General features: G+C 31.9%; 4 protein-coding genes across 5 annotated transcripts; 1 reads left to right on the forward strand and 3 right to left on the reverse strand.

The window, feature by feature from the left end:
• Window positions 1-25589: 25589 nt before the first annotated feature.
• On the reverse strand, window positions 25590-32758 carry LOC139503123 (toxin CfTX-B-like). The gene is made up of 2 exons (XM_071292850.1): window positions 32690-32758; window positions 25590-28957 (listed from the first exon to the last, which is right to left on the reverse strand). Exon 2 carries the CDS (start codon window positions 28935-28937, stop codon window positions 27807-27809), a length of 1131 nt encoding a protein of 376 aa, XP_071148951.1. The 5' UTR covers window positions 28938-28957; window positions 32690-32758; the 3' UTR covers window positions 25590-27806.
• Window positions 32759-40969: 8211 nt separating this feature from the next.
• On the reverse strand, window positions 40970-42773 carry LOC139502730 (toxin CfTX-B-like). Its single transcript, XM_071292298.1, has one exon. It carries the CDS (start codon window positions 42455-42457, stop codon window positions 41120-41122), a length of 1338 nt encoding a protein of 445 aa, XP_071148399.1. The 5' UTR covers window positions 42458-42773; the 3' UTR covers window positions 40970-41119.
• Window positions 42774-50289: 7516 nt separating this feature from the next.
• On the reverse strand, window positions 50290-113771 carry LOC139504503 (cephalotocin receptor 1-like). 2 transcript variants are annotated; one of them, XM_071294611.1, is made up of 3 exons: window positions 113568-113771; window positions 70880-71853; window positions 50290-53784 (listed from the first exon to the last, which is right to left on the reverse strand). In XM_071294611.1, exons 2-3 carry the CDS (start codon window positions 71832-71834, stop codon window positions 53540-53542), a joined length of 1200 nt encoding a protein of 399 aa, XP_071150712.1. In that variant the 5' UTR covers window positions 71835-71853; window positions 113568-113771; the 3' UTR covers window positions 50290-53539. The 2 variants fall into 2 exon arrangements, with proteins under 2 accessions (XP_071150712.1, XP_071150711.1); XM_071294610.1 differs by lacking the exon at window positions 113568-113771 and adding an exon at window positions 110151-110444.
• On the forward strand, window positions 84895-85740 carry LOC139504053 (uncharacterized). Its single transcript, XM_071294112.1, has one exon. The coding sequence runs from the start codon at window positions 84895-84897 to the stop codon at window positions 85738-85740; it is 846 nt and encodes a 281-aa protein (XP_071150213.1).
• Window positions 113772-144179: the final 30408 nt, after the last annotated feature.

A 144179-nucleotide genomic window follows, 5' to 3' on the forward strand; every position in this document is an offset into this window, starting at 1 on the left:
ACTTAGTTTAAACAATACATCAGATTTCAGAAGTAAAGAAGTTACGACATGAACAATACATGTATATAAATCTCATAAAGTTATTACTTAGTTTAAACAATACATCAGATTTCAGAAGTAAAGAAGTTACGACATGACCAATACATGTATATAAATCTCATAAAGTTATTACTTAGTTTAAACAATACATCAGATTTCAGAAGTAAAGAAGTTACGACATGACCAATACATGTATATAAATCTCATAAAGTTATTGCTTAGTTTAAACAATATATCAGATTTCAGAAGTAAAGAAGTTACGACATGAACAATACATGTATATAAATCTCATAAAGTTATTACTTAGTTTAAACAATATATCAGATTTCAGAAGTAAAGAAGTTACGACATGAACAATACATGTATATAAATCTCATAAAGTTATTACTTAGTTTAAACAATACATCAGATTTCAGAAGTAAAGAAGTTACGACATGAACAATACATGTATATAAATCTCATAAAGTTATTACTTAGTTTAAACAATACATCAGATTTCAGAAGTAAAGAAGTTACGACATGAACAATACATGTATATAAATCTCATAAAGTTATTACTTAGTTTAAACAATACATCAGATTTCAGAAGTAAAGAAGTTACGACATGAACAATACATGTATATAAATCTCATAAAGTTATTACTTAGTTTAAACAATACATCAGATTTCAGAAGTAAAGAAGTTACGACATGAACAATACATGCATATAAATCTCATAAAGTTATTACTTAGTTTAAACAATACATCAGATTTCAGAAGTAAAGAAGTTACGACATGAACAATACATGCATATAAATCTCATAAAGTTATTACTTAGTTTAAACAATACATCAGATTTCAGAAGTAAAGAAGTTACGACATGAACAATACATGCATATAAATCTCATAAAGTTATTACTTAGTTTAAACAATACATCAGATTTCAGAAGTAAAGAAGTTACGACATGAACAATACATGCATATAAATCTCATAAAGTTATTACTTAGTTTAAACAATACATCAGATTTCAGAAGTAAAGAAGTTACGACATGAACAATACATGCATATAAATCTCATAAAGTTATTACTTAGTTTAAACAATACATCAGATTTCAGAAGTAAAGAAGTTACGACATGAACAATGCATGCATATAAATCTCATAAAGTTATTACTTAGTTTAAACAATACATCAGATTTCAGAAGTAAAGAAGTTACGACATGAACAATACATGCATATAAATCTCATAAAGTTATTACTTAGTTTAAACAATACATCAGATTTCAGAAGTAAAGAAGTTACGACATGAACAATGCATGTATATAAATCTCATAAAGTTATTACTTAGTTTAAACAATACATCAGATTTCAGAAGTAAAGAAGTTACGACATGAACAATACATGCATATAAATCTCATAAAGTTATTACTTAGTTTAAACAATACATCAGATTTCAGAAGTAAAGAAGTTACGACATGAACAATACATGCATATAAATCTCATAAAGTTATTACTTAGTTTAAACAATACATCAGATTTCAGAAGTAAAGAAGTTACGACATGAACAATACATGCATATAAATCTCATAAAGTTATTACTTAGTTTAAACAATACATCAGATTTCAGAAGTAAAGAAGTTACGACATGAACAATACATGCATATAAATCTCATAAAGTTATTACTTAGTTTAAACAATACATCAGATTTCAGAAGTAAAGAAGTTACGACATGAACAATACATGCATATAAATCTCATAAAGTTATTACTTAGTTTAAACAATACATCAGATTTCAGAAGTAAAGAAGTTACGACATGAACAATACATGCATATAAATCTCATAAAGTTATTACTTAGTTTAAACAATACATCAGATTTCAGAAGTAAAGAAGTTACGACATGAACAATACATGCATATAAATCTCATAAAGTTATTACTTAGTTTAAACAATACATCAGATTTCAGAAGTAAAGAAGTTACGACATGAACAATACATGCATATAAATCTCATAAAGTTATTACTTAGTTTAAACAATACATCAGATTTCAGAAGTAAAGAAGTTACGACATGAACAATACATGCATATAAATCTCATAAAGTTATTACTTAGTTTAAACAATACATCAGATTTCAGAAGTAAAGAAGTTACGACATGAACAATACATGCATATAAATCTCATAAAGTTATTACTTAGTTTAAACAATACATCAGATTTCAGAAGTAAAGAAGTTACGACATGAACAATACATGCATATAAATCTCATAAAGTTATTACTTAGTTTAAACAATACATCAGATTTCAGAAGTAAAGAAGTTACGACATGAACAATACATGCATATAAATCTCATAAAGTTATTACTTAGTTTAAACAATACATCAGATTTCAGAAGTAAAGAAGTTACGACATGAACAATACATGTATATAAATCTCATAAAGTTATTACTTAGTTTAAACAATACATCAGATTTCAGAAGTAAAGAAGTTACGACATGAACAATACATGTATATAAATCTCATAAAGTTATTACTTAGTTTAAACAATACATCAGATTTCAGAAGTAAAGAAGTTACGACATGAACAATACATGTATATAAATCTCATAAAGTTATTACTTAGTTTAAACAATACATCAGATTTCAGAAGTAAAGAAGTTACGACATGAACAATACATGTATATAAATCTCATAAAGTTATTACTTAGTTTAAACAATACATCAGATTTCAGAAGTAAAGAAGTTACGACATGAACAATACATGTATATAAATCTCATAAAGTTATTACTTAGTTTAAACAATACATCAGATTTCAGAAGTAAAGAAGTTACGACATGAACAATACATGTATATAAATCTCATAAAGTTATTACTTAGTTTAAACAATACATCAGATTTCAGAAGTAAAGAAGTTACGACATGAACAATACATGTATATAAATCTCATAAAGTTATTACTTAGTTTAAACAATACATCAGATTTCAGAAGTAAAGAAGTTACGACATGAACAATACATGTATATAAATCTCATAAAGTTATTACTTAGTTTAAACAATACATCAGATTTCAGAAGTAAAGAAGTTACGACATGAACAATACATGTATATAAATCTCATAAAGTTATTACTTAGTTTAAACAATACATCAGATTTCAGAAGTAAAGAAGTTACGACATGAACAATGCATGTATATAAATCTCATAAAGTTATTACTTAGTTTAAACAATACATCAGATTTCAGAAGTAAAGAAGTTACGACATGAACAATGCATGTATATAAATCTCATAAAGTTATTACTTAGTTTAAACAATACATCAGATTTCAGAAGTAAAGAAGTTACGACATGAACAATGCATGTATATAAATCTCATAAAGTTATTACTTAGTTTAAACAATACATCAGATTTCAGAAGTAAAGAAGTTACGACATGAACAATGCATGTATATAAATCTCATAAAGTTATTACTTAGTTTAAACAATACATCAGATTTCAGAAGTAAAGAAGTTACGACATGAACAATGCATGTATATAAATCTCATAAAGTTATTACTTAGTTTAAACAATACATCAGATTTCAGAAGTAAAGAAGTTACGACATGAACAATGCATGTATATAAATCTCATAAAGTTATTACTTAGTTTAAACAATACATCAGATTTCAGAAGTAAAGAAGTTACGACATGAACAATGCATGTATATAAATCTCATAAAGTTATTACTTAGTTTAAACAATACATCAGATTTCAGAAGTAAAGAAGTTACGACATGAACAATGCATGTATATAAATCTCATAAAGTTATTACTTAGTTTAAACAATACATCAGATTTCAGAAGTAAAGAAGTTACGACATGAACAATGCATGTATATAAATCTCATAAAGTTATTACTTAGTTTAAACAATACATCAGATTTCAGAAGTAAAGAAGTTACGACATGAACAATGCATGTATATAAATCTCATAAAGTTATTACTTAGTTTAAACAATACATCAGATTTCAGAAGTAAAGAAGTTACGACATGAACAATGCATGTATATAAATCTCATAAAGTTATTACTTAGTTTAAACAATACATCAGATTTCAGAAGTAAAGAAGTTACGACATGAACAATGCATGTATATAAATCTCATAAAGTTATTACTTAGTTTAAACAATACATCAGATTTCAGAAGTAAAGAAGTTACGACATGAACAATGCATGTATATAAATCTCATAAAGTTATTACTTAGTTTAAACAATACATCAGATTTCAGAAGTAAAGAAGTTACGACATGAACAATGCATGTATATAAATCTCATAAAGTTATTACTTAGTTTAAACAATACATCAGATTTCAGAAGTAAAGAAGTTACGACATGAACAATGCATGTATATAAATCTCATAAAGTTATTACTTAGTTTAAACAATACATCAGATTTCAGAAGTAAAGAAGTTACGACATGAACAATGCATGTATATAAATCTCATAAAGTTATTACTTAGTTTAAACAATACATCAGATTTCAGAAGTAAAGAAGTTACGACATGAACAATACATGTATATAAATCTCATAAAGTTATTACTTAGTTTAAACAATACATCAGATTTCAGAAGTAAAGAAGTTACGACATGAACAATACATGTATATAAATCTCATAAAGTTATTACTTAGTTTAAACAATACATCAGATTTCAGAAGTAAAGAAGTTACGACATGAACAATACATGTATATAAATCTCATAAAGTTATTACTTAGTTTAAACAATACATCAGATTTCAGAAGTAAAGAAGTTACGACATGAACAATACATGTATATAAATCTCATAAAGTTATTACTTAGTTTAAACAATACATCAGATTTCAGAAGTAAAGAAGTTACGACATGAACAATACATGTATATAAATCTCATAAAGTTATTACTTAGTTTAAACAATACATCAGATTTCAGAAGTAAAGAAGTTACGACATGAACAATACATGTATATAAATCTCATAAAGTTATTACTTAGTTTAAACAATACATCAGATTTCAGAAGTAAAGAAGTTACGACATGAACAATACATGTATATAAATCTCATAAAGTTATTACTTAGTTTAAACAATACATCAGATTTCAGAAGTAAAGAAGTTACGACATGAACAATACATGTATATAAATCTCATAAAGTTATTACTTAGTTTAAACAATACATCAGATTTCAGAAGTAAAGAAGTTACGACATGAACAATACATGTATATAAATCTCATAAAGTTATTACTTAGTTTAAACAATACATCAGATTTCAGAAGTAAAGAAGTTACGACATGAACAATACATGTATATAAATCTCATAAAGTTATTACTTAGTTTAAACAATACATCAGATTTCAGAAGTAAAGAAGTTACGACATGAACAATACATGTATATAAATCTCATAAAGTTATTACTTAGTTTAAACAATACATCAGATTTCAGAAGTAAAGAAGTTACGACATGAACAATACATGTATATAAATCTCATAAAGTTATTACTTAGTTTAAACAATACATCAGATTTCAGAAGTAAAGAAGTTACGACATGAACAATACATGTATATAAATCTCATAAAGTTATTACTTAGTTTAAACAATACATCAGATTTCAGAAGTAAAGAAGTTACGACATGAACAATACATGTATATAAATCTCATAAAGTTATTACTTAGTTTAAACAATACATCAGATTTCAGAAGTAAAGAAGTTACGACATGAACAATACATGTATATAAATCTCATAAAGTTATTACTTAGTTTAAACAATACATCAGATTTCAGAAGTAAAGAAGTTACGACATGAACAATACATGTATATAAATCTCATAAAGTTATTACTTAGTTTAAACAATACATCAGATTTCAGAAGTAAAGAAGTTACGACATGAACAATACATGTATATAAATCTCATAAAGTTATTACTTAGTTTAAACAATACATCAGATTTCAGAAGTAAAGAAGTTACGACATGAACAATACATGTATATAAATCTCATAAAGTTATTACTTAGTTTAAACAATACATCAGATTTCAGAAGTAAAGAAGTTACGACATGAACAATACATGTATATAAATCTCATAAAGTTATTACTTAGTTTAAACAATACATCAGATTTCAGAAGTAAAGAAGTTACGACATGAACAATACATGTATATAAATCTCATAAAGTTATTACTTAGTTTAAACAATACATCAGATTTCAGAAGTAAAGAAGTTACGACATGAACAATACATGTATATAAATCTCATAAAGTTATTACTTAGTTTAAACAATACATCAGATTTCAGAAGTAAAGAAGTTACGACATGAACAATACATGTATATAAATCTCATAAAGTTATTACTTAGTTTAAACAATACATCAGATTTCAGAAGTAAAGAAGTTACGACATGAACAATACATGTATATAAATCTCATAAAGAAGTTACGACATGAACAATACATGTATATAAATCTCATAAAGTTATTACTTAGTTTAAACAATACATCAGATTTTAGAAGTAAAGAAGTTACAACATGAACAATATATGTATATGAAACTTTCACAAGCAGAATATTTTCAGTGGAAAGTAATGAAAAATATATTATGAGGCCAGTATGCATTGAAAACAGATTGAGCTATCTACAAGTTTATGTATATTTTAATAATACATACATATGGAGATATTTTGTCATTGGAAAATTATGATGATGTTATATGGCTGTACGTATTGAAAACAGATTGTGTTATCTTCAAGTTTGTAAATCCTTGTTATAGTGGAAGAGAGTTGTTTTTCTATTAATGAGTTGTGATGTAAATAAAAAGTGGTTTGATATAATTTGCTGTAGATTTATACATATATCTTCAAGTCTCAACATTTCAGCGTCCATTACTTCTTTTAAAAACAATTTGTTATATTATAACAATCTATGTTTGACATTAAAGTGTGTGTATAAGAAGATCCATATATAGTTAAGTGTTGCTTGGTAAACATCTGTCTTTGTATGTTATCCTTGACCTTCAAAAATCTTCTCCTCTGAAACTACTGGGTCAAATTTGACCAGACTCTGCCACAATCATGAAAGTGGTATATTGTTGAAAAAATGTGACAGAGGACAGAGGAATAAAAAGAACATAGGGCTAAAATTCAAGAAATGAGTATTATTGAAGAGCAAGAATGTTCAGAATGTTTTTTGTCTACCTTATTTTCAATTATGTCAAAAGTGCCAGAGAACTTCATGTAGAATTTATGACCCTCAGATAAGGAACTTAAGCAGCTTTTCAAATTTTTGCCTATTATCTCATAAAATTGTAATAGATGGATAGAAAATACAAAAAGCAAAAATTATCAGCAAGTGAATAGTTACACAAATCAACGGCCAAAATATTCAGTCAATTCTTTGTGAGAATGATTGCCTTTAAATAAAGATTTCATTTTTTTTTTGCTTTTTAGCTCACCATCACTTGGCATCCGTCATCTTGATCGTCTATTGTCGTCTCCTGTCGTTATCCACTGTCTTTGTCATCTGTCGTCATCACAAACTATTCAAAAAATGTTTTCCTCTGAAACCACTGGACATACTACCTTCAAACTTTAATGTTCCTTAGGGTATCTTGTTTAAAAATTGTATATACAGTTTTGATCCATCAACAAACATGCTCGCCATAGCTAAACATTGAACATAGAAGTAAAATGCAGTTTTAGGCTTATATCTAAAAAAATAAAGCTTTTAGAGCAAATCGGACAAGAGTTAAAATTGTTCAATTGGTCAAGATCTATTAGCCCTGAAATTTTCAGATAAAGCGAAGAACCCATTGTTGGATTGCTGCCGCTAAATTTGTAAAATTGCTGGTTTTTGTTAATATCTTGTCTTGTTTAAAAATTTTAGCATTACATTTATAGTTCATCTAAGGACACTCACAGAATTGATGCAAAAGTTCTCCACATGCAGAGATTATGACAAGCTCTGTACAGTTGACATGACAATTTGTTCTTATATTTATATCATATAAGCAAATCGACTCCATACTCTGATAAGTATTGTATACTCTGTCAAATGAAAATCTAAAGTGATCATATTTCTGTTCTTCAGTCATCATATTGAACCCAACACGTTAAAGGTATACAACTGCAATTGTGGAGTTGTTCGATCAGATTTTCTATTTTCTAACTTATGTATTTTTGAGTTATGAAAGTCTTCCATTTTTGTGTTATTTACTCCACTTATCCAAGGTTGTCTTAAAGTATAGATAAAAACTGCTTCACCTGGTAGACCCGTCATCGTGCTCATGTAAGTGCAAATCCAGTGATTAGTCTATTATTGTGGTTCACATTTGGGGGGAAGGAAGGAGAGATTGTGGTTACAACGATTGGAATATACACGTTGTCATGTCTGAACCATTTATGCCGCAACGTCTATCCAACTGATGACGGCATCTTTCAAAGGTAACAAAAGGTATCAAACCCAATTGAAGTTAAGAGTAGCAAACGAACTGCTTTTAGTGTTCATTGCTTATATTTCTGTAATATTCTTGATAAACGAAACGAACGACCATATACATACTTCTAGACAAACTACGTACATTTATCTACAATTGAAGACAATTTCAAGCGATGACTACATGTATGTCTTATGACTTCCAGTTTGATCGATTTTTGATTTATTCATTAGGCTTGTAAAAGCAATTATTGACCATTTGTTTGAGGATGATTCGTGCTTGTTATATTTTCATTCATTTTGCAAAGATCATTTCGTTATGTAATAGGAGCTGTTCTTAGAACCAAAATGTGTGGCCATTGTTTTATAATACTGAAATGAAGGCAGTGTCATGTAGCTGACACTGTTCATGATACGTTAGTTGTATTGATAAGAAATCAGTAAATATATATGAAGTATTGTAAATAAAAAACATATTGTAATAATTTGACCTTTCTTGTTTTAGTAACACATTTAGTATTGGGAAGCCATTTTACAGTATATTTACAAATGTACAAACTTTAATAATCAATTCTTTTCTGGTAATGACTTCTTTAGACATGCACTTCGGCAAATTCACCTTAACTCGTGTATGTATCCTGTAATTGTATATATAGAGTAAATCGTCGTAACTATGAGGAATTTTTCTTAATTTAAAAAATAAAAGCGATAATTGATTTTGTGTCTTGACAACATCTTCTGATATACATATATATTAAAATAAAAGAATTAATTCCGTGACAATTTTGGTATACGTAGCAACAGTTTGCTTAAGTAATTCCTTTTCTTTAAACGTGTTGTCTGTTGTTATACTTTAATGTATGCTCTATGTACAACATAAGACTAGTGTGTCACTTTTAGCTCTCGATATGAACTACGGCTGTTTCATTAAAGGTCATTAAGATATGACATCATTAGAACCTTGTCAAACATATTGGATGCCATTGGTAGTTTAACGACGTCATCGATACTCGCATACAAAATAAATGAATCATTAATGTATTTGTTTTTACTGAGGTTGATATTGATGTCTTTTCATCAAGTTATATACCTGGACAATGAAATAAAACAGTGCTTTTGGGACGATTGAATTAAACTTCAAGAACTGCTTGTATGAATGCAGGTGTCTATCAAACTATCATGCCTTTAATTGCGTCTCACTAAAACAGTTTTGTAGCAACAATTTGTAACGTGTTCTTTTGCGGGTGTCAAACTGTAAGTCAGAAGCACAAATACACGGGCAGCAACTTAACAACGGGTTGTCTGATTGTTTTGACAATTGTACATGTTGTAGGACACATAGATCTCAACTTGATGAACATTGTCAGATTGTTACACTGAAGTAAACATGACTATATAGCAGTTAATTTTATTCATTGAAAATTATACAACTGTGTGAATGATCAAGGTCCGTTTTCAGAAACAAAGAGACTATGAAATGTCTATCATCTTTTCACGATAAGTATGTTGTTGTTCCTGTGCGCATGCGAACACAGCTTCAAATAATATGGTTTTTGTATACTATGTAAAACGTAATAATACGAGTATCTTGTAAAAGAATTAGGAATAAATCAGTACTCAGGTAAAAAATAATGTAGTAAGGCTTAAAGAGACTACATTAACGACATCACTAATCAAGAATTATTAGCAAACCCTAAAAGATTCCGGGGATTTATGAAAAGTAAGAAATGCAAATCTGTTTGAGTTTCACCTCTCAATGATACAGATTAACTCACTCAAAAAGTGATAAAAAAGCAAACATTCTGAATGATCCATTTTCATCTGTATTCAACACCAGTGAGAATATTAATACCATACATAATAAGAGACAGAGTCTACATAGTACAATGAACAAAATAGATGTAACTAAAAATTGTGTACAAAAATTGTTAAGTAACTTGAACATCCACAAAGCAGCTGGTCCAGTCGAGATCCAAAGACTCACCTAGCAGCAACATTTACCACTTTCTTTCAAGCGTCAATCAATCAAGGCACCATACCACCATAATGGAAAGAAGCCTTTGTTGTTCTAATTTTCAAGAAAGGAGATAAAAGACGTGCCAGTAACTACTGTCCAGTTTCATTGCCTGTTGCCAGATGCAAAATCCTAGAGCACATACTATGCAGTAGTATTGCAAACATCATGATACCCACTGCATCCTTAACGACGCGCAACATGGATTAAGAAAAAAACGTTACTGTGAGTCACAACTGATCCTTACAATATAGGACTTGGATAAAAACATAACTCTCGGTAAACAAATTGACCTTATCTTTCTTGATTTTTCCAAGGCATTCAATTATGTCCGTCACGAGAGACTATTATACAAAACAGAGTACTTTGGTAACCCATATACAAAAACATAAATTTGACAAGGATATGATTTTGGCGAATCAAAAGTCTTTCATGGCTTCAATGAACATTACATTAACCAGTAAATTGGATGAATTGCCTTGTCTGTATTAGATAGTTCCTTAGCTTTATCAAATTCCGTCAAATGTCCATCAGATTAACATAGATTTTGTCCACAGATAAAGATGACCCTGTTCCCAAAAACGTCTGGATATCGTAAATTTCGATTTTTCTTTAAAATAAGTTAAATCAAAACTGTTAATTTGTAAACCCTGTATACCACCATTACCCATATGAATATGAAAACTCGGCTAAATCCAATAATCCAAAATATGCTTTTCAACATGAAAATGGTACATGTAGAATATATCATAAATTTATTACCGGGACACCGGCCATACGGCATATTTTGTAAATAATGAACAAAAAAGTAAAATATGCTACACAGAGGACCCAGTGATTAGTATGCTGATGTTTCTAACAAACAACATATTTTGAGTGAGACTTTGATCAACAAATATCGGCGTTCCGATGGAACGAACTGTAAGCCTCTCCCTGCCGACCTCTTTTTATGTTCATTTGAGTCGGAGTTCTTTCGACAACTTATCAAAAACAAACGTTCAGAGAAGACAGATTATTCAATTTCACATTCAGATAAATTATATGTTAACATTTTTATACCATTTTCCCACTTTTGTTTACTTTGCCAAATCTCATAAAGTTATTACTTAGTTTAAACAATACATCAGATTTCAGAAGTAAAGAAGTTACGACATGAACAATACATGTATATAAATCTCATAAAGTTATTACTTAGTTTAAACAATACATCAGATTTCAGAAGTAAAGAAGTTACGACATGAACAATACATGTATATAAATCTCATAAAGTTATTACTTAGTTTAAACAATACATCAGATTTCAGAAGTAAAGAAGTTACGACATGAACAATACATGTATATAAATCTCATAAAGTTATTACTTAGTTTAAACAATACATCAGATTTCAGAAGTAAAGAAGTTACGACATGAACAATACATGTATATAAATCTCATAAAGTTATTACTTAGTTTAAACAATACATCAGATTTCAGAAGTAAAGAAGTTACGACATGAACAATACATGTATATAAATCTCATAAAGTTATTACTTAGTTTAAACAATACATCAGATTTCAGAAGTAAAGAAGTTACGACATGAACAATACATGTATATAAATCTCATAAAGTTATTACTTAGTTTAAACAATACATCAGATTTCAGAAGTAAAGAAGTTACGACATGAACAATACATGTATATAAATCTCATAAAGTTATTACTTAGTTTAAACAATACATCAGATTTCAGAAGTAAAGAAGTTACGACATGAACAATACATGTATATAAATCTCATAAAGTTATTACTTAGTTTAAACAATACATCAGATTTCAGAAGTAAAGAAGTTACGACATGAACAATACATGTATATAAATCTCATAAAGTTATTACTTAGTTTAAACAATACATCAGATTTTAGAAGTAAAGAAGTTACAACATGAACAATATATGTATATGAAACTTTCACAAGCAGAATATTTTCAGTGGAAAGTAATGAAAAATATATTATGAGGCCAGTATGCATTGAAAACAGATTGAGCTATCTACAAGTTTATGTATATTTTAATAATACATACATATGGAGATATTTTGTCATTGGAAAATTATGATGATGTTATATGGCTGTACGTATTGAAAACAGATTGTGTTATCTTCAAGTTTGTAAATCCTTGTTATAGTGGAAGAGAGTTGTTTTTCTATTAATGAGTTGTGATGTAAATAAAAAGTGGTTTGATATAATTTGCTGTAGATTTATACATATATCTTCAAGTCTCAACATTTCAGCGTCCATTACTTCTTTTAAAAACAATTTGTTATATTATAACAATCTATGTTTGACATTAAAGTGTGTGTATAAGAAGATCCATATATAGTTAAGTGTTGCTTGGTAAACATCTGTCTTTGTATGTTATCCTTGACCTTCAAAAATCTTCTCCTCTGAAACTACTGGGTCAAATTTGACCAGACTCTGCCACAATCATGAAAGTGGTATATTGTTGAAAAAATGTGACAGAGGACAGAGGAATAAAAAGAACATAGGGCTAAAATTCAAGAAATGAGTATTATTGAAGAGCAAGAATGTTCAGAATGTTTTTGTCTACCTTATTTTCAATTATGTCAAAAGTGCCAGAGAACTTCATGTAGAATTTATGACCCTCAGATAAGGAACTTAAGCAGCTTTTCAAATTTTTGCCTATTATCTCATAAAATTGTAATAGATGGATAGAAAATACAAAAAGCAAAAATTATCAGCAAGTGAATAGTTACACAAATCAACGGCCAAAATATTCAGTCAATTCTTTGTGAGAATGATTGCCTTTAAATAAAGATTTCATTTTTTTTTGCTTTTTAGCTCACCATCACTTGGCATCCGTCATCTTGATCGTCTATTGTCGTCTCCTGTCGTTATCCACTGTCTTTGTCATCTGTCGTCATCACAAACTATTCAAAAAATGTTTTCCTCTGAAACCACTGGACATACTACCTTCAAACTTTAATGTTCCTTAGGGTATCTTGTTTAAAAATTGTATATACAGTTTTGATCCATCAACAAACATGCTCGCCATAGCTAAACATTGAACATAGAAGTAAAATGCAGTTTTAGGCTTATATCTAAAAAAATAAAGCTTTTAGAGCAAATCGGACAAGAGTTAAAATTGTTCAATTGGTCAAGATCTATTAGCCCTGAAATTTTCAGATAAAGCGAAGAACCCATTGTTGGATTGCTGCCGCTAAATTTGTAAAATTGCTGGTTTTTGTTAATATCTTGTCTTGTTTAAAAATTTTAGCATTACATTTATAGTTCATCTAAGGACACTCACAGAATTGATGCAAAAGTTCTCCACATGCAGAGATTATGACAAGCTCTGTACAGTTGACATGACAATTTGTTCTTATATTTATATCATATAAGCAAATCGACTCCATACTCTGATAAGTATTGTATACTCTGTCAAATGAAAATCTAAAGTGATCATATTTCTGTTCTTCAGTCATCATATTGAACCCAACACGTTAAAGGTATACAACTGCAATTGTGGAGTTGTTCGATCAGATTTTCTATTTTCTAACTTATGTATTTTTGAGTTATGAAAGTCTTCCATTTTTGTGTTATTTACTCCACTTATCCAAGGTTGTCTTAAAGTATAGATAAAAACTGCTTCACCTGGTAGACCCGTCATCGTGCTCATGTAAGTGCAAATCCAGTGATTAGTCTATTATTGTGGTTCACATTTGGGGGGAAGGAAGGAGAGATTGTGGTTACAACGATTGGAATATACACGTTGTCATGTCTGAACCATTTATGCCGCAACGTCTATCCAACTGATGACGGCATCTTTCAAAGGTAACAAAAGGTATCAAACCCAATTGAAGTTAAGAGTAGCAAACGAACTGCTTTTAGTGTTCATTGCTTATATTTCTGTAATATTCTTGATAAACGAAACGAACGACCATATACATACTTCTAGACAAACTACGTACATTTATCTACAATTGAAGACAATTTCAAGCGATGACTACATGTATGTCTTATGACTTCCAGTTTGATCGATTTTTGATTTATTCATTAGGCTTGTAAAAGCAATTATTGACCATTTGTTTGAGGATGATTCGTGCTTGTTATATTTTCATTCATTTTGCAAAGATCATTTCGTTATGTAATAGGAGCTGTTCTTAGAACCAAAATGTGTGGCCATTGTTTTATAATACTGAAATGAAGGCAGTGTCATGTAGCTGACACTGTTCATGATACGTTAGTTGTATTGATAAGAAATCAGTAAATATATATGAAGTATTGTAAATAAAAAACATATTGTAATAATTTGACCTTTCTTGTTTTAGTAACACATTTAGTATTGGGAAGCCATTTTACAGTATATTTACAAATGTACAAACTTTAATAATCAATTCTTTTCTGGTAATGACTTCTTTAGACATGCACTTCGGCAAATTCACCTTAACTCGTGTATGTATCCTGTAATTGTATATATAGAGTAAATCGTCGTAACTATGAGGAATTTTTCTTAATTTAAAAAATAAAAGCGATAATTGATTTTGTGTCTTGACAACATCTTCTGATATACATATATATTAAAATAAAAGAATTAATTCCGTGACAATTTTGGTATACGTAGCGACAGTTTGCTTAAGTAATTCCTTTTCTTTAAACGTGTTGTCTGTTGTTATACTTTAATGTATGCTCTATGTACAACATAAGACTAGTGTGTCACTTTTAGCTCTCGATATGAACTACGGCTGTTTCATTAAAGGTCATTAAGATATGACATCATTAGAACCTTGTCAAACATATTGGATGCCATTGGTAGTTTAACGACGTCATCGATACTCGCATACAAAATAAATGAATCATTAATGTATTTGTTTTTACTGAGGTTGATATTGATGTCTTTTCATCAAGTTATATACCTGGACAATGAAATAAAACAGTGCTTTTGGGACGATTGAATTAAACTTCAAGAACTGCTTGTATGAATGCAGGTGTCTATCAAACTATCATGCCTTTAATTGCGTCTCACTAAAACAGTTTTGTAGCAACAATTTGTAACGTGTTCTTTTGCGGGTGTCAAACTGTAAGTCAGAAGCAAAAATACACGGGCAGCAACTTAACAACGGGTTGTCTGATTGTTTTGACAATTGTACATGTTGTAGGACACATAGATCTCAACTTGATGAACATTGTCAGATTGTTACACTGAAGTAAACATGACTATATAGCAGTTAATTTTATTCATTGAAAATTATACAACTGTGTGAATGATCAAGGTCCGTTTTCAGAAACAAAGAGACTATGAAATGTCTATCATCTTTTCACGATAAGTATGTTGTTGTTCCTGTGCGCATGCGAACACAGCTTCAAATAATATGGTTTTTGTATACTATGTAAAACGTAATAATACGAGTATCTTGTAAAAGAATTAGGAATAAATCAGTACTCAGGTAAAAAATAATGTAGTAAGGCTTAAAGAGACTACATTAACGACATCACTAATCAAGAATTATTAGCAAACCCTAAAAGATTCCGGGGATTTATGAAAAGTAAGAAATGCAAATCTGTTTGAGTTTCACCTCTCAATGATACAGATTAACTCACTCAAAAAGTGATAAAAAAGCAAACATTCTGAATGATCCATTTTCATCTGTATTCAACACCAGTGAGAATATTAATACCATACATAATAAGAGACAGAGTCTACATAGTACAATGAACAAAATAGATGTAACTAAAAATTGTGTACAAAAATTGTTAAGTAACTTGAACATCCACAAAGCAGCTGGTCCAGTCGAGATCCAAAGACTCACCTAGCAGCAACATTTACCACTTTCTTTCAAGCGTCAATCAATCAAGGCACCATACCACCATAATGGAAAGAAGCCTTTGTTGTTCTAATTTTCAAGAAAGGAGATAAAAGACGTGCCAGTAACTACTGTCCAGTTTCATTGCCTGTTGCCAGATGCAAAATCCTAGAGCACATACTATGCAGTAGTATTGCAAACATCATGATACCCACTGCATCCTTAACGACGCGCAACATGGATTAAGAAAAAAACGTTACTGTGAGTCACAACTGATCCTTACAATATAGGACTTGGATAAAAACATAACTCTCGGTAAACAAATTGACCTTATCTTTCTTGATTTTTCCAAGGCATTCAATTATGTCCGTCACGAGAGACTATTATACAAAACAGAGTACTTTGGTAACCCATATACAAAAACATAAATTTGACAAGGATATGATTTTGGCGAATCAAAAGTCTTTCATGGCTTCAATGAACATTACATTAACCAGTAAATTGGATGAATTGCCTTGTCTGTATTAGATAGTTCCTTAGCTTTATCAAATTCCGTCAAATGTCCATCAGATTAACATAGATTTTGTCCACAGATAAAGATGACCCTGTTCCCAAAAACGTCTGGATATCGTAAATTTCGATTTTTCTTTAAAATAAGTTAAATCAAAACTGTTAATTTGTAAACCCTGTATACCACCATTACCCATATGAATATGAAAACTCGGCTAAATCCAATAATCCAAAATATGCTTTTCAACATGAAAATGGTACATGTAGAATATATCATAAATTTATTACCGGGACACCGGCCATACGGCATATTTTGTAAATAATGAACAAAAAAGTAAAATATGCTACACAGAGGACCCAGTGATTAGTATGCTGATGTTTCTAACAAACAACATATTTTGAGTGAGACTTTGATCAACAAATATCGGCGTTCCGATGGAACGAACTGTAAGCCTCTCCCTGCCGACCTCTTTTTATGTTCATTTGAGTCGGAGTTCTTTCGACAACTTATCAAAAACAAACGTTCAGAGAAGACAGATTATTCAATTTCACATTCAGATATATTGATGATGTTCTTTCCATCAACAATCCAAACTTTTCTGAGTTGGTTCCATTAATACCCACCAGAGTATGCAGAACTAGAAATTAAGGACATAACAGACACGGCTTTCTCTGTCTCATTTTTAGACTAATACATCGAATTGACATAAGGGGTAATGTCAGTACCAGATTATATGACAAACGAGACGATTTTAATTCCCCTACCTTAGTAGCAATATATACCAACTTCACCTGCGTATGGAATATACCTTTTCCCAACTCATACATTATTCAGGAGCTTGCAGCTGCTACTAAGACTTTGTCACTCGTCACCAGTGTCTAATTAGAAAGTTGATGAACCAGGTGTATGTCATACAACGTCTCATCCTTTTTCGATAAAAAAAAAACCAACCCATAAGTACTCTAAAATTAACTATCTAGTATCGTATTGGTTAAGATAGATAAACTCGATACGAACGTGGTGCTAAAGTATTGATATATGGGATGGAAATGTTGATTCCAAATTTTTTTCAAACCCACAAAGAAAAATTCTTAACAGGGTATAAAGAAGGTAGACAGTTCCTTGTGATATGAATAGCGCTTTGACCTTGTCCATTTGCCTTGAATATCGATAAGCTTCTATCCTTTTCTTTATGGAATATGTACATCAATCATGTGAAAGATACATATTTAAACATCTCTGTTTATATGTTTATACTCTAAATCTATTGAATACACAATAATCGTTATATTACTTTTTATTTACCTCCTATACATTTCTAGGAATATGATTGGTTAAAAGCAGCCGTGTATATTCCATGTTGGGTTAGTAAAACTCCACATTGGGTTAGTTGTCGGGGCTTATTTCAATTCACGGTTAGTAGTGATGTTAATCCCTTGATAAAAACGACACAGTGTAAAGGAAAATTCTTAAAGCTTTAACAGATGACGAAATAGATGATGAACGATTGGAATAAACTCAATAAACACATTTAAAGGAAACAAGTTGTCATCGTTGGCATTTGTTTTTGTATACATCCGAGCGGAAGTAGGATGGGTTTGATAGGCCACTCATGTTAAGACAATCGGTAAGATAAATTCGTTACATAGTGTGAAAGTCACCTAATACGATATATATAGGGTAGAAAACTTCAATATTGAATTTACTATTTTGTCACTAGCGCACTATGTAACTTATATTATCCTACAATCAGCTAACTATTTTTTTTTTACAAATAAAAGGTACAAAAATAAATGTTTGCTTAATTTGTACTTGTACAAATAAAATGTCCTGTTACCCCGCTTCCATGTTGAGCAAGCGGTAATGTGGGTATTACTTGTGGAACAGTTAATTTTGGGGTGCACCTCATGGTCTGCGTTTGAACAACTAGTATGTCGATTTTTTGGAAATATTAACAACAATTTGGATTTTAACAACTAGAGTTTCAAGCGTCGGGTGTAAAATGTAGGATAAAAACATTATATATTTGCATTGTCGGGAAATATAAAGTTTATCTGTACTCACTACGCAACAGGGGGGGGGATCGGTAAGCCTCGCTTTACGTCCTGCTTCTAAAGCCTATACAACAAAATTTTATATTATCCGACATTGTATGGTATTTTTATACATGTTCCAGTCCATATGCGTAATGGGACCGTACTCGAATGGTCTGGAACGTATGCCTTCTTTACCAAAATACACATAAGGTCGGACTGTACGCCACGGTCTGCTAATTTCAAGATGTTGGTCAAGTTTATAAGATACAAAGCAGAACTTTCTAAACTAAAATCTGCAATCAAAAAGGAATGAAAAATCATGTTAAAATCAAATCAATCAATTTCAACTAAAGTTCAAATAGACAGAAATCTCTAGTTAGAAGCAAAAAACAAAGCCAAATCAATTTGCATTAAAATATTAAAAGCTAAAGATATATTTAATTATATCAAAGGTACAGAAAGTGACACACCTATTGGCTTCATAAAATGGAAAAAAATGTTCAATCTAAATTCCTTAAGTCATTTATATGATATACTAAACTTTACATTTCACCAGATAAATGATAACAAACTAAAAATGTTTAGGTGGAAATTGAGCAATCATAAATTACCATGTAAGCAACTGCTTTATCAATGGAAAATAATGAAGGATAATCAATGTCATGTATGTCACCAAGTAGACTAGTATACTCATTTTTTTTAAGAATGTGAATTTTTACAAGAATTTTGGATTAAAGTTGGGTTATTACAATGTATTACTAGATAAAATAAAAATAGGTACACATATTTTATCAATGCAAAATTCAAAACTTGGATACAAAATGCATGACAGTTCATATTTTGATATTAATATGTTGTTAACAAATGTTTCATTTGCTGTTTACAAAAGTAATTATGCATCAGAGTTTTATGACCAAGTTTTTGTGTAGGTATATGTGTGTGTCTCTGTTTATGTGAAAGTTAAGACATTATACTTTTAGAGCATTATTATGTTTCTCATGTTTTATGTATAGTGTTTCTTTGTTTCCACAAAACGATTGGCAATATTTTAACAAAGTATCTACAAAAGCTCATTCTTTATCCATGTTTTTTATAATGTTAACTCACCATAAGAATGTCATCAATGATTGATATATACTCATATAATGCTTCAAGTTTTCAGTATTTTGTAGCGCGTACAAGTTATTTCATTAAATTTAAAACTTACCAAATGAGTTAAGAATACTCCAACATACAAGAATGAATCAAAAACACGTGTTCGATATACATAATAAACATCTATACAACGTGATATACAATTAAAATAAGTAGAAAAACGTAAACAGAGAGAACGTAAGTTTTCCGGATTTATTTCTATGCAGATTTTGTAAACTATATAGATTGTAATATTTTATTAACCACTGTTGAAACTTATAATTAGTTTATCTTGTGAATCCCCTGGTTTATTTGATAATTCATACACAGGGATAAACCTATTTGGGATAGTTGTACCTTTTGGAGTATTTGTTAACAACCAATTGTGCAATAAACTGAATAATTATTAAAAATAAAAAGACAAATGTATACTACAAATTAACATAACTGAAATCTCTAATTAATTTGAAATTTATAATTGAAAATATATAAAAAACTTAATATTTTATCTATTTAAAAAAAGTCACGTTGATTGATTCTGTTAAGGTCCAGTATTTGGTATGTCAGTAATACGTGAGATTTAGTTATGCTCACTCAAATTGAAGTTATAGAATGTTTACATAATGTTGGTAGAAAGATTTTAGAATATTTAGGAATTTTACTATAAAAACCACCAAAGATACTGGACAAAAACCATATTAAAACTAGAGGCTCTAAAGAGCCTGTGTCGCTCACCTTGGTCTATGTGCATATTAAACAAAGGACACAAATGGATTCATGACAAAATTGTATTTTGGTGATGGTGATGTGTTTGAAGTTCTTACTTTACTGAACGATTTTGCTTCTTACAATTATATCTATAATGAACTTTGCCCATTAGTAACAGAGAACTATATTTGGTAAAAATTTACATATATTTACCAAATTAATGTAAATTGTTAAAAATTGACTATAAAGGGCAATAACTCCTGAAGGGGTCAATTGACCATTTAGGTCATGTTGACTTATTTGTAGATCTTACTTTGCTGAACATTATTGCTGTTTACAGTTTATCGCTACCTATAATAGTATTCAAGATAACCAAAAACGGCAAAATTTCTTTAAAAATTACCAATTGGAGGGCAGCAACCCAACAACCAGTTGTCCAATTCATCTGAAAAATTCAGGGCAGATAGATATTGACTTGATTAACAATTTAACTTCTTGTCAGATTTGCTCTAGCTGCTTTGAATTCATAGTTATAAGCCAAAAACTAGATACCCCAAAGATGATTGTGGCCTAGTAGTTTCAGTGGAGATTTTGTAAAAGATTACTTAGATTTATGAAAAATGGTTAAAGATTGACTATAAAGGGCAATAACTCCTAAAACGGGTCAACTGACCATTTTGGTCATGTTGACTTATTTGTAGATCTTACTTTGCTGAACATTATTGCTGTTTACAATTTATCTCTATCTATAATAATATTCAAGATAATAACCAAAAACAGCAAAATTTCCTCAAAATTACCAATTCAGGGGCAGCAACCCAACAACCGATTGACCGATTCATCTGAAAATTTCAGGGCAGATAGATCTTGACCTGATAAACATTTTTATCCCATGTCAGATTTCCTCAAAATGCTTTGGTGTTTGAGTTATAAGCCAAAAACTGCATTTTACCCCTATGTTCTATTTTTAGCGGTGGCGGCAATCTTGGTTGGTTGACCAGGTCACGCCACACATTTTTTAAACTAGATACCCCAAAGATGATTGTGGCTAAGTTTGGATTAATTTGGCCCAGTAGTTTCAGAGGAGAAGATTTTTGTAAAAGATTAATTTAATTTATGAAAAATGGTTAAAATTGACTATAAAGGGCAATAACTCCTAAACAGGTCAACTGACCATTTTGGTCATGTTGACTTATTTGTAGATCTTATTTTGCTGAACATTATTGCTGTTTACAGTTTATCTCTATCTATAATAATATTCAAGATAATAACCAAAAACAGCAAAATTTCCTCAAAATTACCAATTCAGGGGCAGCAACCCAACAACCGATTGACTGATTCATCTGAAAATTTAAGGGCAGATAGATCTTGACCTGATAAACATTTTTATCCCGTCAGATTTCCTCAAAATGCTTTGGTTTTTGAGTTATAAGCCAAAAACTGCATTTTACCCCTTTGTTCTATTTTTAGCCGTGGCGGCCATCTTGGTTGGTTGACCAGGTCACGCCACACATTTTTTAAACTAGATACCCCAAAGATGATTGTGGCCAAGTTTGGATTAATTTGGCCCAGTAGTTTCAGAGGAGAAGATTTTTGTAAAAGATTACTTTAATTAACGAAAAATGGTTAAAAATTGACTATAAAGGGCAATAACTCCTAAACGGGTCAACTGACCATTTTGGTCATGTTGGCTTATTTGTAGATCTTACTTTGCTGAACATTATTGCTGTTTACAGTTTATCTATATCTATAATAATATTCAAGATAATAACCAAAAACAGCAAAATTTCCTCAAAATTACCAATTCAGGGGCAGCAACCCAACAACCGATTGACCGATTCATCTGAAAATTTCAGGGCAGATAGATCTTGACCTGATAAACATTTTTACCCCATGTCAGATTTGCTCTAAATGCTTTGGTTTTTGAGTTATAAGCCAAAAACTGCATTTTACCCCTATGTTCTATTTTTAGCCGTGGCGGCCATCTTGGTTGGTTGACCAGGTCACGCCACACAATTTTTAAACTAGATACCCCAATGATGATTGTGGCCAAGTTTGGTTTGATTTGGCCCAGTAGTTTCAGAGGAGAAGATTTTTGTAAAAGATTAATTTAATTTATGAAAAATGGTTAAAATTGACTATAAAGGGCAATAACTCCTAAACAGGTCAACTGACCATTTTGGTCATGTTGACTTATTTGTAGATCTTACTTTGCTGAACATTATTGCTGTTTACAGTTTATCTCTATCTATAATAATATTCAAGATAATAACCAAAAACAGCAAAATTTCCTCAAAATTACCAATTCAGGGGCAGCAACCCAACAACCGATTGACTGATTCATCTGAAAATTTAAGGGCAGATAGATCTTGACCTGATAAACATTTTTATCCCGTCAGATTTCCTCAAAATGCTTTGGTTTTTGAGTTATAAGCCAAAAACTGCATTTTACCCCTTTGTTCTATTTTTAGCCGTGGCGGCCATCTTGGTTGGTTGACCAGGTCACGCCACACATTTTTTAAACTAGATACCCCAAAGATGATTGTGGCCAAGTTTGGATTAATTTGGCCCAGTAGTTTCAGAGGAGAAGATTTTTGTAAAAGATTACTTTAATTAACGAAAAATGGTTAAAAATTGACTATAAAGGGCAATAACTCCTAAACGGGTCAACTGACCATTTTGGTCATGTTGGCTTATTTGTAGATCTTACTTTGCTGAACATTATTGCTGTTTACAGTTTATCTATATCTATAATAATATTCAAGATAATAACCAAAAACAGCAAAATTTCCTCAAAATTACCAATTCAGGGGCAGCAACCCAACAACCGATTGACCGATTCATCTGAAAATTTCAGGGCAGATAGATCTTGACCTGATAAACATTTTTACCCCATGTCAGATTTGCTCTAAATGCTTTGGTTTTTGAGTTATAAGCCAAAAACTGCATTTTACCCCTATGTTCTATTTTTAGCCGTGGCGGCCATCTTGGTTGGTTGACCAGGTCACGCCACACAATTTTTAAACTAGATACCCCAATGATGATTGTGGCCAAGTTTGGTTTGATTTGGCCCAGTAGTTTCAGAGGAGAAGATTTTTGTAAAAGTTAACGACGACGGACGACGACGACGACGGACGACGGACGACGGACGACGGACGACGGACGACGGACGACGGACGACGACGGACGACGGACGCCAAGTGATGAGAAAAGCTCACTTGGCCCTTCGGGCCAGGTGAGCTAAAAATCCGTGGAAAATACAATGAGCAAAGATATCAAAAACGTGTCGAAATCTCAAGCAAAGAGGGAATTATTAAGGGTGCTTTGTTATTCTAATATTTTCAGTTTTTGATAAAAACCCTTCTCGATTATCATGTAGGATTAATTGATGATACATTTCCCTTTATTCATCTAATTTAAATAATATAAATTTGTAAAATCAATAAAAGATTTTGATAAATGTTTGTCTTAAATTAACGCATATGGTCCAAAGACTTTTGAAGTCGAGTTCATCCTGGACCATATGAGTAACCGGTTTGACCATACGAGTATTCGCATACGGTCCGAATACTTATATGGTCTGTAACATATACATGATATTCAATAAAACAAATTACCTGTGACAATATAAACGTCATACAAAAAAGTGACGTTGATACATTTGTGGGACGCGCAGTTAGTATGTACTTTGATTGTGGTGAACTGGTTAACTGTGGTAAATTTAAGAAAGATATTCGTTGCTATTCTGTTGTTTACATGTTTACATATTGTAATGTACTGTTATATAATTTATTTACGTCTTGCTCTGTCCTAAATGTTTTGCGCTATATTTGTACTGTATTCTTGCCATGTAATGTTGTCATTTAAGTGATATATTTAACATTGCCATGAACGCGGAAAGTTTGGATAGACATAACACCAGTTTCAAACAACTATTTTGTCTTAAATGTCCTGTAAAAAGTGAGGAAATTGACAGTTGTTATTGAATAGTCTGTTTCTATGTATATTGGCGTTTGTATTTGTTGCACTTCAGTGTTTCTGTTGTTCCGTTGTTTTCCTCATATGTGTGACGTGTTTCCTCCATTGCTTATCGCTGTTTCTTTGATTTGGTTTCGCTTAATCGATTCAGGACAATTGTACAGTGGTATACTTCTGTTGTGTTTATTTTAATTCGGATAGATCATCGTTCATAGAAAAACATATGACGTAGGAGAATGGCCAGAACAACACATGACTTTGTCGATAATGACATATAATTTATTCACATTTTTTTACAATTGTGTACTAAAAGCGTTTGAAGAATGTCATAATATAATATCTTCCTAATTGAAGCAATAATACACTTAAACAAGTAAGCTGATGGTATCTCATTGTTATTATCAATATTTACATAACCAAATAAATTCTATCTAAGGTTTTGATAAACAGTTCATTCATTTTAAATTATCAGATTATTACATGGCCTTTTTCATATCGCATATATTATCAGCCCTAGGTTCAAAATCAGCCCAAAAGCCGTATGGCTTGGGGGCTGATATTGCCCGAGGGCTGATAATACATGCGATATGATAAATGACATGTTATGATCTTTTTATCATATAATTCAACAATGGAGAAAAAAGAAACAGATTCATATATTGATCCTTTTACGTGGTTCCCAAATAGAAATCCAAACAGTGAAATATCACGGACGTCGGACCCCAAATTGAGTACATATATGAAATTGTTCTATCATATGCCTCAACAGAGAAGAAACATATTTTAATATAATAATATGGCCGAATTAAACGACAAAATAGACATAATGAACACTCTTTGAAAAGGTCAACTTATTTCTACAAATGTATTTATTTCATAATTAGTTTGTTTATTGTTTGTTTTTTTGATTTTTTAAATTTAAATTTTTATTATTTTACACACTATACCTTCCAGTATCCAGTACCGGAATGCCATGCGACAACGTTACTGAAAGGCATGTGACAAAAGTCGAAACATCTGATAAACTTTTCATATCAGCCTGCTAGGCACCAATTCGAAAAAATGAAATTTACGTTAATTTAATGCTATAATCATACAGTAAAAATCATATGTTATTTAGTCTGAGTATATGATAAAAGTACACATTGTATGACTAGCGCTATGTATAAGTCGAAAGGACATATTCCAACTTGTTTTTCGTTTACATGGTTAAGAACATTATTTACTGATGTTTTCAATTTTATTCTGTTATAGGAAATATTTATTAACAACTTTAAGCATTTCAGAACTATATTGAGTATCATAATAAAGATAATTGCGATTGCGATTATGAATTAAACAGTTTAAATTAAGGTTATAATCTTATGCTATACTGTTTTTGATAAAAACAGAGAGATATTAAAGTTGTTTAAATCATCTTCAAGTTTCATATGTTTTTACATTTGTTTAGTGACACTATTGTATAAGCATGAATACCATATGTACCTGGAGAGATTTACTTGTGAAAGCATCCATTCTCACTCATTTTGGAGATTTTGCGATTCTTCATTTTTTATTTGTTACCTTGAATTGTCTCCTTTGAATTTAAAAACTATTTATTTCTTAATATTCTTCTTTACACACTTGCTAAATATTAGTAACTTGTGGACTTTTCTTAACCGTGTCACCGTCATTAAATCAAAAACTGCAACCTTTGGTTTATATACTTTATTACAGCAATTGCAAAATTGTTATGTTTTGACTAACAATTTCTTTTTGAAATAGGAAAAAATGATATAACAAAATACCAAACTTAAAAATAAATCTAAATGGGAAGTACCTTATCAAATAGCTGTCGCATTTCTGACTTGGTAAAGGAATTGTATTATAAGTAAATAAACTCATCATACATACCAGTATTACATTTTGTATAAACGCCAGACGCGCGTTTCGTCTATCAAAGACTCATAAGTGACGCTCGAATCCAAAAAAGTAAAAAAAGGCCAAATAAAACACGACGATGAAGAACATTGAGGACAACAATTTCGAGAAGTTTTGCCAAATACAGCTAAGGTAATTTATTCCTGAGGTAATAGCCTTAGTATTTCAAAACATCAAAAGTTTTGTTAACAGTTAATTTATAAATATGACCATATAAATGATTATTCATGACAGCACAGAAGTTCTGACTATTGAGCTGGTGATACCTTCGGGGAATTAAAACTCCACCAGCAGTGGCATCGACCCAGTGGTTGTAAAACAAATCTCATCATGGATACCAGGATTAATTGTGGATTAAACCTGGGTTTATAGTCCGTTAAACCTCTCATTTGTACTCTGTCTAGTTACAACATCGGTAATTAAAAATAAGCACTATATTATATGCTACTTATATTTACGTGCTTCTACTCCCAGGGATTTTGTTAAAATTGATGCACCGTATGTAGAATTTACAGTGTTGCGCGTGTTATCTTTTGCGAATGGTCTGTGTATGTGTAACCGAGAGGTTTACTGAATTTTACATTGAAAAAGCTTCATTTGACATTAAAAATGACAATTTTAATCTATTTGTTACATACTCAATGTTACACATTAAAATTAAACGAAAGACGGATATTGTATTCTAGGTATTTATGTTTTATAAGTTCAATCCATCAACCAATCATAAATGCAAAGTGCCTTTTGATTCCAAATTATCGCTCCGTCACTAGAAAGTTGTGATCAAATGCCATGATGTCATTAATTTATAATTATGGTGCCGTTTATATATTAATATATTTCACTAAGAATAGTATATGTGAAAAGAGAAACGATTTTGAAAAACTTGGTATACTTTTTTTTTAAAAGAACGGTTTTAAATTTAACCTACTACATCGTACCTAAATAACATATTCTATAAACTAACATAACCGTTAAGATTGAGTAAATGTTTAAATAAAATTACTATGGTAGAAATCTTTTATCCTAATTACTCATTCATGAATATAGCTCATTATGTTAAAATTAACATTTTAAAGGAACATTGAATTTTGTGACGTACATTAAGTACATTATTCCCCCATAGATTCAAAAATGAAGTAGCCCCTTTCTCCCGGATTCCCATCGGATCCTTTTAACTTTGAAAACCAAGAGTTTGATATGTATGCATAGCTACAAGGCCACTGTTTTGGGGACATCACGAAATGGCCATCCTTTAACCTCAGTTCCATTGGGCTTGTGGACCTATCTGTATAGATGCTTCATTATAGCCTCTACATGTTCTGTGATATGACATGTGAACATACCAAGATGGCCATCTGATAGAGAAAATTGTGAATATGCTATCTTTCGCTGATACTTCTTGAAATCTAAAAAGATGTTGATTTTTGTTCGGATTAAGTGAACCCCGCATAGAACCCGTCACATTACGTGACATTATAAGCCAAAAGTGGTTCCTCCTTTTTAATTTAATGGCAAACGTACCCTGTAAATAGTGAGTTAATCGTTGGAATTCCATTCCTAAACTTCTAACAAATGTTGAAATTTCTATGTGTTCTGAAGGATTAAAAACAGATAACAATGTAATTGTTTTATAATCAGGTTCTGTAAGAAACTTAAGAAATTGTTTATGTATTTCATCTTCCTTTTTAATAGTATTTCTGATGGCATCGCTTGTGTTTGCTATCTCGGAGTCATTCATTTTCCAAACACCAAGCCATTTCTTTGTACATGATGTTAAAACTGAGAACATTCGCCACAACATAGATGATCGAATCACTGCTATTCTTACATATAGAATTACAATGCATATTATTCTTTTTGCCTCGGCAACATCTTGAAATTTTATTCCGTTTTCTATTTTGCATCTTAAATTTCCTAGCATTTCTGAGCCCTGATATAGATCTATTACCGACATCATATGATCAATATCTTTTTGGTTTACATCCTGGCATTTAGACTCCAGAGTACTGAGATAATAATCTGAAACATAAAATGTTGCAAGTATACCTTTGACCTTTGATTTTAGTTCTTCTGCTACAATGTCATTCATAATAGTAGATTCAATATTTTGATTGTCTTTCCATATTGTACCTAAAATTGCAGAGCATACAGATATTATTCCACCTGCATGTTCACCAAAACCCGGAAGGTCTGCATCAGCCATTATGGAAACAATTTTCAGGCTAGCTACCATAACATCGCATGTCCTCCTACTTAGCAAAACAGGGATTACAGCTGCAATGTTTTTAACTGCCTCGACAGTTTTCTTATCTCCCATTCCATTTCTAAATTTATCGCTATATTTTGTTGTTGATAAGAACTCTTCAATATCTTTGAGGCAAGTTTCCATACTGTTTCAAGGTTTAGTATCTGAAAGAAAACGATCAAATGTCTACACATATACAGAAGTGTTTATCATTTATCATTATGAGAACTAGTGATCAACACAACATTTGAGCTTTTACCATAACTTAATTAATGTATGTAGTCGTTTTAAACCTCTCCTATAAAACCACTTGACCTTTTGAAAGCACCAACTGCTAACTTCTGTATGAGCATTCTCTTTGTTCATGTTGTGGCATGATTTCATTTTTTAACGTTAAAAGTTTAACGTTGTCCAGTAATGTATAAACTCATTATAGATATCAGACTTTAAATTATGTACGCAATACGAGTATTTTGTCTACTTAAAACTCAATAGTGACGCTCAAAAAAGTACCCAAAAATACCCTGCATGACGAAAATATTGACAAATAGAGCAAAATTCATCTTTTCCTTGGTTATAAAGTTCTAAACTTGTTTTGAAAACATAAAGTTTTGTTAAAAGTTGATATACAATTATGACTATATTAAAGATAGTTCATGTCAAAACAGAAATGATGACGACTCCAATTGTTAAAGCCTGGTTGCTGCTGCTTTAAGCAGACGTAAAAAGTTATAGTTTAGGTTCTATCGTCCTATCTTGTACGTTACCAATTTGAGAAATGGCATGCATTCCTCAGATATGATATTATCAGTCTACTTTGTGAATATCTAGCTTACAGTGTATCAGTGTATCAACAATTAAATGAATAATTAGTTCCGGTTGTCAACTATTTTTGTACACAGTTAAATATGCTATTTTTCCATCCATTTTGGTCCTTTATCTCCTAGCGTGTTAAAGTGTAAAGCAGCTTGGCATTTAAATGAAGGTTCTGAGTATTCCAAATGCAGGTAAATCCAGAAAAAAGCTTCGCATGCATTTGAAAAGCTTTGTTTTTCTTAACTATTTCTTTACTGTTATAATAGGACAATTAAAATGAGTCATCAGTGATCATAGTTTCGAACAGCGGTATACTATTGTTGGCTTTATTCTGCAAATTGCAACGACTATAAACACCGGTAGATGACCATAATAAAAAAAGAGATTGTGGTCTTGTGGAAGTCCTTTAACACATCTTTCGACCGCATAACAAATAGATGCTCTTAAAAAGAGCGTTACACTCACCTAATAATGGGCAAACATAAAAAAAAACAGATATGGTATGCATGGTTGCCAATAAAACAACTCTCAACAAAAGACCAAATGGAAAAGAAATTAACAGCTTTATGTCACCAACAATGCAAAAAAGCCCATACCACATATTCAGCTATAAAAGTCCATGAAATCAAAAATGTAAAACAATTCAAACAAGAAACCTAACAGCCGTATTAATTAACAAGAAAATAAACGAAAAACAAACATAATACAGCAACAAACTGAATAGCAGCTTACTTTTGACAGGCGGAACACACATACATATTATGGCTGGTTTAATTATGTGACAGGGATCTAAATCCAACTTGTATTGTCTCAGCTCTGATTGTAAGTATGTGCATTCGTAAACCCCACAGCACATTCAAACATGCCCTACATGTATCTAACTGTCAGATTCGAAAAGTTAATATACCATATTTTCACACGAAAAATACATGTGTAGTATTGACCATGAGAATGAAATATTAGATAAAAGTCAGAAAATTAACAACACATGAAATCTTTGTACCACTGAATCTAACATCGTCAGTGTTTTCGCTTGTGCATTACATGTTTTTGTTGACGCCGGCTGGTATGTTCTAAATCATATGATTGCTAGCAGATACATACAATAACAATCAAAACCAAGGAGTAAACAAAGACTCACAAAACCAAAGGACATTTACATCAACAGTTATAAATAATAATTAAGAAACAACACGAACTCCACTAAAAACCGGGAGTGAAATCAGGTGCTCCGGAAGGGTAAGCATTTCCTGCCTCGTATACGGCACCCGTCGTGTTATTTCTTTGTTCAGTTCGGTAATGATGGAAGGTTAATATGACTGAGGAAGAATATCAGATAAGATTTCTGACACACTTTTGTCATAATGGCAATCAGCTCATGATGGCGACCGTAAAATATCCTGAGTGATGACCTTGATCTGATTGATTCATAGCCCTGTCTTAGCAACTTTTGAAAAAGCAGTATTCCTCGTTCCACAAAATCAACGTACTTTGAGCTAGCTCTAGAGTAACAAAACGTACCATTGACAAAAAACGCGAGCGATAATCGATAGATGGTACTCAAGGTTATCTGTATGGTAACATTGGAAATAAATATCTCAATCAAAATCATTAAGGTTGAATTCTCTATGACTGTGAGTTGAACTTTTTTCCATAAGTGACAGTACTTAACATACAGTGTATATTGCTTAACTAATGCTTTATGAATAAAAGTTATTGATTGATAGGTAGGTTATTCATATCTTTCTGAAATGCCTCAGAAATTGAAAAAAAAGTTATCTTTTACTTTGACATAGTCATAATATATACCCCGAAATGTTCGTATAAATAGACATTCGAACATTTATATATACTCAAATAAAACAGAGTCATACAATACAATCAAGTTATACAATGGAAAAAGACTGCTTTCACACTTTCTTATAAACAAAACACATAATTACATCTTTCAAGTGTAAGCATTATGTTTTTACATTTGACGTGTTTAATGCAATGAGGATATAGAACACATGACTCTAATCCTCTGACCAGGTAAAAGTAAAAAAGGAAAACAAAGTTTTACAAAATTCATACCTTTCATTGATTGTTGATACACTTGTATCATGAGATTTCTGTGCTATTGATATTTAGTTAACAGCACAATGTATTCATTATAAAGATTGATATGTCACCAATGAGTTCTGTTCAACCAAACAAAAATTAGATAAAATGTAGACGAGAATATTGAAATCAGCACTTAGATTATGAAAACCGCATTCTGAAATCACTTTACAGTGAACGAATATGTATGTACAATATCAACAAATTACGTTACATCAAAAGTATATATTCATTCAAAAACGTATTAAAATGAATACTATGTGTTCTTTAGGACCTACAGTACTATAGTTTCGTGGAATCATTTTGTTCAATGCGTTATCTTAATATATTTTTACAATTAATGTTCTTTAAACTTAATGATAATTATAGTTTCGGTTTACCAAATTCCTTAACATTTTAATATAATTATATAAATGTCATGGATCATAAAATGAATAGCAAATTGGAATATCTGGTGAAAAGTTAAACAAACAAGCAACAACAATCTTCAGGAGCTCATCAGCTGACACTTGCCTTAGATCGGCTTATGTTTTATTTTGTGTTTGTTTAGTATGACGTCCGTTATCACTTAACTAGTATACATTTTTTGTTTATGGGTCAGCTTGTATCACGCCTCCGGGTGCGGGAGTTTCTCGCTGCATTGAAGACCCATTGGTGTCCTTCAGTTGTTATCTGCTCTTTGGTCGGGTTGTTGTCTCTTTGACACATTCCCTGATTCCATTCGCAATTTTGTTATGATATTCTAGTAAATTACTAGACTGTATCAAACAAGGATAGCTTTGTAAACGCTCAAAACATAGGTTTCGCTCATTGATATATTTACGATGTCGTTCTTGTATACAAATATCAGCTGACTCTACCTGATAATAGGTTTATGTACATTTTATCTTTGTCAACAAGTAAAAAGAAGTCAGTATTACAGTAGACGTATTGGTTATCTTGGTTTAATTTATGTGTTATAACCATTTTAATAAACTTACCTGTAAGAAACTGAATCGCCCGTCAAAACAAGGTAACCTTTACAAAAGGGCATCACATGATTTATCAAATGTTCGACAATGTGAACAAAAACATGTGACAAAAGCGATAACAATAATGTTTACGTATAGCTGTATATTTATATTGTGTATGACAAAGTTGACAAAGTGGTTACATAAGTAAGACTAAGAAAGGCGCAGTTTGTATAAGGTTCTTCCAAAAAAATTTCCACTTCTCTTTGGAATAATCTTGTGATTTTGTTCTGATAATTATTTATGAATGTCTTACATTTTCCTGTGGAAAGACGTTTTGATTTTGATTTTGTTCTGATAATGATGTCTTTTCATATTTCTGTAGAAATTGTTCTAATATTTATTTTCTTTTGTCATTTTTTTCAATTCTAGGGTATAAACACAAGAGGTTTTTGTAATTGATTACCAATAGTTATTGAATTTTTAAATCATCTTGTTTAATATATTTAGCCTCATATTTTGACTGTAATCTACACAGACATTTTTTCGACAGTAAAAGATAATTAGAACATTTATCTTTTATATTCTCAGATTGTCGCAAATAGTTTTATTTTAAGAAAAGGCTTGATAACGAGGAATCTATCTATACTATTAAACGAGAAGACCTCATTTTTGGTGTCGCTTCTCTTCTTTCCACAATAAATTAATCAACACGACTCTGTGTCCTATATGTACAGTGCATAGTCGCATTTTTCATCCATTCATATGATTATTCAGATTGAGTTTATTTTGGGAGAAAAACGAGAAAAAAGGCATCCGGATATTGTCCCGTCATTGGACGAAATTTTAAGTCAGATTATACTTCCGGTTTGCGTTTTTCTGTATACTTTGAACAAACAAATAGTACGAATAAAGTGTATTCTAATTCTGTTCAGAGTTTATTAAATGGAGAGGGTCTGTATACTAAGTCAATTGACCACCATGGATCGATTACTAAACTAAGAATTGAAAGTAAATACACTTTATTTATATAGTAATATACAGATAAGCGCTAAAATTATTCATGTGAACTTTTGATACCTTTTTCTGAAATTCTCCATTCATTAAATATTTTACAAAATTCATTGATTACAAAAAAAAAGATGTGGTATGATTGCCATGTTGAGACAACTCTCCACAAGAGACCAAAATGACACAGAAATTTACGACTATAGGTCACCGTACGGCCTTCAACAACGAGCAAGGCCCATACCGCATACTCAGCTTTAAAAGTCCCCGAAATGACGATGTAAAAAAATTCAAACGAGAAAACCAGCGGCCTTATTTATGTACAAAAAAAGGCACGAAAAACAAATATGTAACACACAAACAAACGACAACCACTGAACTACAGGCTCCTTACTTAAATGTTCATAACATACTAAATGTATGTTCATATTGAAATTGATTTAAAACCAAAAATTGGGAATTTTGGAAATGAAGGAGGAGGTATAAAACTTCTAACAACACTTTACATACTTTTAACTCCGCTCTGAATGCCCGCGATTTCGCGGGTGTGTTCTAGTAATACTAAAATTACGAGGTCCAATTTGTCAGACGTCATCACGTAAAAACGACGAATCAAAGAATTCAACTTTATATATAACTAATATAGTACAAAGGTGTAGATTAAAAATTACACCACTCCAGGCTCTTTTGTTTTCCACGTAATTAGTATTGCCAATAATTAAGAAGTTCCGGATCGAGTCCGATATCGATACCAATAGTATATTCACCTGTTACCTATTACCTTATCTGTACGTTCCGCATCTGACAGGCGCACCACCAAACGGTGTATTCAGGATTAATATGCTATATACACGGGTCATAATCACAGGATTGACACTACTAAATTGTAGATTTTTAATCAGTAAGACTTTCTAAGATAACAATACGAATACTAAACATCTGATCTAAAAATAAGGCGTGTAGTTACAGTTTTCAATTTGTTTGCGGGCATGACGTAAAACAGCGAATCAAAGAATTCAACTTTATTTATAACTAATATAGGACAATGCTGTTGATTAAAAAATACTCCATTCCGGGACCTTTTGTTTTCTAAATAATTAATATTACTAATAATTGATAAGTTCCAGTTCGACAGGTTCAAACAGAAAGATTTGAAAACAGAGAAAACTGTGTATCTTATAATCGGCATGACTTTATCAGATGACAATACTAATACTAAAATAAGGCTTGCGCAAAGTTATATACTTTAATTCAGTCACGGACCCGCGATATCACGGGTGTGTTCTAGTATAATATATGATTGAATGAATTAGAAACATATCCAAGTTATTCAAATATGGAAAGCAGATGGGAAAATACTTTTTTCATTTTTTTGCTAAAGGAATCTAATTAAGATATTATATTTCGCCAAAGTCACTGTAAAGCTCCCTGAAATAGCATTCCCTTGATACTATCAGCATTAACTAGTTTTTAACGATATTGACCAACATGTTTTGGTTGAAATTATTTTTTTATTCACAGAGGTCTTCAAAGCGGTTCAGATATAAAATTGATAATGGAAATGGGGAATGTGTCAAAGAGACAACAACCCGACCAAATAAAAAACAACAGCAGAGGGTCATCATACATATTTCCAGTTAATTTCATGTAGGGAGCTGTAACAAATTTCTCCTCACAATAAAACATAGAGAGGTATTATAATTGTGTTTCCAGTAGGTGGCTCAAAAAAGTAAAAACACAAAAATACTGAACTCCGAGGAAAATTCAAAAAGGAAAATCAAAAATCAAAAGGCAAAATCATAAGTCCAAACACATCGAACGAATGGATAACAACTGTCATATTCCTGACTTGGTACAGGCATTTTCTAATGTAGAAAATAGTGGATTGAACCTGGTTTTATAGCTAGCTAAACCTCTCACTTGTATGACAGTCGCATTAAATTCCATTACATTGTCAACGATGCATGAACAAAACAAACATACTCAAAGAGTACAAATGTCAAAAATAGGGGTACAACAGTCAATATTGTGTTATCATCTTAATATCACTACATAAACAACAAATGTAACAAAGTAGCACAAAAAGGCATACATCAAATTTAACATTCTCTTTTTGCTTTTCTTATACGGCTGAATTTATCTATGTAAAGTCTACCCATAAATGAAAGAAGGTTTTCATTACTGGTGTAAAATTGCGCGTTTGAAATTCGCACAGGTAGACATAAACATAATTTTGTCGTATGACGGCATACATAAACATATCAACACATCTAAACTTTGACAGAACAGTTATATTTATTAAAGTACAAAAAAAAAAACGAATAGCAACACATCACGAAATCACCTTGCACGTATAAACAGACAACAGAAACTATTATTGCATTATGTCGTAAAAATCTAAAACACAATTAAACATTTGACACAGTCCAACTTTCAACCGTACTTCCAAATTGCACATATAAGCAAACTAGAAAAAAATCCATGTGTAAATGATTTCATGTGTGCTGTAGGGTTAGCATTATCATCTGATCAGTTTCAAAATTATCTAAGCAATTTCAATTTAAAAGAATTCAACTATTCTCTCTCTCTCTCTCAAACTGTTTCGAAAAAAATAACCATCAAAAATCAAATAGACAATGTGTTACAATATAAATTACATATGTTTTCATTATTGTAATAAAATGTTTCGGACAACAATGTAGTGTGTTCTTAGTAAAAGGCAATAATAGTTTACTAATGTTCAAATCTCGAAAATCGTTTCAGAAGAGACAAATGCACGTTGTCATTTGCATCTGCTTCCGCCAAATAATGGGCATCATCAACAAACTGATTGTACTGCCATTGGCTTGGTGCGCATATAGAACCACCCCTCCACCTAATTTATTTTAAATTAATACAGCGTGGTCATCAAGAATAAAAAGCCTCAACTGACGGTGCTGATGCAATCACAGGAGGGAAAGCTTTCCAATCCCGGATGGTTCTGGGGAAGCATGAGATTCAGGTGTTAGATCATCATGCTTACTCTTACTGGAGTGTATATGGTGTTTGTTTAATACATAGCGTGCTCCTCTTATTTGGACAATGTCGAATCTGTCAATCTCTACTTTAAGAAATAGATCCCAAACTGAACTAGCGTATTCCATAATTGGTCGTAATAGTTTTTGTATGCATTCTCCTTTACTGTCATTGATCCTATAATTAGATTTTCTTTTAGGCGTTCAATTGTTTTATTTGCTTTATTGCAGATCTCGTTTACAAGGTCATTCCATCTCAGTTCTGATGTGTTCTAGGTATTTAGCACTTCTGATTTTTTTCAAGAATGTTGCCATGCAAGTTGTATGAACTGCAACAGGAGCGAGACTAGGTGCATCTTCTATAACTTTATCAATCTAGTATGTGTCACAATGATATACTGTACTGATGTCCTTGCTTTTTTATGCTATTAAATTGTAAAGTCTGTTTTTGGCAGTTTTGTGTGTATGCATGATTTATGAAAACACGTTAAAACACACCGTTAGTGTATTGTGAGTTTTAAGTTTTGGAAAGCTAGTTCAAAGTCATTAAGAAACATATAGCACAGAATAGTTTCATAGACTTACATATTAATCAGTTCGTATCCATTTTATGTATTGTTTTGACATAGGTATCGACAGATCGATTTTTATTTTACTTGTAATTTAATGTATTGAATTTAGTTAAAATTCTTCGTGTTTTGACAAAGAACACATGGTTAACGTACGGAGACATATTTCTAGTTGTTAAAAAAGAATGATTGATTTAGCATGTTAAATGTCTTAAACATGTCTCCTGATATAAAAGTAGATAAAAATTGAATGAATGAGTTCGCAACGACTGGTTTTATAGATAAATTAAATTAAGTTAATTCATTTTCTGAAAAAAAAGCATTGGCTGTTAGTGTACTTAAATATCATGTGTATATACTTATATAGATCATTGTGTCAACTTCAGGTTCCGATATCAACCAAGTATATTAAATAAGAGATCATTATAATTATTTTCAGAGCAATGGTGTCATTAGATTATACTCAGACATGTTTAGGTTCATTGCAGTTTAAAGACGTCATCAACACTCTTATTGATAATTATTTAGACATTTCTGGGCTCGTCATTCTTGTATATTGTACATATTTTTAATCTTTCGTTTGTCATTAGAATATTTGAAAGGCATGCAGCTCTTTGAAAACATTCTACATTTGAAAATGCCTATACCAAGTCAGGAATATGACAGTTCTTGTCCATTCGTTTTTGATGTGTTTTGTCATTTTATTTTGCCATGTGATTATGGACTTTCCGATTAGATTTTCCTCTGAGTTCAGTTTTTTTGTGATTTTACTTTTTGAACAATATAAAGATGATTTTACAATTTACCAAGCTCTGATTTATAACGAGTCTTAAACGTTATGTAGTTAACCAAAGCTCTTCATACATCAACTAATTATATAAATATCTACAAAAAAATCAAGAATCGTTTTTTTTTTTTTTTGTGTTTTTCACTTGTTTTTAAAAACGTTAACTTGTTAAAATGAATTGTCCCGATTCTTATGAATATTACTTGCTTTACTCATTTTTTTAAAATGTAAAGCTGTTAGCGTATTTAAATATCATGTGTGTGTACTAAATACTAGTAAGCTTTACATTCAGCTTCCGATATAAACCAGGTATATTTTTTTTTAGATATCATTACATTCAGCGCCATGGTGTCATTTGATTTAATCAAACATTTATAGGTTCAAGGCAGTTTCAGAGTCATTGAAACTCGAATGTATAAAACAAATCAATGTTCATGAAAAAGATAATTTCTTTAATGTTTTTTGCCGTCAAGTCTCATTAATGATACTTATTGAAACAAATCTGCAGAGTATCAATGCCAAAAACATATGCAAACGACCACTTAATACCAAATTATACAATGTTGCCTTTCACAACGGAAATATAAAGTTCTCTAATTTTTGTGCTATTTTCACATTTCCTGACCGGTGTGAGAAAAATATTTCTCCTCACTAGTGAAAAATCTGTTCTCTGCAAATGATTAGTCGAAATTTGATTATGACGTCTAAATGTTTTGTTTTCTTCTGAATTTTCCTATTGTGACGTCATGAAAAAAGGCGACCATGCCTGATGACGTCGCATATAAAGAACACAAGTTTCTGAAAATCTTTGAAAAGGAAGGATAAAAATCAATAGAGAAACAGATTCCTACACTACAACTTGTGTATTAAGATATTTCTCCACTCTCGACAGTTAAATTTTAGTTATTTAAAGAGCTCGGCAAGCCTCGCGCTTTAAATAATAAAATTTAACTGTCTCGAGTGGAGAAATATCGTAATTAACTTGTTGCAGTGTTGGAATCTATATTTTTACCACTGCTTCGAGTATGATACGATGCTCGTCGGGCGTTTTAATTTTTTTTAATTTAACTGTCGAGAATGGATGAATATCGTATCACCAATGTTCCATAGATATTAATGACGATGTTACAAAGTAAACTAAATCATTGTCTTTCATTGAAGTTTATTTTTGACATTTTCTTTCAAACCATCAAGCTTGATGGTAACCAACTCATTGGTCTTTTCTATAATTTGTAAAAATGCATGAGATTTTTTAACTTTAAAATGAAGTCGCTGAAAGAACTACTAGTAGTATTAGCTATCAACAGAACAATTATTTCTTCCACATTGTGTGTAGAATCAAGGAGACGGCGAAGGTTAATAGATAATAGACCGAGGTCCGGAAGACCCCGTTTAAATACCCGTCGTGATGACAGACTGCAAATGATTATGTAATAAAGAACCTTCTGTTTTAAGATAAGCTGCTTATCATCACAGTTGTAGAACTAATAATACCTTCATGTGTACATGAAATCAACCCTAGTTTTAGGTGGGGTTCGTCTTGCTCATTCTTTAGTTTTAAGTTATATTGTTTGTCTCTTTGTCTTTTTTATTCTTAGCCATGTTGTTGTCAGTTTATTTTCGATGTATGACTTTGACTGTCCCTGTGGTATCTTTCGCACCTCTTTAAGTGTTTGCGCATTGATCAATCGACTTCACAGAGGCAACCTAAGAGCATGTCGTGTTCTCAAGAGACCTGCCCTAACAACCAATCAGCTAATCAGGTTTAAATGGACTAATGTCCATCGATGCAGGAATATGAGAAGCTGGCAAAAAGTTCATTGGTCAGATGAGAGTCGGGTTTTTTTACGACCAGTATACGGCAGAATACGAGTTTGCCGGGAAAATAAAACTGCCTATGACCAAAACAACATTTGCCCAACGACTATATATATTGGTACATTCGGTGTTGGTGGTGTTTCAGTATGGGGTTACAACTCATTGCGAACTGGGTATTCAATTCTACAGGGTAACATGAACGGACAGACATGCAAGGATTTGATACTTAGAAAAATTGTAGCCCCTCATTTTAACATTCACCCACTTGCGTCAAGACCCTTGTACATGTGCGAGAACAGTTGACCACACAGGACAAGAATTGTAACATAATACAAAGAGCAAGAAGCGAATAACACTATATTTTGGCCGTCCATGTCACCAGACCTGAAACCCTATCCCACATGTATGCATGGGATGCCATTGGCAGAAATCTCAATCGCAGAGTTCCACCACTACGAAATCTTGGTGATTTTAGAGTGGCATTAATGATGAACTAAAGTTCAGAAGGCTCGTACAGATTATATGACTCCGTGTTATGGAACTGTACCGGACGAGAGGTGGTTACACTTCATATTGACTCAAATGTTGACATCAAATTTGCCGAACATGCCTCAGATTGTTTGTAGAGAATTTTGATGATATTGGGTGATTAATTGTTGTAAAAAAATAAAATCACAGTGAAACTTATATTCTATTTCTGGTTTTGTGTGATTGGCATTATTTCTATTAACAGAAAATTTAAATGCATAGAACCTGCATAAGTGACCAAACTTCAGTTTATGGTTTGTTTAAGGTATATGTCGCTACATGAATATTTCCTTTTTTTCGAGGAATAACTTGGCTTTTTTTAATGAATTTCTTTTCGATGCAATAAAATAGGTGGTGCTTATCTTATGGCGGACGGTATAAGTTGTATCTAAATTTACAGATTCTAAAGACAGCATTATCAGTGAATATAGAATGTCATTACCGAATCAAATTTGTTTTATCTAGAAAACAATCTTTGTAACAATTTACGCAGTTTGCTTGAATAAACATTGTAAATTAATATTTTCCTTCCTCAAACATGCTCAATGGTGTTTGAATAATACTTTTCTGAAACTAGTAATTGTGTTACAGATGTTTAATACTAAAAATTCAGAAAATATTGAGCACATTTATTATTGCGAATTTTTAAGGATGGACAAAACTGCGAGTTTAGTTATTGCGATTTAAAAAAACAATCTGCATACAGATCTATGTTTCAGCTATCAGAATGCGATTTTTATCCAAGTTGCATTATTGGCATTAACCACGCAGCAATAATTCCTGAAATAGATAATTCCGATTTGGGTTCAAAAATTAATTTGCCACTTTCTCCTGGGTTCCCATCACATCCTACTAGACGAGATAGCACGTAGTGGGATATTTTTGCATATCTACAGGGCCACTGCACAGGGGACATCATGAAATTACCATTCTTTAACCTTAATATCTTCCATTGAGCTTGTGGACCTATCACCCTAGATGATTTATCAAAGCCTCTGCAGTTTCCGTCACGTGTCATGTGAACATACCAAGATGGCCATCTGACAGACCAAATTGTGAAAATACTATCTTCCGTTGATACTTCTTGAAACCTAAAAAGATTTTGATTTTCTATCGGAGTCGTCGAACCCCACATAGAACCCCAACTATTACTTGACATTATAAGTTCATAATGTACCCATTTTTCCGAACTTATGGAAAATTCACCTTGCAAATCGTCGGTTAATCGTTGGAATTCCATCCCTAAACTTTTGACAAATGTTGTGGTTTCAATATGTTCCGAAGGATTAAAAAGAGTTAATATAGTAATTGTATTACAATCTGGTTCTGTAAGAAACAGAAGACGCTGTTTATGCATGTCATCTTCTTTTTTAATAATATTTCTTATGACATCACTCGTATGCGCTACTTCGACATTTTTCATTTCCCAAACACCAAGACATTTCTTTTGACAACATGTTAAAATTGAAAACATTCTCCACAACATAGATGATCGAATTGCTGCAATTCTTACATATAAGTTTATTAAACAAATAGTTCTCTTTGCCTCGACAACATTTTGAAGCTTCATTCCGTTTTCGATATCGTATTTTAAATTTCCTAGGATTGCTGAGCCCTGATAGAGATCTATTACCGACATCATGTGATCAATATCTTTTTGATTTACATCCTTGCATTTAGACTCCAACGTACATAGATATGATTCTGAAACATGAAATTTATCTAGTATACCTCTAACTTTTGTTTTTAGTTCTTCTGTTTCAATACTATTAATAATAGTAGAGTCAGTTTGTTCGTTGTCTTTCCATATAATGCCTAAAACTGCACAGCCTACAGATACTATGATATTTGGAATTGGACCGATAACCGGAAAGACTGCACTAGCAATGATTGATACAATTTTCAGGCTGCCTACCACGTTTTCGCAAGTCAGTTTACTTCGCAAAGTTTTGATTACAGCTGCAATGCCTTTAACTGCAGCGACAGTCTTCTGATCTTCCAGTCCTTGTCTTAACTTATCATTATATTTTGTTGTTGACAAGAACTCTTCAAGATTCTTAAGGCTATCTTCCATGGTGTAAGAGCGTTTAATATCTGAAAGGTAAACGACTATATTCCTAGAAATATAAACAAACGTATTTTAATATATCCGTACTCCGTCTAATTTACCAAGGTTATCTTGCCTTAAACATGTAAAAATAAAATTGCCTTTTTTATCAACATGTGTTTACTATTTGTCTTATCGAACTCATCCACGAAAGAATCGATTTTGCTGGATTATAACGTTTTCTTAACGTTGTCAAATAATATTTAAACTCATCATAGATACCAGACATAAAATTATGTAGGCAATACGCCCATTCCATCTATCATCTATTATAAAGTCTCTCAAACCTAATAGATAAACCAAAAAGAATCATATTATAAACTTATAACCATATCAAAGATAGTTTATGTCAACAAAAAATGCTCACATTTTCTTTGTTGATTTGCCTTCATTGTGAATATCTAGCTGAAATTTTTTCGATGATTAAATCATGATTTGTTATAACTGTATTTTCTTCTGCTCTGACCAATTTTGTCACCCGTAGTCATATTTACCTTCCCCCTCCCCCGGTTGGTCTTAAAGGTTGTACTTGTAAAAACCTTTGTTTCATTAATCGCCTCTTTTGGGTAAATGTATACTACTCTTATATAATTTGTTTTATTTATGATCGCTATGTTTCATCATATAAAGACATAACCTTGGAATGTTACCAGTTTGTAATCACATAGTTGCAGCGTCTTTTGAATTTTGTCCAAAAGTAATGGTTGGAATAGTACACAATTTGAGTATACTGTTAATCCCTTAGACGTTACCAGACAGTCCTATAATTTGAATTCTTAAAAAACGTGTAAATGCATATCTCATTTTAGGAGATATTTTTCAAAACTTCATTGTAAAGGTGGAACAGTTTTATTCGTAAAAGGAGTTATAAAAGTTGCAGTGTCAATGTTTACAGAATGCATGGATGAGACTAATACATCCCTGCATTACAATCTTTTGCTCTAGCCGTTACTTATGAAGGTCATATCTTAATTAACCTAGTCATTCACAAATTTACTGTAACATATACTCTGTTCGTACAACCATCTTCGTCAACAAAAAAATGAGTCAGTATTACAGTAGACGTATTAGTTATCTTGGTTCAGTTGTATGTTTTAACCATTTTAAAAAACTAACCTGTAAGAAATTGAATCCACCCGTCAAAACAAGATAACCTATATAAAAGAGCATCACATGATTTATCAAATGTTCGACAATGTGGACAAAAACATGTGACAAAACCGATAATAGATAATATTTACTTATAGCTGTATATTTACATTGTGTATGAAAAAGTTGACAAAGTGGTTACACAAGTACAGTTAAGGAAGGCATACTTTGTGTAAGGTTCTGTTAACGTCGATAATGTAGTTTTAATTGTTCTTATATTTATTTTCTTCTGCCATTGTCTATTCTTCTAGGGTATTGTTTTCACAAGAGGTTTCTGTAATTAATAATCAGCAGTTATTGAACTTTTAAATCATCTTGTTTAACCTATTCAACCACATATTTTGACACGTACATTGTTTTCGACAGTAAAAGATAAATATTCATCTGCTACATTCTCAGGTTGTCGCAAATAATTTAATCTAAAACGTTAAAGGCTTGATAACGAGATATCTACATTGTATATGACTTGATAATAAATATGAAATATAAATGTCATAATATAAGTATCGACTGATTTTATTTTACTTGTAATTTAATGTATTGAATTTAGTTAAAATTCTTCGTGTATTGACAAAGAGCACATGGCTAATATACGGAGACATATTTCTAGCTGTTAAAAAAGAATGATTGATTTAGCATGTTAAATGCTTTAAACATGTCTCCTGATATAAAAATAGATAAAAATTGAATGAATGTGTTCGCGACGACTAGTTTTATAGATAAATTGAATTAAGCTGTCGTACTTAAATATCATGTCACATGTGTATATAGATATAGGAAGATAAGGTGTGAGTGCCAATGAGACAACTCTCCATCCAAATAACAATTTATAAAAGTAAACCATTAAGGGTCAATGAACATGCTTTCAACACGGAGCCTTGGCTCACACCAAACAACAAGCTATAAAGGGCATATATACGTATATAGATCATTGTGTCAACTTCAGGTTCCGATATCAACCAAGTATATTAAATAAGAGATCTTGATTATTATATTCAGCGGAATGGTGTCATTTGATTATACTCAGACATTTTAAGGTTCATTGTAGTTTAAAGGCGTCATCAACACTCTAATTGAAAATTATTAAGACATTTCTGGGCTCGTCATTCTTGTATATTGTACATATTTTTAATCTTTCGTTTGTCATTAAAATATTTGAAAAGCATGAAGCTCTTGTGAAACAAAAAGTCATGAACAATATTAAGATGATTTTACAATTTACCAAGCTCTGATTTATAACGAGTCTTAAACGTAATGTAGATAACCAAAGCACTTTATACATCAACTAAATATCTTCAAAAAATCAAGAATCGATTTTTTTCTGTGTTTTTCACTTGTTTTTTAAAAACTTTAATTTCTCAAATGAATTGTCCCGATTCTTATGAATGTAACATGCTTCACTCATTTTCTTAAAATGTTTATGCTGTGAGCGTGTTTGAATATCATGTGAATGTACTAAATACTAGTAAGCTTTACAATCAGCTTCCAATATAAACCAGGTATATTTTTTATATATCATTATATTCAGCGCTATGGTGTCATTTCATTTAATCAGACATTTATAGGTTCAAAGCAGTTTCAGACGTCATTTAAACTCGAATTGGTAATTAATAAGACAAATTCTCTTCAAATATCAACCTAATGTATAAAAAATCAAAAATCAATGTTTATGAAAAAGAAAATTTCTTTAATAGGTTTTGCCGTCAAGTCTCATTACTTATTGAAACAAATCTGCAGGATATCAATGCCAAAAACATATGTAAACGATCACTAAATACCAAATTATACAATGTTGCCTTTCACAACGGAAATATAAAGATTTTACCACTGCTTCGAGTATGATACGATGCTCGTCGGGCGTTTTAATTTTTTTAAATTTAACTGTCGAGAGTGGATGAATATCGTATCACCAATGTTCCATAGATATTAATGACGATGTTTAAATTGACATTGCGATAAGACGTGTCACGGTACTTGTCTATCCCAAATTCATGTATTTGGTTTTGATGTTATATTTGTTATTCTCGTGGGATTTTGTCTGATGCTTGGTCCGTTTCTGTGTGTGTTAGTTACATTGTAGTGTTGTGTCGTTGTTCTCCTCTTATATTTATGCGTCTCCCTCAGTTTTAGTTTGTTGCCCCGATTTTGTTTTTTGTCCATGGATTTATGAGTTTGAACAGCGGTATACTACTGTTGCCTTTATTTACATAATAAACTAAATCATTGTCTTTTACTGAAGTTTATTTTTGACATTTTCTTTCAAACCATCAAGCATGATGGTAACCAACTCATTGGTCTTTTCTATAATTTGTAAAAATGCATGAGGTTTTTTAACTTTAAAATGAAGTCGCTGAAAGAACTGCTAGTAGTATGAGTTATCAACAGAACAATTACTTCTTCCACATTGTGTGTAGAATCAAGGAGATTGCGAAGGTTACTTCTTTAACTAAAGCACTGATATGTTTCAACCTTTTTCCGGCCGTGACTGGTAGTGAGGAAAATACAATTTGAGTCATCATCCAGTATTTCCGAACTCGTTCTTACAATGGAAGATACAATTGTTAAATTGGAATGGTCGGTAAGTACAAGAGGTGTATTGTTGGCTTTATGATTCTTATATAGATATAGGAAGATGAGGTATGAGGGTCAATGAGACAACTCTCTATCCAAATAACAATTTATAAAAGTAAACCATTATAGGTCAATGTACGGCCTTCAACACGGAGCATTGGCTCACACCGAACAATAAGCTATAAAGGGCCCGAAAATTACTAGTGTAAAACCATTCAAACGGGAAAACCAACGGTCTAGCTATATAAAAAACGAGAAACGAGAAACACGTATAAATTACATAAACAAACGACAACTACTGTATATCAGATTCCGGTACCAAACCTTCTCCCTTTTTATGAAACAATAGCATAACATCATAACATAGAAAAACACACGATAAAATATATATTGGAAGGCTTAACTCAATCAAAAAACACAAATTAACACACTATGAACGAATAATTGTGATCTGTATTTCAGATGTATCTCTGTACTTCAGTTGTATTTAACAGACACTTCTGATTACATTCTCTCAGCTCTCTTTATATTTCACCTGCAATTGAACTGCATTGCAATCATTTATATCCTGATAAAACATGTATTACTTTTCAATAAGAAAATTCTATAATAAAAGTTATAAAGCGAGAGGTTAGCCTAGCCATAAAACCAGGTTTAACCTATTATTTTTCTTAAACTATCCCGTACCAAGTCATAACAGTTTTATCAAAAAGTTCGTTTCTATGTACGTTGGCGGGTATTTTATTTTTGTGACTTCAATGTTTCTGTTGTTCGTTTGTTTTCCTCTGATAGTTGATGTGTTACTTTTGGTTTTATTTGATAATCATGGTTTGTTATCTCTCGGTCGATTTTTGACTTTTGAATACTGGTAAACTACTGTTCCCTATATATAACATGTTTAAGTAAATATTGACAAGACAGATACAACATATATGTTTTCCTTCATTTAAAACATTTAAAATGTACATTTATTTGTTAGTCTAAGAAAACAGCTACCAAAGCCGTATGTTTTGTATAGTAGAATTTCATTTACAAAAGGTAAATATAACGTATTGGTTGAATCTGTGGTTTGACAACTCCACATCTAGTTTGTTTTCACAAGTCCTACTACTTTAACACCCAGAAGGTCGAACTATACCTAGAATAAGTTCGAAGGGCTATAAATTAACTATATCTTCTCATCAATCTGTTACTAAAAGAATAGGATTATTATTGTATCTAACCAAGGACAAGCACGTTTATGCATTTATGCGTTTATCAAATGACCAATGAAAGACGCTTCTGTTAAAGAAACATGAAGACAAAAAGTTTGTGGTTTTAAAAGGATTTGTTTTTCACTTTTTTTTTTATTAATCTATCAATTATTTATCTCTTTATGTTTATCTTAAATATCTCATACCCTGATTTAAGTTATGCATATACATAAACATTAAATTTTTCTAGTTAGAGGAGTCAAACGTGATAAAAGGGAGATAATAAAATGTATTTACTGTAACGACGAAAAGGTTAGCGAAACACCCACAAATTAGTATTTGTTTGGGGGGAGGGGTTGTGTGTAGGTGATTTGATAAATGGGGATTTTGTTGATATTTTATGAAAAGAAAGACCTTCATTTTATAAGCACTCGTTATGAAGTTATGAATCAATTTAAGAAACGTCAAACAAGTTGTTTTCAGTTCACTCACAATTTTGCTGTCTTATAAGTTCTTTTGTTTGTTTGGGTGATGGTCGGAAATTGTTAGTTGAATTGAGATAAAAAGAAAAGAAAGACTAACTGATTTTTAAATGTTTTTTTATTCGAACTAACAAATAAAATGATAGCAAGTCAAAAGATGTGTTCTTCATTAAGACATGACAATACGTGTTAAAAATCATTGTGTTTAGATGTTTGTCAAGATATGACTAGACCTATCTGTATCTATCTTTAATTTTAATCGGATTGAAATAGAGATCACCATGCATTGACAATGACTTTGTATTATCTTTTGACAGGAAAATAATAAGTAATAAGATCGTTGAATATCGTTTTTATTGGTATAAATATTGATTTTGTTATCAGTAACTTATAAGCAAACTAAATATTACTAGCATGGTATATACATATACACATTCATGGTTCTACAATCTGTCGATACCTGTATCTTGGCATAACACAAGGTCGTATTTTTCTCTGACTGTTTATGACGACTTTACACTAAATCCATTAGATGTTGGATGTGTACGGATTGATAATTTAGTCTTAGATGCATGATATTTTTATTAGTTGTTCGTGGCTTTGAACCAGCTGTAAGTTAACTGCTAGCAGTCGAAGATCTGTACCTAGTGGTTTTTTTTTGTTTGGATGTACAAGTACTCGGCCACGTCCACTTGTATTTTGTCTATCTGATGAGTTAAGCCTTTTCCAACTGATTTTTATAGTTCGTTCTTATGTTGTACTGTCATACCACTGTCCCAGGTTGGGGATGGTTAGGTTCGCGCTAACATGTTTAATCCCGCCACATTATGTATGTATGTGCCTGTCCCAAGTCAAGAGCCTGTCATTCAGTGGTTGTCGTTTGTTTATGTGTTACGTATTTGTTTTTCGTTAATTTTTTGTACACAAATAAGGCCGTTGTTTTTCTCGTTTGAATTGTTTTACATTGTGATTTCGCGGACTTTTAAAGCTGACTATACGGTATGGGCTTTGTTCATTGTTGAAGGCCGTACGGTGATCTATAATTGTTAATTTCTGTGTCATTTTGGACTCTTGTGGAGAGTTGTCTCATTGGCAATCATGCCACATCTTCTTTTTTTATGTAAACATACCGTATCAGGATAATAAGGATTATACACCAGTTTTTGGTTGGGTTCGTGTTGCTTAGTCTTCAGTTTTCTATTAGGTGTCTTGTGTACTGTGTTTTTCTGTTTTCTTTTATTTTCGATTTATAAATTTGACTGTCACTCTGGTATCTTTCGCCCCTCTTCTATATTTCCACTATTCACAAGAAGTAAGCTTATTTCTTATATGAATAGATAAAATCAAGTCTGCAAGTAGAGGAACACGGATGGTTTTATAGGAATTTCGATTATTTTCCGAAGATTATATCCTCAAAACTTTACAAATATGTTATCAATCAAGACATCAAGCTATTGACAATATCATTTTTTTTTTTAATCAAATAATTATAATAATTTATTCCTATCTAGTGGTTTACGTGTCTTTGCTGTTAAATATTTTTGTATAAAACATAAAGGACTACATCCTTCAAGGTGTATTGAATCTGTAGACGCAAAATACTTGTGTAAAGGAAAGCATGTATTTTTATTTGGTATTTTAAAAATATAATATCTACATCTGATCATGAGTTTAATGCGAATAATAGTCTTCACAGCTATTCGCTTTATCAAGCAGCTCTTCTTATGTGATATACAAACAAAGACGTTTTTGGTGCCTTTATATGCGGGAACAGCGAGATATTATTTCTGTTAATAGGACAGGACCCTTTGGGTCTTTTGCAATATGGTTTCCCATTACATTAACCCGATCAGAAAGGTTTTTTTTTTAGTCTTTTTCATGCGACTCCTCGTATTATTTCGACCGAATTCATTATAAACGTGGTATTTTATACTGATGAATTAATGCTCATGGTATTTTGGCTACTAGCATTTGAAATGAAGTGTACTTTACAATGTTCAGGTCACCAGTGATTGCGTGGCTAGACGACTTATATGTAAAAAGAGAACTGGCAACAGGTGCAGTTTGCAGGTTTATACATGTACTAGTATTTTATTTTTTTAGCACTTTGGCTTGGTGTGGGCACAAGCGAGGTTCAATGTATATGCTAATCTTTAACAAATAAATCAATTAGCGGTTTTAATATGGAAGATCCTTTCACAAAGATATGCAATAAAAAATCAATATAAATTAGCTTTTTGTGCGTTTTGATTTTCTGTATCACTGAAACGCATCATATCATATTTTCATTTGATCATGATACAATCTCTGTTTCGCGATCGGTTGATATCCAATGAGTTATTTGCTTCAATTTAACGTTCGACTCCTTATAACATGCTATTAAAATCAATAAGACAAACAACAGTACATATATGAATGCTTCTTGTTAATAACGTTACATTAATACAATTCAACACAGCAAAAATACAAAGTTTATATAATGTATAGTGATAATATCTATTTAAGGTAGTATCCAACACTTTCACTGAAATTAATTTGGCTCGTTTAATTTTCATAAAATTTTGTCAAAGTATTTACATTGACCCTTTAACAAAAATATCAAAATATCAAAAATTTTGAACCAACCAATTAATCAGAAAAATTACACTGGTTATATAGCAGTTTGACAAACACTAATTTTGATCATTGAGAAGCCTAATATTCCATTAACAACACAACGTAGTTAAAACGTTTAGCTGATTTTAAAGAGTTATCTCCCTGTAGTGTTAGGTACCACCTTAAAATTCTAGTTAATATCATACTTATCAATCACCTATTTTGTCTAAGCAGATTTTAAGTTATATTGGTTTGTTTTTTGTAATGTTCTACATGATTTATTCTTGTGTGGGTTATTGAGTTATAAGTGTGCACATAGAAAATATATCCGTCTTGTGCTGTTGTAGTAATATATTTTTTGTGATCACTAATTCATTGATGGTTATATTAAGCCACGAGAGTATGTATACAGGTTTGAACGTATATCATAGATATTCATAACTGTACATACAAAATATTTCGAGCGAATTTGTAAAATAACATTTCAGATACGCTCTCTCATAAAATTTGCTATAATAATCATTCCAGTAAAATACATTGGGTGATATTGCCTAAATTTTTGGAAATATCAGTTCAAAGAACAATAATCCAATTTGGAGATGCATTAGCATGGTGATTTTGAATGAATGATTCATTGTTATTTGTATTAAAGTTTACAAAAGTAAAACTTATTATCTAATTTGAAAGTTTTCCATCAAAATATTATTGAATGATTTAACAACTTGGAATCTGGACATTTCCTCACAAAAAGGTGTAAATTGAGTAAGAACACAGTCTAACTTTATCAGTGATATTGGTGAACCACTAAGAACATCAGTATTTTAAGTGACGATAACGAGGGCGTTTTACAGCACAGTGTATAAGATTAAAAGGTTTAATTATAATCAGACATGATTGCTTATTAGAACAGCATACATTCGCTTTATGATATCTTGTTTATGCACCATTGACGAGGACTGATAATTCTTAAATATTTAATACTAAACTATTTTAACCGAAAGGCATGGATCACAACGGAGTTTATGAATTTTAAAAATGGAGTTGCATACTAGTTTTTAAAAATGATTACGCGAAGCAGCTCTTCTGTATTAACAGAAGACAATTTCATGACAAGAAAACACCAGTTTATATAGAAAACACAGGGGGTAATGTAATCAATTATCATCATGTACCTATCGTAAATACGAAAAGAGTTTTGTATATTCAGATATTAGCGTACCAACAACATGAATTATGAATTATTACTGTTTTCAAAATTTTAGATACAATTAAATGAAATAAAGGCATCTACAAAACAAAAATAATGCAATGTTCTCCCAGTGCTTCGTGATTCTACAATTCTTAAATCCAGCGTTGTTTTATCACATTGCCTTGGGCATATGAGGTAACTAAATTTGTGTTAATTATTGGTATAGCGATGATCTTATTTTTCTAAAACTAAACAATTGTCCTAGTCTATTTGCATGTTTTGATATAACTCGTCATAAAATTTACGAACTTGTCTATCTGAAAACAGATGCGCATTTCGATAATTTATATCTCATCAATGATGCTCGGAGCCCAAATATTTAAATTTTAAAATTATTAATCGGAGCGAAAATTTTATTTAATAGTAATGTCCTAACCTGGACCTGCAACAGAGATATATAAAAATACAGAGTTAAAATATCATTCATATTAAAATGTTCCACTAAGAAATATTACACTAATGATTGCCAACACCTATGAACATATCAAAACATTCAATTCACTTAAGCTGAGAATAAGAATTATCAAGCCAAGATTTCTAGTTAATCCTGTAATAAAAAATCAGCCAGGAAATTCGAATTCTTCAAAAAATATTCACTGTTGATTACATTTAAAGGATATGTCATGAATTAGAATGATGAAATTAAAATTACAATCTCGGCTTCTATTTAACTTGTGTATAAACAATCGTTTGATTTACAAATGAATGAATTTTTTGTAAATTTCAATTTCAATTTTATTTTGTTTGAAAGTGATCTGAGACAGTGTTCAGATAGATAATTAAGTAGTTTATAAAGGTAATATCTTAAAAATCGGTTTTTTATGTTCCTCCTGATATAATCATATAAGCAAAATTATGAAAAGTTTCATTTATATCATCCGAGTGCTAAAACTAGAATTTTTAATTATCATTTTTTTTAAATTTTACATTTTTCAATGCATTAAAGTTTTCCTATCCAAAGGCATAAATTGTCTTAGTAATATTTTGCACAACGTTTTAGAAATTTTTGAGTTTAAAATACTCTTCTAATTCATATATGATTAAGCCTTCCAACTGTTTTAAATCAAGTGCCATGAGTCTTATGAAGACGAAATGTACGTTAGCAAATTCTTAGCCTTGTATCTTAGATGATATTTTATATGAGAATTTTTATGGTGGTATAACATTATATATTTGTATTTTTGAAAGTGTTCGATTATTACATATGTATAAAGTCTTAAACACTTATTGATATGAATAGTTCCGCAATGTATCTTTTCTTCAAGCATGTCTTTATATTGCTTAACCTAGTTGATTCCTATAAGTTATGAAAAAATAGCAGACACAAATTATGAAATCTACAAAAGAAAACCATTAACGACAACAAAGCATATAATATATTCAATATTTCTAAATCGACCCCTTACGATGAAAACAGTTTCCCGTACTGTTTTATGCTATACAAACTTCATTAGGGATTCGTAGTCAAATCTGATGGTCTGAATGTGGGTCTCTCTTTTCTCATTGTTCACATTTTTATACCATTTTCCCACCTTTTTTTTCACTTTGCCAATTGGTGTCTTTGCTTTATATTTTATCATCCCATAGTTTTCTATTTTTTGGCCCTCTTTTCGGCAACTTTTGTACATTATTTTTATTTTCTGTTAACTCCATCCAGTCCCCCAATTTTTCGCATACAGAATTGATGGATGTGTAAACTATTAAAGGTAAAATAGTTAGTGTACATATTCAACGTATATTGATAATAACCATAAACATTTTGTTAACGATCCCTGAATAAATAAACTACTCTTTCTCAACCAAGTGGCATTCAAAGATAAGAATCTTTGGCAGGCGGGGTCACAAATTTATACTTGTCCGTATGGTCATCCGGAGAATGATTTGTCGAGCGGAGCCGAGTCTCAGAATTGAGTTCAGTGTGAGATGTTGGACATGTTGATGTACGGGCTGCTGTTGTTGGTGATTTACATAATCTACCACTAAATGCCAGAAATATGAACGGGTTGGCACAGCTATTTAATCCGGTTAGTAACAGTATGATAGTCATAGCAGCTCCTGGAATGATAAAGGAAATGATATTTATATATTATTGGAGATTTAGTCAAAAGAAGAATTTTCACAAATACTGTCCTGTTATCTACGTTTTGTTAATACACTGGACAATATTTTACCTGACTACATTTGCATGTGCTTGTTCATAGTCAGTATTCATTCTAGTAGTCGAAGTACATCATTCTTAGTCACCCTTGCTTTTTTTGGGGTTCGTGTTGCTTAAAATTTAGTTTTCCTTGTTTTGTATTGTGTTCCGTTGTTTGATTGTTTGTCTTTTGCTTTTTAGCTATGGCGTTGTCAGCTTATTTTCAATTTATGAATTTAAATATTCCTCTGGTATCTTTCGCCCCTCTTCTATAGTGATTTCTTTTCATTATTTCAATTACTGAATTTGAATCATGTTTGTTAAGATAATCTGTTACTTCTATACAATGCATTTACTTCTTTATATACCATACAAGAACTCTGTTATTATACGGCTTCAGTTATGCGTAATGTGTTAACATCTGTAGTCATTTCAGAACCTAGTGATTCCGTCACTTTGACGAATCAAATAATTTCACTGTAATGTTTGAGTATTTCCTAGAAGATGTCAGGAATATATTCCGTTTCTATAAATGTTGACGTTTGAGAATGTAGCTTTTTAAGTTTCTGTTGCTCCGTTTTGTTCTCTGTTATAGTTGACGTGTTTCTCTCAGTTTGGTTTGTGACCTGAATTGGTTTCAGTTAGATTTATGACTGTTGAACAGCTGTTTACTATTATTGCCTTCATTTAATTAACTTGTCCTCCTTCTTTTAGATTGAGATAAAAATTCGGTACATAATATGAAATATAAAACATTACAGCAGAAAGGTGCATCACTATTTTCAATCTGTTCAAAAATAGAATATATGAGAACGTTCAACGATTAGAAAAATTGTAGAAACAAATTTAAAGTTTTAAAACAAGAATGTGTCAATAGAACACGGGTACCCCACTCGCACTATAATTTTCTGTTATGTTCAATGGACCGTGCAATTGGGGTCAAAACTCTCATTTGGCATTAAAATTAGAAAGAGCATTACATAGAAAACATGTGTACTAAGTTTCAAATCAATTGGACTTCAACTTCATCATTAACTACCTCGACTAAAAACTTTAACCAAAAACCTGAATCGGGACAGACAGACGGGCTAACGGGCGTACGGACCCATAAAAATGCCCGTAGGTGAAGCATATACATTAAGCGATTGTTCAGAAGTTAGAAATATTGAATCAAACCCGTTTCATTATAGTCATTATTTGAACGTACAAGTAACCAGGTTGATCGAAGAAAAAAGCTAGTTAAATAGCAAGACTTAAAAACAGTACAGTGATAAAAATATAAGAATATATCCAAAGTGTTTATGGAAAAATAAGGGAACGTCCAAGGATAAGAAACATTTAGTCGAAACAGTTCTATTATATGCATTATATGAATGTAGAAATAACCCGATTGATCGACGTAAAACGCTTGTTATATAACAAGACATAAAACAGTATAGTATTAAAGTAACTGTTTTATTGGTATGAAGTGGAGACTTCCAGTCGTGTTTCACAAGTACTGTATTAAACTTCTGATTGCTTCATAGAAACCCATGCTGCTTAATAAATATGTAACCATTATAGATGCTCATTATGTTCTCTTTAATAGCAACACTTTGTAATGCTTGTGATATATCTGATCAATGAACAGTGGTTTATAATAATATTATTGAGTATCCTATAGAAATGCAACGTACATAATTACATTTACAACAAAAAGAAGGATTTGGAGAGTCGTTATCTTGATGGAAACATTTTGCTTTGAATGACTATTTAGATGAGAAGCAAAACACTTAGTTAACATACTTAGCATTTGGGTATTTAAAAAATCCAAATTATGCTGACAGTGTTTATCTACGAGCTTAGGTTCAAACATAACGACAAAAGAGAATTTAACGAAATAAGTTACTTAATGCCCAATTTTAAAGTTACCTATTATCGTACACATTCAGATTGTTAAAGAATTAAAAGGAATAAAAGTTAAGCAATACATGTAATCGTTCATTACTGATTGAATTTGGTACACCACAACTTTGATTTGAATAAATAGAAGAAGACAAACCTGAACTGAAATAGATATAGCAGAAGATACCATACGAATAATAAAACTTAATTGTCGATGACAAACTGACAACGCCCTGGCAAAACAATACGTATAAAATCTCTATTTCCATTTTGATTTTAACCCTTTAATAACAACATTCGGACGATTCTTATAGTTGATCCCATTCAAAATAACAAGTGTGGCTTTCATTGAACGCCTAATGTTTAAAAATGGTCAAACTTGTCCTGGGTGTTAAGGTTTCAATAACAGCATGAAATCTCATTTACTCTTTATCAAATAATTGACTTTTAATCACTTGCATGTACTGTTTGTATTTTCAAACTTCATATATTAACTCTTTTTACATTTTAATCTTATATTATTTATCTTTAAATGTTGTGCAAAACTTTCTAGGTTTTCTACATAAGAAATTCAGGAATGTATCAAGTCAGGAATATGACAGTTGCTGTGCATTCGTGTGATGGGTTTGTGCTTTTAATTTTGCCATTTGATAAGGAACTTTCCGTTTTGAATTTTCTTCGGAGTACAGTATTTTTGTGATTTAACTTTGGATTCCCTCCATCAAATTTGATTTATCTATTACGTATGTAGTTTTTACTTTTTTTTTTATTTAACTTTAAATCTCCACTGCATCAACCTTAATACAGTTATCGAATTATTTAATCATTTACTCTATTTAGCATAGCTTCAATGCATCTGCTTATCATTTATTCGTTATTAACAAATGCCAGTAAAATTGAAATGTGAATTTGCATATACGTAATATAATGGAATCAACAACTACAACGCATAAGTAAAATAATCACAAATAAAGTTTTATTATATACAAAGCGAATCTTTTGTCTGTTATTCCAAATTAGCTACCACGCAGGCTATCTCAGACTTAAAATAAACCTATCGGATCATCGCTATCTATAAATTCCAATACATTTAACAACCTTAACTGACTTTTACAGCTGTCAGCTAGATCCATGCAGACATTTTTATCATTCTCAATCATTGTATACTTTTATACGCTTGGCCTTTAATTCTATAGTTTTTCAATCCTTAAAAAGGCTGGTCCGTCTCGTATCATTTTTACGCTTTTTTGCTTTTAATGGGTTAGATAGGACAAACGATGATACTAAATAAATGTCAACAAAATATCATTTCGTTATTTCTAAATATTTTCTTGATGAATTTAATTTACGAAGAACCATTATAATAAGAGGCATCGGAAAGTATTGCTTGCCACTTCAGATATTAGAACTTAATTACCTAATGCATTCCTTGTGCACGCCGTTCTGCCAACTTGTATGTGTTTGTGAAGCAAAATGCATACGAAGTATCCAAGTACTTATTATAAGTACAATTCATAACACAAGGACATTATATTGAAAATAACAGAAAGCTCTAAAATAGTATGGAATGTTTTCTAAGAAAATAATCATAATAAATACGTTTTATACGAATTGGTTTTGCATATATAAAACCACAAGTCAACTATGTGTTAAATGCCTGAAATTGTTTGAAAATGCCTGTTCCAAGTCAGGAATATGACAGTTGTTGTCCATTCGGTTTTTTTTGTGTTTTGTCATGTGAGGAGGGACTTTCCGATTTGATTTTCCTCTCAGTTCTGTATTTTTTATATTTTACCTTTTAGATACAGTGGATACCTATTGATTAGATTAAAGATAACACGACACTGGGATATTAACGCTTATCCATGTAAAAGAGGTATATTTCATTCATGTAAAAGAGGGACGAAAGATACCAGAGGGACAGTCAAACTCATAATCGAAAATAAACTGACAACGCCATGGCTAAAAATGAAAAAGACAAACAGACAAACAACAGTACACATGACATAACATAGGAAACTAAAGAATAAACAACACGAACCATACCAAAAACTAGGGGTGATCTCAGGTGCTCCGGAAGGGTAAGCAGTACATTGTAGTTTGTTTTGACAACATTTTACAATTAAATTTCCTTTCTTTATTACACCTCAATATTTTTGGACTAACATAATTCGGATACACTTCTATTCGATAAGATCTATGAACGTTCATGATTTGAGAATCTAATGTAAAGGCTTTCAAAAACAAATGAACCTAAAGTATAATGATTCAGAAACTAGTCAATTATTTACAAAATAGGCATAATCGATCTAATTTTCCAATGAAACATAATTCTAATAAAAAATGTTTAAATATACTTCTCGATTTATATTTTACAAGTTTATTCAAAAAGATGCAATGCAACCGATAAAATTGGCATAGACATCATAATAGTAATTTTGTAATTTTCTCCACTTGATAAACTAAAAATTTGACTATATTAACTAAAGAACGAACAGATAACTACTTCCATATTTCTGACTAAATACAAACATTTTGCGCAGAAAATGCCTGGAAAAACCTCTAACTTATATGACAGTTGTCAAAATGACGTTTTTAATTATAAAATGCGCAATCTTATGTATAAATTGTACCGTATTATATTGATAAATGTAAAATCGGCATATAAACACCATTCCTCTGCTGTTGTTGTTTTTTATTTGGTCGGGTTGTTGTCTCTTTGACACATTCCCCATTTCCATTCTCAATTTTATATTTTATATAAACACCATTCGATTGGTTACTTACTTCAAGCAACGAATTATAACTCCTTACACGACAAATGCGAATTTGCAAAAGTCGAAGTTTAACTAGTTCCAGTTGTAAACAGAAAATCATTAACCAATTTAAAGTCAGTGAAAATTTTAAAGTACTTAATTTAATGTGATAGCCTTATATTAATGACAGATAAAATAAGCGTTGATTATTTAAGGGTAAAAGCACAAAAGTGAATTAATTGTCTTGTAACCAATGTGTGGTTCGCTTGATCTTTGTTTTTCATTCGTCAAAATTTAGCTATGCTGTTAAATATTCTTGTATTCCTTTGCATTTTCTATTGTACCGTTAAGAAAAAAGGCAATCATGTCTGATGATAAAAAAAACACATATTATTTTTAAATCGTTTGAAAAGAAAAGATAAAGTTGGTTTAAATTATGTTTAAAAATCGTTATAGAAACAGATTCAACAAACGAATCTTTTGTAGTACAATATTTCTCACTTGACTGTTAAATACCAATTCTTTCAAATGGTCGAAGCCTGGTGCTTTACATTCACATTTGTTAATTGTCTCAAATGGAGAATCACATTCGATGTAGTAGTTTGATGAATATTTTTGCCTGCTTTTGGTTGATAATATATTTGGTTCAATTTATGGGGATATCCTATCTATCATAATAAAAATGTGGAACACAACAGCTTACATTTACACATACTTTACACAGTTAGCAAAATATTATACGTTAAAACATTTAACATCCTCCGGGTGCGGGGATTTCTGCATTGAAGACCTGTTTGGTGACCTTCGGCTGTTGGCTGTTCTGTGGTCGGGTTGTTGTCTCTTTAACACACTCCCCATTTCCATTCTCAATTTTATATATACTGTTATAAGCAACATGTTGCATCCACTGACCGAAATATCTAGCAACTCTGACAAAATTACGTACTTCAACCTGATGTGATGTCTTAGGCATATTTTGGTATGTTATCGAGGATATAGATGGATTTAGTCTTTTGTAGATGAAACTCGCGTCTGGCGTAAATATATGATTTTTATCCTGGTATCTATGATGAGTTTATTTACAGATAGAGAATAAATTACATAGACAAAATAAATTTGATAAAGAATAAGTTAAAACAGGCAAACAAAATAAAGAACAATGAGTTTTTAAATATAAAGGATAGAGAGTATAATTGATAAAGATTAGGGAAACCTTGTTTGAACCATTGGCGAATGATGAAATAAAGGATCCCCATCAAGACCCTAATGAATTACGGAAATTTTGCATATTGGTGAGATACATATGAGCACAAAATATAAGGCTGGAAAAGATATCCTCATATTCATGAAGCAAAAACGTTTGTAATAAGGCTTTGGAAATAAAAAGAAATGAAAAGTTCCCGTTTCTGATATTTAACAATTCTACCGCGTTGTTGTTTCGTGTATTATTTTACGATGTTTTATTAGATATAGGAAGATGTGGTGTGAGTGCCAATGAGACAACTCTCCATACAAATAACAATTTAAAAAGTAAACCATTATAGGTTAAAGTACGGCCTTCAACACGGAGCCTTGGCTCACACCGAACAACAAGCTATAAAGGGCCCCAAAATTACTAGTGTAAAACCATTCAAACGGGAAAACCAACGGTCTAATCTATATAAACAAAACGAGAAACGAGAAACGTATTGCACATATGTGTGATTAAATCATCTTGTATTATACTTAATTTATAACAAGTTTGAGTTTTAGAGTTTATGTCCTAAGATTTCAAAATGATATCATCGAAGTACAAAGAAGCAGCTAACCGCTCTAATTCTAGTTCACGCGTACTGGCAATTGTCCAGTACACGCATACGGAAAGATGAAAAAAAAACTTTAGAAAAATGATGCAGCATTTGTTGATACTCTCGGAAGAATGGTCAACGTCGCTCTTAATCAGCCATTGTAAATCTGCATGGTACTTTTGGAACTCTAACATGTTATATAACATCAAAAGGATTGAATCTTAATTGTTTACATAATACTTAGTGGCGAAATATTTAAGTAGTAGGAGTTTAATTTCTTAAGATTCTTCTCACGGGAATCTGATTTGTACTTATACATGTTATAACATTTAAATTATCGTTAAATAATATCTTTCATTTGCAAATAAAACAAAAAGTTATTAATGGATTTTGAAATATTTCCCACCATGTCAAATTTATTCATGTATTTTCTGAACTCTGAATATAGTTATGTCATTTAAAGCATCTGATAAATATGTATAAAGTGCGTATATTTATTCTACATTTTTCGCATTTTAAAAAAATGGAAAGGAAAGATATGAAACAAATATCGCAAACCTTTGGCACATGCGTTAATTTAAGATACCTCCATGTTTTCATCGCCGTTAGATCAACATTCTAAATAAATCAAAGCTATATATATATAAATAGATAGACTTAAGGTGACAGTGGTGTACAGATGTTCTACTCTTGTAAATCAATTAAGAAGAGACCCGTGAAGGTCACAAACAAAAAGGAGAAAATTGCATACTGTGGTTTAATCATTATTCGTTGAATACCAATTTTCGTGGGTTTCGTGTGTACAGGGTAACCACTAATTCAAACGTTCAACGAATAACAAATTTTAAATTGGCTTTGTTTACAGAGACTGGCTAAACCACGAAATCAAATATTCACGAAAATGCAATTTGTCATTAATCCACGAAAATTTATACCAACAAAAATAAATGAATTTACTTAAGAATTGAATGCTTCTTTTTGTAAATTTATTGGGGTGTAAAAGTGTTGACCGAAGTACATTTTGTTTGAAGCGAGGAAGCGCTTCATTCTAAAAATGTACGCACGGTCAACGCTTTTACAACCCTATAAAGTTACAAAAAGAAGCATTCAATACTTATAATTACATTTTTTAGCTATGATCATGAAAACACGATTTTTTTATATTTTATTATTTAATTCACCTGTGCACTTTATTGTTGGAGCACTTGTTATCATGAGTGAAAAGTTGTATTGAGAAATGCAACTGCTTACGGAATAACACGTGATGTGCAGTTAGCCAATCAGAATAAAATATTATAATGAAACATACATCTAATGTAATTATAGTAAATTGAAAAAGGAAAGACACCGTGTGCAATGGCACGTTAAGTGGCTGCTGTTTTACAAGAATCGTCTTCCATGCGAATTAACACTCAGTCAAAATGACAATATCGGAAATAGGTTTTAGAAATTTGTTAAAATGTTAAATGTTATTGATCAATTATTTATACAAACCTTTGAGCTTAAATTGGACAATAATTGTTAATATCAGTTATATATTTCAAGGTATCTTTGTCTTCTTTTTTTTTTAATTAAACCCAAATGATTATTAAATTCGTAGGTGCATACCAAATAATCCCCACACGAAATTAAGTAGCAGACAAATTTTGAATAATATGATAAATAAATGAGCATTCTACAGGCTCAGCCAAAATGTTTTAAAAAGATGGACAAAAGATACCAGAGGGGCAGTCAAACTCATAAATTGAAAATAAACTGACAACGCCTGGCTAAAAATGAAAGAAGACAAACAGACAAACAATAGAACATATGACACAACATAGAAAACTAAAGAATAAGCAACACGAACCCCATCAAAAACTAGGGGTGATCTCAGGTGCTCCGGAAGGGTAAGCAGATCCTGCTCAACATGTTGCACCCGTTATCGTAACCCTGTGAACAAGATACAATATCGTACAAGAAAGTGTCCTTCGTATTTAATCACTTATTTGAAAACAAAATGCAATTATAAGTGTTTTGTCTTGGTTTTTTTTTTATATCGTCTTTAAACTATCATTAATTTAATATTTTGGTTAACTGAACACGATTAAAAGGGACAAGTTATCATATGATACGGATGTGACTACTGTGATAGACCTATTGTCTAAGTCTTGATTTAACAATCGTTGGTTGGAGCTACGAAATCTAATATTTGTTAGGATTTTTCTGTGTTATTTAATGTTTAAAAGGGAGAGGAATAACCAATTAAACCTGTTGTTTTTGTTATTTTAATTTACAAGTTAAACTTGCGACAAATTGCATTTTATTATGTGTAAATATAAGACATAACGGTATAGTGGGTTAGGGTATTAATCTCACGGCATTAAGAAACACTCGTTACACTCAGGACCCTTCTGTATTGACTTGAGTTATCATTGCTATGTTCATTATAATAAATTAACTGTTAACGAAACTATGAAATTTTGAAATACTAAGTTTTTTCTACCTCAGAAATAGATTACCTTCGCTGAATTTGGCAAAACTTTAAGGAATTTTTGATCATCAATGCTTTACAACTTCGTACTTTATTTGGCCTTTTAAACATTTTTTCAATACAGCGTCACTAATGAGTCTTTTGTAGACTAAACGTGCGTCTAAACTGTATATATAACTGACATTGACAATTGGCGTTTATATTCTTTTTTTCATCCTGGTACCTATGATGAGTTTATTTACAAACATCTTTGATAGAAATACAATTCGTCGTCATGACAGTTACTGTTAAACAGAAATGTTACAAAATTGAAAATACTATGATGCCATTATCTTGTTTTCAAGACAATTTCAATATGAGTCTGTGTTGATATTCAAATACAAGGATCCTTGAAGTGTCTTCTCCATGATCAATTAAATCGCATTTAGTAAGAAAGTTGTTATATCAATCACAACGGTTGTACCATTTAATCTGTCAACTTTATGTCCTATCGGAAACTTTCATCTTGTGCGCGTTTGAAAAACACATAACAACATGACGATCGGCCGAATCAATTAATTGAAACGTATTAACTCTCTAAAATGAAGATCGTAAAATAGAAACTGAAAGTGATTTTCAATTAAGACGCATAAAAGTGTTTTATGATAAATTCACTTTTCGTTAAAACAAATTGGAAAAAAAGCAATCAATTTTTGATGTCTCACCAAAGTCAGTAGATCGTTATGTCTCACTTCCTTGTGGGAGTTATTTGCTTGGGACAATAGGAAAAGAAAACCACAAAAATGATAATAAAATATCCAAGAAAAGAAATATTGTGCGACTTTTATAAAAGATTCTATATATGTTTGCAGATGTACGTCTCAGATTGCGATAATATGGAATGATCATCGCTAAAAACTTCAAGAGACGGATGCCGTAAATTCTAAAAGAAAATCTCCATTATTTAAAATTGAGAATGGAAATGGGGAATGTGTCAAAGAGACAACAACCCGCCCAAATAAAAAACAACAGCAGAGGGTCACCAACAGGTCTTCAATGCAGCGAGAAATTCCCGCACCCGGAGGCGTCCCTCAGCTGGCCCCTAAACAAATATATACTAGTCCAGTGATAATGAACGCCATACTAATTTCCAAATTGTACACAAGAAACTAAAATTAAAATAATACAAGACTAACAAAGGCCAGAGGCTCCTGACTTGGGACAGGCGCAAAAATGCGGCGGGGTTAAACATGTTTGTGAGATCTCAACCCTCCCCCTATACCTCTAACCAATGTAGTAAAGTAAACGCATAACAATACGCACATTAAAATTCAGTTCAAGAGAAATCCGAGTCTGATGTCAGAAGATGTAACCAAATTTTGATTGTTTAGTATTTTCAAAGATGTCGTGATGAAAAATTATCACCGTTATATAATCATAGGTAAGTATCACACAAATACTTCCTGGTCTTCTGCTAATTCTTTATTTTTCCTCATTCCTGCCGATATCATTTAAGAGTCATATGCAGAATTGATAAATCTTTAGCTTAGAATTTCCGACAGATATTACGTCTTGAGCTGGTACTACATACTACTCCAGATAGTTTGCAGTCAATTATAGTGTCATTGTTAACATGTTATGCATTTATTCAATATTGATGACTTTTGTTTTCTTTCTTCGATATCAGGAAGATGTCTTTAGTTTGAACATGCTCACAGTATCATTGTAGCGTCATTTCAGCTAGTATCTATATTATTTTTACAATAAACTTGGGTGGCCAAGATAGAGTAGTGTTCATGGACAGGACTCCAAGGACAAATATTGTACTTTTTTTTAGTACGTCACTTGATGTTATCTGTATGAAGAGATAGAAATTATATGCAAATGTTTATGGAAATTGTTTAAGAAATGTTAACTCACTTGCAAAATGTTTCCTGGATCTTATATATTTAGATACTAAAAAAGTCGTCTGATTTGTATAGGCATTTTGAATGATAAAATTGAGAATAGAAATGGGGAATATGTCAAGGAGACAACAACCCAATCAAAGAACAGACAATTGTTTCCAGCCCGCAATGGATCTTCAACGCTGCGAGAAAATTCCGCACCCGTAGGTGGTCCTCAGCCGGTCCCTAAATAAAATTGTGATCCAGTTCAGTGAAAATGGAGTATGGATTTGCACAGTTACATGTAGTGATGCATACATGGCAACACATCCTTACCCTGTCGATGCACCAGGTCACGCGCCTTTTGGAGCGTGTATGATTCATTTAGTTTTGTTTGTTCCTACGATTTATATCTTCATAATGCATTAAAAAAAAATTGTGACTGTTAACTAACCATGCTAACGGTAAACAACTGTTGCTTAAATTCTAATTAAACATGTCTTCTTACGTCAGTTTAAACATGATTGATTCCACATAAAAGTACAATTCATTAAGCAAAACATTTATTTTTCTATCTTATTTGATTCGAATTTATCACCGTCGCAGTGTTACTATATCGTAAATATGTTAGCAAAAAAGGGAAATCGGTAGGACACATCCTTCCATAGGCGGCAAGGTAAAATTTTCTTAATTTACATCTTTTTATTATAAAAATCAGCTGTACAAAACCGTTATGTATGCTATTAGTACTTTAATTTATTTATATACGTCACAAAAATTCATCCCTGTCTGTGGTGTATTTTGCTGTCATTAATGGAAGATGTCTGTTGTTATTCTGTGGTTTACATGTTACTTTTGTACTATGATAATATATTTATACCCGTTTCTCTCACTGAGTTTCTTGCGTTCGTTTGTATTGTATTCCTGTCATGCAGTGCTGTCATTTTAGCGATATTTCTTTAACATCGCCATATAAGTGGGAGATTTGCTAGCCAAAAAAACCGATTAAACCTACCACCATTTTCAAATGTCCTGTCCTAAATCAGAAATATATGGCAGTTGTTATCAAATAGTCCTTTTCTATGCAGGCTTGCGTTTGTTTATGTTGCACTTCGGTGTTTCTGTTGTTCCTTTGTTTTCCTCCTTCAGTTATGTGTTTCCCTCAGTTAGTTTCTTTCAACCCGGCTTGGTTTACTTTCAATCGATTTATGGCTTTTGAACAGCGGTATACTACTGTTCGCATTATGTTTTATTTTGTACATGTATATGAAATTGAAACCAAATGATATCATGACTATCGTCGAACAAAGTTTGTTAATGGTTCCCATGTCCAATGCCATTCTACATCAAATTTATGGATATTTGGAAGCCCTTCCGAATGGTTCTCAGGATATCAAATTTTACATTGTAAAAAGTAAAAAAAAATACAGAGCTCCATTGAAAATTCACAACGTAATGTCTCAAAGTGAATGGCAATAATAAATGCTCAAACACACCAAACGATGGAAAACTACTGTCATGTTCCTGGTGAGTTGTGGAAAAATATACACTGCAGTTATTCATAAATAAATTGAAAAATATAGTTTAACAATCACACCTTTCCAGAAATGACTTCCTTCGCGTGAATTGGGTACACAAAAGGTCAACCTAAAGTCGGCAAAATGTAATCATACGGTTTTCCCTAAACGCTAAAATGGTGAAATTTAATGATAGCAAAATCTAATAACCGAAAGCCATGGTGTGAATGCTGCGTAATTGTGTGGTTTCAGTTTTGCCTAGACCGATCCGTCTGTCAATATTTAAATTATGATATCATCTGTTTAACTCAACTGTTTGGGGAATACATCAATAAAAAAGATCGTCTAAATCTCAACTTTTTTTTCTGAATAAGGGTAAAGTGGAATATGTCGTGCGTCATATTTGGTTTGCAAAGAACGGATGAATTTATCTTTCTCAGACTAGTTTAGATTTTCAAATGGATAACTCATTTATATTTTATGTTACAAACATTTACAGTGTTTGGAAAATGGTACAAAGTAGATTTCATGACGTTTATGTATATAAATTAACTCATCATAGATATCAAGGTGTATTTTATTGATTGAATTTACATGTTCGGGACATGTTTTGTAAAATGGTTTCTAATACGTTTGATTCAAATCGTTATCTTTCCGTCAAAGCGTTTTGTTAAGGCGACTTTATTTGACTTCAGTTGTGAGTTGGCTGGGGACAATCTACCGTTGCGTCAATACGTTGAACAAGGAAGTATATATTCGAATACAATTATGGGAAACAGTTTCTGATGAATGTTAGGTGCGGGAATTTCTCGCTACATTGAATACCTGTTGGTGACCTTCTGCTGTTGTTTTTTTCTATGGTCCGGTTGTTTTCCCTTTGGCACATTCCCCATTTCCATTCTCAATTTTATTAGATAAAGGTGTTCATTGATAAAAGTAATATAATTCTGTATTAAGGATTGAAAATTTAAAAAAATGTCATCGTTGTCATTTCAAAGATGCACGGCTCATGTTGGCCAATGAAAAATAATGTTAGTTACTGCAAATGAAAAAAAAAACACTTCAACGAAACACTTTGATGGATTTACATTCATAAGTAAAGCTCGAACTCTAACTATTTAAAATTTAAACACTGTCAAACACCTGGGAAGATATATGAATACAGTCAAATTTAACTTTTGTCCATATCTCTTCTGATTTGGATGTGATTGAGCTTTTGAGTTTGACTTTTGATAAGGGACCTTCCGATTTGAATGTTCCTCGGAGTTCGGTATTTTGGTTGTTTTATTTTTTTGGTATCTTCAGTCACACTACTGTAAACCAACTTATTTTCGCGGATACTTTATTTCGCGTTTAGTCCTTACTAGCCCATTTCGCGCCGATCAAATTTCCTGACTTTCAAATTTGCTTGGTGTAGTTAAATGAGTAAAGATCCAAGTTTTTCAATCGCGACGATTTATATTCGCGTTATTTTTCTGCTCGCGAAAGTCGCGATAATAAATCGCTCGCAAAAGTTAGTTGGTTTACAGTATTTTTTCATTAACCTTGTTTTCTACTTTCTTTTGACCATTTGCCATCCCTGCTAGCTACAAACTAGTTTAAAAATGACGAGTTTATTGTTGTTTATAGACATACATTTAGATCATGTAACCTTCGATGGTTTTTACGCGACTTTTCAAAATTTTAGGATGTGCTATCAAGGAATAATAAAATTTCGAAGTATTTGGCAAAAAAAAATGATTTCGGTATTCAGAGTCCTCAGTGCTGTTTGATCTTGTGTTTGTTGGACCTTTTTTTTAAGAGTCACTAGCAAGTCTTTAATAGACAAAACGCGTGTCTGACGTACACAAAAAAAAAGAAGTAAAATCACTCCGAGGAAAATTCAAAACAAAAAGTCCCTAATCAAATGATAAAACAAATAAAACAAATGGACTACAACTGTCATAATCCTGACTTGGTACAGACATTTTCAAATGTAGAAAATGGTGGAATGAACCTGGTTTTATAGCGCTAAACCTCTGTATGGAAGTCGTATCAAATTCCATTATATTTACAACGATGCGTGAACAAAACAGACATGAACAAAATTGACAAAATAGGGATACAGCAATCATCACCGTGTCATAATCTCAATCAAAAGGGATTCCTTATATATGTAGGTAGCATGATCTTATTTAGTTCCATAGTAGGTCAATTGTATCAACTCAAAACACATAGCAATACCCAAATGGATCTGTTGTTGTTGTAACTTTCTTATCTTTTATCTTCAATTTCATACATTTAACAGTATTGCGTTCGTTATCGCTGTCCTTTTTCTTTAATAATGGTGATCTAACATTGCTTTTATAACATGTCAGACTTGAAGCTGGACATATATTTCAAAAACAGTTAGGTATAGACATCTTTTATGACATAGAAGTTGAAATGTACATTAACAACAAACATTATTAGTGTTTAATGTTTCTGTGTTAATTGAGGTTTTATGTTTGGAAACTCAGATTTTGTCACGAATCATAATAGAGACAAGGCATTGGCAAATAAGTCGACAAATCTAAGTAATTTATCATTTGACATGAATGTTGATTTGTCATTTCGAAACTATAACACAAGAGGGTCTTGAAGGTTAGGATGTTTTCCTTTTCTGATTTGTTTTATTATTTTAAAATTGAGAATGGAAATGGGGAATGTGTCAAAGAGACAACAACCCGACCAAATGAAAAACAACAGTAGAGGGTCACCAACAGGTCTTCAATGTAGCGAGATAGGCCATTGACTGTATTCCATTTGTTTGATATGTGTGAGCTTTTGATTTTACCATTTGATACATTCTTTACATTTAAGAACCTAATCATTCACTTCACTTTACTTTATTACCATTTTCCTATATTTGATAATTGTTTGGCTCAGAACAAAGAATTTAATTAAGTTTATTTCAGAAATAAAACAAAAATTGTTAACTTAATTGATGAGTAATTAAAAGGAAAGACCTAATGCAATATTCATTATTAAACAAACATCATTAAATGAAGCTAATTAACTCATTTAGAAATATCACTATTTGATAAAAAGGAATTAATTAAGCCAATTGTTGGTTATCTTATTAACTTGAGATACGCATATTATTTGTAAAATGTGACATGGAACATCAAAAAGATTGAACAGCAAAACAACAGAAGCAACAAAGTATTCAAATAAATAGATAGATTCTCAAAGCAACAAATGAACTCCCTGGGTTTTTGATAACGCTAAAAGACTTAGTCTACTGACCTGCTTTTGTATTCGCTAGAAAGAATTATCTGAAGTTCTGTTTAACAATTAAGAACAAATTGTTACTTGGATGGAGAGTTGTCTCATTGGCACTCATACCACATCTTCCTATATCTATTAATATCTATTGACACATCTGTGTCTTCTCTGCTATCGTTCACTGAAATATCGTCATTTGAGCTTCATGGACCAGCAATAGGTTGTAATTTAGGTTGGATATCTGCTTGATCAGGATTCGTTACTATTAGAGCTCGCTCTGCCTCTACACCAACCCCTACCATCACGCCCACATATTCTAGTAGAGTTTGGTGGAACTCTGTATTGTTTCCGAGAAGTCTACGTATTAATCCGAAATAGAAGGAATGGAACTGTATTGATATGGAACACGATATTGACGTTATTGCTGAGAACGTAGTAAGATTGCTATATTAACGTAGTAGAAGCGTGTTAAGATCGTGTTGCAATCGGATAACTCGTGGTACGGTCGTAGTGAGAACGTGATGAACGTAGAACGATCTTGATAAGCGTAGTGAGGTCGCAGAATATTAAGCGCAGTGAGAACGTGGTATTATCGTAGCGGGATCATTGTAGAAGCGTAATGAGGACGTAGTAGCATCGTGAAAGCAACGAAAATTTTACGACCTCACCTCGATCTGAATTTATGTCGAGCAAACAAACAAAACCTGGACAGATTTAATATATTTTATGAGAAAATGACAATGAGAATGATGGTCGTAGTATGAACGTAGTCAGGTCGTAAGAAGAGCGTGATGAGGACGGCAAGTGCGTGTTGGAATCGTATTATGGTCGTGAACAGCGTGGTATAGTCGTAGCGGAAGCGTAGTTGGGTCGCGGTAAGAACGTGATGGTCGTAGTGAGGTCGTAATAACGTCGCTGTGAGATCGTAGCGCAGTCTCTCCGAATAAAATCACGCTTTCGCTACGCTCTCGCTACGATTGTACAGCGACCTTTGCGATCTTACAACGATCTTAGTGCGCTCTCACTACGCTTCTACTACGAGTTGACTTCGCCATGACCACACCACGATTGTTTTGAACATGTTCAAAGTTGGTCACGCTCATCACGATCTTTAAGACCTCACCACGACCGTGATACGACCTTACAGCGATCTACACAATCGTATTACGATCATCAAAATTTGCATTGTTTTTTACAGAATTGCTTAAAATTTTGTTATAGAAATTTCAAAAAACAAAAATGGAAACAGCATAATTTTTAAACAACTTGGTCTTCTGATAATATATCAATTGTTCTGATACACTAAACAACTTACTTGTGTTCTAATAAGTTCAATTTGATTTATTAGAATCTCTCCAAAGAACAATGTTTGAACTTACACATCTGAATGTATAGTTTTCTTTGACCTGCACTGTATTTGCCTTAAAAACTGAAAAAAAATATAAGCAATAGTATATCATATAATATAAAGTCACATTTACGTACCTGTAAAAGGTGCAGTGAAATCATACACAGACCACATCTGAGCAATAAAAAATGGACCCCAGCAAAGAAGATAGCACGTGACAACAATCAGGGTCATTTTGATTGTCTTGATCTTTGATTTAGATACCTTTTTCGTATGCACACGTGGTTGAATTATCTTTGATTTGTCATTGGTTGTCCGATGTGTGTCATAATTACCGTTTCTAGACTGCGTTTGACGTTCATAACCAGTTCTATTATCCATCGACTGCCATACAACATAGCATATTCTTCCATAAGTAAAAACTAGTGCCAGAAACGGAACTAGGTAAATCGACACAAATATCCACGTAATATAGGCCTGCAGATGTGACATTGGTCCGTTACTTAGTGATTCCCAGCAATCGTATTCGTTACTTCCGGGAGAAACTTCCACATAGGAAAAAAATATAAGCTGAGGAATCGAAAATGCGAAGGATAAAAGCCATGCTACGGATACCATAAAATGGACACGTTTAATAGTCCATGTCTGGCTGTTGATTGGATAACAGATGGAAAAGTATCTATCTAAAGCAGTGGTTATAAGCACGTAAGACGATGAATACATTGAAATTAACTGGACGTATTTAACAAACTTGCATAGAACATTATTTCCCTGGAACCTATACGTCAAGTCCCATGCAAACTGTGGCAATTGGTTGAAAAACGCTAATGACAAATCTGCAATACACAAATGAATTATAAACCATTGCATCCGTGTCAGCTTTTTACGGTGACATTTTAAGGCGACAATTACAAGCACGTTTCCAATTACTGCTGTTATGAACATAAACGCCAGCACAGCTAATTCAAATTTAGCAAGAAACTCGTTCCGTGCATAACCGGGAAGGTTACCAGTATTGTTTGTTATGTTACTATTTTCTGTTATGTTGTTGACCAAAGATAATGCACCATCGTAGAGTGTTGAGTTGTTCATTTTCAGCTGTACATCGAATCTGAAATATGAATGATGCGTAAAGTATAAATGTATAATATAAAATGATACGAAAAAATATCTTTTTAAATGCTCATTTATCCATAGATGAATGTTTTGAATATATAATATCTATGGTTTACCTCATCAAGACAAAGTAGAATTCATAGAAAATTGAGCAAAGTATGCGGAAAGTCTATGAATACACACTTATATATTATAAGTATATTGTAAATCCTGTTATTCCTTTAAAGCGTGGTATTCACCTAATCAAAATAGAGCAGCAGTTTGAAGTAAATTAAATAAAAATGAGCATAATCTCGTGCAATCTCATGAAATCCCGTGACTTGTTATCTTCTTCTGTCTTCCTACACATCCTTTTACAATTTTCTTTTTAAAAAAATGATTTAAACCAGCTATGTAATGGTCTGTCACTGATGTCATGAAGTATTATTGTGAAATAAAAGACAATATCTGTTGACATGTTAGAACAAACATTGACAAACGCAATACACTGTTAATCCCCCGACAATTCGTGTCCATCTGCTTGTGATTGCGTAAAGTATATATCTTTCAGAAACAGTTGCAGGCTTTAGAAAATGGTGTTAGAACTTGTAAGTGATCCGCACGTATTACAAGTAACTACGCATACATTTTGAATTACTAAATTCATTAAATAAAACAATATTGCAGAATAAGAGCAACACAAAAGAATTGTAGGTTATATGTTATAATAAATTTCAAATGAAGATAATAAATCAAAGGAAGTTTTATGCGGTTGTTATAACCTGTATGGTAGTATAAGTAAAATATTCCTGGAATTCTAAATAAAAGGAAAAATATTTTTTTGAGATCAATGGAAACTGTTGAACGTACCATTGAACCTTAAACACCTGTTTCGCTTTTATTGATGTAATGTGTTTATAATTTATTTGTATTAATTGTAACTTTCCGCATGAGAGAATTGTAGTCTGGTATTAATAAAGGCAAATAAACAGATCATATTGCGATGAAAAGCAGTAAGAAAACTACCTATAAACACCATGTTGTTCTAATTAGTTATCAAAGGTACCAGGATTATAATTTAGTACGCCAGACGCGCGTTTCGTCTACATAAGACTCATCAGTGACGCTCAAATCAAAAATATTTATAAACCCAAACTAGTACAAAGTTGAAGAGCATTGAGGATCCAAAATTCCTAAAAGTTGTGCCAAATACGGCTAAGGTAATCTTTGCCTGGAATAAGAAAATCCTTAGTTTTTCAAAAAGTTCAAAGTTTTTTATACGGGAAATTTATAAAAATGACCACATTATCGATATTCATGTCAACACCGAAGTGTTGACTACTGGGCTGGTGATACCCTCGGGGACGAAACGTCCACCAGTAGTGGCATCGACCCAGTGGTGTAAATAGTTATCAAAGGTACCAGGATTATAATTTAGTACGCCAGACGCGCGTTTCGTCTACATAAGACTCATCAGTGACGCTCAAATCAAAAATATTTATAAACCCAAACAAAGAGAGGTTAAATCTTCACAGAAACGTGCAAAATTATTACTCGTCTCGAAGTGTTATATAGTTTTGACAAAAAATTACTGATCCAAATCTTATTTTGAATTCTGTCAAAAATGAAAAAAAAGACATCAATGCAGCTGAAATACTCATGATTGAAGGATGATTTAGTGACCTTAAATATTTCTACGAATCATCGGAAAAAGGGGTTCTGATAAATAAGAATCGTTTTCTAAATTATGTTTTTTTTCATTTTCTAGATAAGATTGCATGCTGTAAATAAATCATAATCAGAATACTTTTAAGTGATTATAAGAAAATCCTTTTGTTGGTTGTGTAACGTCGAGTGGCAAATATTTCATACATAATGAATATGGTTTTACAATATTTAAATACACTATATTAATATCATTAATACTTTATTATTTCGTTTGTTTATTGATCAGTATTTTTGTCAATATTGCAGTAATTCCGTTTTGGACACAAACAAAACTAAAAACAATAACAGAATGAGTCCAACAGACCAGAAATAAGATATATGCCAAAGACACAGAGGAAAGAAAAAACGAAAATGAGGAACGTGATTTGTAATTATTTAATAAAAAAAATAATAACCGAAAGTTTACTTAATTAAGAATGAACCAATCATGACAAAAGCGTTTATATATGTGTCAATGACTCCAGAATGCACCAGAATGATTTGCGAACTAATGTGACGAGACTGTCATTAATGTTATGTTTTGTCAAATTTGTCACAAGTTTCCATTATTTATAAAGTTAATTATATCGCAGTCACGTATGAATACCATTAACATAGCAGTAATTCGAGTTTGACTGATCATTCAATAAATATTATGTCAGTGAGTTAAATAAAAGTAATCAATTACCCACTTATGAAACAGACACCTTGCCAATCATTTGTGTACAGATATTTTTCTAGAATGCTGGATTCGGTTAAGTGTTAATCTATTTTTTTTTCACTTCTCGTGACAATCTCGCGGGATTATATATTTTCTTCTCATTGTGTTATTCAGATCTTCTGAAATATTAAACTTTGTCAGAGGATTTTAGACATCTATCTGATACCTTCATGTTTAACTGTTACAGAAAAACAAGTATTATTTTTTTTTCGATTTGATGTTTAATTTATAAGCTGTGATTGTGCTGAAGTAAAGCCGATATATTCCATTAAGACGTCAATGTGTCGAGATAAAAAAAATGAAATCCTTAAGTGTTCAGACTTCATTCTTCATATAGTGCTGTCGTAGAGGACTGAAATAAAAACAATCATGACAAGAGTTGCAATGTTTCCTCCCGAAATTATTACTGATTAAAGAAATTAAACTTTGAGCTTTGCCCATTGTTGAAGGCCGTACGGTGATCTATAGTTATTTATGCCTGTGTCATTTTGGTCTCTTGTGGACAGTTGTCTCATTGGCAAGCATGCCACATCTTCTTTTTTATATTGCAAACGGACAGCCTAACGAAAAATAATACAGGTTTCAACGCACTGTAAACCGCAGTTCTATTCATTCATAATTGTTGAAATATAAAATACAAAGACGAACAAAATACCAACATAATAAAGATTAAAAAAAATGTAGACAATGAAATTATCAAATCTGTTTTGTTCCAGAGCCTGTAATTCAGTGGTTTGCGTTTGTTGCTGTTTTCCACATTTATTTTCGTTTATAATTTCAGAATAAATCAGGCCGTTTATGGTTTTCTGTTTTGATTTTTTTTCCAAATTTAAGATACAGGATAAAAATAAATCCAATTAGTCACCCCTGTGGTCTTTTGTGGCATTACTATATATGATATCTACTATACATGTACAGTTGGGATTTTACTCATTGTTGAAGATTGTATAGTGCCCTATAGTAATCCACATCCTCATCCGTTGGTCTCTGATGGATATAAAAAGAAGATGTGGTATGATTGCCAATGAGACAACTCTTCACAGGAGACACAATGATTTGTTTCATTGGTAATCATATCTCATCTTCCTATTTTTGTATCTCAGTTTTTGTCTGAAAGATTATCAAAAGTCCAATTCAGTTAACAAATAAACCCTATGTTTATTTTGAATATTTTTATAGTCTATATTAGATTAATTAGGAATAACAATAGTTTAAATAGTAAACTTCTGCTTTGACAGTCGCAAAAACCACGGTACGCGTCGCAAAGACTACGGTACGCGTCACAAAGACCACAATACGCGTCGCCTGTAAATCTGTATTTCGGACCGTCAAATTACCGTCAAATTACCAACTGAAAAAGACAGCTTTTGAAACACAGTCTCTAGTTCCTTCTAAAGTGTATAACATGTGTTCTCTGATGTATGCTTTCATATAATTTATCACTCTGAATCTAAGCCACTGCTTTTTAGTTGTCTTAAAATAAATTGGAAAATATACATATTGGAACACTTGATTTTCCTATGCTTAAATACGTCATTACAATCATATTTAAGTCATTAAAAACTAATGATCGATTGCAGTATGAAATTCATAATGTAATCAGTTTCTTTGAGGTATATAATAAATATGAAATAAATACATTGGAAGGATAAAATATCTTAGACCTGGAGCGTTATGTAAGCAAAGTTAAGTATCTCGATTATTAAACGTTAGAAATATTCTAAATTGTTTTAAGTTCATCGTTCATATGGTTTGTAATAAATATACAAATAAAAGCACTAAATGCACATACTCGTCATAAATATTAGAAATATTCTCGAGTTTTTATTTCATATGGTTTCTAATAAATATACAAATGTATAGCGTATGCATATATTACTATAATAAAAATCAGAAGCAGCTAAAGATTGTAAAGTTCATATAGTTTCCAATAGATATACAATTGTACTTAATTCCTGCATATATTTATATCACGATCATAATAAAATCAACGGTACATAGTTTGTTGCACCAGATGCGCATTTCGACAATACATGTCTCTTCAGTGATGCTCGTGGCCAAAATATTTGAAATCCAAAGCTTATATAAAAGATGAAGAGCTATAATCCAAAAGGTCCAAAAAGTATAGCCAAATAATGTTAGAAATATTCTTAAGCTTTTTAATGTCGTAAGGTTAAAGATAAATTAACAATTGAACTCCTTCGTTTGCTCATCTGTTGTAAAATATATACTTGTTTTAATATATTCATGATATACAAGTTAACGTTACACGCACCGTTCGTTTAAAAAAAAAAGTACTATTATGTGGTTACAATGAGAGTAAGCTTATCCCTTACTCTGGATTTGTCAGTACGGTGAGTAAGCTTGCTCCCTACGCCGAATTGCTAAGTATGCATATGGGAGGGTTAGCATGCCCCTTTACGCTAGATTTGTTTGTATGAAAGTGGGATTGCCAAACCCTTCAATTTTCAGTTGTCTGCTTATTACATATGATATGTCTTTGAAAACAGTTATGTGATCTTCGCTCTATTAATTTTAATTGTCACTTTGGTGTATACGTCTACTTTTTTTGTAAAAATATTTCAATATGCTTCAATCACTCATTGGAAGAATCTTGCCTAAGACTAAGGTTATATATAATCAAATAAATGTTACAATTCTCGAGACAATTGCCATTCGCACATAAAGATTACTTTTCAATCATTGTATTGCTAGAATGAGTTGAGGTCTGGGGTCAATTAATCAAGGTTAAAACCTTTGATGTCTGTCTCACTCCGTCCAGTGGTCTTCATGGCAATGATGGATTATTACTGACCAAGACTGACCAAGACTGACCGTTATGATTGATAAGATAATACACAAAGGCCAATTCAATTCATCATTATATCAAGAGATATGTAAAGAAGAATAGTCTATGGATAATTCATTTCATCATTGTGATTGTTTTTACGATTGAAAAGTATAATGTTATTGTTTTAATCTTCTTCTTCTTCTTGTCTCCGTATAAGCATCCTTTATAAGGATCCCCACCATAAGTTATGGCGTATAAAGGAAGCATTTGGAGCCTGTATCGGTACAGATTAATGTGAGCATTTGCCTACCCAATTCCCCAGCCAGGCCGTGACGGGTCTTATTACCAGAAAGTTAACTTTCCCTAAACATAATACAATATAACAAAATAAAACATACCAACTCACACACTCACCTGATTCGCTCAGTCCTCAAAGTATAAAAAGTGTATTTTTTCTATGTATCAAATATCCTTTTTAATATATGTTTGTTTTAAATGGGAAAGGGTCACCCCGGATGCCCCACAAATGCCTTGGCAAAATACGTCTAAGGTAATAACGAGGAATCGATTAGGAGAAAATCTATCAAAACCGACACTACCAAATGCCCTGCTGTATCAAGGTAGAGGAAAGCCGAAAATCCTACTGAAAAGGATCTCGGAAAGAAACTACCGATCCATTAGGAGAACAGCAAGAACTCTCAGACTTCAAATGATAGGTCTGATAGTTTCCAATGGAAACTACTAATGGATCCCATATGGGCAGAGCACATGTCTCAAACGTACCTGAAAATATCTGCAGAGGTTTTCCTCAACAAGAAAATAATGACCGAAATTGAAAGTATATAATGTATGGATGATAAAGTGCATCCAAGAAACAATTTAGAAGACTAATTTGGATGATGTTGATGGATTCTCTGCAAAAATTCACGTCCGTTCTCATCGACACCCACCGGCTCAACCCATACAGCATGGTAAGACTACATGTATATTTGCACTGCATATTTCTAAACATATTTACATGTATATAAGAAGTAATATGTGCTTATAATTAATATTAAAATTAAAAACTTCAATTTCCTAACACACTTCCGCCTCATTGGCTTTGGTTGCTTGCTTGTAAATATAGTGCGGTAAGTCATTAGGGTATTTTTTTCTGACTGAGTCAAAGCAATTGATGACTTGAGAATTGACATCTGCTGCATCATCGCTTAAGTATATGTTATTTAGGAATGAGCTCAAACTATCAATGCACCATGTTTACAGACAGAAAGACACAATTTCTGCCAACTGTTAGACATATATATACTTCTACAAACTGTTCAGGTAAAAAAAAGCTATGAAGGTTTGTTATATACTTGCCAGTCTTCGTATCCTTATCATAATAACATAATATCGCTATGATGTATATGTAATATTTTCCTTCAGACTTTAACACATGCATCCACCCAATCACAACATGCATATTAGCAAATCATAAATAACGAGGTTCTAATGGCTTTTTCATCAGATTATTGGTATGTACAGCATTTAAAATATATTTTATCGTGTCAACATGCTGACGAAATTTTAGATATATCATACCTATATGTATGATTAAAAAATAAATGAGTTGGGATAATCAGCGGCTGTTGAATGTAAACAGCTCATGTTTACCTATGTAAAAGACAACGTGTGTTTGATCAAGCTATTAAACTTTCTTCTTTATAGTGTAGATTAAACAAACATGTGGTAACACATGCAACTATGCAATTTCACTGACAGAATTGAAGTCCTTTACTTTTTTCAAAAATATATTTCAATGATACATTTGTCGCGATCGTGTGTTGTGTATTCCACGAACTATGTTCGACGAATCAAATAATTTCTATATGCATGCATGCAGACTTTGCCAAAACCGAAAAAGTAAATACCCACGAAAATATCATTTTTGTTTAATATACGAAAATAGGTACCTATTGAAAATTTATGAATACAGTTTGCGAGCTTATAAAATATATATTTATCTTCCAAGACCATCGTCTTCTTTAGTCACACTAGGAAATTTATTCAAATCAATGATTATACGAATAATATTAAAATTTGTATTTTTTAAAGGTATTTAAGAATTCAGCATAATTGGTATTCTACACATGATCTGATACAAATAGGGGCCTCGGTGGCCAAGTGGTCTAAGTATTATCAAGAGAAGAAAAAAAGAAATCACTACCGTAATCACTAGCTAGTCAACACTGAGGTTGTGAGTTCGAACTCGCTCTTGCTTTTGCGTTGCGTCAGTTTTCTATCGAAGGTCGGTGGTATTAACCTGGCACTTTGGGTCCCTCCACCAATAAAAACTGGCCGCCACGAAATAGCCCAAAAGGGGTGCTTAAAAGTTAAAATACCAAAAATCAAAACAAATCAGATAGTGTAGATAATCACCAGAAAAAAATCATAGATCCAGTCTGAGATTATATAATAACATATTTACCTTACCATGCATATTGGACAATCGTTTTCTTTAGTCACATCAAGAAATTTATTCATATCAATGTAAATTATAGATTCATTATACGAATAGTATTAAAATTTGTATTTTCTCTACATTAAAAGGTATTAAAGAATTCAGTATAATTGGTATCCTACATCTGTGACAGCTAATCTTATTGAAATGTCTGAATTGAAAAGCATCTTAAGACTGTAATTAACTCAGATTTTTACAGGATTTAATTAATAGCTATATAATGATGTTTTTTAACGTTATTACTCTGTAAATACGATTTTACGGTTGATTGATTATAGAACAGGTGTTTTAATGTGTTTATAGAAGTTAACATCCTGTCAAACTATTCTCTGAATCTATTATAACGAAAATTTAATCAACATTTATTCTTTATTATTTCTAGTTTCCAAAAACAAGGCATTGTATATATTCAAACTTTAATAGGAAATGGGTCCTTAAGAAATTATGTTGTCTCCGCTAAATCTAATTTCACCATCAACACAAATTTAATCTTGTTTTAGGATATTATAGCTAGTAACGATATTTGTATGTCATACATGAAAATAATCATGGACTAAAACTCTTATTCATAATCTTTTCGTAATCATAATCTTTAAAAAGTGTCTTAAAGAATGTAAATCTAATCTAATATTTATGCTATATAGAAATGTGATCGTGCAACAGTCCACCAATATAACTATGACAGATTTGTTGCAACGTCCAGAGAATGAACCACTCTCTATGAATACATGTGTAACACAAAGAATTTTTAAATAATTCAAACGTTTAGAAAGATGTGGTATGAGTGCCATTGAGACAACTCTCCATCCAAGTAACAATTTATAAAAGTAAACCATTATAGGTCAAGGTACGGTCTTCAATGCGGAGCATATGCTCACACCGAACAGCAAGCTATAAAGGGCCCAAAAATCACTAGTGTAAAATCATTCAAACGAAAAAAACTACGGTCTAATCTATATGAAAACGAGAAACGAGAAATACTTATGTTCCACATAAACAGACGACAATTACTGAACATCAAATTCCTGACTAACAATTGCAGCGGGTTTAAACATTTTAATAGGTACATGTACCAATCTTCACCCATATCTGAAACAAAAGTGTAAGTAAACATCAATGGGTCTTCAATGCAGCGGGAGTTTCTCGCTACATTGAAGACCCATTGGTGGCTCTCGGCTGTTGTCTGCTCAATGGTTTGGTTGTTGTCGCCTTGCCACTGTCACATTCCCCATTTCCATTTCCATTCACAATTTTATTTTTATCAAAACATAGAAAGCCTAATTGCGTATTTGAAGATGTTCTATAAAATATGATGATTTTGTATGAATGGAAATATCTATGGGAGGTCAAAACTCATTGCAGTAAAGTATAAGACTACCGCGAATAATTTCAATCCCTCTCAGTGATCGTCTCGCCAAGATAACGATAAGATAGCCATATAACGACTGAATCATTTGGGTTTATATATAGTACAAGACCATACTATTGACCAATGAGACTTACAACCTTACTAGCACCATGCGTATTACATACTTAGGTTTATTCTTTTCTTTACAGGATCGGTAAGTATATCATGCTCGGCTTGAATGTGCATTATCCCGGACAAAGATAATACTCGTTCCAATAAAATTCGTTTAAAAAGAATAACAAACTTGCAGGTACTATTAAAATATGTTCCTTATCTTTTGGTTATGTCGTGCTTTTTAATGAACAATTATTGTCGATTCGGTTTTCTTCATCAAATAAATAGAATATTAAATATATCATTTTTATATAAAATACTAAATTAATGATTATTAAAATCAGTTTCAGCTGCCTGGCATATAAAATGATTATATCAACATTGATAAAAAAATAATTTTATAGTCTGATATACAATAAAATGTAAAGGACAAATACACAACCACCAATCAACTGTATTTTTCCTCCTTTATATTTCCATCTAATGATATTGAAACCATTAATCTTACTAATCATTTGTAATAAAACTTCCTATATGATAGTTATGGAGATTCAAATTGTTTCAATTTGTTTTCATATTCATGATAGTTTTAGATATAGTATGTCTGCTCATATCGGAAGAGTCAGTCAGTCACAGCTTAAAATAAATTGTTGTCTTTGTTTTGTATCATTGCTATTTTTAATTTATGTAATTTTCAGTTTCATTATTTTGTTTTCTTTTTATAATTTGGTATGGTTTGGTTTTATTTCATTTTATAGGGGGTGGTGTTGTTAGAAACGTTTCAGTTTAAATATATCTTAATGTTAAAAAGAGATAAATAGAAAAAAAATTGTTTCTAATCCGTTTTTAGAACAATAAACTAATGCCAATAGCTGACTACGTGGTATGGGCTTTGCTCATTTTGAAAGGTCGTACGGTGACCTATAGCTGTTAATTTCTGTGAAATTTAGTCTCTTGTGGAGAGTTGACTCATCGGCAATCATACCACTTTTTTTTTACATATAAAACGTTTCTTCAAACGAATTGTTTTGTCCAAATCAAAGCATCTGTTTGCATTAAATCGTTTCAATCATGCATATAGGACTCAACGTTCTAATGTTGTTATATGTCTTAAAGAAACAGCCTTAACTGACCATGCTGACAGCCATAATGGCGAGACGTGGTGTTTTATAACAGTCATAAAACCGGATGTTGATTATCGATTTCCGGTTGAGTGGTCATTGTCATTAATTGCTTTCTATTTATCATTCAATTTTATATAAGTACTTATTTATGTTTTGAACATATGCCTTGACTGGAATCAATTGATTTAAAGGCACTTACAATAAATATCATTGGGGATTGCCTTATTTAAATACCATTAAACTATAGATATAAATAATCATAGACTTTTCGTGTATATTTATCAAGACAATATTAATGGGGCTATATTTAGATAACGAGCCAGTCTGAGTATTTATCAGGAACAAAACCAATATGGTAATGGATTTTTTTGGTTTCTGTTCCACAATCGTAAAAACGATCAAGACATGGCCTCAATTGATGAAAATTTAGTAAATACTGAAGAAAATGAGATATCGCTGGGCTTCCAAAATGAAGTAGATTACAAATTTTTCAGCAAAAAAAAATATCTCATGAACAGGCTTAGTTGAAATGCATGCTTCCAAAATGTCGAAAAAGAATAAGAACATTTTGGCAAATGGCAGGGAAATAAAAACTATGACGTTTGTGGACTACATAAAAACTTAGACTAATTTAACTGTACAAGTATTTGATTCCCAAAGCCGTTATACAACACTTTCCAAGTGTACATACAACATTTGGAAGAAAGTTTTACCAGCAATTGAGATTTTGTCATATATGTCTTATTTCAAATGTTTTGATTGGTCTAACTGTATGCTATTTTGTAACATCAAAAATTGTCTTCCGCCAAGACGGTTTGTTTGAATTTTTTTCAGCCCAGAAACAAATACACAACATTTAAGAAGCCCCGCGACGAATTATGGTAGATGTCAATAAACCGACAACCAATAGTTAAACAAAGTAACGAGATAGACGTCTGCTTCGTCCATATGTAATTTCCTGCCGGAAGTCGGTGGTTCTCTTCGGGAACTTCGGCTTCCGCTGCCAATAAAAATTAACCGCAAGGAATTAGTCAACTGTGCTGAAAGTGACAGTTAACATTCATGAATTGAAAACGTGACCACTACACACAATTACATGAAAAAGAATTGTATTCTTAAAGTACGAATTGAAGGTAATAATGCACAAGTCTTATCTTCAAAGTTATGTTTAATTGTCGCTAAAAAATGTGAAGAGCAACTGTTGCTATTGCATAAATTTTACAAATACAGGTCACGTGATACAAGTACTTAAGATACCATAGTGTTGTCACTTTATTCTGTGATAAGTTCTATATGACTTTTTACACTTCACATTTATATATGTAAATAGATATTTGGAAAATGTTGTTTGTGCTGTATTTAGACCCTTCTACAACGAAATTTGTTTTACATGCACACGTATAAAAATTGCGGTCTTTATCCAACGCAGTCATAGGTTTGAACGTAGTTTTCAATTTAGACTCGTTTGTAAATAGATATCATTAGCACTTAGTAAGTATCCACCATTTATCTAATTTGATTAACTACGAGTATAATGAAAGTATTCCTAACGGACTACAAATCAAGATCAAGCCACAAGCACCTGGCTCTTTATCCAATACATTACTTCGCAGATGGAACCAAACCCTCTTTCATTGCTCAAAGCGGTTAGTGGTCCTCCTCAAACAACACTGCGAAGGACATCTTAAAACTCTCACTGGCGAGTTTAACACCCTTTTGAATAGCTGCAAAAGAAATCTAACATCTGACAATTGTGATGCTATCAACACTCGCCTCAAGGACTTAACTACTATACAATTCAACAATTTAAGTGAAAAACAAAAACGAAAATTCCGCAGGGATGGCTTGGAATACATCCACCCTTCTTTACCATCAGAGAGAAAGACTAAACGAATTAGACGCTTTAAACGTAGACCTCAAAAGACTGATTCACCCTCCAACATCGTGGTCAATCTTTCTCAACACCATTTAACGGAATCGGAAACATCTCTTCTCTCTAGAGGCCTTAATTTCTGTCCTCTACCTGCTCCTGTCAATGACACCAAATTGTCGGAAGACCTTGACAATTTTGCTAGAAGTCTACGTATTAAGGAATATTTCGCGTCGAAGGAGGATAACATAATAAGCTTGGATAGGGACTCAGAAATTTCAGACGACGAGAACAACTACAAATTTATTAAAAAGAGTTCTTGGATCCCTAAACCGAGCAAAAATGCTACCCTGGAATCATTTATTGATAACTTTAAGTCGGACATTATTAGAAATACTAAAAATAACAATAAACCTTTTGACAATCTTACCAATGAAGAACGGACTGCACTAACAAACTTACGATCTAACAACAATATCGTCATTAAACCTGCAGACAAAGGCAGTGCAGTGGTTGTCATGGATAAATCTGCCTATATTCAAGAGGCTGAACGACATCTTGGCGATGCAAGGTTCTACCAAAAACTAGACTCTGATCCTACAACATCTTTTAGCAGAGAAATTACTGATAGTTTTGGTAGAAATGCATGACGATGGTTTCATCGATGACAAAACTCTTGAATATTTGAAACCAGGAAATCCAAAACCGGGCAGATTTTATCTTTTACCTAAAATTCATAAGGCCAATAACCCAGGAGGACCTATAGTTTCAGCGAACGGTTATCCGACGGAAAAAATATCGGAATTTGTTGACTTCCATCTTCGTCAACATGTTGAAGACTTACCATCTCACATCAAAGATACAACCGATTATCTAAGAAAAATGCAGGCCTTAAATCCACTCCCCTCCGACACGACTCTTGTTTCCATGGATGTCACCTCCCTCTACACTAATATTCCACATGCAGATGGCATCGATGCATGTAAAGAAGTTTGGAATTCCAGACCAGTGAAATGTCCACCTACCGAATGCCTGGTCAAAATGCTCACGCTGGTACTTAAGAAAAATAACTTCACTTTTGATGGAGATCATTATTTGCAAGTAAATGGAACTGCCATGGGCACCAAAATGGCTCCGTCATATGCCAACATATTTATGGGCAAATTAGAGAAACTCCTTGAAACTTCCATCGAAAAACCGCTTTCCTGGTTTAGATTTATAGATGATGTGGATATGAAATGGAATAAAAGCGACGAGGGTTTAGATACTTTTATCACTTATGCCAACAACATACATCCTAGTATCAAATTTACGCATGAGACATCTAAATCCAAAATCGCCTTCCTCGATACTTCAAGTTCGCTCACAGAGGGCATCATATCTACAGATTTATATTCTAAACCTACTGACACTCATCAATATTTGTCCCCTAAAAGTTGCCATCCTGCTCATCTTACCAAGAGCATTCCATACAGTCAGGCACTTAGAGTCAAGCGAATATGTTCCAACACAGAAACAACTAAAAGACAACTACGTCAACTTGAAACTCGCTTGAAGAAAAGGGGCTACAAACACAGAAATATCAAAAAAAGCTTTCAGAAAGCGGAGTCAATTCCCAGGAGTGAACTATTGGAATACAAAGTTAAAAAGAAAAATAAAAGGACTCCATGTGTTCTTACTTACCACCCATCTCTCAAAAACAGCTTTGGTATCATTCGTGAGCATTGAAAATCAGTGGAAAAGAATTCCAAACTATCCAAGATTTTACCCGAGCCTCCAATGATAGCTTTTAGGCAACCTAGTAGTCTGCGGAACCTGCTGGTGCGGGCTGAAGTGTCTGATAATAGAAGTACTTCTGGAGAATGTCGTTCGTGTGAAGAAAAACGCTGCAAATGCTGCCTACAGATGCAGCATTCATCAACATTTCACAGTAAGGCAACCGAAAACAACTATAAGATACTTTGCAATGTTACCTGCAAAAGTATGAATGTTATTTACATTCTAGAATGTTCGGTTTGTGGCCTCCAATATGTTGGTGAGTCAAAGCAGCCTTTCCACAAACGCCTCAATGGCCATAGGAGTGATATCTCTATAAGAAGCCACTTCTCCCAGTTTCTCAGCATTTCAGACAGTCGGGTCACAAACCTGATGACTTTAACCGCATGAAAATTCTAGTGATTGAACAGAACATTCACTGGAGTGATGCCCAGCGACAGGTTCGGGAAAGCTTTTGGATAAAGGAACTTAATGTACATCATCCAAACGGCATCAATAAGAAATACTAACGGTTTTGTTTTTCACTCATTTTCATTGTTAATATACACTGTCACGTATATTGAATTATAGTGTTTTGTTTATATTATGATATTCAAGATTTTGAATTAAAATCAATCGACCAAAACTTACCTGTATTATTACTGATCTATTTTTACACTTTATACATTATGTATCAGTATAGTTAAAACTTGTGATACTTGAAGAAGGCCATTTGTTGAGCCGAAATATTTGTCAACACGATTTAATAACAACATTTTCGTATTATAACATCTTATATCAGTACCGTTGTGCAAATCTTTAGACTGATATAATTTTTTCCTTATCTGCATAGTATCGCCTATTCTAGACGATCCGGTACATAGTAAATTTGCTGGTTGGTCGTTTTTATAGACTTTTATATATATATACATATATATATTGTATGATATATTCCCCGGCGTAGATCTAGCAATAATTCTTTTTCAAATGTATTCCTTTATTGGTAACAAAAATTATCCGAGAAGAAGGAAGTAGAAAGTGTTTTCAATGGTATTATATTCAGCTTAAATATTAATGCGGAAATATCAACAGATTTATTTTTTTTCAACTTATTCTGGTTATAATTTATCATATGAATATTCATGATGTGTCTCGTGAATATTGATTATTCTCATACATATCTTTCAATCAGTCTTATGAAACTTAAGGATGTTTGCTTGCCATGTTTTGGAATTATTGTCAGATTTTCGAAATCCTCTGGTTTTATCCATTTGAATGCCTTACAAAATTTTGTCCATGAACCCCCATTTTTTTTATAAATCTTTTTCATATATAATTATACGCCATATTTAAGTCTTATAAGATCTTATTTATTTTTGAATAGTTTATGAGAAGTTTAAGTGGTCAATGATAAAGCTATGAAAAATCACGAGAGAACATTTTCCCGCCAAAATTTCAATGGCTAATATCTCGAAAACAAGAACATGGACACCTATATATTTTTTGCTTTTTTTATTCCTCAATTAATTCCCTGTCACTACATACTAGTTTGGTGGAAAGTTATTTATTTTGAAACTGAGCAGCAAACTTCCTTAAGTATATATCATCTACTTTAATGAATATCTACTAATTCGCAATGTCAAAATGTACTTTGTTTAAATTTGGAGGAATATACGCCTTGGGACAGCAACCCAACACCACACAAAGCAATTTCATGCTACATGAATATCACATTTAAATTGCTATAAATGTATCATTATTTTTTCTATTCCAACTAATCTGATTTGTTCAATAAGAGTTACGTGTTTAAGGGGGTAGACCTTGGTTCAGGGAGATAACTCAATAAATCAGTAATGCGTTTGTAAAAGTCAAGTTTCATCAATGTTTTTTAATAAAATTGAGAATGGAAATGGGGAATGTGTCAAAGAGACAACAACCCGCCCAAATAAAAAAAAAAAAAAAAAAAAGCATTTACCTGAAACAGAGTGGAAATAATTTATGTTACATAGAAGCTTAGAATATATTGATGAAAGTGGTTGACACAAACATACTGATGATTTTATGAGTTATCTCCCTTAACCTAGATCTACCTCCTTAAGTCTATTTTGATAGTACCGAAATCGACAGATTGAAAAGTTAGATTTTTCACAGCAATCTGTGAAACAGTGGTATCTAAAAATATAATAAAAATATATGACCTTTATGCTGTAAAACGCAAATACATAACCAATCAAACAATGAATCCCGGCGGGATGACAACAGTAATAGTGAGGTTAAATCATTATATGGAGATTACATTGTAATAACATTGGGGTTATATTGTAATTACGTTGAGGTTACATTGAAATAACATTGGGGTTACATTGTAATAGTATTGAGGTAAAATTGTAATTATATTGGGGTTACATTGTAATAACATTGGGGTTGCATTGTAATAGCATTGGGGTTACATTGTAATAGCATTGGGGTAACATTGTAATAATAATAATAATAATAATGATTTATTTTATTATAGTGTCACATATTTGATCAGACATATATATATACACAATATCATAAACAACACAAAATAAAAAGATCAAATACCCAGCCTTATGTAGACTTACGAGACACTTATGTACAAACATTTCTAAAATCAAAAAGTTAAAAGGTTTCATTAAACAAGTCATTGTAGTCTAAATGTTCAAAAATTCAAATTCTAAAAATTTTAAAAAGATTTAAAAAGATAAACTTATCTTCATACTGAGCTTTAAAAATAAGAAATAACAATAGAAAAATATTAATTATCACAGATAAACTTACAAAAAAGTAAAAGTTTTTCCAAAATGACTAAATAATTTGAGTTAAAATCACTGTTTATAAATATAAATAGAAAAACATTAAATATTTTTGCTTGATAAATTCTCATGTGCTAAATAGTTTTCGTCTCTGAAAAGATTTAAAAATTGCATATGACAAAGAAGTTTGTATATCTTCACAAGACATTATTTCGATAAATTTACTGTCCATATCCAAAGTATCGAAGCTATCAATTAAAGTTCTAGCTTTAGCAAACAATTCAAATCTAATATCGTCATATAATGGGCAAAACAACAAAAAATGTTTTTCACTTTCAACATCGTTGCTATTACATAGTCGGCATAGTCTTTCATCTACTGGTGTTCGCGGTCGGGCATATCGTCCTGTCTCGATCGCCAACGGCAGAGACCCGCTACGGAACAGGGTAACAGTTTGACGCACATTTTTGGGGAGTTGTAGCTTAAGGTATCGCTCAGTTTTAACGTTTGTTTTGTATAAACGGTATGTCCTTAATTTATTTCCGTTTACATTGTTCGAATCGTCAAATAACGCTTGTTTGAATTCATCGTTATCAACCACATCAAAGCGTTCCTTTATTGTTCGCATAACAGTTTTTGTAGAAATTAATGTATCATTAAGAATAGCAGTGGCATCAACGGTTTCCGCAAAACGTTTCACTTTAACGTACCATCCTTTACGTCGATTTTTAGTCCACTCGGTAATCTTTCGAGTTAAACGCGTATCATCAGATCGCAATATCCGACTTAATAATCGTATACATGCAGTTCTTTGTTTCGTAAAACACGAGGTCCAACCCATATCTCCTCGAATCGCAGTATTTGCAGTGTACCTTCCAACAGACATGAAAAATTTAGCTGCTTTGTTCTGAATAGAGTTTATTACTGAATGCACTTTTGTGCCCCATATTCCCGAACAATAAAATAACACTGGTTCAACCATAGTAGAGTACAACTTGGAGTATACAGAGTGTGTCATTCCACCTGCGCTTATAAATTTGCCATATAACGCACCGAGTGCTCTGCTCGCTGATTTTGATAGTTCACGTACGGCTTTGTCGAACGTTAAATGTTCATCTAACCACATGCCTAAATATTTATATGATGTAGCATAGGCAATGTTTTGTCTGGAGCAAGTAAAGTTAAAGTTACTACGATCGATAGATGGATTTCGGAAATGCACTACGTTACTCTTGGACGGATTAACATCAAGCTTCCACTGACTACACCAATCGGAGACAACATCCAACATTTTTTGCAGACTATCTTCATCGGGTGCAATAAGCGCAATATCATCGGCGTAAAGAAGGATACTTAAAAGATCATCTCCTATACGAATGCCGCACTGTAGATTGTTAATGCGTTCGGCCAAGTCATTAATATAGATCGCAAACATTGCCGGTGATAACAAACACCCTTGTTTCACACCACAGTCAACATCAAACCATGGAGTGTATCTATCATTCACGCGGACTGTACATTTGACATTCTCGTAAAGTGACTGTATGGCGGATAGGAATTTTCCTTGAATACCTGCACGTCGTAGTTTATACCATAAAAGGCTTCTAGATACAGAATCAAACGCCTTCCTCATATCTATAAAACTGACGAATGTAGACTGTTTTGATATTTTTCTGTTTGTTATAACTGAAGTAAGGCTATATATATGCTCTTCACAGCTGCGTTTTGGACGAAAGCCATTTTGTTCCTCACACAGGATATCGTTGTCCTCTAACTGCTTACATAAACGGAAATTCAAGACACTACAGTAGATTTTGCTCGGTACGGATGTAATTGTGATTCCCCTGTAGTTTGTTGGGAGGCGTTTATCGTTTGTTCCCGGTTTTAATATGGGATTCACAACTCCAGATGTCCACTGTTCAGGCACTTTACCCAGTTCAAAACAACCGTTGCATATAACATGCAGTAAGTCGATCGCACTTTCATTCTTTAGCACCTCTGATGGAATTTCATCATATCCAGCTGCTTTGCGTAATTTCGTATGTTCAACGGCTTTAACTATTTCATCACGAGTTATGTCATTATTAAGATCAGGTAAATCAGTTATGTTTCCCTCATTGACTAAATTATCGAGATCGTCGTTGTCATCATTTCTTGCGTACAATGTTTCAAAATCGGACTTCCAAGTATTGAGAACGTCATCCCTGTCTGTATTTACCGTACCATCCGGGTTCACGATTTCCCATGGTATATTTTCCGTTCTTTCGTTTGCAATACCCAGTTTTCCTATACTTCTCCAGAAATCACGTTTACAATTCGAATTCAGCTGCTTTTGTAAATCTCTTTCTTTCTGAATGTTGAATTTTCTTTTAAATTTCCGGTTAAGTTTATCGAAATTTTTCCTTTCGTAGCAGTATCTATCTTTCATGTGTTTTTTACGTTGTGGAGATCCATGAAATTTCAGCCATTGTTTTTCATATTCGCAAGCAGTATTCCACTGTTTCTGTAGTGTTTCGTTCCAATACGGTTTATAAAAGGATTTCGACCTTTTGTTTTGTATTTGTTTCACCACTGGTAATCTATTGCTCATTTCACGTTGGACAAGCTCTTGAAATTCATTATAAGCACTTTGGATATCCTGGTCAACGTGAATAAAATTTTCTATTTTCGTAATTGTGTCTCGAACCATTTGTTGCACACTTTCGTCGGTAAGAAAATCATTTGGAACGTTTTTGGTATTGCGTTTGATCCTTTTACTGACTTTACAATCGTAGTTTTCACTATTTTGTTTCATAACACATTTAATATCACATAGTAGGATGGAATGATCTGGGATACTTTCCGGGTGATAATTCACAGAATCAATTACATCTGACATTCGTAATACTTTAAAATCTAAAATACGGTTTAATTGCTCATACGGCACACAAAAATAATCCACAACAGACTTTCCGGCTGGTGATATATATGTATAATCGTTAACGCCTAAACGACCATTTAGCATAGCAAAATTGACATCTGATAAAAAATCGCTAAATAGATCTCCGTTATGGTTTTCGATAGAATCAATAACCGATCTAGGTAAAACATCGTCAATACCTTCAATATAATCCGTGTTAAATCCACATCTAGCATTAAAATCACCACAAATAATCGTATTTCCTTTCAATTGATTACAGTAGACTTGGTGTACAAGATTTTCAAAGAATTTTTCTTGATCATTCAGTCGTGTCGATATACTTGGTGGTAAATAGCATATTCCAAGAGAAAAAGTAAGATCACTATATTTACAATTAAAATATATCCATAATATTCCTTCAACACTTTTATCTATTATTTCAATATCAAATGAGTTAAACAACTCTGAACGAATAAAAGCACCCACTCCACCAGATCCTCGTACTGCGTTTCTATGCAGATTCGTACGGTTATGACCTAACCATTTATATCCTGGGACACAAAGTTGCTCTTCCTCTCGTAGAAACGATTCACAAATCGCAAGAATATCACAATTAGAGTGTTCGAGAACTAACTTTCTGAACGTCGAATTGTCGTTTCTGCGCGTTGACCATCCTCGACAGTTCCACACACCTAACCGCAATCTGTCCTAGTGCCGTTTATGTACCAATCTGTTACCGACAAATACCATATCTTGTTCCTTTCCCATTTCTTTGATGATTGTTCTCATGTTGTTTTGGACAATTCTTGTTTCTAGAGGCAAGTCATTGTCAATATAAACTTTCTTATAGCCGGTATTGTTCTTTAGTTTACGTTTCTGGCTAAATATTGTTTTCTTCTGAGCTGCATCATCTAATTCAACAATGATTATGCCATTGTGATTTTCCCTTCCTTGCTTTCTAGAGGCGGACTTTATCTTAACGTCGGGAATTGCCATACCATCTCTAAAAAGTGCTTGTACTTTGTGTACAGTTATCTGATTGTCATCTTTCTCGCGGGCATCATATTCTAAATTCTTAATCACAATGTTGGCTGCTCTTGGAGAGTTTATGGTTCCATTGTCTTTATTCTTGGCAAGATCGTCGTATGATTTCTGTACATTGTCGATTTTTTCATTAATACGATCAAAATCTTGTTGTATGTCTTTTTTAAATTTCCCAACTTCTTCTTTGACCTTAGTTTCCAATGCAGACTCGATTTTGGCAGATATTTTCGCTTCAATACTTGATTCCATTTGGATCATCCTATCACTCAGCATATTAAAACTAACTGTTATGTTGGTTGCCAAATTCTGGATTGCAGAAAAAAGAAACTTCTCGGACTCTCCCATTACAGGGATTTGTAGTTGTTCAGTTACTTTCAGCTTTTTATTTTCGATATCGTCCTTTTCCGAGTTTTGCCTTTTTCTAGACGTACCTGGTTGTGTATTGCCGTCACTGTTTGAAGTATTATAATCCAGTTGATCATGAGTAGGATTTACTTGGCTGATCATGTTTATTTTATTGACGTCGCTCACCTGCATTGTGTATTTTCAACTCACTTTATATCGCACAAAGACAAAATATTTCTACAAACTTCTTTTGCTAAATTGTCTCCAAAACTAAAATAATCCTTCAGAGCAGAAAATAATCCACAGAAATAGCACGAAATTACTTTAAAACTATTTTTTTTTAAGACTAATATTTTTATGACTTTCACTTCTTGCACATGCGTAATAACATTGGGGTTACATGCGTTTTGTTATTTGATTTTGCCTTGTGATTATGGACTTTCCCAATTGATTTTCCTCTAAGTTCAGTATTTTTGTGATTTTACTTTTTTGTAATAACATTGGGGTTACATTGTAATTATATTGAGGCTACATTGTATTTATATTGACGTTACAGAGTAGTAAGATTGAGGTTACATTATTATTATTACATTGAGGCAACATATTGTGGTTAGATTTTTGTTTCATATAGTCAATATGTTGCGTTTCTTAAGACAATTGTATATTGCCATTGCTTTCTCAATGACTTTGCTAAGAATATAAATAATTCAACACTGAACACAGGTAAAACAGTGCACTCGTTTTCATTTTACAGATTTCTATAAGTAACTGCATCAGGAAACACTTCTGCATTGTACGTCAAAGAAATGATATATTTCTGTAGGTCTTATCTATTGCAATAACTTCCTACAAGTTCTATAACAGAGTAACTATTTGCGTGTTTTATAATTGCGGAACTGACACGTCGGCTGAGAGTTTTACTTCTATTGTTTACAATAAATCTTCACACGTTACGTATCGACCACGAACAGAATACGTCAATCTATCAACATCAGGCAATGGTTCCTGATACAGGTGATTGCATCGCAAATTAATAGTCATGATACGTTGATTAGCAAAGAGAGATTTATGTTTAACTGTTTTATATCTTTTGTTCTCTATTCCTAAGAGGTATCAACATGAAGAGATAATTCCTATGAAACATTGAAGAATAATTATTTGTTTGTTTTTGTGAGCCTTGTATCTATTAGGAGACGAGGAGAATTGTCACCAGTATGTCAAGAACAAAAGGAATCAGATGTCAGATTAAAACATTATAATATACAGCTTGTACTTTTGTAGGCAAAGACATTAAGCTTAAATAAAAACATGTACGTCTGACAGAAAAAAAACCCACATGATATACATGTACATGTAGCAACAATATCGAAAGATTATGACAATATTAAGATTTTAACATATGAGATGTGTCTATACAGAACTAAAATCAGTGTTGGACTTCCATAAGGCAATACTGACATTCGATGTTTGACTGTACTATTTACATCCTTTGTAGATTATTGTTTTTTTTTAAATGTTTACATTGATTGCCATTTATATTTTCAAAACATTTAGTATATGACATTTATATGCCAAAGTCTTTCGGTTGATGTCCGAAGTTGGTTGTCACAGGTTTCTGTCAACCAGATTTGTTTTTTCCTATAATGAGGGCCCTCATGGGGTTTTTGATTATGTGATAACTTGGCCGTTTTTTTAATGATTATTTGATTATTAAGCAAAATATTTCATGATTATTTGATTACCTAGGACTGTATTTTTAGTTTATGATTATTTGATTACTAATTATAAAAGATAAGCAAATATTTAATGATTATGTGATTATATTGGCAAAAAAATGGTGATTATGTGATTACTAGGACCCCCCCCCCCCCATATGAGGGGCCTCTATAATGTTTCTTACATGTTTAAAACGTTACGGTGGTTGGGTTTCTCTTTTGGATTGTTCCGCATCTTGTTATGTCGATGCTTTTTATACTTTTCTCTACGAAATATTTTTATAGCTTACTAAACATATTGAGTTCTGTTAGTAGTTGAAGGTCGTACGTTACCCTATAGTTGAATAGTCCCCTTCCTTGGTGCTCTTGTGAATAATTGTCTCATTGGCAATCGCACCAAACCTTTGTTGAGTTTATTCTTCATTTGATATACGTTATTCAAGAAAAATGAGTCGTACTATTTTAATGGAAATTTGTATCATTGTAACGCCGTCTATAAATGGCATCAACAGAATTACCATCTTCAGTAATACAGCAAAATTGTAAGTTTTTATTATTCGAAAACTGGTATCAAAACGAATAGACAAAACCTTAAGTGAAAGTAATTTTCTCCTCAATGGCGTAATTAGGATGTTACAAGCCATACATTCATTAGTATTTATCAAAGTAGGAAAAGACATAAAAAGTAGGAAATGTGTCCCAAACATGTGTCCAAACGGAAGCCATTCGGACAAATTAGCTTATACATCGTGTCAACTAATGAGAGAACAGTATAATTGCCATTGTTTTAATAACACAGATCTTCTGATTGGTTATATACAGAATGATAAACATTTTTGGAAGAAAGTTAAGTTAAGTTACTACATGAGTTGAACATACATTTAGGTTTTAGCATTAGACAAATCGAGACAAACAATATTTTTGACTCGTGCAACTTCACCTTATAATGATGTTTTGAAATAGTTTTTTATTCACCTTAAAAGTTTAATTATGTATGAATGCAATATTTTCTTAATAATTGGAGACAGCAATCGCGTGTACTCCGAGTCTTAAAACTGACAGTTGACGTGAAAAAATACATGAGTTATCAGCTGACCAAAATACAAACTATAAGGTGTCATACCACCAATTCCTCCCAAATTTAGAACGTATGTGAAAATAGGCCTACTCGGACAAAAAATAGTGCATTTGATGTCATTGTTTACTTAAACTAACCAACAAATTGGCAGAAATGAAACTTTTGGTGAAAGAGAAATATATTAGGACCATTTTGAGCTAAAATTTACTTGTTTATGAGTTTGCATTCAAAATTGAGGATTAATGCACTCCATAGTATACTAATTTAAGATTTCCAGAAAACCAGGGGTTATTTTATGTGGTACCTCTATTCGGAAGACCTTTTCTTTTTTATATGATTTTGAACACCTGTTTAAAATTGGCATGTAGAAAGCTGATACATGTACGATTCAGGATATACCTGGTTTCTGTGAAGTTAAACTTAAGGTAAAATATTTAGAAAGCTGTGAAAATTGTAAAATTTGGTTGAACAGATAGGGACTTTTAATTGGTGGTATGATACCTTTAAGCAAAATGCGGTGAAACATCAAAATCAGAAAACAATTGTTTTTGTTTGTCTTAACTGATCATTTGAGATAATAGTAGCCACATTTCAATCTGTTTGTGGGCAAAATGTCACATATTGCAAATTTAGAGCCTAAAACTTGAGTTTGTGCTATTTTTAGCTTTTCCATCCTGATAATATGCTTTTATATAAAAAAAAAAAATGTCCTAAATAATGTTATAAATGCACAGAAAGTTATTCTTTGGTGTTAAACATTCAAACATAGCTGGTTTACTACCCCCAAACAAATTTTTTCATGCAGATTTAATGAAATTATTTGATTTTTACCCCTTATATCATTGCGTCATACTATGTACTTGGCAGATAGCATAGCCTAATGTAAGCACTGCAGAAACTCACAAACGTACCATTTATTATTCCAAATGAAATTTTTATATCTTAAATTTTATCAACTGATGTAAATAAACACAGTTAAATGACCATGTCTGCACTTTTGATCAATTTGTAGTACTTTACTGACACCAGATGAAAAAAAGGGGGGGTCAATATTGTATTCCTTGACACTTCAATACCTTGGATTTTTTACTAAATTCATTGCAAAAATTGATGAAAGTCTTTAAAGAAGTAGAACAAACAAGGAAAAAAATCAGCAAACAATGATCTTGATATTGAAAGTTTATGTTCCTGTAGCCCAAAATAAAATTTTCAAGTATTTTCTATCAAAGTCATACATTACAGTCAGTTTAAATTGAGCTGTGAAATTTTTAATATAAGTCACATGATGCTCAGATAGGCTGTTTTTAACTACAAATTGGCTAAGGATTAAGAATAACACAACATAAAAGATTTCTAATCAAATTTTTGTCTCTTTAATATATAAGAATTTACCGACGAATTTCCTTTAACAAATACAATGACGAGATAATTGCACAAGTGGAATCCCCCCCCCCCCCTCCTCCTCCTACCCCTCTCTATTGATAGGGATCGTGTAGAACGTGCTGTGAGAGTTTATGTTTAGTGTTGAACGCCTCGCTGTTCCTTTGCCTTTGGTTTTTCTTAGTATGATTTCGTTTCATGAAATTAAAATGACATCATAACATTTAGTGTCCATTTAAAATGACTCTCAACTAACATTGAAGTGTCTACACATTTAATTCACTATTTAGTCTTACGGTTTACATTTTAAAAAAAATCTCAATAAAGATACCAGGCATATACATCAAATACGAGTTGCATCTACAAAAGACACACGGTTGACGCTCAAATCCAAAAGTAAAAAAAAGTACGAAGCTGAAAAGCATTGAGAAACAAAAGGTCTGGAATGTAATTATCTTGGTATGCTTGTATATGGATACCAATTTATAATCCAATATTAGTAATTTTTATTTTGCCAATAATCCTTAATTTTATACTTTTAATTCTTCCATTACATGCTTTAACTCTGATTTTTAAAGCATAATTGTATATGATCTTATATGTACTTATTAGACTTGGTTAACCATATTCACTTATAATTGGAACTTTTATAACACTCATCGTAAGATGGTAATGGCTTGGGATTGATATAAATATAGTATCCAAATGCTCAAGAACCTGTTATCTCGATACCACTCGACAGATTTGATATATTTGTTATTTCTTTCGAATTTACATTTAAAATTGATTGCCAATTTAGTCTTTCTTTAAAATGGAGATAGGATTTATTTTTAAGTGCTTAAGACAGCCAATGCGTGCTAACATGAATTAAAAAGCAGCGTTTCATTATTTTTCAAATAGAAAAATAACAACAATTCTAAACAGATATTAAAAGTTATGAATGGGTTGTTTGAAGACAAAAACACCAGTTGAAACACATTCATATTTCTCTTTTTTAATACATTTTTTTATATATTTTTTTTTATCATTTTCAAAAATGTCGCTCAAAGTCTTTAAACGTGAAAATCTGACAAACGTATGCAGAACGAGCTTCGAAACTTTAAACATACTTATTAAGAAGATGTGGTATAGGTGGCAATGATACTATTCTCTATCTAAGTAATAATTTGTACGCAAATCGTGTAAATCTGATACAAATATACAGAGCGTTGAAGAAAGGTCAAAATTTAAAGAAAGTACACTGTCTATCATCTAATCAAAATTTTTATCTATATCTACAATATTATTCTTTTTATGAAATTATCTCAATAAGATGACTTACCTAACGTAAAACTGATAAATCACGCTACATTCACACTGTTTGATTGACACATAACATTCAGTATATGAACACTTATCTGATGAAGCCAATGGATAGGATTTCATTGACTAAAGGTTCCATTTCAATTATACTAATTACTGTAACAGTTTTTATTCATCTTCTGTTTAGGTGGGCATGTTTTTGTTTTTTAGTTTCTTGTTATACTAATTACTGTAAAAGTTTTTATTCGTCTTCTGTTTAGGTGGGCATGTTTTTGTTTGTTAGTTTCTTGTTATACTAATTACTGTAACAGTTTTTATTCCTCTTCTGTTTAGGTGGGCATGTTTTTGTTTGTTAGTTTCTTGTTATACTAATTACTGTAACAGTTTTTATTCCTCTTCTGTTTAGGTGGGCATGTTTTTGTTTGTTAGTTTCTTGTTATACTAATTACTGTAACAGTTTTTATTCCTCTTCTGTTTAGGTGGGCATGTTTTTGTTTGTTAGTTTCTTGTTATACTAATTACTGTAACAGTTTTTATTCCTCTTCTGTTTAGGTGGGCATGTTTTTGTTTGTTAGTTTCTTGTTATACTAATTACTGTAACAGTTTTTATTCCTCTTCTGTTTAGATGGGCATGATTTTGTTTGTTAGTTTCTTGTTATACTAATTACTGTAACAGTTTTTATTCCTCTTCTGTTTAGGTGGGCATGTTTATGTTTGTTAGATTCTTGTTATACTAATTACTGTAACAGTTTTTATTCCTCTTCTGTGTAGGTGGGCATGTTTTTGTTTGTTAGTTTCTTGTTATACTAATTACTGTAACAGTTTTTATTCATCCTCTATTTAGGTGGGCATGTTTTTGTTTGTTAGTTTCTTGTTATACTAATTACTGTAACTGTTTTTATTCCTCTTCTGTTTAGGTGGGCATGATTTTGTTTGTTAGTTTCTTGTTATACTAATTACTGTAACAGTTTTTATTCCTCTTCTGTTTAGGTGGGCATGTTTATGTTTGTTAGTTTCTTGTTATACTAATTACTGTAACAGTTTTTATTCCTCTTCTGTTTAGGTGGGCATGTTTTTGTTTGTTAGTTTCTTGTTATACTAATTACTGTAACAGTTTTTATTCCTCTTCTGTTTAGGTGGGCATGTTTTTGTTTGTTAGTTTCTTGTTATACTAATTACTGTAACAGTTTTTATTCATCCTCTATTTAGGTGGGCATGTTTTTGTTTGTTAGTTTCTTGTTATACTAATTACTGTAACTGTTTTTATTCCTCTTCTGTTTAGGTGGGCATGATTTTGTTTGTTAGTTTCTTGTTATACTAATTACTGTAACAGTTTTTATTCCTCTTCTGTTTAGGTGGGCATGTTTATGTTTGTTAGTTTCTTGTTATACTAATTACTGTAACAGTTTTTATTCCTCTTCTGTTTAGGTGGGCATGTTTTTGTTTGTTAGTTTCTTGTTATACTAATTACTGTAACAGTTTTTATTCCTCTTCTGTTTAGGTGGGCATGTTTTTGTTTGTTAGTTTCTTGTTATACTAATTACTGTAACTGTTTTTATTCCGCTTCTGTTTAGGTGGGCATGTTTTTGTTTGTTAGTTTCTTGTTATACTAATTACTGTAACAGTTTTTATTCCTCTTCTGTTTAGGTGGGCATGATTTTGTTTGTTAGTTTCTTGTTATACTAATTACTGTAAAAGTTTTATTCATCTTCTGTTTAGGTGGGCATGTTTTTGTTTGTTAGTTTCTTGATACGTGTCTTGTGACATACATATAAAATTGAGAAAGGAAATGGGGAACGTTTCAAAGTCTTTATTTTTGCACTTCTCTTCTGAACTTGTGACAATTTGAAATTATCTTTTTTTTTCTAGAAATATCAAACAACATACTAAATAATAAAACATAATCTTCGTGAAATTAGAAATCTAGAGAGAAGACGCCAAGATGAATTCAACTTGTGCCATTAGTAAAGAAGAAAAAACTTTGTTTTCGGTATCATCTGAATTTTTGTTTCACATATGACAACGGATATGCTCTATATGCCGTAACCACAATCCCGTTCGCCTATTTTTTCTAATGCGAAATCACAGCATAAGACTTATCGCCGAGTTTGTGTTTAGCAACACGACAAGTAACCCATTTGGAGCATGATCTGCTCATCCAAAAGAAACAAAATATAACATTTCCAAATTCTTGAAAAATGCTTCATTTTTTGACCATGTGAAAACTATAACACTTTGCATTCAACTTGCATAATTGATATAATATGTTATAGTGTACAAATGAAGATTTGTAATTACCTGTTTATTACAAGTTTACACTTGGTTCTGGTGGTACTGGTTTGGATCACAGAGGCACGCGTCTGTTCGCAGTTTTCTTGCTAATTTTAAATTAAAATGGAAAATATATAAGATAACACCATAGCAGCACAGCAACATAGTTCTTACTATGCGTGCGCCCCCCCTAAAATTTGCAAAGCATGGGTTGACTTCAACATATTTAAGTATCAGAAGAGACCATTCAATCTTTTTTTTAACATTCAAAGTATATAAAACAGTCAGTTTAACAGAATCAACGTTATTACTAATCAACTGATCTACGCTTTATTAAAGTTCTATAAATAACTTCAAAGTAAGGTGTCAAACGCGGAGCTGCGTTTGATGACAAATATAATAGGTTTTTAGCAGTTAAAGTAAAAACAAATGTTACATTGTATTTGCGGTTTTTATAATCAGTTTGTTTGATAATCGAAGTTCCAAAACATCCCTTACTCACTTTCACAATTTCATCATGACACGGTCAAGAAAACAGTGAGATTCTTTTATAATATCCCGGCGTAATGAAAGATTGAAATACTGTTTCAAGCGAAAGGTTAGTTTATTAATTTGTTTCTCTGTGTCTATATTTATTTCTCACTTGCAACCTAAATATTTAGCCGAATTCTGTACCGTATTACTGTATGCTTGGGATCCCAAGAAAATAAATATAACTGCGTAAATGCATCTCATTCTGGTTTTAGTTGTTTGTGGCGAATACAGTGAAGTCTGGCACGACCTCCGAAAATCATAAGTAAAAAACAGATAGTATGAAAGGACAATTAAAAATCGCTGTTAAAAGTAGAAATTTTCGTTTGAAAATTATATTTGTCAGGTGAGCAATTGTGATCTGTCTCGTCTCACTTTGCGTCCGTCTGTCCGCCCGTCTATCTGTAGATTGTTGTCGGGTGTGGATTAAGGCGGTTTCAGCTTGAAACTTTAATTTCTCGCTAATTTTACCACACAATAGTTCGAGATATCTACATTTCACCCCTTTAGAAGAATATTTCAATAGTTTTACCTAAAAAAAACCTCCAAAATTTGTTAAAATTAAAACTTTGCGCCCCCCTTAACTGGAAATCCTGGATCCGCCCCTGATATGTTTTATTATTTAAAGACTTTAAAAGTCTTTAACAGAAAAACACTGCTCGCTTTCAAGTCTTTTATTATATTAATCTTAAAAATATTAAACGATGTTGGTTTTTTTTTAATAAGAAATTATAATTCAAATTATGGTAATATGTAGTCGAATAGGTTAAATTATTGACTATAACTTTAAATAAGATATTGGTAGGGAAAAGTACGCGTAATGCACATAGAAATAAAGTATGGTATACGTTAACGAGAGATCAACACATCCAGAGGTCGACGTTGTATTTTAATCAATAATTATACTAATTAATACGATATATCAAGCTCTAATCGAAGCTATTAAACTAAGTTTTTTTAGTGCATACTGTTTGTTTGTCTTTTGGTCATTTTGGACAGAACCGATATGAATATGAACCGGATATTGCATACAGGTTATAATTATAAGCATTTGGGGAACACGGGCAGTTAATTATATTATTAGAAGTTCGGCTTTTCATGATTGATCAATGTAGTAATCTGGTAAACACTATTACTAAACACCTCGCGTTTTAAAGTAAGGATTCGTTCTAAGCACACATTTTAAAATTCTTAATCTCTAAAAATGCTTCTACTAACGCTCGTGTGAAAACAAATTGAATTTATCTGGAGAAGACATTTCTTAGTTGAAAAACTTGTGTCTAAAATAGGTTTAAACCAATTGAATTTATAAAATCTATTTGCCCTATTTTCACTTTTGAGAAATACTTTATAGTATACAAATTAAGATTTATAATGAACTGTTTAGCACAAGTTTACCCATGGTAGTTATTTATACCTACAAGAACAGTAAACATACGTCTTAGACTAATTAAATTTACATAAATTGTTTATAGTCGTACGTATTCCACATATGGTTTTGACTGTTACGTCAATTACTGACTGAAACAGATGACCATTTCTTTCAAAAACAACCTTCAATCTCTAAATTAAGTATTTATCTCATACATAATGTAAAAGGTTCGGCGAAAAAACAATACTATATTAATATCACGGCTGCCAATACGGGCTGAGTCATAGTTTCAAGGGTTTTATGTCTATCCAAGATAATGGGTATGTAGTTCTGTCATATAGACAATACCGCTGAGACATTTTTAGTCAGATAAATTAGTTCTGTGGTTTGTCTAAATGAATCCCATTTAAATAAAGATATATATACAAATATATATATACTTGTATACCTAAAAAACTATAAAAAAAAATAATTTGCCATCCGTTGGCTTCCATCGCGTTAAACACGGGGTTTGTCGGGTGTTTCAAATATTTAAATTTAATCTTTGTGTGCGACACAATAGCAAATGCAGAAGAAAGCAAGATTATTTGACGTCATATGTCTGTCAGAGCTAAATATAAAGAAAGGAGATCACTCCATATCTTAGAGGGAAAACAATCAGAAAAAAACTTTGGCTCCGGAATCAATTAAAAGGAAACAATTATTACACATTAATTCCAGAATTTAGTTAATGCCTCAGCAAGTACCGATATTAAACAGACAGATAAACTAGTTATTATTTGCTGTTAAATTTATAGAGATATTATATTCTATCCCATTGTTTATATTCTTTTACCCTTCAAGAAGCGCTTAGTCAACTGTGCGCTTTTAAAGACCATTTCCTGCTTTGATTCAACCTTCACGTGATTTCATGTGTGGCCATCAGTGTCAAAACAGAAACTGGCTAAACTGGTATTGGCATAAGTAGATATCGGGATCTACGATAAGTTTAAAATTATTACGTCAGCATAAGTGGACAATTTGGATTAAAGACAGAGTACAGATGCATGTCTAGTTGCCTTTAAGTGGATATCAATACCGATTACCACCACAAAACACTTGATACTAATCATACTGATGCATTTCTTATGCAATCCTTTAAAATATGGCTTTTGCGAGTGATGAATAAGTAATAAAATTGTACTAAACCAGGTTTGAATTCCAATTGGAAAATTGACTTACTTAATTATTTGGGGATTATTTTGTTGTTGGTGTTCACAAAGTTTAAATTATTTGGCCACCAAATCTGGTTTCAATCGTTACCCACTTCCACGCTGAAATATGTCGCATACAGCAGTTGTACCTTTGTTTTCAATGATGAAACATGAACAATAATTTGGATTCTAAAAAGCTAAGTTAATAGATAAATATTTACTAGCTGATGCCTATGATTATTTAGTTTTACTGCTAATACCAACAAGACTATGCAGTGTATTTTAACTTGATTTTTTTGTTTCCTTTATATCAAACTTATTTCTTTTTTTTAAATATTAGGATCCTCTGGTTTTATCAATGTAGTGCCAATAAAAGTTTTGTTCATTCATTCTAACTATGCATATAATTTAATAACATATAGTTTGGAAATCTATTTTGAAAAATTCTTCAAAATCCTTGATATTTTTCATAGTTTTAGACAGAAAATGTACCTATGTTAAATGTATGAAAAGTCAAGAGAGAATGGTTTCCCGCTAATATTCATTGGCATAGATCTCAATGAAAAACAACAACATGGACCTTGCATATTTTCTGCAGTTTTAGTGACGATTTTTGAAACAGAAAATTGAAAACAGTCTTTAAAAAGCTTGTTATTTTTAACACAGAGTAGCGAATATCCATAATATATGAAAGTAAGAAGATGTGATATGATCGCCAATGCCAATGCGACATCTCCCCACCAGAGACCAAATTGTATAGTAATTTACAACTGTAGTTAAGACCTTCAACAATGAGCAAAGGTCATCAGCATAGTCCTCTATGAATATTTTCGCATATGTAGTACATTTCTTTGTACCTCTATATATTCATTAGGTTTTCCCTTTGCTTATATATTAAAAAAAATCGGAATTATAGCTATATTTTTTTTTCGTATTCCTCCATTCTGAATCCAAATTTTTCAGCTCCAATCCTAAATGGAATTTAATCGTTCTTTTATTTGAAATTCATGTTTTAGGATTGATGTGAGTATTATATAATACAGATATTTTTAATATATTGATTAGTTTTAATCTTTTAGTCTCGAAATGTTTAAGCAGTCTTATGTATCATTTAACATTATTTTGAAATTATAAACAGGCGTAAAAAGTGTCAATTTCTATACTTATATAACAGATTTCATCTATATTGCGTATCGTTTACATGTTCTCGACAAAAATTTGACAGAATTAAAGTCTACATGTATAATATGTACATTTATGATGAATATAGATACGGAATATGAGATGTCTGCCTTTTTTTATTCATCAGAAAAGTTTCCGTGATTATGCAATAATTTGAATGTTTATTCTTTCAGAACTATTCTTTATTAGTGTTAAGATAAATTAAATTTTGAATGTTTGCCTTTTTATTCAGTTATAACAGTAATACTAGCAATTGACAAGGAAGCATGACGTCAGCATTGTATTATAACCAATGAAAAACATTAAAATAAGCGAAAACATGCGAAACACACGTTGATTATCAACAAAAATAATTAACTAGTGATAAATGTATACACGAGCTAAGAATTACAGAAACATGGTTATAAACACAAAATGGTACTATTTTAGACTGTTTATTCTATTTGAAGAAACTTTGAAGATTGCATGTGATTCATTCTAAATAAATGATCAAAATATAATTTATATCATTTTGCCGAAATGTTAAAGAATCTTCAGAATAAAAGTAAAGAGATGTGGTATGGTTGCAAGTGCGACAACTATTCACTTGATACAAAATGTGAAAAGTCCCCTTACGTCCTTCAACAATGAGCAACACTCATACAACAAATATACTTTAGATATAAACGGTCTCGATTAAAAAAAAATAGCAACACCAAAGGCACGAATAATGCTTAGATAATATACGAAAAACCATTAACACAGACAACTTCTAATTCCAGGCTCCCAACTTGTGACCGGCTTATATAGGAAGATTGTGTCGGGTCAAATTACTTTAAATCATATTCGTGAAAAAAAAAGCATTTTCTAGATAACTGCCTTCATTTCAAAAACAAAAGAGGTGAAGAATTTGTCATAGTCCTTGCCTTTTCTGATCGACATCAACCCAACGACAAACAAATAAAAAAAAACACCATCAAACGGGCAACACGAAACAAGGGTCAAAACATCAAATGTGAAGTTCTAGATCGGCCCGAGTCTATGCAAATTGTTAATCAATTACAACAATAATCAAAGAAACAACGGCGTAAAACAAACCGAACACAATTTTTTTTTACTTCGCTGTCAATGTTGGAAAACTGTTACGAACACGTTTTAATAAACACATTAGGTCCTCAGTATCTTTAATGCAAGTTTAACAAGACATACATATATTATGCTTATAAAAATATTTTAAAATATGAAAATCGTTAAATCAAAGCATATATATTCATATAAAACTTACTATAGAACAAATGATTGCACTATCTTTTTGCCAAATTTTATTAACATGAAACGTTTAAATTCGTGAAAAAAATAATTCTAGAAAAGACAGCAGAAAAAGAAGAAAGATTTGATTTTGCTGACAAAACAGACACGTTTAGATATACCAGTACAGTGCTAACAATTCAGAATCAAATATTTATTAACTAACAGTATTGTATTATGATATTTTCTGACGTACTTGCAAATATTCAGGTAACGCTACAGTCGTAGTTCAACTGAGTTATTTTATTGTTTTTGTTACTTTTGTTTATGTCAGTCACAAGTATAATGTTACTTATATGACACATAAAGATTATTATAATTACTTGTATATATATATATATATATATCTGTATTATTACCCATATCAAAAAGGAGATGCGTGCTGTATTACGTGAATAAAATGTCTCCAATTTTGATTATCTGACTTAAAGCTCTGCATTGTTGTCTAAATTAAGACAACAGTATGAATTCAAATATAAAACTCAGTTGATATATCCTAACTATCCAAATTTAACATTCTGACATAAACAAATCCGATGATAAAACAAACAACAGTCCACAACAAAGTACAAACAAATCTACAACCTTGATAACACGATCCCCATCAAAAACAATAGTGAACTCCGGAAGGTTCAACAGTTTATGCTCCAAAAGTTCATGCTTCACAACTATGTACTTTTTGTAAAAATGATAAAGAGGATGAGTTTCATCCTCAAATGTCCACGTTTTCAAGGTTTTAGAACAATTTACATTAAGCCATTTTATTGGAAAAACCCGTCGATGTACAAATTTATTATAAACTGATGAGTACTAATAATGTAAAAGAATTGTGTAATTTAGGTAAATTTATATTTAGATCTTTTAAGCTTAAACCGAAATGTTAAAATAATGTTTGTTTATCATTACAACACCTTCTGCTGTCACATAGTCTGTGTTTATGTATGTATTATATGTATTATTGATGTTGATATAATTGTATACCTATAGTTTATATAGACTTTGGTAATAAAGATACATGTACATAAAACTGACACCCTCTGTGTATTAAACAATACATTCATTGTATAATTCAATCCACTGGTGAGCATCATGCATGTTTTATAATCCCAAGACATAATGATTACCAATTCCATAAATGTTCGTAATTAAGGGTAGATTTTGTATGCAGAAATTAACATAAACTTTGATAATATTAAGTACATGTGTAGTAAAAGGAAATCTTGTCACATATCAATAATCTTATTTGATGTACCAAAGCAAATGTTTATAAAAGTGGAAGATAATTGAGAGTTGAACGCTTCTTGCTATTTGTTCATTAGTAGCTTCAAATCAATGTTTCTGATACAATCATGTCATCGGGTGTTTGCATAAAGACAAAAAACGAAAGAAAGGTTTTCAAAACATAAATACGCCCAGATTTACTAAGATTATAAAATCCCCAAAGCAGATTTTATTAAGCCAGATCGACCTACGGAACATTTGAAAAACAACTGTTCTTACATTAATTAAGGTTTATGACCCCTTCTGTAGCCATTTTTGTATGAACTTTTCAAACTTCAATTTTATCAAAACTACAGATATATTGAATAATAGAGATAGGTAAAAACACCAAGGGGAAACTTGTTGCAAAGCATTATTGTTTACTGTTTCATTGCAGTTAATAGAAAAAGAGTACTTCGTGGCAAATAAACCAAGATTTTTATAGAAAATCCACATTCTTTAATACAGAGATTTTTGTTATAAAATTTGAATTATAGATTGCTCACTTGCTTTTTTATGATGTGCTAGTGTTTAATGTGTTTATTTTTTACAAAAAGTTCTAACCAACCTGTAAATGTCAAAATACCTCGTGCTGAGTCACTAAAGTCGAGCGCTCCCTAAAGGGTGTACTTGATTTGGACAATATTTTTATTTGTTTTTTCCAATAAAGCAACTAACAATCAATCAATCAATCCAATAACTACATTAATAAAGTTGTTTTAAGGAAATCAATGAAAATCAAGAAATATTTCAGATCTCTCGTTGCCTTCTATTCTATATTATATTTATCAAAATATATGAACGTTCTGCATTCAATTTATCTGAGCCTTATTCCACCTGGCCACACTAGCACTGCATGCCATAATCCTATATCTATCAGTCATCAAATTGCCAGTGACGTAGCTTGCATGTATGCTCAGATGCTCAAGCATCCACATCATTTTGACAGGTAAAAAAATATAAATAAAGATATGTTCGCAGAAGTTAAACTCGGAGGTATCCGTATGTAACAAGGGTTAGGATATGAGGATATTAACATCCAATTATTTCCGATGAAGTATGCGTGGTCTTTTATTAAGGATAATTTAGTGTATGTAATAAAACAAGATGGATAAATCGCAGAAAAGTGTTCTCTATTTTTGTTCGTAAAAAGACTACGTCGTCGGATACGGCCAGTGCAGAGGATGATGAACAGATCCTCGGACATGTTTCATCTGAAATTGAGCCTAGCGGAGCGATGGCTTCTACAACTGACTAACAACATAACTGACTAACAACATAACTGACTAACAACATAACTGACAACTAAACCACCATATCCTGATATCGTTTCCTGCGACATGAAAGACGACGTGAAAAAAAACTAATCTGTAATAGAGTGTGATCATTCCTAGGCTTATCAGTAAATTCAAGTTCCTATCTAAGTCCACATATTAATTTTATTTTCAATAAAAGAACAAAGTTCCTATGTCCCCTGCATTGCACATATTTTATGTAACCAAGGAACAAGGGCAAATAACTAATAAACAATAATGTTTTTCCTTTTCCTTTTATTTTTAATGGAGAAATAAAAGCTTCAGAGAAAATGCAATGGGAGTTCCGTATACTGGTAATTTATATTTCAAAAGTTCAAAGCTTATGACTTATTTTCGAAATTGTCATTGCTGATGATATAAAAATATGGCAAGAATTGTACACATGAGAGTGCAAACAAGACCGGATGGACGGACACCAGGTATTTCGATGATGTCCCCTACGACGCGTTAATGGGGTCACTTCAGTTCTTATATTCCGAAGTGCCGCTGTGATAAGGCCGGTTTATTTTTTAGAAATGCTAGGAAAGGGGATCACTTCAGTTCCTTTATACAGAAGTGCCGCTGTGATTGGGCCGTTTATGAGAGATGTCAAAATATAAGATTGGTGGGAAACTTTTACATCAAATGAATAAATTAAAAATTTCGAGAAAACATTAAAATTTTGTTTGAAATATAATTATATGAATTGGTGGGTATTTTGAAATTAAACAAAAATCTAACTAGTGTTGGATTCTAGGGGAGTACATGTGCTTACAGGAACAATGTCTGAAAAAATATAATTTTCTGCATAAAATAGTCCAAAAATGTGTTCGCCTCGCTCCGCTCGGCGAAGGCATCTACATCATTTCAACCCTGGCTACGTCACTGATTGCCAAATATGAGAGTACAATCATAAAGGCTGTGGGTTTTCTATAAAATGTCCATAGGTTTAGCATTGAATCAACACAAGGGTACATAATCCTTAACTGTTATAATACGGGACTGTTTTAAACCAGAATATACAATGTCATTTTGATATACATGTATATGCGATACCAATTCATGATATTGCGCTGAAATTTTCAATAATTTCATTACAACTTCTCATTGCCTGTAGATTCTATATCTAAGTTTAGTATTTTCATCGAATAACCCGAATAATAGTTTTGTGAACACTATAGTTAATGTGACTTGTCAATTTACTTTACCCTGAATATTGCAAAAGTTTTAAAAATACAATTTTCTTTTGGTTAAATTAGTTTAAAAAAAAAGAGAAAAGCTGTACTGAGTTCAAAAATCTAAATAATGATGTTATTTATCTGTGTAAGCGGTACAGAAGTATATAGAAAATGAGGATGGAAAAAGACGTTTAAAGTTGAAAATAAAATAAAATTATTAAATCAATTAACAAAACACAATAGCATGAATACTAGTAGTTACTAGGTCACTTACCTTTAATCGCTAAATTAATAATAACCATAAAATTTCACGACGTTATTTTCCTACTTTTAGTGATGTTCTAGCATACTTCCACAAAGTTCACGTGAATGTCTTTATAAAACAATGCGTCAATATGATGAAACAATAGTTTAGTCAACGTCTACATCCCCAGAACCTTTCAATGTGATTTACAATTGTCTAATGATAACTGTGATAGCATCAAGCCAAGTGAATAGGACATCAATGCGATTCATTCAATAAAAGCACGCTCCAAAGTCTTAACAAACTTGCAACACTATTGTTTACTCAAGTGAAACAAGTTATGAAAGTTTACCTATATTTCACTACAAACTTTCAACACAAGAGCTGCTGATTTGTTTTCAGAATAAAGTCATGCTTATTATGTTTATAAGTAATATCAACAACACCTACTGTTATAAACATATTGGTTTCTTTACTGATTGATATATCAGTGCTACTATTTAAACACAGTCATCGATTACGGAGTAGGTTTATTTAATTGTTTTATTCCAAATGTCGACGTGGTCTGTTTGTGTTTAGAAACAGGTGCGTGCGCTTAATTTTCAGAATTGACAGATTTTTAAGCTAAAATAAGAAGATTAAGATGTGAATCAGATTTAAAATAGTTGAAAACATGATATTTTAAGATTTTCTCCTTACCAAAGGCGTCGAATATTTTTTTAAGACAGTACTAAAGTCTTGTTAACATATACTGTCGCCCTACTTTATAAAACACGTTTCATACAGCATCATACTAGTGAATAGTAGAATATTTACATTGTTTTTTTAATTAAATAAAATTGAGACTGGAAATGGGGAATGTGTCAAATAGACAACAACCTGACCAAAGAGCAGATAACAGCCGTATGCCACAAATAGGTCTTCAGCGAGAAATACCCGCACCCGGAGGCATGCTTCAGCTGGCTCCTAAACAAAAATATGTACTAGTTCAGTGATAATAGACGTCATACCTTTTTTAATATCTGCAAAGCATAGGTAATACAAGAATAAAACCTTCAGTAAAATTTCCATAGTGTTGAATTCATTATGAATTTTGAACTTACTATATATTATATAAACATTTAAATGAAAAAGACATTTCAAAATATATATAAATAGGTATCTCTTTCTTCAACTCGAAGTTTGTTTGTTTCTTGGTTGTTTTTTGTTTTTTTGCATTTCTTATTTTGTTTGAAATTTGTATACGATATATTTATTAGTCAAATCAACGGAATAAACAAAAATTACCGATACACGAACCACTAACGAATCATCTATTTAATAATGAAAACTAATCATAAACAACTAAAACCAATATACAAACTACCAATCAAATAAACAAACATTTTCACTCGGACTGCCGTCTGATTGCATTGGAGTTTAAGGATGTTTGCTGCTCAGTTTTATAATAAATAACTTTCCATACAACTACATGTATATATTGATGGGGGATTGATTGAGGAATCAAAAAAGCATAAAATCATGGACCCGTTAATGTTCTCAAAAACTATCAAAAAATAAATACGATTTTATAAGACTTTTACAAATGGCTTATAATTATACATGTACAAGATTTATAAAAAGAAAAATGGGGGTCCATGGGCAAATTTTTTTTAAGGCATTCAAATGGATAAAACCAGAGGATTTCGAAAATCTGACAAAAAATCCAAATCATGACAAGCGAACATCCTTAAGCTACAATAACGTATTGAGTGTCTCGTTTTCTATTTAAAATATTAAAAAAAAACATTAAACAGTGCGACGCTCCTTTGAATTGGGATCTGATAACTGTTTGTGTAATAAATAAATACTTCGTATCCCTTTTGTTTGTTATATTTACAAAGTTTGTATCTTGTATGGTGGGGATAACGCAAACATGAATCCGATGCTTTAATTATAACGGTTTGGGTCGCATACATGTTTGGCTTTCAAATAATTGGGTTTACAGTTCCTGGTGCATGGAAGCTAATCCAGAAAAGTGTTTCGGACGCACGAAATTGATAAAAGTGTTATTTGTATGTGCTTTACATTTTGTTATCGCTATGACGAATGTGACAAAACAATATATCTAACATTGCCCTCTGGTTTCTTACACAATATATTATCAGTAACACTGCAGTTCTGGGAAATAATGACAGGAATAGTCTGAAATTTACATTGATGTTGATATATTAAGACACATAATGACTCGTAAAAAGGTTCTAGGGGTTGCATTGACTTTCAAGATATCGTAGTGCTAGTTCGACAATTAAACTTTGCTGTAACTTTTTATAGCGGAAGCACATATACAGCAATAAAAGCTCAACAGAAATAACAGCGCTTTTCCTTAGTTTTGGAAGCGTTCAACTGAGGAAAGGGACATTGTTTCATGAATTAAAACTGAAGAATTGTTCGATTTTTTTCCTGTCAACCTACATGATATATAACAGAATAATCTAATTACCTCCTTTACATATGATGTAGATATTCATATTTATAGTATTAATGAATGGGTGTTTTTATAATGGCCCTGTTATATGTCCAAGGTCTGTTATAATGGTCGAGGAAGTCTGTAATGGCTCGAGGCAACGCCGAGGGCCATTACAGACATCCGAGGCCATTATTACTGACCGAGGACATATAACAGAGCCAGTATAAAAACACCCATTTCTTAATACATTTATTAACCAACTGAATAAAAGTGTATGTGTTAATATACCAAATATCCAAGATATTAAGTTGACAGAAGTTATGTGTTGAAAAACAGGAGGAACAGTGATCCCTTAATATGGTTCTTTAATGTTGGTTGCTGGTTACTAAATCAAATAAAATACAAAAAAGTATTATACTCTTTACAACTTAATTTTATTAACTTTATTAAAGACCCTAACTGTGCTTTATACAGACAAACCGGGCATTAATACAGGGCCATTACAGAAAAAAACAGGGCCATTACAGAAAAACAGGGCCATTGCAGAAAAACAGGGCCATTACAGAAAAACAGGGCCATTACAGAAAATATGTTATTTTCAATAACCAGTCAATTTCGGCAATAATGTACTTAGTTGGTTAATAATATATGATTAGTAGGGTGTTCTTTTTAATTGCATGTAACTTAATAATATTGTATTTGGAAAACAACTGCATTTAATAGAAATAAGATGTAAGTAATTGTAAAATTAGTACTCCATTGATATAAACGTAATATCGAAAATTATACCACCAAAGCAGTTCATGGAAATTCTCTGGTTTTGAAAATTTGAGCGTACTTAGTATCTATGTGTTTTCAATAAGTTGCCAATGTTGATTTCGTTGTTTATTTTGTTTTGTTTTAATTAGAATAAAAGAGGCGTTCTTATTACTACATCAATTACTTTCTTATTCATAAACACGTGCACAAATTACAAAAATAATATATTAGCTTCCTACCTTCTTCCACTTTACTTAATAATCCAATTAATTGTCGATGATTGTTTTGAATTTTTCAAATTTTTCAGTAACTCAACATTTCAAATTCGATTCTTACAGTAACTGATATCAAATTAAGAGAAACCGATCGTCTATAGCACTATCATCTTTTGAATCAAGCGGCAAGTATTTATAGACTGTGCTCAACACTACAGCTCACCACCACAGCAGTATCATCTTTTAAACCGAACGGCTTAATTGATAGACTGTGCTCACCACTACGGCTCACCACTACTAACAACAGAGCTTAGCTAGTGGATATACAATCAACTAAAAGACAAGTGCCAATAATTACTAAATGGGTGTAACTACTAATTTATAATGAAGTGGTATGGAAACTTCCCTATGTGTCTGTATCATCAAATGTATTTATATCGGATAGTTGATGCAACCGACAACATGGAATTTGAATATTGAAATAATCTAATGAATGTACAGTCGCACCGGTGTAAAGATAATAAAAAAAAAAGGAAGAAAAGGAGATGTGATATGATTGCCAATGAGACACTCTGCACAAGAGACCAAAGGTCTGCCTCAAAAACAAAGAAACATCACCTTGTGGCAGAGTTGACAATTGAATCGAGATTCGAAATGCATAATTATTACTAGTACTACAGCGTCACAAAATGAGGGTAATCTATACATACACAAGTTTCGCTTGGTAGATGTTGGCTATATGTGCTGGGTATATATGCTGTTCTTCAAGTGGTTCTTAGAATTATGTTAAAGCCATACATCATGGTTTTAAATTCGTTTTGTAGTCATAACACTGGATGTTGTTAACTATCGTAACTGTTAAAAAAAACTGACTTGTAAGAAATTTTGATTTAAATATTCATAGTATTTTATTGCGTGATACATGCATGTACGGCTTAATTCAGTTTTCTTTAGATTATCATCATTGCTTTTCAGCAACAACAAAAACAGTTTCGTTATTGCTTAATATATATATATATATATCACTTTTGTAAAAGATTAAACAATCCTCAATATGTATATCACTTTTGTAAAAGATTAAACAATTAATTTAGCTTGCTCAAACTTGAATCGTTCTCAATACCGCGGTATGAAACATTTACCACTGGACGTTAATCAGGCAACAATCAATAAATCAAATATTATCAATCCGTCTATACAATGTTTACACTGATGAATTGCAAAATTTACATTGTAAATCGCATAATGAAAATCTCATGCTGACAAAAATATCTATTAATTTACTTTGGAACTCATGCATTCCCGATTTTCTGCCAAATATCCAGTGGGAGGTTTCGCTAGCTATAAAAACAGGTTTAATCCACCTCTACATAAAAAAAAATACATGTACCAAATCAGGAATTTAATATACATGTACCAAATCAGGAATATGTCAGTTGTTTTCCATTCGTCTGGTATGTTTAAGGGTACGATTTTGCCATTTGATAAGAAACTTTCCGTTTTGAATTTTCTTTGAAGTTCGGTATAAATCTATGTTTTTTTTCTTTTTACCCTGGAAATGAGAAATTTCAATGTTATTCGCCATTACATATTATTGACATTGAAATTGAAGAAGATTTTATTAAAAAAAAATGAAGGTTCGCAGTTGGGCATTTTTGGGTGGTCTTCGTACATTTTGTTTTCCTTTTTTTTTTAGAAATAGAATTAAATTTACAGCCATCATCTAAGGACCATCTAAATAATGATCGTTTATTTGACTATAGTGATGAATTACTTTAAAAAACAATTCTGTTCAAAAATGAAATCTTTTCTCTCTTTTCTCAGTAGGTTATGAGCATGCTTTAGAATGGTATGCGAAAGACGAAACAACAAATGCATTATATTCTCATTTCAAATTCTTTCTGTACTTTTCATGAAAAAACAAACAAAAGAATAATTTATATTTGAGTGTAATGGAGTATGATGAGACAAATTATTTTCTCGTTATTAAGTCTTTATTCGGTAATTATATGCAATGTATATTAGATGTAGTAAGTAGACATAAGAAACCAGCTGTTCTATTACACAAGGACACGCCTTGCAAGAAAATTGAAAAAGAGGCGGAAATTTAAATTCATCAGTCGAAATAAAATTGACAACACTATGACAAAAAAGGAAAAATAGCATACACAACATTACCTAGAAAACCCCACTAAAATAATTAAATATTCCCACTTTCTCCCAAAATGGTACAAAATGTAGCATGTTTTTGCACCCGTCGTTCTGTTCATGGTGTGTACAAATTAGACCTCCCAATCGAAGAGATGAAAACTGATTGACATACAAACGAAAAGCCAATAATGGACTACATTTTTTTCAGAATATTTCAGAGATTTAACCATCTTTCAGTAATCTTACAGGCTTTGAAAAATTACATTTCATATTTCGTAAATGTACTTGAACGTTTTAATGGAATGTACAATTTCAAACGATCACTAACTTAAGTTATTTTACGTTATATTTAATATTAATATATATCTTATACATCTATATGTAACTCCTCAATTAAATAGATAGAAAGGAGCGGAAAATTAAAAAAATCTGTAGATCTTTTTTTTTGTATTTTGTATTGACATATCAAACATTTTATGTACATTATAATTAATTAATTGCAATGATTAATGTTTGTTCTTTGTTTGTGTGTTGATCAAAAAAGTCATGATAGCTTACAAAAACAATCGACAAACAATGTGCCAGTTTCATGACGCCTTATCCTTTCCATACATTGTTCAACCGTTGTGCTTTTTGTTTATTTTTTTTATTTTTTTTATTTTTTTTAATTTTTGTTTTAATCTAGCTGTACAGTGTTATTTAATTTTCAATATATAAACATAGGTATGTTTTAATCCCGTCTCCAATAATTCTTTGTAGAATGGCTTTAATATTTTATATTATTGTAATATTCGTGTACTGTATCATGTTATGTATCGTAACATTATGGTGAGACGTAAATAAACTATTTGTATTGTGTACATTGTTACAACGCAAGATACAAGATACACTCAATTGGGCGGGGGCAACAGCCTGATGGACAAACAGCACACAAAAAAAACCAATGAAACAATAATATGAACCGTATTCTTGATTCTGTTTTGGTAAGTGCATAAGTTGGCATACATCCATAGTTCATTGTATCTACATTTGTACATGTCTAATAATTGTATTGAGTTTACAGGTAGAAATAGCTAGGTACAATGTAGCTACATGCATGCAAATGTGCATCGTTATCACGAAAATTTGTTCATGCAACATTCATTTAAAAGGGTGTTTCAGAAGTGATCTACATTTCAAAACCACGATTTACAGATTAATTAATATGAAGTTTGTTCAGTTTGCAAATAAAAGCATTTTATCTTACATAAAGTATCAAGACTCCAAGTAATTAAGGGGAAAAAATCCATTACAGATATTTTCTCTTTCCAGATAAGAACAATAGTATATCGGACAAGTTTATAATGGGTCTATGTCTATCCTATGATAAAGACAAAATACAAATTAATATCAACAATGTATACGAGACATGGTGACAGATGGTCAGGACATGGTTGACCATCTGATAACTCTCCGGCTCTTCAAATGACTGTACAATAAACGAATATATTTTTTTGTAGCAACATTCACGATACGAATAACAGCACGACGTCCCGCCTACATTGTACCAAGAAAATCCTTAGTTCGAAAGCCTGTTTATCAATACACAAGCGATGCATCTAAACAACCCAGGCACATGCTATAATTGTATAATATAGAAAGTAAGGATAAAGGGACTCTTTGATACAAAATGAATTATCTAAAGTTTTAGACGTCTTTTTTCTGTACTATTCATTCAATTTTGATAACATCTGTTACAGTTATTGGTCGTTTGAGTATTGAAAATGAATGACTATGGGTAATATTATTCTTTGCACCACAAAATCAAAACAACGCAAAGACATTGGCTGATTAAATTTCTATTGTTTTTGCTATCAACAATGACAAATACCAATAACGTATAGTCAGCTACAAAACCACGACAACAAAGAAGCAAAACAAATAGTGAATACAAACGAGAAGGCTAACGATCTTTTACCTTTCTTTTATTTGAGCGTCCTTAATTAATGAGTCTTTTGTAGACTAAAAGCCCGTCTAGAGTATAACATTTAAGTCCTCGTATACATTGTGTATTCAGAGTTTTTGTCGAGCCTGCAACTTTTGTTGCAGAAAGCTCGACATAGGGATAGTGATCCGGCGGCTACGGCGGCGGCGTTAGCTAACTTCTTAAAAGCTTTATATTTTAGAAGGTAGAAGACCTGGATGCTTCATACTTTGTATATAGATGCCTCATGTTACGAACTTTCCGTCCGTCACATGTCCAATGTCCTTGACCTCATTTTCATGGTTCAGTGACCACTTGAAAAAAAAGTTAATATTTTTTGTAATGTTAAATTCTCTCTTATTATAACTAATTGGATAACTATATTTGGTATGTGCGTACCTTGCAAGGTCCTCATGCCCGTCAGACAGTTTTCACTTGACCTCGACCTCATTTCATGGATCGGTGAACAAGGTTAAGTTTTGGTGGTCAAGTCCATATCTCAGATACTATAAGCAATAGGGCTAGTATATTCGGTGTATGGAAGGACTGTAAGGTGTACATGTCCAACTGGCAGATGTCATCTGACCTTGACCTCATTTTCATGGTTCAGTGGTCAAAGTTAAGTTTTTGAGTTTTGGTCTTTTTATCTAATACTATATGCCATAGGTCAACTATATTTGGTGTATGGAAATATTTTATGATCTATATGTCAGTCGTGCAGATTTTATTTGACCTTGACCTCATTTTCATGGTTCATTGCTCAGTGTTAAGTTTTTGTGTTTTGATCTATTTTTCTTAAACTATAAGTAATAGGTCAACTATATTTGTTGTATGGAAGCATTGTTAGCTGTACATGTCTGCCTGGCATGGTTCATCTGACCTTGACCTCATTTTCATGGTTCATTGGTCTTTGTTTAGTTATCTTGGTTAATGTTAAGTTTATGTGACAGTCTTTAATAAAGCTTTATACTTAGGACTATCAACATAATATCAATAATAAGTAAAGAAGGCGAGACATTTCAGCGTGTGCACTCTTGTTTTTATAACAATTAAAATAACAAATTTAAATTTATTGCATCCGAAGCGCTTTTCGTGATTTACCTTTAACCATGTTAACAGGACGCGAAAAGCCATATGTTTAAAAGCAATGTTACAGACACATACTGAATATGGCGGGGTTAAGCATGTTTTTGAGCGCTCAATATAGTTTTGTAGCAGCACAACATAAGACCAATCGTAAGAAGAACAATTACAAACGGATCAGCTCAATATATTAACAAGGAGCACAGTATCGCAAAACTAACGTTATAATAAAGGACGCAATGCACTGATATAAGAGTACATCCAGTAAAATAAGGCTAGGTCAAAGCCAATTACAACTAATAAATAAATCATGTTCTTCTAGACTTAAGTTTCAATCAGTACACATCCAAAATCTATCGAGGACAGAAGAAGCGAGAAATTAATACACGACAATTATCTCAAACAACAATAGAGCTACGTTATGATTGCCTTGTTCATTCGTGACGGTTGATAACATGTCAACAAAAATAAGCTTATTAAAGGAACCTTATACATGATAGCAACATCAATATAGTGAATTATTCAGTGACCTACATGTACTTGATAGAAGTACAAGAGGGGTAATTCCTCAATGTATCTTTAAACGAAAACCTGCAGGGTCGTAATGAAATTGAGAATGGAAATGGGGAATTTGTCAAAGTGAAAACAGCCCAACCAAAGAACAGGGAAAAGCCGAATGCAACCATTGGGTCTTCAACACAGCGAGAAAATCTTGCACCTGGAGGCGGACTTCAGCTGACTCCTCAACCAAAATGTGTAGTAGATCAGTGACAATGGACGTCACACTAAACTCCGAAATATACAATTGACTTAAGAAAAAAAATGTATCGAGGATAAAAAAAAAAGCGAGAAATTAATACACGACAATTATCTTAAATAACAATAGTTCTACGAGGTAATTGCCTTGTTCATTCGTGACGGTTGATCACATGTCAACAAAAAAATAGCTTCTTAAGGTGGTACCTAACACTACATGGAGATAACTCTATAAAATCAGCTAAACGTTTTAATTAAATTTTATTTCTGAGGAAATTTTAAGCTTCCCAATGATCAGAATAAGTGTTTGCCAAACTGCTATACAACCAGTGCAATTTTTCTGAGAAAATGGTTGGTTCAAATTTTTGGAAATTTCTGTATTTTTGTCAAAGGGTCAAAGTAAATCATTTGTAAAAATTTTATGAAAATTAAACGAGCCAAATAAATTTTAGTGAAAGTGTTGGGTACCACCTTAAAGGAACCTTATACCTTATAGTAACATCATTGGGATGGATTCTTCTGTAACCTATATGTACCTGAACACAAGATCAGAAGACTTTGGGTAATTCTTCGGTGTATCTTTATACGAAAGCTTATAGGGTCATAATGTAATTGAGAATGGACAAAGGGACTGTGTAAAAGAGACAATAATTCCACCAAAGAGCAGGAAACAGAATAAGCCCATAAACAGATCTTCAAAACAGCGAGAGAAAAAAATACTGCATACGGAGGCAGAAGTCAAATGGCTACTAAACAAAAATGTGAACGTAGTTTAGTGAAAATGGACATCACACTAAACACTGAAACATGCCAATGAACTAAAATAATAAAAAAAACCCAAAAAAAAAAACAAGACCAACAAAGATCAGATGATTCTGCATGTTTTTAGACAGTCGCAAAAATGCGGCTGGGTTTAGCATGTTTTGTTCGATCTCAAACATCCCCTATACCGCTAGTCAATGTAGGATAAAAAAAAACCACACACATGTACAGCAATACGCATAGTAAAACTCGGTTTAAAAGAAGCCCGAGTCCGATGTCAGAATAGGTAACAGAAGAAACTAAGGAAAATGACAATGATACATATATTATTAAAGGACTACATGCAGTTATAGCATGTGAAAAATGTCAAGTTGTCTTGAATGAAACATTTGGAACCAAAAAGAAATATTAATCTTATTATTAATCCCATAAACTGTTGCAGTTGCTAAAATATTAAAATAATTTAGACGGCGTTATGCATTTGGTTTTATATTCTTTTAGAGGTTTACGGGATAAAGTAATAAAACGTCAATTGCTAAAAGTAATATTTAAGTGAATTTGAAATGTAAATTATTTAAAAAGTCTTAAAACTAAAAAGTCTTATCGAAACTAATAGACATTTTCGAAAACTGTTTAAAAACTTTTATGTTTACATTGATGAATACATTTACAGATAATTCTATAGGGACCATCTCAAATTGTACAATGTTGATAAATTTAAAAGTGAATTACGGAAAAGTAGTATTTTAAATTAAATCAACAAAGCAAGTCATGACGCCTGCATACAAAAGCAGCATGAATGTTTGAAAAAACTTTCAATACCTCTATAATTCTTCAATTTTACAATTGAAAATGCAACAGTTACTTTGTATTCTGTGATAACATTATCGATTTTTCTCCACCTCCTACGTATAGGGTGTCATAAGAGAATATATATTAGGAAATATTTGATCAGCAAATAAAACTATCCCTTCAGGAAAGTCAAGCTCATTAGTTTTACCAGTTGACCCCATCAATATAAACTGATGGGCATTAGATTGATGTCCCAGAAACCCGGAATCAATATAAAAAAAAATGTCTAAATTATCGATAACAACCTGAGTATGGATGCAATCATATGGAAAATTGCGATGCCCCGAAAATAAAGCTTAATTCTGAGGCTCAATTAGTTACCTGTAAATTTCGTTAAGGTACCGTGAAAAGCGTCCACTGCTATTACAGCCGATTGCATTTAGTGTGTAGATAAAGGAAATATCTTTGGTTAGCTTGCTCGCTAGTCATTGTTAGGTAATATATACTACCCTCCTTTCAAAGTAGCCTAGTCCTACAGACAGATAGATTGGTTATCTGTCGGACTAGCCTACTCTTGGAGGAGGGTAGTTTACCTAGCCTAATAATGACTTCACGATTCAGCTAACAAGCAAGCTAACCAAAGATATTACATTTACCTACACACTCAATGCAATTGGCTGTAAGTGAATTCCAAGTTTCCAACTAATTCTCTTCAAAACTGGTATATATTTAAAGTAAAAAGATGAGAATTAAAGCTAAATAAGTGAACATTAAATATTTTTTTTTTAAAAAGCATTAAAAATTGTATCAACAGGCCATTCTCTTTCTAGAATAAGTTCGTGTGTCGTGCCAGTGTTATGATGGAAAATATCATTTCTAATTTGTTTCAATACGTCTAAAAGAGTTTCCGGTGTTTTGCCAGTTGTTTGGTAGGAGTATCTAATTATATTTTGTGGAAACATTTGAAAAAAAAATCGTTTCCCTCCCAAGTGTCTACAATTCTATATATAGGTTTAAGTAATGATTTTGGCAAACAAATCCCTTGTTGGAAGTATAATTCTGGGAGGAAAAAAAATTACAAACAAAATCTCCATCTTTGTAAGCCATGGATGGGCAACAAAAACTTTCTGCAGTAGACGAAAATGACGAGCAGCAGCCCGGACCTAGTGCTCCACCGACAAAGGAAGGTGGGCTAAAAGCATATCACTGATGCAGCTAGTTTACCAGAATCAGCTGAGTTATGAGAAATATTTGACTACGAAAGTTCTTAAAAGCTTGAAAACCTTGAGAGTCAGGTCTTCTTCAAAGAGATTGAAAACAGATTAAATTCTGTTAATAAATAGCTATTTTCACATTGAAATTAATGTAAAATATTTTGTCATATTGTTTTGTTTGATTAAGCACGTAGCCACATCTTTCGAGATATTGTGTATTTCGAGATGACCTGTAATTATCATCGTCAACTATTGTTTCCGAAAATGTCTAATAGTCTGTACAATACAAACACATAATTAGGTCTTTCCACTTATTCGTGGAAAGACCTATTGGTTTTCTTCTGATTATTATTTTTTTTCTTCCGCCTAATTTTCTTTCCTTCGCTGTTTTTTTTGTTTCACAAGATGTCGCTTAGATATATTGTATATGATATAGAACAGTTAATAAGCTTTTGAAACTGACACCGCGTAACAAACATATCTTCCCGAACACTGTTTATTCTTGTTATTACTTATATGTCGCAACTGTATAATAAACCGACTAATTTATTTTACCAACTTGCTCAGTATATCCTCAGGATGATTTGATCAATTTTGACCGAAGCTATCCGGAGACTCCATATGAGAGTTATTTCCCCTTTTCGTTTGATATAAGTGAAATGTATTTCTAACTGGAAAACCATAGATGATAGAGGCCTAGGGACTTTTGATTTGAGGTCCTTGGTTAAAAAAATTGAAAATGAGGTCAAGTTCAAAGGTCAAGGTCATGTTCAAAATTTGATTTTGGCTTGTTATCACTCATTTTCAGAAACCTTATAAGATATCGACAAAATATTTTCACACCATTGTTAGTCGTGACATGTTGTTGCACATAAATTTTAGTCGAAAGGGTATGTAAACATTTGATGCAAGTTTTCCCCCCTTTTATATATAATATCAGTCGTATGGTAATATAATCATTAACAATATAAAGTAAAGACCTAGAGTCTTTTGATTTGACCCTGAAGTTGAGCTCAATGTCATATGTTAATTTAACGTTCTAGATTTTGACCTTTGCTTTTACCTCATATGTATTCATGTTAAAGCTATTAGACTTTTTGAATTAGGTTGCAAGCAATATGACGTTGAAAAAGCTAACCGGAAGTGACCTTTCGTAAACCGGAAGTAGCTAATTTTTGTAATAAAATATTGTAAAAGTATGTTAAACCATATTTTTTTGGAATCAGCGTCAAGTAAACTATAAGACAGTACCGGAAGTAACATATTTTAAACCGGAAGTAGAAAATTATCTCCCTTATTTATATCTTTTTGTATAGAAACCTTATAATTTTTGGAATCAGCGTACAATAAGTTGTCATTTGACGCTGAAATTGACATTTAAAACCAAATTTTAATGTTTTCATATAAAAAAAATCATTACTGGTGGAAAGACTATCAATGATTCTCTGAACAATTGGTTTTTAATTGTCTTTGAATTAAGTCGCAAATGTCATTTAGTTCGAAATTTTGTTAATGTTATCGAATATTTATAACATTGACTGTGTTCATTCAAACAACATTATTTTTTTTTATTTTTTTTTATTGTTTCAATTGGCAAACCTCGGCAGATTCCGCAACAATCGATTGTTAGATCTGTCAGGGTATACCGATTATTAGATCTGTCAGGGTATACCGATTATTAGATCTGTCAGGGTATACCGATTGTTAGATCTGTCAGGGTATACCGATTGTTAGATCTGTCAGGGTATACCGATTGTTAGATCTGTCAGGGTATACCGATTGTTAAATCTGTCAGGGTATACCGATTGTTAGATCTATCAGGGTAACTCAACCGATTATTAGATCTGTCAGGGTATACCGATTATTAGATCTGTCCGGGTATACCGATTGTTATATCTGTCAGGGTATACCGATTATCAGATCTGTCAGGGTATACCGATTATCAGATCTGTCAGGGTATACCGATTGTTAGATCTGTCAGGGTATACCGATTGTTAGATCTGTCCGGGTATGCCGATTGTTAGACCTGTCAGGGTATACCGATTGTTAGACCTGTCAGGGTATACCGATTGTTAGACCTGTCAGGGTACACCGATTGTTAGACCTGTCAGGGTATACCGATTGTTAGATCTGTCAGGGTATATCGATTGTTAGATCTGTCAGGGTATACCGATTGTTAGATCTGTCAGGGTATACCGATTATTAGATCTGTCAGGGTATGCCGATTGTTAGATCTGTCAGGGTATACCGATTGTTAGATCTGTCAGGGTATACCGATTATTAGATCTGTCAGGGTATACCGATTGTTAGATCTGTCAGGGTATACCGATTGTTAGATCTGTCAGGGTATACCTATTGGAAATTATATTATTAAATATTAAAAGACTTTATGTTTCTCCTGAATGTTAGGCTATTCGTTTGATGGTACATTTGTATTTGTTTTACCAAAAATCTACAAATTCCCTCGCAATCAACAATAATGACCTAATACATGTAGTACTATCATCGAATCTCATGACGAATAACACAACGGGTATTGGAGCGGAGAAGAAACTGTATCGTTACAGCAGTACCAAACTCCGAAACAGAGGAGGCGTTGCTTTACTAAGATTAGCGTAGCAATGAAGCCAGTACCACTGTTTAGTAGTTTTCTGCAGTTTATATATTTTCCATTGAGAGGCGGTAAAAAGTATTGCTCAGGCTCATATATTTGTGTAGTATAATGTGATATGTTGTTGGCACTTTCGTATTATTTTATATACTTTAACACATGGTATGGGTAAAATCTCTTTGTTCTTATTGTGCTATAATCTGGATAATGCACAGCAAAGGTGTGCATTAACTACCTCAGATATACTGCACAGTTCAAATCTATTTTTACCTTTAGGGGCGGTTCCTAGATTTTAAAAGGGGCGTTATTCTATCAAATTAAAAAAATATATCACCGAGCGTAGCGAGACTAAAAACAATATTGACGATTTTAAGGCAAAACACGATAATTTGTCCAATCCTTGGGTGAACGACATGTTCGTCCCCACCCCTCAATCCACCATCTGCCTTGAAATTACGACAAAACTGAACTTTGTTCAAACATCGTAGTTTCAGAATAGGAAAAAAGAAAGGTTTCTCATTTCTTTTTTTCATCTTAGCTTGAACATAAAATGTTTCAGTATTATATTTTGCGTACAACATAAAACTTAAATCAGTGTTTTAAAGTCAGAAAGAAAGTTAAAACAATTTTTGGTATCTTCCGCCAAAAAAGAAATGTATCTAAGAATATCCGAATCTGATTTGGACTAGTTTTAGATTCAATGGAATTTATAACGACTTCTTGAATATCTATTCCCCATATTTGTGGATCGAATTCGAAGGGGATCTATTTAAGCTTGTTTTAAAACAGGGAGATTAGCTAGAGATCAATCAGACTTCATTTAGATGGACTTGTCAGTAGATACAAAGAATTTGGAGGAGGGGGAGTAAAAGATTGGAAAGAGAAAAGTATTTTCTGTTTATTAAACATTTAAAATTTAAAATATAACATCTAATTCTTCCTCGGTTTATCTTTCTCTATTAAAAAAAATTGGAATAGATTTAATAGAAACATTAAAAAAAATCTACCATTAAATTGCAATTTTACAATAAGTCTAAACCTAAAAAAAAGTTATCAATTTAAAACTTACCAATGAAAGTCGTATTTTCCCCTTTCTTTACCCTACAATAAACTTTCCTAGGATCCGTGGATTGCGGAATATCGTCCACATATAAAACGTTCACGTAAACTAATGACGTCATGTGTTATTGGTTATACGCGCTCAGGATGACCCTTTAACCCGAACCGAACTCCTACGTCGTTCGGGTTAATAAGGGTCACCTGAGCTGTGCAGATTAAATTCTATATACCGACTTGCTTGGTCAATAACTATAACTTAAAATGCCGCTTGTACATTTATCATTTTCATTCTAATTTTGAATTGTTGTTTGTACTTTTATCCTGTTACATAGCCATGCGTTTTTTCTGTCCCATTCAAACATATGAATTTGTATTTTGAAGCTATTTAATCAAATTAAAACGTATCACCAAAATATTTCAATATCAGTTAATCTCTATTAAAACATCGTTTATTAAAATAGATATAATTGATTTCAATCAATCAAACCAAGTTAAACTGTTATCGAACTACTTTAAACAAGTTTATCGTTTTACTGTAATCTGATTTGTCTGCATGCTTATATCTTATTCTGATTATTAACAATATTTTGATGCACAGAAAATTGGATTAAACTAATTTGTCAATTCATTTCAATCTTATGCAATACTTGAAATCTGCATTTATACAAAACGTGTCCAATCAAAACAATTTCTTAGTACCAGTGCACAAGCAGTGAACGTTTTCTAGCAATCTATCATCTTCTTCTGAATGTTTTCAAAGTTCTTATTACTATTGTCTAACGTAGTAGTACAATTTCACGTCAGAACAAATTGAAAAGGCTAATTTAATCTGTAATGCTTCCGGAAATGTCCGTTTCCGTTATCACCCAAAGCGAGGCCACTAAACACGTAAGGTCACTCTACCCTTGACGTTCTTCGATGGTTGTCACGTTCAGTGATCATTTGTTTTGTTTTGAATTATCAGATTCCATTTCCATTAAGATCACAAACAGGAAAATATAAAGACAAAAACATCATTTGTATTCCTGTTGTCTTTTGGATTGTTAGTCAACCAAAATAAACTACATCTACTAGTAAACAAATACATTGTTCATGTAATAGCCTCAATGTCAAACATTTAATGTAATAAAAACTTATCTGAAAAGAGGGACGAAAGATACCAAAGGGACAGTCAAACTCATAAATCTAAAACAAACTACCAACGCCATGGCTAAAAATGAAAAATGATAAAACAAACAACAGCACACATGACACAACATAGAAAACTAAAGAATAAACAACAAGAACCCCACCAAAAAACTAGGGGTGATCTCAGATGCTCTGGAAGGATAAGCAGATCCTGCTCCACATGTGGCACCTGAAAGAGAGGCGGAAAATACCCAAGACTTATGCACACTCCTAAGTTGGTGAGAAACTGACAACACTGTTGCAAAAAACGAAAAATTTCCAAAAGACACATTAACAAACTACAGCACAACATAGAACAGAAAAGACTGAGCAGCACGAAATGTGAGAAACTGGCAATGACACAATTGCAAAAAAAACAACAACGAACAACCTCCAAAAGACACAAAGAACAGTCTACAGAACACAAAATAGAACAGAAAAGACAGAGCAACACGAAATTATAAAACAACCGTTGTAATATCAGTAATTCGAAATAAAAGATACCGTATTTCGGTCTGAATATTAGACATTTACGAACTCGCCTAGTGTGTATAAAATGTCAAATGAGATAGCAATCCAACAATACAACAAATCGAATGAACATAATTCATCATTCCTGTTTGTTGAAGGCTGTACTGACGATTGATTGATTATTGAGTCCTGAAGGTCTGGTGGCAAATATTTCATGTACATTTAGGACAGAAACAAATAATCGTTAAAAAGTGATGAATAGCTATGACTTATAAATAAAATTGACTGCAGAAGATGCCTTTACAACAACTAAATCAAAGGTGAAAAGATCTTAAAAAAATCTCTAAACATTTAATGCCATCCATCGCGACAGGTAGATAGATAGTTTATTCTCATAAAACCATGCAAGTACAAAGGTTTCAGAGAAGTTAAAAAAAAATATACATAAAAATAAAAAATGCATTAAAAATGCATAAAACTCAAAATTTCGGATGAGATATACATATAAAAGAATATGTATATAGACTTATATAGTCAAATGTAAAAGTTAAAATTGTTGACACACTATTAGAAATAGTCTATATAAATTGAAAAACATTAAGGTACGCATAGTTTCGGATCTTCTTGACTTTTTTGTTTGTTGATGTCTATTGACAAACATATCATAGTTATGGTGAAAAGTTTTCACCGTTGCCCTTGTTACATAACTCGACCATAGTGTTTATTTTTGTTTTGTCTCATTGCAGTCTCTTATTCATCATATGTAATTAATGCAGACATAAACCATTGATGCAAAATTTCTGTAGACGTTTAGATTAACAAATAATGCATACATTGCATGTGTGATGCACTCTCCCTTTTCTTAATGTTCAATATATTCATCAGATGCATGCCTATTTCTTTAATATTATACATGCGTAAGTACAATTCTTGAAATTGTTTGTCAAATGTCAAAGTTTATTGAATTTTAATCAAATTATCTTTTAAATTCTTTTCAGAAAATAAAATACTTATTTTGTCAATAACAAAATATAAGCCCTAACATCCAAGTATTGTATTCCTTTAGTCAGTAAATTACACGGATTATGTAAATAAATAATCTTTTGTCATACATGTCTGTTTAAGTTAGATTAAACAATACAACAAACCTAAGTTTTAAGTGTAATTTTAAGACATATTACTCCTACAGTGTATTAAATCGATCAAAACTTGACATTAGAATCACTTACATGGGAAAAAATATTTCATCCTTTAGCTGATTTAAGAGACATTTATTGTGGAAATGCGCATGCCCATCAGGTGTTGTAAAATTGGAACCTTTAGGTAACAATCCGGAGGGAGCTTTGTCACACTACCAGTATATAATATCATTATTGGAGCTCATGATTTGCACTCGGTGACAGCAAGATACATTACTCCTACAGTTTATTAAATCGCTCAAATTTTGACATAAGAATTACACTAACGGGTAAAATTATACCACGGAGGGTAAATTCTGTCTGAAACATGTACTATCAACTATTTACTTAATTAAAAATTCTCCTGTTTGAAAACAGACAGACACACGTTCAATTGTATTGTAACTGTCTGAATGTTGCTTTTTATTTAGTACAAATTCTTATTAAGGGGGCAGCTGAGGCCCGCCGCTGGGTGTAAGATTTTTCTCGCTGCGTAGAAGACTCATTAGTGGACTTAGGCTGTTTTCTGCTATTTTGTCAGTTTGTTTTCTCTTTGACATGCCACCTAGTGTTGTAAAATTTGAATCTTTAGGTTACAATCAAGAGGGAGCCTTGTCACAATACCAGTCGATATGATATCATTGTTGGAACTCACGATTTGCACAGAGAGCTACTTCCGTATGGCTTACACGTTATTAGAACATGCAAGACCTTAGCAAGATGATGTATAATAAAAAAATACATACATAATTAAATAAGAAAAATGACAAATAATCAAGGTTGATTATATATATTAAGATGGATTGATTTGATTCGATTTTCTGTGTTTTAACGCCACATTTAAGCACCACTTTTGGGGCTATTTCGTGGCGACCAGATCAAAACTGACAATTCTAGTCAATTAAGATTGGAGTCGAGTGCACAGGTACGATCGGGGTTCGAGTTTACAACCTCAGTTAGTTATTATAATTACTACTTAGACCACTCGGCCACCGATGCTCCCTGTATTAAGATGGAAGATACAAACGACACGATATCAGGTCAATGTACATGCTCTAATGATATAACTAACATTGAAAGAAACAGCGACAGTTAAACAGATGTGTTATATTAAAATAAATCTCATTCATATTGAAAGGCAAATACTATTGGGGATATGAAATAAACAAATATCGATCTGTAGATAAATAAAAGCTTCCTCAAGTAGCAAAGGGGCTTAATTATACAAACAGATGTTTTTATTGCCCTTCTGTTCAAAGAATTTCAGTATACAATCTGGACATATCTACAATTGATAGATCAAATGAAACGGGATTCTGATTTAAACGTTTTATATTTGAAATGACTTAAATGCGCCAAAAAGATTGATAGACTTTCGAAGAATTTTATTTAATTTTTATATTGTTGATTTCTCCGAGCTCTTGTGCATTACTTCTTTTTATTATGCATACGAACAAGAATAAAAGTTATTTTTTCTTTTTTAATTGCACTTTTTAAAACAATAAAATCGGTAAAGGATCTGCAAATAGGTACCAATACATGTAGATTTACTCGGGAAGTATATTGTAACAGCCATTATTATGCATATCTCTGAGTCTGCGCTAAGTATATTTTATCGAGAATTTTATCACAGTGTTTTTTACAAAGCTAAAGAAGCACGTCATATTAGAATTCAAAATATATTTGTTTTTAATTCTTTGTTCTTCTTTTCAAATGGTTACAATATAAAGCAGGGCATATATTTTATAAGATGCATAGATAAATAGAAACATGCCATGATTCTAATTAAAACGTATAAAAGTTCAGCACATAGTTGTTTTGAATTGTTTGTTTCAAGTTTTTGTTTGCTCTTCTCTAATATGGTTCAATGTACAATCATGATATGATTGAATATAGAACAAATTTAGCAATTCATAATTAATTGTACTATAATATAACACATAAATAGAAACATGATTCTAATTCAAACGTATCAAATTTCAGAACGCATTTATTTGCATTTACATGCTCTTCTTTTCAAGTGGTTCCAATAAAAAACAGTACATACATACTATTGGATACATAAATAAACAGAAAAAGAAGTCTGGTTCGAACGTACCATGTTTCACCACACATTTGGTTTTAATTGAATTACTTTATTTATTGACTTATTTTTGTACTTCTATCAGTAGTATTAACTTCAAGGAGCTATACTGGAAAACTTTAAAGAACGATGAAACACTTGGAATTAATGCAGACTTTTGATTTTAAAGAACAGTAATAGATTCAGGGAAGTTAATACTTATATTATGAAAGGTTCAATAAGAAGATACATTTAATATGTGAATGGCGAAACCTACATATGCATGCGCGTGTAGATAGAAAGTGATCGACTAGTGCACACACTAAATTGCAAAGAACGCACAAACAAAGGCGGAATTTGATTTTTGGAAATGATTTCCAAATGATATCCATAATCCATATGGGTCTGTCGATTATCTGGTAATAAAAATGAGAAAAGATAATTATGACCGGTTATAGAATATAATAGTATGAGCTATAGGTAAAAAAAAAGAGAGAAGAAAAAAAGGAAAGTTTAATAGGTCATATAACTCTGTGTAGATGATGATGATGATGATGTTACGTGTAAGTACGATAACGTTTCATGGAGGTAAAAGCAATCTGCTTGATCTTTAAATGAAATTTTGAACATATTTATTGAAAATTCGGGTAAGTTCCAAGTTTCTGCAAATTAATAATTATGTATCTAAAAACAAAGATTTGTAAAGTGAGACTTACTATCACTATACAAATCCTTGCTAAAAAAAAGTTTTCCAAAAGCCAATAAAAAAATATTAAGTTAAGTGTGTCTACATGAAGTATATTTTGGACAAACGAATAAGTAATGATGAACATCCAAAATATTTTACCCACATTGGCAAGAATGATCTCGAAAAAGGTCATATTTAAAAATGAGTGGTAAGGGAAAGGCTACAAAACGGAACAACTATATCATAACCATTTTGCTACAAATAGTTAGTTGTAGTTAATACGGACAGAACAAAACCGTATAATAAGATATAGCAACAAAAGTGCTTTGTGACTTTTTACCTGTTAGGATCTTGATTGATTGATTGATTGTTGACTGCTTTACGCCACATCAGCGTAAGGATCTGGACGCATCTCTATAATCTGTTGGTATTTTCATGTAGAGTTATGGGTTTCAATAATCAATAAGCGCCAAGCCTGAACAACAACCATTTCTAGCGCCTGAAATTATAACATGCTTTAGATATCAGATAGGGTGTACACCAAGGCATTATTGTCAATGCACAATGAGAGTTTAAAATCATTTAGGAGGGGGTCTTTCAGCGATTTCACCATATGTTATTGAAAAATGTTTAATGACAGTAGAAGAAAAGATTTCTGACCTATCATGTCAGTGTCTTGCCTAAATCTGTTTACATTCCATGAACTTTAATCGAGTTTACTTTTGGGTTTGGCTGTTTGAACCTAAATGTCTGATATTTTTATTGACATCGGTATGTTACATTCCATAAGTAAATTGAATTAATCTTATATGCCGCAAATGCAACACATGTAAGATTGTAGATACTTAGACTTATATTAGTTATGTACATGCTTGACACATCTTCATTAAATCAGATCACTTTCAACAACAGAAAATAAACATATAATTGCATGCCTTTTTTCTAAACCAATAAATTATGTGTGTGTTAATTCAAAAAAACTATATGCATATTTTCACCACGGCATTACGTATGAGATACTATCAAATTCTTGCCTTCAATTCCGACGGTTTGTTTACACTTTTAATAATCAAATTGCCATATCTAACATTTTTAATTTTCTACTGTGATTTTTTTCAACGTAACTATACATGATGGTATGTCTATGTTTTTATATCAATATGTAGTGATACAGTGGCGGATGCAGGAATTTTCGAAAGGGGGGGTGCTAGCCCAGGGCAAAGGGGGGGTGCAGGGGGGGGGGGGTGCAAAACATATGTCCCGATTCAAATGAATTGATCGGCCAAAATAAAGGGGGGGTGCGGACCCCCGGAACCCCCCCTCTGGATCCGCCACTGGTGATAGAAATTCTGCCACCTCTCTTCAATCTTCTCAAATATCAGTATGAACTGAGAACAAAAGTAAGTTATTATTGCCAGTTTTTATTAACCAACTAAGTACATTATTGCCAAAAATGACTGGTTATTAAAAATAACATATTTTCTGTAATGGCCCTGTTTTTCTGTAATGGCCCTGTGTTTTCCTGTAATGGCCCTGTTTTCTGTAATGGCCCTGTTTTTCTGTAATGGCCCTGTATTAATGCCAGGTTGTCTGTATAAAGCACAATTAGGGTTTTTAATAAGTTGTAAAGAGTATAATACTTTTTTGTATTTTATTTTATTTAATTAAGTAATCAGCAAACAACTTTAAAGAACCATATAAAGGGATCACTGTTCATCCTGTTTTTCAACACATAACTTCTGCCAACTTAATATCTTGGATATTTGGTATATTAACACGTACACTTTTATTCAGTTGGTTAATAAATGTATTAAGAAATGGGTGTTTTATAATGGCTCTGTTATATGTCCTCAGTCAGTAATAATGGCCTCGGATGTCTGTAATGGCCATCGGCGTTGCCTCGGGCCATTACAGACTTCCTCGAACATTATTACAGACCTTGGACATATAACAGGGCTATTATAAAAACACCCATTCATTTATACTATAGTAATGCCCTCCCACACATTTCTGTTACGTTTACGTTCATTCCCATGTTTACCTCTTTGAACTTACTATGATTTGATATGAAATTATATCGATATAAAAACTGCCGAACGTGCATACATGTACTTTATTACCAATTCTTAAAATTCCTGTTACGACTAGAGGGTTATATCATGCTATCAAAACATAGAGCCAAGGGAGTATAAAAGTATGATTTACATGCTACTAATCACTGGATAAGTATTATCATGAATGCTATCCATGCTCATAATCACTGGAGTATTGGTCATGTTGTGCATTCATGAAACAGCGAGAGTTTTAGATCATACTACTATAGTATATATAGATAAGAAGATGTGGTATGAGTTTGAATGATACTCCCTCCATGCTCATAATCACAAGAGCTGTATATCATACTATCTATGCGTGTAACCATGAGACTAATACAGCATATACTACCACAGGCATTTGCACCAGGTTTTTTTCCAAGTACCTGTGCATACTATCCATGCTTGTTGCCACCAGAGTAGCAAATCATATAAAACATGCATGTAACCACGAGAGATGTAGATCATACAATCAATTATTTATACTTATAAAGCTGTTGAGCACACTCACTACGCTTTTTAACATCAAGAAAAGAAGAACATACAACTCACGATTTTACCCACAAGAGCAGTTGAGCCGGCTAACCACGAGAGAAGTAGATCATACAATTCACGAATTTAGTCACAAGAGCAGTTGAGCCGGCTAACCACGAGAGAAGTAGCTCATACAATTCACGAATGTAGTCACAGGAGCAGTTGAGCCGGCTAATCACGAGAGAAGTAGATCATACAATTCATGATTTTAGTCACAGGAGCAGTGGAGCCGGCTAACCACGAGAGAAGTAGATCATACAGTTTATTATTTTAGTCACAGGAGCAGTGGAGCCGGCTAACAACGAGAGAAGTAGATCATACAATTCATGATTTTAGTCACAAGAGCAGTGGAGCCGGCTAACAACGAGAGAAGTAGATCATACAATTCATGATTTTAGTCACAGGAGCAGTGGAGCCGGCTGCTAACAACGATAGAGGTAGATCATACAATTCATGATTTTAGTCACAGGAGCAGTGGAGCCGGCTAACAGCGATAGAAGTAGATCATACAATTCATGATTTTAGTCACAGGAGCAATGGATCCGGCTAACAACGAGAGAAGTAGATCATACACTTCATAATTTTAGTCACAGGAGCAGTTAAGCACGCTTACCATGCTTGGTAACCACGAGAGTAGTATATCATAAAAGCCATGATTGTTTATGAACGAAAACAGTAATTTAGCACGCTTACGATGTTTGTAACCACGAGAGTAGTAGATCATATATGCATGCCATGTTTTAACCAACGAGAGCAGATGAGCACACTTACAGTGCTTGTAACCCTGAGAGTAGAAGATCTTACAATCCATTATTAAGCCATAATAGTAGAAGAACTCGCTTATTGTGCTTTTAACATCGACAATAGAAAATCAGGTAGATCAGCATTTAGCAACAAGAGAGGTTAATCTAGCCTTCCTTGTTATTACTAGAGTTATTAGTAGATTATTGATGAGTTTTATGAAATTAACATGTGTACGAATGAAAAATATATTAAGTATATTTTTTTCTCAGTGAACCAAAACTATTATGCCTTTCGAAAGTGAAATCATACATATTTTCAAGTACATTTGACTGTACTTATGTTAAAGAGTATGTTTCAAAAATATACTTCTTAAAAAGATATCACAAAATAAATTACTTTGATTTTTATATGTTTCTACAAGTTAACCAGTTGCTTTCAACATGTCGGTTTATTAACGTTGATTTCAAACATGCCAATATTTTGATGAGAAACTGAAATTTATAAAGAACATGGATTTATATTTTACATTTGTAATCAGGTATAATTTTTGTGTTATGGGCTGATTAACTGATCAAAAAGATAAATTTACATCGATGTAATTTTTAGTCATAAAAGTGATTGGGTTTAGATAGAAGTAAAACGCCTTTCTTTAATGCTAGCCACATGGCCAACAAACGATCTTTAATATCCAAAGTAAACGGTACATATGATAATTTTATGTTTGTAGTTAAATTTCCTTTAAAATATGTACTTTATACTAGTCAGTAAAATCGTTACACAAGTTTCAACCCCAATTAATAAAAAAAATATATCATAATAATTAAAAAATATGTAATTATCCAATGAAAAACATTCATTTGCAATTAAAGCAAACGAATATGATTTAATCAATTTGACAATTTGGAATGGAAAAAATATTGTGACATTGAACATCGGAATCAAATTTATTTTGTCGAAAATGGTGACGAAAATGTAATTCAGTTCCGAAGTTAAGAATTTGAGTATTCATAAACATGTATCTCTGAAAGCATTCCAAATTTCAGTGGCGTCATGGTTTTTTTAAGTTCTTATAGCACTGTATTTGAATTATTGAATGAAACAAAATTGAAATACAATTGCAGTGAGTCGACAAAATTAGAATAAAAAAAGTTCATGCGTTTGTCTCAATTCAATAGTTATGATAGGAAAACAGCACTCTGTAAATATTAGACCATGCATTTATGTCTAGCTTGTAGCCGTGTGTCTACTTTATGTCTTGCTTGTAGCCGTGTGTCTACTTTATGTCTAGCTTGTAGCCGTGTGTCTACTTTATGTCTAGCTTGTAGCCGTGTGTCTACTTTTATTATATATGCATGGAGAATGTCTTGTCTTGTTTCTTTTGTTGCCCAGTATATATGTGGATATCTTAATAAAACTTTTGTTCAATTATCATTATAAAAATAAGAAGATGTGGTTTGAATGCGATTTATAACCAACCAGAAACTAAATGACTTGGAACATTAACAACTACAAGCCTAAGTAAGGTCTTCAACATTGAGGAAACCAATACATTATATACATTTTTTTCAAAGAACTAATAACTCGTTGAAAAATATTTTATTCGAACATCCAATGAGGCCTCTGATAACATGGTTAAACATACATTTCAAAATCAGATACAACATACACATTCTGAAACCATTCGGCAATCCTCGATAGAATCCGCTATGAGGTGAACTTTGCGGAAGGGACCTATGGTTTCTTACCAACAGGGGTTTAAAAATTCCGAACTACATTTTGTTTACAAAAAAGTAATGCGTTCGAATACTGTTCTCATGGCAACAACTGTTATTCTATCTAATAACATTAATAAAACAGCTCCACAATTGGCTTTTAAATTGAAAAAAAATATTGATAGAGTGTTGGTCGCCTAACTTCCGGTGGCAAATATTTCATTCAGTTTCAGGACGACCTAAATATAAACAGAACTTCTTTAATGTTGTTGAATGAGCACTCAAACGTAACCTGTATAAAACTATATTCTCTTTGCGTTATTTAGATCAGATCGTTGAATTTCGATATTAGTTGTCTACGTTACCTGTAAATTAAATTTGTGTTGCCATATACATGTACGTGTATCTAAAAATGTGTATATGTACTAAAAACAAAACAGAAGTCGTACATGAATGTCATGTTTTGAAATAAGATTGCAAGACGCCACGCATACCCACAAGACTATTAAGAATCAAACAGTTGTTAAATTATTATATGAAGACAAACCGTTGTTACATGTAAAAGGTATACACTATGAAAGAGTAAAATATATGGTGAAAATAGCTTGGAAAACAGGAGGTGTTCCAAAGGTTTGCACCTAATCTTTTCTTTGATACTTTTTGTAATTTTCATGAATCATAACTTTATAACAGATTACGAAATATAGAGGTCTTGTTGATCTGTAGACACCAAATCAATGATATATGTTTGTAATCCAAAATTGCACTGAATACATTTTTCATATTGAATCCACCTTTCTCTTTTTCTCTCTCGACGTTGTTATATTTTATAATTTTAAAAGATATAAAAATTGTGTATTTGTCAGTGGTGTGGCACTAGGCAGTTTGCACTTTAAGTATGTGGTAATTAATAATTTAAATGAAACCTTGTTTTTTAATAATAATATTTTTATAATCGTTCATCTTCTGGGGGCTCTCTGCATACTATTTATTTTCCAATGGCTATATATGCCACTGCAACTCGCCATAATTAAATAAGTTTTCATGGCACCTGCAATTTCCCGTGGAAAAGAAGACACAAAATGTAAGTGATCACTTTTACTCAGAAAAATAATGACTTTCGTTCTGTCTCTATTTTTTGTTGACCTCGCACCTGCATTAAAGAATTGTCTGAAAGTCTAAAAGTAACATTTCCAATGTTTAGATTAAACAAGTATAAAACAGAATCCTTATAATCAGACCCGTGCAAATGAAATGAGCCATAGTGAAGAGACATCATTATTTATCTATCATAAATATAGTATTGTATGTGCAACTGTAAAATATATTATGTTATCACAGGTAAATAATTAAAGTAAAGCTTCAGACGTTGTTTACTTTTAAGCATCAGAAAATAATAGAAAACCTATTACAAGAATTATAATTGTCAAATAATGAGAAGAACAAAGGCATTGCTGTACTAAAGATATACCGGTAATTTTAAACACTCTATCAGAGAATAAGTGTCATTAAATTGTCGACTTGAAAAGCTTATACAGAAAAACTTCTGTAAACTGGCTTCTCTGAATACGGCCGGCCGATTTTGAGAGGTTTCACCGTAGAAATAACTATATGAGAAGCATTTGTTATTAGAACACACTCAAACGCAAATGAAAGAGTATCTTTTTTTTTTCCTTTTTTTTTGTAGTGAATATTTATCGACTGATTCCATGCTTTTTCTTAAAGTTACGTGTTTCGCGGAATGGGTTTTGACACATGGTACTGTATATCAGCCATTTCACTAACAAATTTCGTTTTAAAAATCATCATTTAAGAATTGAATGCTTCTTTTTGTAACTTTATTGGGGTGTAAAAGCGTTGACCGAAGTACATTTTGTATGAAGCGCGGAAGCTTTTACAACCCTATGAAGTTACAAAAAGAAGCATTCAATACTTATAATTACATTTTTAGCTAGTAGGATCATAAAAACACGATTTAAATCAAGTTTTTATTTAATTTACCTGTGCACTTTATTATGGGACCTCGTGTCATCATGAATGATAAGTTTTATTGTGTGATACAACTGCTTAAGGAATAACACGTGATGTGCAGTTAGCCAATCAGAATAACGTATTATAATGAAACATACATCTAATGTAATTATTACGAGATTAAACAACAACATAGTACAAATATCATGTCAGTACAAATTACTTATATCAATACATAGAATATGACCTTGTAGCAAATCTTCTGCAATCAGAGCAGTCTCCATCATTGTGGTAAATGAATATCTTATTTCATTTCCTGGTAACTAATTCTGTTCTAAAAACATAGATCTGCGATTGTACTTCTTAGTAAATTACTGCTTTCTTAAGATTTCGGTCAACCAAGGCTGCCGTTATAAGATAGACATGTGTGTTAAATGTAAATAAATAGAGGGATTTTACAATTCTTACTCTGACTATACGTTTGCATTACAAACCATGTAATTTAGTGTTTTTGGTGAATTTTATTATATAGACAAACACCAATACTGAGTATGCAGAGTAGATTTTACTCATTGTGTATGGCCGTATGGTTATTTAAGTTTGCTTATTTCTGTGTCATTTGTCCTCTTATGGAGATTTTTCACATTGGCAAACATACCACATCTTTTTATTTTTGTATCTTACTAGTATGTATTTGTTTTGGGTAAATGCCAGACTAAAATAAGGAATATGACAGGTCTTTTACACTAAATTATTTGATTTATTTAGTCTTACGTTTGTTTTTGTCAGGTTCTTTGGACTTCACCCTTCATTTTAATTTACAATGGATTTCTGTATTTTTGTTACTTCTTCTTTATTAGTGCAGATATAATATGTTCGAATGTACTTATAGCGTGCATACAGTTCTCTTTTACTATTTAGTTTTGTTTATCGATACAATGTTTATATATATCACGGTAAATGAATAATTTTGTTGCTTTAAATTGTTCATAACATTTATAATTGAAGAACAATGTGTTTGTATCTACCAATTATATCTAAAATTATGTAAATTCAATATATTTCCCCAACAATTATTTGGCATAACAAATATAAGCCTTGTATCTTTGATAAGTTTTTTCTATGCCATTTACGTCATAAATTTAAACAAAGCAAACATTACGTAACCAGAATGAGACCAAAAGGATAGAACTTATGCCTAATATGTTGAACACAATTATAGCATTTACTAGTACGACCAGTTTGCATGTCAGAAGTTGTCACTTGTACTCTGTTTTCCGTTATCCGAATTAGTTTAATCATAAAGCGTATGTTCTTGTGATTTAATTGGATCCGTTTTTATAACGAATTTAGGCTGTATAAAGATCCATTTTGTATAATAAGCTTAGTAGTCAGGGCTTTGGTACATACATTCTATTCTAAGATTTCTGTTGTGTAATTAAGATCAGTTTTCAACTCCTTTGTCATAGTTGGCCTTCAATGAATTTTCTTATTCTTTTTAGTTGATATAACGGTATGTTTCTACTTCTTTAATATAAATTATATCTCCATGGCTTTGCAATGTATAGGTGTGATCGTTTTTAATTATAGTAAATCCAGAAAAGCTTATCGGACGCACGAAATTTACAAAGATTTTACTCAATGTTATATGGATTAAAAAAAAGATACTAAATGTGTTTGCTCAAACAATGTCACAAAGTCGAGAAGACACCATGATTATAGATGCTTTACATACATGTACAAGATGCAACAATTCAGTTTCAACTTGAATAAGATTGTTCTGAATGTACATTATCTTTTTATTTACGATCGAGTGTCTTGGGTCATGTAATACCTTCTAAATTCAAAAAATGTTTTTTTCTGTTTCAATTCCTTCAAATGTTTAGAATTTGTAGTATAACAAATGATATGGAAGTATTATTTTGACTTTCATTTTACGTTCATGCATGGTTTAAATTAACATCGTCAATAGTCATTTTGCAGACATTATGTAAATGTATCTAATCATTTCAATTACAGTACCAAACAAATTGAAATTCCTCTGTCTGAAGTAGTGTTACAATCGTCTGAAGTAGAGATACAAACGAAATCAGTATTGTTGGTTTAGATTATTGTGTACTACTATTATTGGATAAAAACTTTTCAGCACGGATTCCAATTTTATCGAAGATAAACAATACATAGAGTTGAATTCATCCCCAGATAGACGGACAACAACACAGGATAATGATAGGAATATAAGGGTTTAGTGTCCCTTAATTGGGTCACCATCAAGTCACATCTATCGACTAGCCGTTGATTAGTTCGAAAAATAAAGATGCTCTGCCCAATAGCTTTATTTGGCAAAAACTTTAAGCATTTGGTAATAAATAATTTAAATGAAACCTTGTTTTTCAATAATAATAAGATTTCTGTTGTGTAATTAAGATCAGTTTTCAACTCCTTTGTCATAGTTGGCCTTCAATGAATTTGCTTATTCTTTTTGGTTGATACAACGGTATATTTCTACTTCTTTAATATAAATTATATCTGCATGGCTTTGTAATGTATAGGTGTGATCGTTTTTAATTATAGTAAATCCAGAAAAGCTTATTGGACGCACGAAATTTACAAAGGTTTTACTCAATGTTATATGGATTAAAAAAAGATACTAAATGCGTTTGCTCAAACAATGTCACAAAGTCGAGAAGACACCATGATTATAGATGCTTTACATACATGTACAAGATGCAACAATTCAGTTTCAACTTGAATAAGATTGTTCTGAATGTACATTATCTTTTTATTTACGATCGAGTGTCTTGGGTCATGTAATACCTTCTAAATTCAAAAATGTTAAACACTATACTTTCAATTCCTTTAAATGTTTAGAATTTGTAGTATAACAAATGATATGGAAGTATTATTTTGACTTTCATTTTACGTTCATGCATGGTTTAAATTAACATCGTCAATAGTCATTTTGCAGACATTATGTAAATGTATCTGATCATTTCAATTACAGTAACCAAACAAATTGAAATTCCTCTGTCTGAAGTAGTGTTACAATCGTCTGAAGTAGAGATACAAACGAAATCAGTATTGTTGGTTTAGATTATTGTGTACTACTATTATTGGATAAGAACTTTTCAGCACGGATTCCAATTTTATCGAAGATAAACAATACATAGAGTTGAATTCATCCCCAGATAGACGGACAACAACACAGGATAGTAATAGGAACAGAAGGTTTTTGTGTCCCTTAATTGGGTCACCATCAAGTCACATATATCGACTAGCCGTTGATTTGTTCAAAAATTAAAGATGCTCTGCCCAATAGCTTTATTTGGCAAAAACTTTTTAAATAAAGGAAACAGTAGTATGCAGATGTTCAAAAGTCATAAATCGATTGAGAGATATCAAATCCGGGTAACAAACTTAACCCGAGGGAAACACAACAACTATTAGAGGAAAACAACGAAACAACAGAACACTGAACGCATAAAAACCCCGACAAGTCTGGTATCTTAACTTAGCTTATCTTTTTAACTGGTCTATTTTAAAGTGTTTGGTAGGTATCTTACTTCAATGCTAGACATAAGTACATAATGCAATAATTTTGTTCGTGTATGAATAATACTGGAAAATATTCAAAAGTACAAGGTACAACAATTGCAGGTAAATCATACATGCATATAAAAAAGAAGATGTGGTATGATTGTCAATGAGACAACTTAAGAGACCGAATGACACAGAAATTTACAACGAAAGATCACATGTTAGTAAACAGTGTGAAAGATTAATTGAAATAAAGGTATCCATACATTTTCTAATTTCCTATAAGATATCATGTTTATCTTTTTTTTAACAAGTTTTCCTCATAAAAACTTCTCCTTAAACCTTGAATCGAATCGTCCAAAACATCACTGTAGGATGCTAACTTCAAATACATTTCTCATTTCGTCTTATTTTAAACGAATATCATACAAGCGAGGGGTTTTGGTAGCAATAAAACCAGGTTTTAATCAACCGTTTTCTATATGAGGAAACTTTAAGTCTGTGCCAAGTTAAGAATATAACAGTTGTTTTCCATTCCATGTTAGAGTTTTTGATTTGACATTTTGTGAAAGACTTCCCGTTTTGAATTGTCCTTGGACCTCGATATTTTTGTTATTTTTCTTTTTTTATATAAGAAAGCAGCAAACATACTAGCGTAGACGTATTTGTTTCTTTATTTCAGCCTATTCAATTTGAAGAAATTAACAAATTATATTTACGGTATTAAGATTTATGAATTGAAATTGTATAGTAACATTCTTTGGAACTTGACGGATCACTGTGTACTTGGTTTATAAATCAATTGTCGGTCTTATTCAATTTAAAAGTAATACGATATTGGTAAATTAACTATAATAGTTTTTAGATGTAGAAACCAACGTCGACATCTAGCGACCTTTGAGGAATATGACATTGTCTAGTTCAGGACCATTGTAATTGGCCGACAGAAAACAAAAGTTACAAACCTGATACAATACTATAGTAATTAGATAAATTAATTAGGACATGGTCAGTTGCAAATGACCAACATGTCATTGTCATTACGGAATTGAGGAATAGTCGAATAATAGAACCATAATTATATAGATAAAGAAGAAAAAAAGTAGCATTGGGGTAATTAAAAAAATTCGAAAAAAGTCTGATTTCACCATGGCCAAAAATAGCAACGATGAAAAGACAAACAACCCACCAGAAAACTATAAAGATCTTTTTTGTCTGATCGTGTTGTAAATCTTCAATAATCAGAGAAAAACATTTCTCTGCGGTAAATGAATTTCCTGAGTTAATTATTTCGCGGTCAAGTGCTAACTAATTGTGTTCTTTAAAAATATCATAGATATATGTTTGTACTCTGAAAAGTACTTAAAGAATAATTACTTTTCTCTATGGCTTCTGTAAATCTAAAGACGGGATTGTTAGTACGAAATTGTGGCTTAATCTAAGGAATTAAAGGTTTACAGATTTGTTTTAATGTATGTCAATATTGTAATTTCTGCGTGCACTAAACAACAGATTGACACAGATATGCATTACGTTTATGAGTATTGTTCATGATTGGCGAAACGACTTAATAACAACGTATAGTGAAATTTAACTTGACACTTGAGTCAAATAAAAAGAAGAAAATCGAATACAATTCGTTCAATTTTATGTCATTATAATTATGCGCATTTTTTAACAGTCAAATCAGGTATTCCCTAAGTTAAAATATGTGAGAGGAAAAACAAATATCAAAAGGCAATTAAATTAAAGTACTTAGATAAAAATATAATCAAATGATAGTGTATCCAAATGTTAGAGTATGTATAAGAAAAGAATAATCCTAGTTAACCTTTACTCACATTTAAAGGAAATCTGTCAGAACACTTTGCTCTTTGCATATAATAGTGCGCAATTCATGCTTATGGTCAATAATGATTGTTTGGAAATGATTTTCCATCAACATATGTTCTCTATTATTTTCAAGTTACAATATGGTATAGGGTCACCTTTTCCCCCGAGAAAGTTGAAACCTGGGTTTCTGAATAAATTTAAAGAAAACAAATGCAATTTACAAGAGGTTAATAAACCTCTTTTTTTCTTGTTCCT

This window comes from Mytilus edulis, chromosome 14 (assembly GCF_963676685.1).
Source record: "Mytilus edulis chromosome 14, xbMytEdul2.2, whole genome shotgun sequence".
In the NCBI taxonomy this organism is placed as follows: domain Eukaryota; kingdom Metazoa; phylum Mollusca; class Bivalvia; order Mytilida; family Mytilidae; genus Mytilus; species Mytilus edulis.

Bases quoted from the DNA above. Each gene is read 5' to 3' on its own strand.
- LOC139503123 (XM_071292850.1), bottom strand. From the start codon at position 28,937: ATGGAAACTTGCCTCAAAGATATTGAAGAGTTCTTATCAACAACAAAA.
- LOC139502730 (XM_071292298.1), bottom strand. From the start codon at position 42,457: ATGGAAGATAGCCTTAAGAATCTTGAAGAGTTCTTGTCAACAACAAAA.
- LOC139504503 (XM_071294611.1), bottom strand. From the start codon at position 71,834: ATGAACAACTCAACACTCTACGATGGTGCATTATCTTTGGTCAACAAC. The intron at 53,785-70,879 runs GTACGTAAATGT...TTATCATTCCAG, and splicing joins TTTCACTGCACCTTTTACAG to GAGCTGCTATGACTATCATA.
- LOC139504053 (XM_071294112.1), top strand. From the start codon at position 84,895: ATGCAGGCCTTAAATCCACTCCCCTCCGACACGACTCTTGTTTCCATG.